Raw genomic sequence first — 144,179 nt, forward strand, 5'->3', positions numbered from 1 at the left:
CTGAGAGAATGGCCTCTGGACGATGATAACCGTCGAGAGTTGAACGAATTAGCACTGGACACCGCAAAAGATCTCATGATCAGGCTGATCTTGCCCCCGTATTTCAACGTTTTGATCATTCCCTTAACTGTTGTAGTGATATGTAACAGACGAGTACTTGATGAAAATGATCTCGCCGTGGAATTTATGACTCGAATGTCGCTAGAAGAGGACAATTCTGGGATGGTTCCGGCTACAGAATCTTCCATTGAATCTTTACAGATCAAGACCACTAGTTCCCACGAAAACGAAGAGAGCTGTCCGATCTGCCTCGAAGATTTCTACGCTGGTTGCGAAGTTTTATCCATGCCGTGCTCCCATATTTTTCATGAGGATTGCATCAAGAAGTGGCTCAGGTCTAGTCATTATTGTCCCATCTGCCGTTTAGAGATGCCAATTAGCTAGTTAATTTGTTGATATTTGACAAGTCTGTATAATATTCTTCATAATTTTTTTTTTTTTTATCTCTACGTTTTTTCGAATAGTTAATTACTTCTCCGAGTTCATAATCATTGATAGTTAATTACGTCCCGAAAAAACGGGGATCGAGACGTGTATGAGATGATGAAATTCAAGGACGGGGATGATGATGAAAAACCCGCCCTGTTTTCATCCCTATGCATAAGAAAGGTTTTAAATCGATCAAATTTCAAGATTTTCAGACTTAAAAAAGAGATTTGGATTGGCTGAAGTGATTTTTTTTATTTTAAATATAATTTAATTATTTTTGAGTAAAATAATAAATAAAAAGTATAAAATTACCGTACATTTAAGAATAAATTATTACAATTTCAATTTCAAGTTCTAAATAACCTAAAAGTGTTAAAATTTGTAATAATTAATGATTTCTCACAAATCTACAATATAATATAATAAAAATAAGGCAATTATTTATTAGTAAGCCATATCTATGTTTATGAATTTTTATTAGTTATCTATATGCATATGTGTGTCTATATATATATATATATATATATATATATATATATATATATATATATATATATATATATATATTTATGTTTTTAAATCTACTATATTATATAATATATAAAATTAAATGAAATGTTCTCATCTAAAAAATGTTTTTAAATTGAGCTTAAAAACTGCTTAATATGGATTTTTAGAACACTATAGGTTTATCATTGATCAATTTTTTTTTTACTTTACAGTAATAATGACATAACCAAAATTTTGGATATATTTTTCATATTTTTTATTTTACTATTTTAGTATGTAATTAACAATTAATTTGTACAACAAATTATTATTGCATCTATTTTTTGGACAAAGAAGAACGATTTTGTAAAAATTGTTGCTATATTTAGCGACGATTTTTCTTAACTATCACTATAAAACCGTTGCAATTTTTAAAATAGCGACATTTTAAACAAAAATCGTCGCAATTAAACAACCATCACAATTTTTAAAATAGCGACGGTTAAACAAAAATCGTCGTAAACAACTGTCGCTAATAGCGATGGCTTTATCAAAAACTGTCTCAAACTGTCTATACATATCGAGTTTTCGGTCCATTTTCCTCTACAACACTTCACATCTACGATAAATGTTTCTCTCTTAAGTGTTAGTTAAGATCATGAGTATTATTAGCTTAGTGAGATTGTAAGTTTTTTTGGTAGATTTATTAAATTATAAAAGTAATTTTTTTATTTTACTTTAAAAATTAGCGACATATTATGTCTAAACCGTCGCTAATTAGCGACTGCGTAGTAAAAAATCGTCGCTAATTAGTGATGGCTTAGTCAAAAATCGTCGCTAATTTATCTTAAACCATTGCTAATGGGCGACGGCTTACTCAAAACCTTAGCGACGGTATATCATAAATTAGCGACGGTTTAATTAACGACAGTTTTTGAAAAACTGTCGTAATATGATAGCTACGACAACGATTTAAAACCATTGTCCTAGTATGCACTTTCAACAACACCATCAGTTACAACAGTTTTAAATTACCAACGACAACAAATAAACAACGGATGTTATTCGTTGTCCTTGAGGTTTTTGTTGTAGTTCAAGTGATTTTTCATTCTTATATGTGTTCTTTATATTTTATCTCATGTATTGTCACTGACAAAAATAACTATAGTATTTAGTGTATATTATCTAATAAAAAGGGTAATGTTCATGATAATATCTTTGTCAGGTCTCCCGTATCCTTCTCGAAACCGAGATACGTTATCAACGTTATTTAACAATTTAAAATCGTGAAACAACAAGTCGCGTAATAGCAGGGTTACAGTCCGAAACTGTACCCATTCGTCGTAATGTTCCATCTTCAACTCAGCATACTCATTTATTTCATCCATTATGAGATTGATGTGAGTCTGAATGGAGTTTATCAGCCTTGGCTCCTCTATCAGCTTGGCCTTGTCCTTCAGATCAGTTAGAGCATGAGGTAAATCCAGTCTTGAGCCAGTTTTGTCCATCAGCGGCTATAGGATTCGTTTTTTGAGATCTTGGCTTCTTAATCAGCTTCGGAGAAGGAGTCTCTCAACATCACTGGCTTGGATTATCAGATTCCTCTTAGGCTTCTTAGGAGCAGCAGCCTTGGATTTGACAATCTTCTTCTGCTTGACAGCGGCCTCCTCTTTTCTCCAACTTTTTTCGACCGAATGTTGTGAGGGTTGTAGATTCTGAATTTTGTAATGGTTTGCTATTAATGTATGGTGAATTAAGGGTGAATGGATTAAAATCTAATTTTTTTAGTTAGCGTAAAGTTGTGCTATTAGAGTAGGTCTCTTGTGAGACGGTTTCACGAATCTTTAGCTATGAGACGGGTCAACCCTATCGATATTCATAATAAAAAGTAATATTATTAGCATAAAAAATAATATTTTTTCATGGATGACCCAAATAAGAGATGCGTCTCACAAAATACGACATGTGAAACCGTCTTACACAAATTTTTGATGTGCTATTAATGTAGGGTAAATTAAGGAACGTTAGTACTTGATATTTGTCAATTTTTAAAAACGGAAAATTTGCAATTCAAACATTTGTCAATTTTTAATAATTTTAGCTTTTTTTGTCAACTGCATTACGAATAACACATAAGACATATCAACTTATTTGCATATTTTTTGAAAAAATGAAGTTGAATTATATAAGCCCAAATCATATTTACTTTTTTATAAGCAAATTTTTTTACCTTTTTCTTTAATGGTTATCTTCTTATGCAACCGGGTCAAAATGATTATTAAAACATTTTAAAATTTTAACGATAAATATTTGACTATTAATCTATCCTTATTTAATCCACTCAACCAAACACACCTTTAGGTGTATCTATTTATTATTCTTGTTTTATTTTATTAATAAATATTTTAATGCCTCCGTAAAAATAAATGAATCATTGTCTTCATACGATTATATCCAAAAAGATATATTGTACCCTATTAAAATAACATAGTTTTTCAAATTTAAATATTTATAATGCAAAGTTTCAAGATAAGCGAAGATACAATATAAGGAAATTAATTACCATGTTGATAATTTCTCTCTCTCTATTTAATTTCCATATCGAATCGATTTTTAAAATTTTCATTTGATAAAATATGAAACAAAATCAAGAAATTACTAAATCACTTCAAGAAAATCTTAAAAGATTTATACAAAATCATTAAAAACCTGAAATTTCCCAGCATAAGCAGGGAGTCTAATGAACAACACACACTACATTGTTGTATACATATTTCTACATATATCAAAGGAACCCTCGACCAAGCCATTAAATCGAACCATACAAATTTCGTGAAGAACGCCATTTGCTTTCGTCGGCGAGTATCGAAACCATGATGAGGATGGAAGAAAACATGGATGAATGTCACCAAGGATTAGAGTACGAAAATCCAGTGTCGTCGTGTCGAGAATGGAAGCAGTCGATGATCAAAAATTTCATACCATTAATTTTTGTTTCTCTTGCAATCCCGTGTACATCTATATGATGAGAACACATGATGATAGGCATGTTGATTTCATGAGCTTCGAAGAGTTGCCCACCATCACGAAATCGATCCGTGTGGACGTGCATGATTTCGATAACTGGAAAGAAGCGTGTGAAAAACTGGATGGACTGCTGACGGATTATCCCATGACCTATCAAATGCGTGAAGAACTGATGAACTTCGCGGTCGACACCGCAAAGGGTATTCTTGCCTCCTCCGGCCACCATGTTCTGGATCTCCATATCCCTTTTGAAATCAGTCACGAGCATATTTTCGAGGAGAACAATGCCACAGACGGTATAATTAGTTCGTGGCGTTTATGGGAGTTGCGCGCGATTTGTCTCGAAGATTTCTACAAGTGTTGCGAAGGACTATGTATGTCGTGCTCTCATGTATTTCATGGAGATTGCATCAAGACATGGTTCAGGACTAGTCGGTGTTGTCCCCTTTGTCGTTTCGAGTTGCCGACAAGCGAATGAAATACCGTGTAGTTTTTTTCTCTTATTTTTGGGGGTAGAATTTGTTGAAGAAGTTTTTTTCTCTTATTTTTGGGGGTAGAATTTGTTGAAGAAATTTGCAGCGGATCGATCATCCTGAATAGATTTCTGAATGTACATGTAAAAGAATGAAGAAAGACATGAATTACTCAATAGATGTTTTGGACCACTTGATTTTTTGGAATGTCATATAATAACTATGAATAGATCTCTTGTGAGACGGTCTCACGAATATTTATCTGTGATACGGATCAATCCTATCGATATTCACAATAAAAAGTATTACTCTTAGCATAAAAAGTAATATTTTTCATGGATAACCCAAATAAGAGATCTGTCTCACAAAATATGACTCATGAGACCGTCTCACATAAGTTTTTGTCAATAATTATTTGTATAAGTTCTCGATAAGTGAAATTTTTTACAAGGTTTACTTAATGCTAAGGAGTAAATTAAGGGAGGTGTGATTAGGATTTGATCATATTGAGTCGAGTGTATATATCTCTTTGTAAAATTTAATTTCACGTTTTTGTACTTCTGAGATTTATTGTTTTTAAAAATATTTATGAGAGCAACGACAATGTCAAGTGTCATCTCGGGACATTGACAAATATACTATAACTAGTTATATTTTTAAGATCAACGACAGAAATCCTCTTTGTTTCATGTTGGGTTGGGGCATGTCCGGTACTCGGCTATTACTATCGGTATTTGTAATTTGTTATTGGATAGTATTTTTGAATTATGTCTTATAAATTGTACTATTTGTACTAAATGTTTTTTGAATTTCCAAACATACCCCTCTCAATTTATCAATTTTTTCAATTTTTATTTAAAAATCTAGTTTAATAAAATTTTACTTCATCATACATAATAAACTTTTCAAAAATTTTAAAAAAGTATTAAAATATATATTTCTATTTATCTAAATTTTGAATTTTTACATGAGCATGTAACTCCTCCATGAAAATATTATAATAAAAAAATCACAAATTTAATTTAAAAATAATAATAAAATCATTTTAATTATTACACTAATTTTCCTATGCGAAAAATGGCCAAGATTATTAGAAGGTGACAGACTCAATAATTCGCCTGAAGATTTTCTAAAACTGCTTAATTTATTTTGTAAATGTGATTGATATTCACGGGAAATTTAAGATCTGATTCTAGCAAATATCACTAGTTCAGACGCAGGTTCGAAATTGTTCTGAGCCTGAAATCATGAATAAGAGCGTTAGAAGGGGCTAAGAGGATGTCCCGACGTAGCCACTCCGACGCTCAAGTCAGAGACTGAGGATATAAATGGATAGCAGCCAAGGGTGCTGCTAAAAATAATATATTTAATGAATGAATGAATTAAGCACTCAAATCTGATATTTATAGGAGAATATATGGGTACTTGATGAACATGTTTTTCAGTTTGGGCTAATGATGGGTCAGGGGTAGTGAGCTCATCTATGGGGTATCAAAGCTATTTCTCAAATTAATTAATATAGTATAAATTTACCATTACTTTTTCATTGCACCCCTATAATTCTTATTTCATTCGTCTTTGTTTTAATTTTAATTTAATCTGGATTATTCGAGTTTCATCCGACTCATCTTTTGTGGTACTGTATGTCATTTTCCCATGATTCTCCCTAACGTAGATTCGTATATCCGAATGTGGTCACAATTTATATATATTTGGAGCTTTCTATCAACCCTCTTCTAAAATTCCTCAATCCATAAAATCAAGAAGAGTGGATATAAGAGCTTGTGCAGCGTGGTTTATTTGACAAACTTGATTTACAGATTATTGCATTAGTTCGAGGATTTACCAAGGATGCATAGAAGAGTAGATGTTATGTGTTCTCCTGTCATTTAAAAAATAAAATTGATAAAAGTTAGGCAAAAATTCGTGTGAAACGATGTCACGGGTCGTATTTTGTGATACAGATCTCTTACTTGGGTCATCCATGACAAAGTATTATTTTTTTATGCTAAGAGTATTACTTTTATTGTGAATATCGGTAGGGTTGACCCGTATGTGTATTCTACTATTACCATTTTCAATATTAGTCGCTTCAAAGTCAACAATTTTTAATTTTGATTGTTTCCCAACTACTTGATGCTCGCTCATAATTAGACATTCGACATTTTGACCTTTTTTTAATATCATCAAATCCTAATAATTAATGCATATATCTAAGTTATTTATAAGAATAACAGATCACGAAAATTACATGGACCCGACAAAAATAAAATTAAAATAAAATCACATAGGAAATTTTTTTTTTAACAAAATCAGAACAAAAAAACCAATTAAAAGAGAGAAAAATATTATTTTTACGCAAGTAATTATTACACACGAATTTTTTTTATAAAATAATATTTTTGATACTTCGAAAATTTTTCTTAGAAATGAATATGTGTCATTAGTAATCTACTTTTATCTGATAATTAAATGAATAATAATCTTTAAAGTATTTAAATGAATAATAATCTTTAAAGTATTTAAATGAATAATAATCTTTAAAGTATTTAAATGAATAATTATCATTTAAATCATGATTAAATGAATAATCTTTGAAACAACTCATAGAACTACGAATTTGTTGTTCGAAAATCCAGATGGAAGGTGAATTAAATTCATAAATTGAATTGTGATATAATAGACAAAGTAAATATATAAAAAATTTCCAAAAATCATTCTACGAAATATTGACCGATCTACACTGGGTTTTAGTTCTCTAACTTGTAAAAATCCGATTCTAATGCAATATAAATGGCACGATTTTATTATCATGTCAGCATTCAAGCGAAAATCGCGCTAAATATGCAGAAGAAAAGAATTATTACACTAAGATAAAACTCTGAGAAAGCTGGTACCGCACTATTTTAGAATTTTATCGATTAAACAGTAAACACATCATCTTGTCTGTAAATTGTTTCGATGTCCTTTAACTTAGAATATATCTTATTTTATTTATAATTTAGGTACAAAAAGAAAGAGACAATTCGGTAGAGACCAAAAAGAAAAAATTGAAAAGTAAAAGGATTGGGTAGTACCAAATACCAATCCACCCATCGCTAAAGTTGTCTACCTCTTCCGACAAACTTCGTTTGCTATGTCTGAATAAAATCTCTCATTCTGTACTGGTAATTTATAATAAGATAAGAAATTTAATGCATATAAGAATTTTTATCATAATGCATGATACTTAATTAATATCTCTATGAGTAAGTCTCTTGTGAGACGGTCTCACAAATCTTTATTTATGAGACGGATCAACCCTGTCGATATTCACAATAAAAAGTAACACTCTTAGTATAAAGAATAATATTTTTTCATGGATGACTCAAATAAGAGAAATGTCTCACAAAATACGACCACGTGAGACCGTCTCAAACAAGTTTTTGTCTATATCTAGTATATGGTGGATGAGGCTTTGGTCCAATTGTTAATGTTGGTTAAAAAAAAATTTATGTTTTGGTGTCAACAAATAATTAAGGCAAAACATACCTAAACGAAACTGATCTAATCGAACAAAACTGATATGGTCATAAACTGAAATAATTCATATTAGATTATCAGTTTTTCTCACTGAGTTTCAAAGATTTCAGTGTACTAGAACAATTTACACAAGCAGACAAAACTAATCACAACAGTATACATTATAAAACTAACCGTAAATTTATCAAAAATATGCTGACATGGAATAAAACACAGTCAATGGACACAAACCAATGGACAAATTTCTTTGGTACAGAAACTATATATAGAGAAGAAATTCAGCTGAACAATTGTGCTTCTAACTATTGAAAAAATCAAATATTCAAACTTTCATTTCAACAAAACTCAATAAGATTGGTACACTTTCAAAAAGTATTGTATATGATCATCTAAGGATTATCAAATGCTAAGTTAGTATTGTAATTTATTACTTTCAAATAACGGTTTGGATACTGTTTATTATATGTAGAGATTTGCTTTGGGCTTGGAGTTTCAATTTGATAGTGTTTAAGTCTCACTTTCAAAAAGTATTGTATATGATCATCTAAGGATTATCAAATGCTAAGTTAGTATTGTAATTTATTACTTTCAAATAGCGGTTTGGATACTGTTTATTATATGTAGAGATTTGCTTTGGGCTTGGAGTTTCAATTTGATAGTGTTTAAGTCTAACTTAAACTGGGATCTTGCAAATCATTTGTATAATCCAAAGTTTTCTAGTGTGAGTCTTTTAGACGGAAGAAATGATGATATAGGAGCATGAATCTAGTACTAGAATCTTCCTCCTCCCTACCAAGGGGAGGCGAAAGAAACCCCTTGGTAGATAGGGGGAGATCCTATGATTAACCCGTACGACGCCTATGGAAAGTCCGTGAAGGAAAAGGCTCCTTTGAGGGAACCCAAGATCGGGATAGTCTTGGGTCGATCGGGGCAGTGGGCCGTATGGGCGGTCCACTGGGCCTGTAATGGGTCGTTACAATATATGTCTATTTTCCACTTTCAGCTCATTTAGACAACCTTGTTTGTGATTTATTTTAATATGTCATTTTGGATTTTTTCCGCACTTATTTGTTAGTCAACTGACATCGACACTTGACAATATATAAAAGTTAGTTGCCAACCCAGTTAAATTAACCAAAATTGTTAAGTGTTTATTCAACCTCTCTTCTAAAAACTTTACCCGATCCTACAAGCTAAAATTGAAGATTTGAGACTGGTTGGTCTCAAGTTCGAGTCATGATGTTCGCTGGTAGATTTTCTGATTTATTTAGGTAAATTTAATTATTTTTTTGTATTTTCTTTGCTCAAGATAAACAAATCTTGGGTTCACACTCAAGTCTTATTAATAATGCGAACAATTACATTATATTTTTATAATATACTTCTAAAAAAAATATCTAATCTAGTAAGTACTTCCAATAAAGCCAAAGCAATAGTAATATTTATATCATTCATGTGCGTGGCTCTCTCTTACGTAAGTTGGCGTAAATGAGATTTTGGTTATTTAATTAATCAAAATTGAATGAAAGTGCAATAAATTTAACTTTGCATTTTTAAAAACTTTTTTGGGAAATTTCATTGATCTTCTGATATTGCCAGCATTATTATGTATTCCGGAAAAAAAAAATTGTAAATGCCAAAACAATAAATATATCGGATATTCCGACAAAACAATAAAAGTAATACTCTTAGTTTTCATAGATGACCCAAATAAAATATATGACTCACAAAATACGATATGTGAGACCGTCTCACACAAATTTTTATAGTTTAAAATTTCTCGCAACCTCAAGCATGATTATGCCACTCGATCTAGATATATTTTTGAACTCGTCGAGCTAAAATTTTATAGTGTTAAAAATGAAAAGACGAAGAGATCCAGTTTTTAGTTAAATATAAGATTTATTGTTCAAAAAGAAAATAGAATAAATATTTCAACAAGAGTCGAATTTACAAACGGTTTGAATAAATTCATTAACATTTATAAATTGACAGAATATAAATTTTTTAATATAAATTGTTTTAGCATTTAAATTTAAAAATATATTATTTTAAAGTATATTTTTACCGCAAAAATTAGAAAAATAGAAATGATAAATATAAGTGTAAACGTTTTACTGTAGAATGCAAATTTATATAAGATTTAATGTAAAATATTGAGTTTTAAATTATTTTATTTTAACATTAAAAAAAACTAAAATTTTCTACACACATTTCTTTTGTAAATCATTAGATTATATTATTATAATTATTATTGTTTTTATTATTATTATAATAAAGAAAAAAATGAGGATAGAATTCCGTTCACCAAAAGTGAAAAATCATAATAAAATTAAAATAAATGACACATGTCAATTTTTCATATTATCCCAAATATATATGTATATGTAGATGTATATATGCAATAGATCAAGATTCTTAAAAGAGTAAACTGACGAATTGTATTTAATGCCTGTATTTTATTTCAAAAAACAAATGAACTTTGTCTGCATATTTAGGACAATTTTCCTGAATTTAATTATTTGGCTGCCTCGAGATTCACTATTATTCACAACATAAATAAATCACAAACTTTTCCTGATCTATATGTATATATATATATAGATTTGATATCATGCACATCTATCATGCACACTTTTGTGAGCATCAATGAGGTGTCACTCACCTATTGTGCACGGTTGGTGTGCTGGATATATATATATATATATATATATATATATATATATATATATATATATATATATATATACTAGTTACTATGCACACGCGTTGCGTGTGTTTACAATCTTTTTTATTATTATCGATGTACTAAAGTGAAATTTGACAAATTTTGGAGGGACTAAATTTAAATTTAATGGTTGAAATAAAAAAATAAAAATAAAAGTGTGTGTTGAAATTAAAAAAACAAAACAAAAAACAAAAGTGTAATATTAGTATCATATAAGGGTAAAAGTGGAAAAAAAAGTTGGTGTCCTCTCTAGGTAGTTACTATAGGGTCCTCACACTTAATAGATAGTATAGATATATATTTATATATATATATATATATATATATATATATATGAAAAAAAACACCACCCCTATAAGTTTTATTTTAAAAAAATTTCCTCCTCATGATTAAATTATAATTACGTGCGACGATCACTAATATGTATTATATCAGTGATTAAACCAACATGCTTATATATATATATATATATATATATATATATATATATATATATATATATAACCATAAAACCAGATATACAAGGTTAATTTGTGTTCTTTAACAAATTTTGATAATGAGATTGGATAATACTTGACATCCTCCTGACAATAACTTAAAATACGCAAGGAGTAGGTCTCTTGTAAGACGGTCTCACGAATCTTTGTCTGTAAGATGGGTCAACCGTACCGATATTCACAATAAAAATTAATACTCTTAACATAAAAAGTAATACTTTTTCATGGATGACTCAAATAGATATATGTCTCACAAAATACTACCCGTGTGATCATCTCACACAAATTTTTGTCATCTGCAAGTTAGTCTATGTTCATCGGAATAATTCTCGTTATATCCCAATATTATTAGATGATATGAGTTTCTAATTGACATCATGTGTTAATGTTTTAAAAACTAAATTTTCATACGAAAAAAAACACTCCAGCTATAGCCATAGGATAGAAAATTTCAAAAATGAGATACTGAATTTATCTTGTTTGATAATCTAATTTCCAAGTAAAGAAATAATATTTTTCTAAATATGAAATAATAAAATATGTTTTGCCAATATTTATGCCATGCATAACGGGTCAAATTTGAATTAAGGGTTGCGTTGACGTTGTTTGAACCGTTGATTTTACCGACAATGGACGGTCTCGATGCGCGTTGTTTTTGGTGGGGATTATTTAACTAAATGACATTTATTTAACTATGAATTTGAAATCTAAATTTTTAATTTTTATTTTTTATTTTTTATTTTTTATTTTTAATTTTTTAGCCTTTGTATTTCTTGAATATTTGAAGATTATTTTGCAATTTTTTTAAAAAATATTTGACCAAAGTCAATTTTCAAATTATCCTGATTTTTGGTACGAGTATGAACACCAAGAAAACATTGTCTCATCACAATACCCGGAAGCTCACACTTCCAAAATTCTATTCAATTCTCCGTCAACTTTAGCTGGCTTTTGGCGCATACCCACACACAAATATATATATATATATATATATATATATATATATATATATATATATATATATATATATAGTAGGTCTCTTGTGTCTTTATCTGCGAGACGAGTCAACCCTAACGATATTCATGGATAACCCAAATAATATATTTGAGAAATTTAAATCTACAATGACATTCACAATAATTACGAACTAGACAAAAACTTGTGTGAGACGGTCTCGCGAGTCGTATTTTGTGAGACGGATATCTTATTTGGATCATTCATGAAAAATTATTACTTTTTATGCTAAGAGTATTACTTTTCATTGTGAATATCGGTAAGATTGACTCATCTCACTGATAAAGATTCGTGAGACCGTCTCACAAGATATCTACTCTACGAACTATACAAGTATTTTTTTTTTTTTGCAATTCATTAAATTAAATAAGTAAATATATGAATAAAAATAAAAATTATTATTTGAAGAGAAAGGAATTATATTAAATTCGCAACAATTTTTTTAAAAAAAATACTAACAAATAGTAATGTGTTACAATACTTAAAAATGTTTGTTGAAATATTGCATATTGGCAATCTTGTTTAATTTTGATGTTAACAAAACTTGTTATTTTGTTACTAACAAACTTACCTAAGTATGAATTTAGCTGAATGTAACTGAAACTATCGAAAAATGTAAATTGAAAGTACCAACTGATTAATCAAACTGAACAAGTTCAACTGATTATCCAGCTGATAGGTTGTTCAACAGAAGACCTTCAGAAGCCTGACCAACTGATGAAGAGTTCAACTGATGAAGAATTCTGCTGACCAGTTCAACTGAAAGAGTGAAATTAGTTCAATTGACGAGTCAATTTCAGCCCAACTGAATATCAATTCAGATGATCAGTTCAGAGCATCAGTTAGAACCAATCAGTTGCAGAACACGACAAGTTTATTCAATTGAATCCAGCTGTGCATAAAGGTACAAAAGCAATTGTACCATCAAAGGACAATAATAGATGTTGCATCAGTGTTAAAGCCAAAACGTTCCACAATAGTTGTCGGAAAATACAAGACAAATATCGAGGAACATATTCAAAATGCAATGGATGAAATAATTGAGTCTCACTGTACGATCAAAATAAATAGAAGATGAAGATTAGTGAAGACAATAGAACAACAAGATTGAGTGATGAAGAAGGGCACGCCAAAAAGCATTACCAGCTTACAAGAAATCATCAACACAATTGTGAGGGAACTCTTCCATGTGTTATCAGCTTAGTATAGAAGCTCTTTTCCCTCAGTGTGTGATAACACCTTCCTGGTGTATTCGTTATTCAATTCTCACACAATCACACACTATCACTCACATATATCAGAGAGTAGAACTTAAAAGATCAGTTGAGCGAGTCTCACACAAAGACGTAAAACTTGTGTATGTAGTCTTTGACATATAGATGTTAAACAAATATTGGCTAGAAGGTGCTGCCATCAGTCTAGACTAGAAGTTCAGTTAGGCAATAGAGTAAGTCCTAAGCTGAGTGGGTTTGTACAATATGTTGTATAAATCAAAGTTTCTAGTGTATCCTACCCGAGGAGTTACAAGAGGTGACATAGGAGCAGTTGAAGTCTCCGAACATCCATAAACATATCTTGTGTGTTTAACTGTTTAACTATTGTTTTCAAACTGATTTGATCAGGCCGAGCTATTATCAGTTCTGTTTTCACCATAACTGAAATGATATATGCAATAATTGATCCACCTTATAACAGTTAATCAATTTACACAAGTTAAAAGCTTTAAACTGATTGGCTTTCTTAAAGAATGATTATTTCAAGTATTTCCGTTTGCTTTATAACCAAACTCGATTTAATTCATCAGTATTTACATTCTTAGAACACGAGCTATTGCAGCTCATTGAGAATATTGTGTTTGAGGCACCTTCAAAATTATCCAAACTGATCCATCAATGTTATAAATCAATAGTCTAATTAAATTGTTTGTGGCATATTTACGAAAAATTACGCAATCTCTAATATATTTTTTTACCTAAATTATTTTGACGGTATCACATATCTATATTCGTGGGACGAGCCGACTAGATATCTTGAGAGAAAATATATAATTATCTTGAGAGAAAATATATAATTTTGATATAAAACAATACTTTTTCGCGAGTCTTGTTGGGTAGAAGATTTGTTTCATAAATTGATTAATGAGACGATCTCATAAAGTTTTTGTGAACTAGTTATAATATTTTCTTATATTTCATAAAACAAATGTATAAAAAAAATATTTTATGTATAAATCAATATTTTAAAAAATCATTTGATGATATATTAGGTATTTTAGAGTAAATAAATAAATATGAAATGTATTTTTTTAAATAGAGTGTACTTTTAAATGTTTGCATTGATCATATCATTTCATTTAATTTTGGTTACGATTTTTGGATTTTGTGTTATTATCATCATATAGTTAGTTCTTCATGCTCTTTAAAATATTAAATAAACTATAAAAAATTTATATAATATTATGTTTTCCAACTTTTTGGTAAAGAATGTCATCGTGAATTTTTGATATATTGATTATCCATATATCAAAATTACTATTATTATTTAATTATAACTTTAGTATAAATATTTTTTAAATTATTCAAAAATTATTAGAATTTTTAATCAAAATTTTCATCTAATAAATAATTTATATTTTTTGAATAATATGCATTTATTCTTTTAAATTTTTATTATTAACATTTAAAATCAGTCAATGTATCGAATGCAATCATAAATAATTCGATTTGATGATATTATTTTTTTAAATTATTCAAAAATTATTAGAATTTCATCTAATAAATAATTTTTATTTTTATTTTTTGAATAATATGTATTTATTCTTTTAAATTTTTATTATTAACATTTAAAATCAATCAATGTATCGAATGCAATCATAAATAATTCGATTTGATGATATGATTATTATCTTTATTCGAACACGATCTCAAATGATATAAACAATATATATAATAATTAAATATATTTCTTATATCAATAATTTTAAGTAATTATTTAAATATTTTTACTTACTAATTTTATTAATATTTCGTATATCGCACATACTGGGACAGAGCCAATTGAGGTGGGTGAGTGCGACCGTTCTCCATCAAAATTTATATTATATTTACTAAAAATCTAAAAATAATTATATTTTTTCACATCTTCTTTAAATTTTTTTTTATCTATTAATCTTTATTTTCTAACTATGCCCTTAACGGAGATATTATCATAACTAAAAGAAAGGGTAACTAAATGAACATGTCCAAGTAGGGGTGGGCAATCAGATCTGTTTTTTTGGGTTCCACCCGCCCGAAATCGATCGAGTGCAATTTTCGGATAAAATTGGGTAACTAGTCGGGTTCGGGTGCTACTCGAGCCCGACTATATTTTAGTCGGATCGGGTTCGGATATAGAGTTGCTACCCGAATTACCCGATCGGGTACCCGATTGTTTTTTTTAAAAAAAAACATATGGGCTTATAATTGGACCGGTCCAGTTTAATAAATTGGAAATCAATTTTGCAAAATGTGAAAAATTACTATATGTTTTTTTTTCCAATCTAGCTCTATCTAAAGAATAGTGGTCCACAACTAATCAATTATTATATTTTTTTTCCAAAGCTGTACGTTTCGCATTCCAAATCCAAAACACCACAATACCTCTACTTAGAACGAGGGTCGGTGATTGAGAGCGGCAGTCACAGGAGTTTCAGAGAACCAATTCGAATTACATCACTATTTCTTGGAGACCTGTTGAAATCGACACTGGATTTGCTTGAATCTTGGCTTCGGTCGGTGTTTTGCAATTGCTGGTTTTTTATTCTCGAAAGTCTGCAAAGTGTTCACTATGTGTTTGTTGTGTTGTTTTAGGGATGTCATTGTGTTGCTGACTTGCTGCTTATATTTTTATTTTGTTTTTCACGCCTTTAGCTTTGACTTGTCATTGTGTTTTAGGGATGTCATTGTGTTGTTGTCATTGTAGTCACTTACAATTTCATTTTCTTGCTTGATGTAGCGATGTATTGAATCTTGTGGGCTACAATCTGGAACCAGAAAGTGCAATATTATATTAATCAATTATCAATGCACGCAATTTGGAGAAATATCTGAAACTCTTTCTTCGCCAAACATACAACCACAGAGTGACTTATACGAAGATGTTAGTATGAACACTGACAACAAGGTTTTTTTTTTTATATGAACACATATCATAGATGGTAAATAAAGAGAATACAAAATACGCTAGGTATACCCAGGGATCACATAATCAGTGTTCGAAAACCATAATCGAAGAAAATGGTTATTTCAGAAAAAATAGATACATCACAAGAATGAAATCCAAATACTGGGAGACAAAATATGAACATCATCCAGCAGCCAGCGTTCGATGAACATGAATCAAAATCTTCCGAAAGATAGCTTCCACATCCGGCCTCTCACCGTCAAAAAGTGCCCTGTTACGAGCACTCCAAATGTGATAAACCAATGCAGCTATCCCCAGTGGCACCTCCATGCACGCATGGTAGTACCTCTGAATCTCCTGCGGAGAAGACGAAGTAAACCTGTCATAGAACGCGCCATACACTGAACTTCCAACCACTCCTACAATCTAACCCAAAGTTGTGTAGAAGCTGTACACTCAAAGAAAACATGTTGTGCAGTTTCACTTACAGTACCACAAAGACCACAAGACTTGTCTAGGATATAGGGCTGTCTGTCTTTTGTCAAGCACTTCCCATGAGCAAAAATCCAAGGGCGAAACGTTGTTTAGGTAAGATGTGCGGTCTCCATAAAAATGGTATCTACCTGCCCCTGGTAAGAAACTCCTGTAGGCTTCCGACAAACCCTTCGTCGTACCAAACCAAATCGACAATCTAGCCACCACCGCATCCCAACACCCCTCACGAGCCAAAAGCTCATCACGGATCTCCACGAGCTTCTTAATGAGAACAGTATCATCCTTCCTCCACCTCCAATCCATGACATCATTCCAGTAATAATGATTCACCCACCGAACCCACAATGTATCCTTCTTAATGTGAATATTCCACAGGGTCTTAGTGAGAAGCGCCTTGTTCCAAGCTCTAAGATCTCGAATACCCAAACCCCCATCCTCAATTGGCGAGCAAATCTTACTCCAAGCAATAGGAGGATGCTTGCTCATCCACATAAAGCTCCTACATACCGAATTAATCTTGTCAATCACCCCACATATGATAGGCAAGACCGAAAGCCAATAGCACTCCACACCTTGGACCATCGAACGAATCAACTCCAACTTCCCCGCATAGGATAGAGTGTGTCTCGGCCACGCTGTGATCTTTTTGGAGATAGCATTGACCAAGACACTATAATCTGACTCCCTCAACCTCGCCGCAGCCAAAGGAATACCCAAGTGACGAAAAGGGAAAGAACCCTGACGAAAGCCACACATCCTCAATATCTCACTCCTATCAGGTTCTTTAACCCCCGCCATATAGATATTAGATTTCAACACATTGGCCCTCAAGCCAACCATCCTCCCAAAACTATCCACACAGTCCAACAAAATCCTCACACTCATAAGAAGGATGATAGATTATGTATTCCAAAAAACGTACTCGGGCAGTGTGTCTAGGTCACAATGATGGGAACACTTTGAAATGTTTTTTTTTTTTTGTGAAAATGAGAATGTTCAAAAATGTAGATGCAAATATTGTACTAGAGAGATTAAAGCTGATCCAAAAGTTCATGGCACTAAAGCCCTTAAAAACCATTATGAATCATGCAAGAAGAAACTACATGAGGTTGAAAAAAATCAGAATAGACTCTCGTTTCAATCAATTTATAAAAATGATAAAAAGGCCCATCTTGTTAACTGGATATTTGAGCAACAAAAAGTTAGAGAAGCATTGTGTTACATGTTGATTGTGGATGAACTCCCATTCAAGACTGTTGAGAACCCTGGTTTTAGACAATTTTTGTCTGTTGCATGTCCAATGTTTGATAATCTATCACGAAGGACAATTTCAAGAGAAATTTACAAGTCATATTTGAGTGAAAATGCGAAATTACAATAGTTCATAAAGGATAATTGTCAAAGGCTGTGCATTACCACATATACATGGACATCTATTTAGAAAGTTAACTATATGTGTCTTACTGCTCATTTTGTTGATGCAAATTGGAATTTACATAAAAGGATTTTGAACTTTTGCCCATATCTAGTCATAAAGGTGAAGAAATAGGAAAATGTATTGAGAGATATTTACTTGATTGGAGTATAGTACACTTTTCTCTATCACTGTGGATAATGCATCTTCAAATGATGGGGCAATTGTTTATTTGCAGAAGAATTTTGATAACTGGGGAAACATTATTTTGGGTGGGAACATGTTCATGTAAGGCATATTGCACATATTATTAATCTCGTTGTGCAGGATGGTTTGAAAGGAAATGATGAGCATGTAGCTATTTCGCGTGTTAGGGGAGCTGTTAGGTACATACGGAGTTCTCCAGCGAAGTACAAAAGATTTCATGAATGTGTTCAGCTTGAAAAATTATAAACAAATAAGTTATTGACTCTTGATGTGCCCACCAGATGGAACTCAATATACTTAATGTTAGAGTCGACAATATGTCTTAAAAGAGCATTTGATGCATGTGATTAAGTCGATCTTGCTTTCTGAATTGATCTTTCAAAAAATTCATATGATGGGGTTCCAAATGAGCATGATTGGGAAAGATCCAAGCTTTTGCTGAAATTTTTGAAACATTTTTATAAACTCACTTTGCGTATTTCTGGTTCTTTGTATGTTACATCGAACATTATGTTTCATGAAATTAGTGAGGCTGACATGCTTCTTAAGCAATGGCTGGAGAGTGCTGACTTTGAACTAAGTTTGATGGCAAAAAGAATGAAAGAAAAGTATGATAAGTATTAGGAATCAACTGAGAAAATGAATATGATTTTATATTATGCTGTGATTCTTGATCCGCGACATAAGGTGGAGTTTGTTGAATTTTCTTTTGATATAATGTATGGCAGTGTTGGGAAAAATGAGACCATGAAAGAACAAGTGAGACTTGGCATTTATGAGTTTTTTGATGATTAAACTAAGGTATTCCAATAAACTTCCAGACACTTCTAAAAGTTTATGCTCTTTATCAAATAGTTCCACCCTTGGCTCACAAGATATGTCTAAGAAACGCTTGTGTGAGATGAACAATGAGTCTGAAATGACTATTAGATTGTTGTTGAAGCAATAGTTCAAATTGTATAAGAGTGGAGGAAAAGGTGAAGTAGTAAAGTCTGAGTTGGAGAAATATTTGGCTGAAGATGTTGAGGAGGAAAGAAAGGACTTTAATATATTGTAATACTGGAAAGATATTAGTCCAAGGTTTCCCATTCCTACTCGAATGGCTCGAGATATATTGGCAGTTCCAATTTCCATCATTTCTTCAGAAGCTGCATTTAGCACTAGAGGGCGTGTACTTGATGCATTTAGGAGTCCTTTATCGCCCAAGATAGTTCAATATCTCATTTGTGCTCAAGACTGGTTTCGATGTGATTCAAAACCAATTAATATGGAGGAAGATTTGCGTAATGTTGAAATGATTAACAAATGTATTTTAATTTTATTTTATTTACTTTAGATATATCTCAACATTTCGAAGTATTAATATTTTATTTTCTTTGTTTATTTTGCAGATTTGACAAAATTGGGTGTTGATACATCTATTATTGATGCTTGATTATCATAACTAATTCAACGATAAAGATGAAAAAAATGTAATAAATTCAAGGTTGGAAGTTTATGCATGTGAATCTTATTATTATTTATATTATGGATTTTGTTTCATGCGTGGATGAAAAACATGAATTATTGGTACACTTTATTTTTGTTTATGATTCATTTTTTTGTTAATAAATTTACATCTTTATGTAGGTGATTACACATTCCAGATGATATTTTGAAAGTAAAACAAGATTTAAGCTGGATTTCAAGATTAGACTTGTTAATTTCTTATATATACATCTAAATAGTTTATGCTCTATTTAAAGATTTGTTAATTATAAACTCATTCTAAGTTTTGAGATACATATTTTTTGTGTTTCTTATGTAGACATTCACGAGATAATATTTTTTTGATAAGCCTATTTTCTCGTCATATATTATTTGGCAGACACAAAATGATAAAATGTTATTTTGTCAAAAAAAAAAAAACCCGAACCTGACTCGCTTCCCGAACGGGTACCCGAAAAGACGAGTAGTGTCCAGAATCAGATCGGGTTTGGATAATGAAAATATTACCCGAAAAATTCGGATACCCGATCTGAACTACCCGAAATCCGACCCGTGCCCACCCCTAGGTCCAAGGCCCCTGCAAATGGGTTGTGTGATTGACTCCAGCAAGAACTGTTAATTATTTCTCGTTTTACGCAAATGATGGATCTCGATTGTCATAAAAGTCCACTAAAATTACTCTAACTGATGAAACCGACATAAAACATAATATTGCATATCATGAATCTTAAATCTTCATCTACAACTTAGAAGTTGCACTTGGCAAAATCATTAATTTCACTCAGTTCCTCGGAACTTTTCACACAAAATCAAGAACCAAATATATATATATATTTATATATATATATATATATATATATATAAATATATATTTGAAACTGGAAAGCTTTCTTTTTCTCATGATTTTCAAGAGTTTTCAGCACATTTTCTTGAAATCAATCCCCTCTTCCAACCTTCTGGTCAAAACCTCTTCCACTGAAACTCTGAATTTCGCCACCGGCACCGAGCTCGATACTCCACGACAATGGAGAATTCATGGATCCACTTCAGATTCTTGGTTTCTTCATTGATTTTCTTACTTTCATTCCCAGTTTCGAATTCCCAGCTTGCTCCGACAGAAACCAGAATCCTGTTACAAATCCAGCTGCTTCTTGAGTACCCACCAGTTCTTCAACAGTGGAATAACTGGACCAACTTCTGCGTTCTTCCCCCAAGCCCTTCTCTTACAATCACCTGTTCAGACAATCATGTGACCGAATTAACGGTAGTCGGAAACAGAAGCTCTCCTTTTCAAATTCCCCAGCTCTCTCCTTCGAACTTTGCGGTTTCTGATCAGACTCTTTCTGCAAAGTTCTCACTGGATTCATTCTTCACTGTTTTGACTAAACTCTCTGGTTTACAGAGACTTTCACTGGTTTCTTTAGGATTATGGGGACCATTGCCTCCAAAAATCAACCGGTTTCGATCCCTTGTGGTGCTGAATATCAGCTCGAATTTCATACACGGAAGCATCCCGGGATCAGTCTCCACTTTCCAGGGATTGAAAAGCCTTGTTCTGAGCAAAAATCTGCTCAATGGGAGTGTTCCAGATCTAAGTAGCTTGTCGGTTCTTGAAAACCTGGATTTGAGCGACAATTTTCTCGGCCCCGAATTCCCATCTCTAGGCCTCAATCTTGTACTCATTTCAATAGCAAATAACTCCTTCAGATCTGAAATCCCTCGAGATTTCAACAAAATGAGCAGACTCCAACTACTCGACGCGTCATCGAACACACTCATCGGGCCAATCCCTTCTTTCCTGTTCTCCATGCCATCCATCCAACACATCGAACTCGCAAAAAACCAGTTCACCGGAGCACTCACGGCGGACACTTCCTGCGGTACGAATCTCACTTTCGTGGACATCTCGAATAACCTTTTGGTCGGGAAACTGCCCTCTTGCCTAGCGTCAAATGCAGGAAACAAGACGGTGATCATCATGTTCAATTGTCTGTCGAATACAACATCGAAGTACCAACGGCCATCTTCTTTCTGCCGAAAAGATGCATTGGCGGTTCAGCCGCCGGCGAGAAGCGGGAGGCAGGAATCGACGCTGAAACTGGGGATTGTGCTTGGGATCATCGGGGGAGTTGTGGGGATCTTGGTGGCATTAGGGTTCTTGATTCTTGTGATCTTGAAGAAAGCACAGAGAAGAAGATCGGTCGGCAAGAACAGATGCGACAGCTTCGTGATCGAGAAAACTTCAGTTCGCGGTTCTCCCATCGGAAGTAAGTTTTCTTTTTTCTTCAATTTCTTGAAACATATTCATACAGGTCATTGTCATTTAAATTTTTCTATATTTATTTTATTTTATATTTGTCGAATGTTTTGATGTATATTCATTTTTTTCATATGATCATTATAGTTTTTTTTATCTATATCTATTTGACGAGAGTCTTTGATGTTTTTTCCTCAAACTATATATATATATATTTTTTTTTGCCAATTTTTTTTTGTTATAATTAGATTTCGAGTTTCAAAATTTAAGATCTTGGTATAAATTATTAGGCATTTGTTTTTTTAAATTGTGTTCATCTTTTAAACATAATCAATATATGATATTCATCTTTTTTATTTATTTGTACGAGTCAATTTTGTCTGACGGATAACGACTCGAACTGAATCATGGAAAATATTATTTTTTATGTCAAAAATATTATTTCTAACTGCAGATATGAATCGATCGGCTCATCTCACGAATAAACCGATTCTTATTTGTAATTATAATAATTTATTTTTGTATGCCTTTATTGGGTTATATATTGTGACTAATTATTATTGGATTTCTAGATTTTGAGTGGTACATAATTTCTCAGCAGTCGTATTTTTATTTTTATGCATATGCATGTCGAGACATATTCAATTTGCATGAGTGGTCAATTGGGACGAGGATCCCCTACTGTGGCATCCCCACAGTAGGGGATGCTGTGCACATTTTTTTTTAAAAAAACTTATATATATATATTTTAATTTTTTTTATCATTTTTTTAGATTTTTTGTTTTAATCTTTTTTTTACTCTCACTCAAAATGTTTATTTTTAAATATTTTTTGCTCTTTTTAAAATATATTATAATTTTTTTCTCTCATTCTTATTTGTAAAACCAAGTGTTTACTATACTAATGAAAATTCGATGTTTTTTTGGTAGAATTGATTGATGACGAAAACAAATCATAAATTTTTAATCTTGTTCGAGTATCGATGAAAATGGATGAAACAAACATGCGAAAAGAACTAAAATTGAAATGTCAAAAAAAATCAAAAATCGAAAAAAAAAATAATTATAATATATTTTAAAAGGAGCAAAAAATATTTTAAAATAAAAAATTTGAATGAGAGTAAAAAAAAAAAATAAAACAAAAAATCCAAAAAAATGATAAAAAAAATTATAAAAATATATATATAAACTTTTTTTTTAAAAAAAATTGTTCACAACATCCCCTACTGTGGTATAAACATTGTTAGTTGAAATGAAGTTTCAAAATGTATGAATTATTTATTTTTGATGGAAATGTGGTGTTGAATTTTAGTTTTTGATATTGCATAGTGGAAATGTTCTAAATTTTAATTTAAGCATTAACATGTTAATAGTTTTATATTGTTAAAAATTTTGTACATTGGAAAAAAATTAATAATACTCATCAAATTCGAAAAAAATGATACGATTTTTCACATGTAAAAATTTAATATAGTAATTTTTAATTGCAAAATTATTAATTTAACAGAAAAAAATTAAAATGTTTATATTATTTTATATAAAATTGTCCAATGTTTGTGGAAGATTGAAAAAAAATGGATGAAAATAGAATGAAAACAAAAGAGAATAAGAGAGGAAATAAAGAGAAAAAAAAAGAAAAATTTAAAAAAAAAAAAAAATCAAGCTGTGCACAGCAGCATGCTGTGCACAGCAGGCGATCCGGATCCGGTCAATTGACCTAAAAAGGTTTATTAATTTTTTTTAAAAATATTTTTTGGAAAAGTAGGTTGGAACATTATTATACGAAAAAATGTTTTAAATGTATTTTTATTTTAATCATTCTGAATAACTTTTTTTAAAAAAATGTTTCTCCAACCAATTAGCAAATCCCAAATCAAATTTATATTTAAAAAAAATTATATTTCCTGAGAAAAATGTGGGACATGATAATATTGGCCGTGAACTAATGAATTAGATTTTGGCATTAAATTATTCAAAAGATATACAAGGTGATAATCTGACTAATGAGTAGATCTTTTATGACCATCTTACAAATTTTTATCTGTGAGACGAGTCAACCCTACCGATATTCACAATAAAAAATAATGTTCTTAGCATAAAAAGTAATATTTTTTTCATGGATGACCCAAATAAGAGATCTGTCTCACAAAATACGACTTGTGAGATCGTTTCACACAAGCTTTTGTCCTGAATAATTTCCATATCGAACTAATTTTATTTCCCAATTCCTTATTAATTAGTTTGTGCTTTTATTATTCGATAATTAATTGAATTTAGATAATTTATGTGTCTATTATTCTCCAAGCACAAAATCATACAATATTCAAAATTATATGGAAAAAAATAAATTTTTTAGCCAATAAAAGGTTACATGAGTTAATATTGTGATATGAGAATGTGAGAGCATTTATTCAGGGCATGTGCCACAACCAATGCGGATGGCGTCACTGGGACTTCCACCTTATCACATCTTCACACTCGAGGAAATGGAAGAGGCAACAAGCAACTTTGATCCATCTAATTTAGTAGTAGAAGGATCACAAGGCCAGGTAAGATATATTCATCTTCTCAAAAATCACTCTAGGGACGAACCGAAATATCCCTTTTCGCCCCCATCGAATTCTCGGAAGAGTCGAACGATTATGGTGAGCGGAAACAGTCTAGAATGAGTTACATGTCTCATTTTAGCTTCACAAGCAAAGTGGTCCAAGTATGGTTTTTTATTTTAATAAAGTGGGAAATGTACATCTCGAGTCATGTTAGAAATCACTTTTCTCATTTGTATATGCGATTGGGCATTCATTTTCACAGCTCTACAAAGGGTGGCTTAGGGATGGATCAGTGGTCCTAGTGAAGTGCCTAAAACTGAAACAGAAGCATTCAACACAAGCTCTGCAGCAGCACATGGAGACAGTCGTGTCAAAGCTAAGGCATCGTCATCTGGTGAGCGTCTTGGGGCACTGTACCGTCACGTACCAGGACCATCCCAACACAGCTAGCACAGTGTTTATTGTGCTTGAGAATATTGCATGTGGCTCATTAAAGGATCACATTTCAGGTATAGGACTTTGCCTTCTTAAGGAACTTCATTTACTCATGTCTGAATCTTGAATAGATGAGTACTTGATGAATTCACTTCTGGCAGATTGGAGGAAAAGGGATGTCATGAAATGGCCAGAGAGAATGGCTCTCACACTGGGGATTGCAAGAGGGATACAGTACTTGCATACCGGAGATATCCATGGAAACGACCTGAAAATCGACAATATCTTGTTGGATGAGACCTTAACCGCGAAAATAAGCAGCTATAACATAAACTTACCTTCTAAGGTGCGTTCATGTTGCATTCCACAAGTCACCCAAAACTATAGCCGTATTTAATTGATCGTGACAACATTGAAAGAAATGGCATGTTTTCTTTCTGTCATCTGTTCTATTCTTGGAACAGGTTGGTGCAGAAAGCCCTCTAAACGGACAAGTTAACTCAAATCAATTGAACAGGCAACTTTTTCCAAATTTCATTCATAATTTTTGTTGCCCTTCCCAAAAAGAAACTGTGGCCCTTATTTACTCACAATAATTGCATTTATCTGCAGTCAAAATCCAGAAAAAGAAGACATTTATCAGCTAGGGGTTATCCTACTTCAAGTAATAGTTGGCAGAACTATAGATTCTCAAAGTGAAATAGATGACCTGAAATTTCAGGTAATGCAACCATTACTCAATTTTTTGTTCCATTTCCCTCGTACTTCATCCAACTTATCTTATCTTCATTTTTTGTGTTACAGCTCGAAAGGAGCTTTGCCGAGTCACCATCTAAACTACGTGATATGATCGACCCGTCCATACGTGGGACGTTTGCGTACGAGTCACTGAAGACAATGGTGCAGATCACCTTAAACTGCCTGTGTAAAGATCCGAGCGGGCGCCCAACCATAGAGGATGTGCTTTGGCACATGCAGTACTCAGTTCAAGTTCAAGAAGGGTGGACAAATAGTGGAAATCTCAGCGGAAACCTTAGTGGAAATGTTAGCACAAAGCTGTAAAATAATGCTGCAGTGTTTGTAATTAGTTTTTATCTGTTCCTTACATCATATAATTAATGTCTTATAAATCAAATTATTCAATGGCTAACAAAAAATGCACTTGAAAAGAAAAACATTGGTATTGATACACAAATGCCTGAAGATTACCAACTGGAACAACAATATATAGATTGACTGCACTCAGACCCCTTGCTTATTCAATATTTCTTTAGCAGCGAATCCAAAGTAGTCATCGAAGAAGTTTGGAGGTTCTGTGATAAAACACGAAATAACATCTCTCAGCGTGATTACCCCGATAACTTCATTGCCCTGGCCTGAGACAACGTAGACTCTATAAACTGCCATGTAAGCGAGTGTGTCTATTACAGAACCAAGAGTTGAGTCGTGCTTGCATGTTATCGGTGTCGCAGTCTTCCCAACATTGTTGGTTGCAGACGCAATAGTAGTGATGAAGTCCTTGGCAGTGAGCTCCCTGCAATCCACACGGAGTTGTTTTACAATGAAAGACCAGACCCACATAATTCAGGTCAAATGTTTCTATAATTTTTACCGGAAACTTGCAAACAGCTCAGGTTTGAGTAACAAGAAGCGAATATCTCTAATGCTAATGTTGCCAATGATTTTCATGTTCGGTCCCTCAACGACCGGAAGACCTCCAATCTGTTTATCTTTCATTTTCTTGAATGCTTCTAGGATCAATTCATCGCTTTGCACACTTACAACCTGATTGATGCATTATTAAAAAAAAGGGTCAGCTCGAGTAGAATGTATGTAAGCCGGCTGAAAATCAGTTTAGTACAAGCAGTAACCTGATCTGAAGACATAAAAGGAAGTCCCAGAGCAGATATAGGATGAGAAGTGATGCAGTCGAACCAGTCTCTGCCTTTGCATTCCAGAAGACCATGTATAACAGCCGATTGCGTTATGAAGTTCTTCACAGTCGGGCTGCCCATTTCAATAACAGGTATATTCCGAAGCCTATATTTTGAAAGCAACAGCAGGACACTCAACATTGAACTGTCTGTTGCCACAGGAACAAAAGGCGCCCATCTATAGGATTTCAAGATCGACCTCACCTATAAGATTATAACCCTACATTAAATAGCCACCACAACTTTTTAAAATACAAAACTACTATCGAGCTCAAGTACCTCCTTCAAGCTGGAACTCCGAAAAGTAGTCCCTAAAATGATACCAGTACGCACAAGATTTATATAATTTGTAAAGTTAAGCATAGATTTTTATTTCTAGCTACATATTGGTTTTAACAAAGGTGGCTTATGCATAAAGAGGCTGTTTAAGGTACGCATAACTCTACCTTCTATGAAAAGTGAATTCTAATAAAATTATTTTGTTGGTTTTGTATCAAAACCATTAATTTACCGTGGTCGACTTAAAAGGCTCTTCGTTTAGCAGAACCTTGTAAAAATCTTCTCCTAGCTTATCCGCCGCGGTGGGGGCGTCTTTTCCCATTCCTTTATCTGCAGCCATGCCTCCCACCACGGCCGCCCCAACGGCAGCTGCGGTCAATCCAGCAACGGCAAGAGGACCTGTTGCCCCAAATGCCAGTGCTCCAAGAGCACCAGCAGCACCAGTACCAATCCCTGCAGCAGCCGCCGAGCTAGCAGCCAGGGCAGCTGCAGCAAGTTCTGCATTCTGTAGCACCCAAAGTACGATGGCCGAGTAATCCACGATTCCCAGATACCTTTCTCTCCAATCCTTGCTGTTTGTGGCATCGGGATTTACCACGGGAGCCGATAAAATGTTGGATTCCGACAATATCTTGACAGCATCGAGAACCGTAGTGTCTGCTACTATCTCAATAACTGGCAAAAATGTTTCAGGGAAGATAAAATCAGACTACAAAATCCGATATCCGGCACTCATACATGAATTAACTAGTATCCAAAATGGATCAGTTGCTAAACTTTCTAACGCCTTAAGTGCCTTGATTACCTTTGCCTCCGGGAACTTGGGGAAACGACGAAACCCGAATATGTGCAAACGCAGATGTTAGAGATTCCTGCAATGAGGGAGACAATTTCTTCCTGCTTTGTATCGTCTCAAAGTACTCATCGCAGCTCTGAACATTATCCTCACGCCTAGATTCTTGCTCATGCGCCATTTCTACCACTACAAATCAACAAAAATGGGATATTTACGTCATTAAGTGACATAGATTGGAGCAATTATCTAAAGACATCAATCTATTCATGGCTTCCGACAATTTAAACTCAGTTATTCTTTCTCTCTAATCTGAATATACAAGAAATGATGCCTGGATTATTACATTTACATCATTACATGAGGTTACAATTTCCACTAAAGCTATATATATAATCATTCGGATAATATGGCACACCCCACCAAATGAAATCTGGGATTCTTTCATAAAAATCCATATTCACAGATGAAAGACAATTAGCTTCTAATCCAATCGAATCGCGTCAGATTAACAATGTTGAATAAATAAATATTCTGATTTCATGATAACAACATTAAAAAAATAAAAAACCAACAAATTAAGGACCTTTGTATGACGAAATCTCAATTCAAATCCTGAATCTGCTACTTTTCTGTAATTTTCTTGTTTGGGGAAAGAAGTAGATCGAGCTGCTGCTTAATTTGTTATATGGAACTCAAGTGTATCTGCCACCTGTAACAGAATACATGCACGTGTCAACTTTTACTTATTTATTTGAAAATAAACTATTCGAATCAAAAGTGACACCAGAGTCGAACCGAATCGAAATATGAATTCGGTCATGGTTTTTTTTTTTTTTTTTTTATATCATAATCTATGAGTTGGGTAAGACTCGAACTTAAGTCAATATATGAGAAAATTCGGTGAGACCATTAGGCCATTGGCTTCGTATTAATTTTGTTGTGATTCGAAATAAATTTTATTTCTTTTAGTTTGAAATCAAGAATGGTTCGTATGATTTAATAATTTTATTTAACAATTATATTATAATTAATCATTTCCGAGCAAAATGACTCACATGTCCAGACCCAAGTCTTATTATTCAGATGAATCATATACCCGAGTTGACAACAGTCATTCATCTATTCATTTATGATAATTCATTAATGTTTAGAATTTTATCATAAATGTCAGGCCAAACAGGCCAAATGCCAAAAGTTACATATAAAGAAATTCGGAAATAAAATCTCACATCAATAGCTTACTTAATGTTTGCTATCTTATTCCGATTGCTTCAATAATCTTTAGAATAATAATTTTTGTGATATCACGAGTATTTTTTGTAATAATTTTCGACGTGTGATGTACATGCGCCACGTTGCCCGATTGTAACCATGCTCCAGCTACCATGCGCGGCCGAAAATTTTCCGACAGATTACTTTCGTTGAGTTCTACAATTTTTGTGTTGAACGTTTTTCAAAATTTCCAGCTGATCTTGCCTAGATTGTATTTTTCCGACATGGTTTTCTACAGTATTAAGTTGTCGAAAATTACAACTTCCCGCGACTTTTCGGGTGATCGACCGACGCTTCTATAAACTAGGTAACATATTGAACAACTTTTATTATAAATGGAAGATCAAAAACAGTGTGTAAAGCTGTAAAATAAAAAAATCAAGAACATTCAACTTGTAGATGATAGTTTTTCTTGTTGATTTTGGTTGATGATGATACACCTCCAGTACATACGGACTTCCGGACCCGTAAGGATTAAGGCAAGCAAAATCTTCTAAAATCTCAACTCATCCTGAATCTCGCCTCAATTTTGCCAAAAAATGTCATGACTCGTATTTTTCCGACCTGAGTTTTAAGCATTTTTCCGATCTTGATTAATGTCGGGAGAGAGATCAGACAAATAACCCGATGAGATTCCCATCACGATCCGAAATAATATTATTAATAATTTAATATTTTATTGCCCGTACACAAATTAGCCAACTCTTTTTAAAGGAGGCTAGCCCATGTATGATATTTTTATAGTTTAAATTAAATTTTAATTAATTCATTTAAATAAATAAAGAAAATTTTCTTATTCTAGCTCATCTTAAATATATATTCTACAAATAATATTATATAACATATCCTTTAGTGTTTTAACAATTTTTAAAATACATTTTATTTATGTATTATAGTCATGGATTCATTGTTTGCATATGGGTGAGATATCTTATGTGATCTGATGAGTTAATAGTGAGAAGAATATCTGGTCAGAGTAAAATATGTGCATTTTGGAAAGGTGTTTCCTCAGTTGTACATGTCATGTCACTGTTATCGCTTAAAGATATATCACATCGTCATCGAATTCATTTACAACTTTCGATATACCAATTATTGCAGATTTGATCGGGATATATAAATTTAAGGGACTGTACTATACTCTAAGCATAACTTAATGTTCTTGCAGGTACTATTAGTGATACATAGGGGATCATAGGGAGGCGTTACTAGCGATCTTATCATGATCTAATAGGTGCAATCAGACTTGAGTTCTGACATTCTTGATCAAGAATTTGATAAAAAGAATGAGGCTAATCAGGGTAAGCCCGAATAAGAATAAATGTTATTCTGAATCACACGAAGTGTTGATCCCACGACCAGCTTCATCCTTAAACCACTAAGGAGCACACAAGCTCAAGGAGTTGAATTTGTTGACTGTAGTTTGATGAAAACCAAACAGTTACTTATAAAAGAGTTTATAAATTAATTCAATACAATGTAAGATGTGGAAATTAGCATAACAGCTAATTAAGTTAGAAGAGTGAAACTGTCTGTTTTACTAAAGGAGTCTACAAAAATGACAGCTGCATAAAATGAAGCGGTGAAAATTTTATCCTTCGAAATTTTCATTTTTTATTATATAAACGAGATTTACACCTTCGATATATCGACATTGTCTGAGTGTCGATCGAGGTTATAACGAGTTCAAAATTATTTATCTAGTAAATTTAAAACATACTAATGAAATAATAATAATATTAATAACGAGTACTATTAAATGCAAAATTTTCATGAAATATTTTAGAGGAGTTTTAAAATATTAATTAATTAATTGAGTGATTAAATAAATTTTATTTGATTTAAAGCATAAATATATATATATATATATATATATATATATATATTATTATTATTAAAAGTTGATAATGATTTAATGGTAAATGTATTTTTAAGAGTAGAAAATATATAAATTGAAAATTTTAAATAATGAAATAATAGTGTCTTGATCTTATTAAGATTCACGATTTGATCATGAATCAAAATTTATAATATTTCATTAAAAATTATATGAAACAAGATAATTTTGCACACAAACTTTCTCCATCTCTCCCTCTTGAAAAATTCCGGCCACCACACAAAATTTTAAAGAAAAATTTCGGCCACTTGCGCCATTGCATGACCGGATGCCGTTGGATTTTTAAAATTCCGGCGATCCAATCTCGACGTAAATTTCGTTTAGATTTTAGTACGATCTATACTAAAAATACAGTTTTTGATCGTTGATCTTATTTGACAATCAAAAAAAGAAGAAGATCCGTCTGTATCCACGACATAGTCACCTTCCTCCAATACAAAGTTATCCATCTCAAAGATCTAGGCAGAATCTTCGGCATGTACCCCAAAATTTTGACTTCAGGCATAAAATCTGAAAGTCCCTGATCAGAATTTTCAAAAGGTGATCAACAAATGCCCACGACTCTTGATTTCCAGCGTCAGGGATCAGTTGAAGCCAGCTCTGTTCTATCTTCACAGGCTTGGATTCAAGGATTTACACGAGATGGCATATCAGGACCCTATTTTGCTGTCTCCTGTGTCGAAAGAACTCTGATTCCGAAGCTGAATTATCTGGTTAGCTTGGGGTTTTCGAAATCCGATGCGGTAGACATGGTCCTGAGATGTCCGAGCATGTTCACGTTCAGCGTGGAGGGCAACTCAAAGGAGTGGATAAGTGTAATATTACTTCATCTTTTTCTGTTTATACCTGTGAATCCATGGAAAATAAGCACATTTTTCTTTATGATTAGTCTTTTATTATTTAATCTAAGGGGCTTAATTCTTATCATGTCATTATCTGTCCATTCGGTTTCGCAAACCAAATATCTTGTAGTTATCACGTAATCGACAACGGGTGTTTATCACGTAAGTGACATGATCATTGCATATTTTTTTACCTTCATCTTATGACATTAAATCTTTGAACTTCGCCTGGTGGAAGACAGGAAGAGTGCTCTGCATAACAGGGAAAAGCATCATGTTTCCTTTGTTCTTTCAACCCAAAATTTTCTGCCCATTATTTTGTATAATATTTTTGATATAGCCTCGCAAGTGGCGAGAAGGCTAAAAGAACATGTAGATCAGCAACAAGCATTGGTAAGTGCTAGCAACCGAGTGAAGTGAAGGTTCACCTTATGGAGGCAATGGGGCAGAATGACATTCAGAAGGTAGAATTGCACACTCTAATTTAAAAGCTTGAACAAGCTGGAGACTTAAAAGAAGCCACTAAGAAGAGATACACATAACTTGATCTTGCTTATAGACAACATCTGGCTGAAAGATAAGATCAAATTCTTGCCCGCATGGGCTTAGCTCAGTTGGTCGGCAGCAGTGAATCTTGGAGCAATGATTATGGATCGAGTCTCACTAGCGACAGTGTGGGAGTTTAATTCCCTCCAATAAGGGGGAGCTCCTTGTGCGCGGCGTAGCATAAGGTCTAGCTGCTGCTGGTTGGCTGAGTCACCATGATTTATCTCCTCTCACATTCCTGTCGAGCCGGGGGTGAGGGACGCTTATGGTGAGTGATTTCACCTTTTGGAGCGATAAGATCAAATTCTTAATTTTGAATTCTATTAATGGTTTTTGGGCTTATCATTGTGACTGCTAGGTTGGAATATATGAGTTTCACATTCAAAATCTCTTACCAAGACTGCTAATGCATTCAGAAGATAAGGGCCGATGACATTTGATCAAAACCAAAAGAAAATTATTACAAACAAAATTGTCAAAAGGGCTAAATTACCACATAACAATAAAAACAACACTCGAGTAAAAGAGGCTACTGTCATGAATTCTCCACTGAATTAATAAGAAATCAAATAAAAATAAGAATTAAGTCAACTAGCATGGTTTGCCTACACGGCACTTAAGCGCGCCGGAGAACCGTGTGAGCCTGCCAGCGTATGAACCGGGCTTGAAGTTGATCAAGTTACTCTTCAGTGACGTTTTTATTTGTTTGATTGGTGGACCTGATTCGGTAAAGAATGCTCCATTCAAGAACTTGTCACCTTCCGATCTCCATTGCCATTTCATCCACTCGCCCTTCGTGGCGTAGTCCCTCTTCGTCACCTGCTCAGAACAGATTCATTTAGTTGACACAAACCGGATTTGAGTTACGTTCTTCAATGAAAATGAGTGTACCTCTTTGGTGTAAAGGTTTTTAGATGCCTTGAATCGGTTGCCTTGGCTGATAATGGTGGGATGGGCGCTGCCGCCTATGGCATAGAGCTCCCATTGGGCATAGTCGTTGTTGACGACATGGAAGAAGCCCCATCGGCACCTTGGCATTCTCTGTATGCAACCAATTCCGAATTTGTTGAATGCAACAGTCACTTGCATTATTGCATCTTTAGAGTCGCTGTCATGTGCACCCAACAGAATCACCTGCATGCATGGTGTTTGAAAGGAATATTTTATTCTTTTATTATTTTGCTAAATTGATATTATCAATTTATGATTTTGCCTTTCTAGATTATCAAATCTTGTTTGATTTAATTTTAAATGATAATATCTTGGTTTAACATCTTGGTTTACGTATTCTAAATTAGAAGATCTTAATTGATTTAAATCTAGATAATATAGGATTTGTTTTTAATATGATTTGTATCTCTATGATATTTTATCTTTGGTTAAAAGAGTTTTTATATCTAATGAAATCTTGTTTCCATATTTTATAGGACTCTTTTATGGAAGCATTTCTAGGTCAAGCATGTATATATATTCATAGTGGTGGACGGTAGAGTAGATGCTACCTGTGGGGGCAGTGCCCTCACAGGATCTCAGCCATTGATTTTACATGGTGATTAAATCTGGGCCTTTGATCACTTCATGGGGTGTATGTGTGTTTAAATCTGGGCCTTTGATCACTTCATGGGGGCAGTTTCTCACAAGGTAGGGTGAAATAAACCGTGGTGGACGGCAGAAGGTGTGTGGTCTTAGAGAGAAAAGTGGAGAAGAGAGAGAAAAAGCTTTTGAGAAACAAGTGGGTTTTTAAAGAGAGTTGGACTATGGTACTTTTCACATAGAAGAAAATTACAAGTCCAACGAATATTTGCTCCGTTGTTTTTCTGTGATCGGTTATCACTTTTGTAGGAGCTTTTCGTGTGAGACTTGTGGTGTGACTCTTTCGTGAGGTCGGCAGAAGAGCGCATACATAGAAGAAAAATACAAAAGCCGAACCTATATTTTGTTGAGGCGTTTTTGTGATCGTTTGATCACTTTGTTGAGGAGAGGATCTGCTGGAGGTTTTCGGGAGTGCATATACAGAGTTCAGATTGTGAAAAGTTTGTGTGATTGATTCACTGTTATACCGTGTTGCCGATTGGTGTTGCCAACACTCAAGAACAACACTGACGCAGAGTGTTGATCGAAGAGTGTCGTCGTTTGGTTTTAAGCAACACGCCTTTTTATTTTATGCATCTAGTTTTTATGTGGTTTGTTTTGATACATTTTTAATTCTTTGGAGTGTCAAAGAATTTGGTTTTTTTTTCTCATTAGTATTGTTTTGGTGTAAACGATTTACATAATTTTTCTAGTGAATTTTTTGCCATGAGACATCGCACAAGTATTCGTACTTGTGCATAATTGAAATCTGGTGTTAATTTATTAAGGTTATACTTGAGCGTTAATAATTAACTTCCGCTGCCGTGTTGTGTGCTGTGTTGACAACACCGGACACAACACTAACTTCTGATACACACATTATAATATTTTAATATTTATTTCCTGCACAACAATTCCTTACAGTGTTTATAGTGATCATGGACCACCTCACCGAAGAAGCGATGAGAGGACATCGTTCCCTCGATCCAAAAATTTAAAATTTTAATTGTAATTTTTTGAAAAAAAAAAAAAATTCCCCAAAAAAGCTCATATGCTACATATCTTTGCTCTCAGCACTCGGACAAAATTCGAACTAAATGTGCAAAAACAAAATCAGTTTTTTTACTATGTTAGCTTGTAGTTAATTTGAATGAAGAAATATGAAAGGCTCAACTTACATCATTGTGATGGTTGAATTTGCAGTTAGATATTGTGACAGCCGTGGATCCCTCAATCACATCAATGAGACCATCTGTGCCTTTAGCCAAGGACACGTGGTCGATCCATATATTGCTCGAACTAAAGATCGAGATCGCATCACCATCGCTCCTCGTACGTAGGCCGATGTGGTCGACTGCGTCCCTGATCATCCCACCGGAGGCCGGAACAATGTTGTGCATCCAAATATTGTGTATAATAACATTTTTCACAAATTGGAGGGTGAATCCTGCGCCGTAGGCAATGTGAACTTCAGCACCCCGGCCATCGATGGTCTTGTGGCTGGTGAAAATGAGCTCTTGCCTGAGCTTAATGATCATGTGATGGGAGAATGTGATCCATAGTGGCCGAGGTTGGATGATGGCGTGGCGGAGGGTGCCGGGTTTCGGGTGGTCCATGTCGTCATCCGAAGGGTCGGTGACGATGTAGATCTTCCCCATTTTCCCGCCGGTGGCACGGCGGCCGAAGCCGAGTGCACACTCGGCTAGCCGCTTTCGATTCTTGGCCCAGTTGCGGTCGCAGCGCCAGCAGTTGTCGATGGGGTTCGTGGACTTGCAACCATTTTGTAGGAGGTGTCTCCTTGTGACATTCTCACTTACCAACTCCCTACACGTATCATGGCATGCATGATACAGTAGAAATTTGATTAGCGCAAAGAAACATCAAATATGATATTTTATTTAGGATATTTTAGAAATGAAAATATTTTTAAAAATTTATATGAATAAAATTTATAATTTATTATCCATGCATGGCACATATTGAGAGAGAAAGATCGGAAGAACAAAAATTTAGATTTTTCTATTTGATATTTAGAAATTAAAACTTTTATATTTCTTGACATGTTTTATATTTCTTGACAAGTCGTCTATCAAGTCAAATTATGGATATTGTAATATCTCAGTCCTAAATAGTGTTTTATATTAGTTATTAAGGATTGTAACGAAATGTTATAGCAACTTGGATTACTCAATTTCATAGTACGAATCTTTGTCCGTAGATAGTTATAATGTTAACCTTACATTTTTCATGATAAATTACAAAAAGGTTATTAAATGTGTAGATTGTTGAACCATTATGTGACACAAAAATAAAGAAACCGACTAAATTTTCAGATAAAGAAGAAGTAGCCCACGAGACCAGAAAAGAACAACTTCGGACAAATTGAAGAAACAAAAGTTCTTCTAGATTTGTATTTCAAATTATTTATATATAAGCGTATAATCAATTATATAGATTATGATTTTAAAATATTAGTATATTGATATTTTTTTACTTTATAGGGCTAAAAGTGAACAATTGAAGATTTTAAAATTTCTAACATCGAGGGTTGAAAATGTAAACATTTAAATTAGTATCTAGTTTATATTTGTTCAAACAGACAAATTTGTGAAGTTTTTTTTATCTTCATATTTAAGATCTATATGATTTAACTTGTTCTTTTATATGTATTGAATTGTGCTTAAATTTTTAAGATGGAACTTTTATGGATAAAAAAGTAAAGAATTTGGGATTTGGATTGAATTATAACTTATAAAATTGATTTTGATTACAATGAAGAATTAAATCTGTGATTTATTCAAAAAGAAGAATGATGAATCAACATCAACGAGTAAATTTAAATAGGCCAAATAATGTATCTCCTTGTAATCCGGAACAAGACTCAACTAAAAGGCCAAAGACTTGAAAACGAGACTCTTAATGAACCGCTTCCGAAAACAATTTTCTTTTTGTTTTTGATCTGGAATTCACATTCCAATATTGCAATATCATATTGAACTACAAGATGAGATAAGAAGATCATATATTGATAAAGGACCGATCCAGTTGGTTATCATTTTACTAATGTGAAAGTAAAAAAAGCGTAGAGATTTCAATCTTCTTGGTTTTAGATATATCAATTGCTTGAATTTTCTATTGAGAAGCAAAGTACATTTTGTTTCCTTTGATGTGTCTTTGAAACTAATTCATCACAATTTGACATATTCATTGTCCAGGGATTTAAAATTGGAAAAAAGATGATTATAAAAAATTTCCATTTAAGAGATATGAAGGAGGAAGGAATTCAAGGCATAGCTTTGCTATGAGAAAATGGTGTGATTTGAAAAATCTTGATCAACATATTGATAGAAGATTAGGAAAACAAAATTATGAGCAAATTGAGCGAAATATGTTGCCTTAAAGGTGTCTACATAAAGTGTGAAGTTTCTTGCAATACGAGATTGTTCTTTTAGGGGCCATGATTAATCAGCTTACTTTAAACCATGGAAATTATATGGAATTGATCATTTTGTTGTGAAGAATGAATCTAGAAATTGGTAGTATCAGAGAAAAAGCAACTAAAAATACAAGTTCAAAAAGATATTTTGAAAATTATTGTTGATATTGTGAGAGATAAAATTCGTGAAATTTTTTGACAAACCAAGTTTTGTATCCTTGTTGATAAAGTAATTGATGAGTCAAATAAAGAAAAAATGGCTATCATTTTAACATAAGTTGATAGGGATGGATTCATTATAGAACGAATTTTGATTTTGTTCATTTCGAAAGATCAAGTGCATGAACTTTGAAAAAAGATATATGCAATGTATTCAACCAATACAATCTTTTGACTTAAAATCGAAGGAGGCAATGATATGGTGCTGTAAGTAACATGTTTGAGGAATAGAATGATCTCTGGTCGCTATTTCTTAAAGATTCTCCACATACTATTATATTAGTTGTTTCGCTCATAGACCACAACTTGCTTTAGTTGCAGTTTCTAAATAGATACATGATGTAAGGTGTTTTTTTTTACATTAACTTCAGCTATTAATTTTTTTGATTCATCTGCTAAGCATCATTTTCCATTGAAATCTATCTGAAATGCTGAAATTAATGATTTGATAGAATCAAGAGAAATTGACACTAGCAATAGAGCTAATCCAGATTGTTCTTTGATACGAGCTGGAGCTACTCGTTGGAGTTAACATTTCAACTCTATTAGGAGATCCATTGTTTTGTTTGGTTCAGTGAGTATACTTGTTCAAGATTTTGTTGACAAATGTCTAAATGGTAACATTCGAGGAGATGCTAAAGATCTGTACTTGGATATAAAATCAATTGACTTTATATTTGTATCGTTTTTATGCATGAAATTTTAGGAATATCGTATAAATTGTGTAAGACATTACAGAAAAATGAAATAGATGTTTTGAACGCCATGAATTTAGTTTCTACGACTAGATTAACACTTCAGCAGATTCGAGATGATATATGAGAAGGATTTATTTGGAGTGTGTTGAAGTTTTGTGAAAGCAATGATATTGATGTGTCAGACTTTAATGATTGCTACACGCGAGGTACAAAACGTTCTTGTCTGCTGAAAAATAATATAATTGTTTATGATCATTATCATTTTGAAATATTCAGCACAGTAATAGATTTTTAGTCGATGGAATTCAATGAGAGATTTTCAGATAGCATAATGACCATTATGAGTTTGATGGACCGCGTCATGCTCAGTTTCAGAATCTTGATTATTTTCATCATTTGTGCCAAACATTGGCCAGAATGACGAAGTCAGTTATCGATCCATTGATTGATAGGTTGATATGGTTGGTTTTGACTCTTTAAGTTTTTACTGTAACTACAGAATTGAACTTTTCAAGAATGACTCTTTAAGACATCACATCGTAATAAAATTGAAAATGGCCTTTTAGCAATACCTTGGTTGTTTATATAGAGAAAGATATTGCTCTGGGTATTATAAACAAGTTTGATGTATAGAAAAATCGCCATACACATCTTAAGTAAGAATTCAGTATGTCTCTTTAGTTTCTATTATGTGATAGTGGGTCTCATGTGAGACCGTCTCACGGATTTTAATCTGTGATACGGGTCAACCCTACCCATATTCACAATAAAAGGTAATATTCTTAGCATAAAATGTTGGAATTTGGATGCTTAATGAATGAAAATTAAGCAAATAAATCAATATTGCTTAATGAATGAAAATTAAGCAAATAAATCAATGTGTTTGATTGGAAAAATTCGAAACGAAGAACGAAGCTTAATGAACGAATATTAAGTTCGGTGGTTCTGAATAAAACTCGACAAGAGTTCATCAAATATTGAAAGAAACTCAAACGAGTAGTCGGAACATGTAAGGGACGAAAAATCGGAGAAAAAAAAAATTAATGCATGAACAGTAGCCGGCGCGCAGTGCGCAGGCCTGCGCGCATGTGCGCGCGCATGCCAGTGGCAGGCGCGTACATGCGCACGCGCCTGCGCGCACGTGCGCGTTCCTGCCAGGGGCTGGAGCGCACATGCGCGCGGAGCGGCGCGCATGTGCGCGTGCCTGTCGAGAGCTCTCCGCAGGCTCTGCTGAGCGCTCAGCAGCGCGCGCGCGCGCGTGCAGGCGCGAGCGGGTGCCTGCACGCGCGCGCTGCCGAGCGCTCTCGGCAGGCGGGTGCCTGCAGGTTTTCGTGTCCCTTCGATTTTTCTGATGTTTTTTCATTTCCTTGGCATGTTTGATGATTGTGATCAGTTATAATGGCCAAGGGACACTCTCTATGAATTAAAGATCATGTCTTTTAATTTGAAAAACATTAAATGCATGATTATTTAAAATCAAACACACATAACATCATATGCATATTGATCTTCTTCTTCTTCCTTCTTCTTCAAGAGAGAGTTCATCCATTTCTTTGTGAAAGAACTTAAATATTTGAGTGTTCATTATTCAAGTGTTGTAGTTGTATCTTGGGAGAAGATTGCCACAAACTCTAGCAAATTGTGAGGGCAAATTCTTCTTAAGGACAAAGTGTTCAACACTTGCCTCTACAAAGCCATTTTCATTGTTTTCTTCTTGTTTTCCCTCATATTTGAATACCCCATACAACATAAAAAATAATACTTTTTCACGGATAACTCAAATAAGAGATCCGTCTCACAAATACGACCCGTGAGACCATTTCATACAAGTTTTTGCCATTACGTGAAGTTCAAATTATTATTTATAAGAATCCATGTGTTTCTTTTATTTTTATAATGTGAAATTGAAATTGATATTTAAAAACAATCTGCCTACTCGAGAAAATATTTATCGCAACATCCTGATTCAAGGGTATTTTCATAACGTATCGTGCAAAATGTAAAGTTTTTCCGAAAGATAAATGGAAGGAAAACAGGAAATTAAACATCATGGAGGGAAACAAATGGACTTGTACCTACCTGCCCACTAGTTCGTTAAATTCCTCGGTGACTTCCTCCGGCTTAGGATAAAACGCCTTCAAAGAATCCTCAAGAGATTCCTCAGACCTTTTCTGCAAATACTCATCAAAATTTGCGATTTTACCCGTCGACCGTGGGAGCGAAGCCGCGACGGAGACGATGCAAACAACAGCTAACAATATTTTACTATTACTAATAGCCATTAATTATCATATGTATGTAAGCTCGTTCTATCAAGATATTAGATTAATTTTTCTACCTCGGTTTCGTTAAATTTTCACGTCGAATCACTGGAAATTTTGTACCAGTGATTCAATTTTTTGGAGGAAAGGAGCAATTTTTGTTGAGACTGTTGGTTTTTATTTAAAAAAATGGAAACGTGGGATTATGCAAAAACTAGGAAAGACAAGGATGATGCGAGGTTATATGCCGTAAAGGTTGTGATGAACAACACAAGGCGAGAAACACTGGGAAATCAGTTGCTAAGTAGAGGTCAAAAGTTTTGTGGAACTAACTCCTCAATATATTTGTTGGTTTTATGACAAAATACGAGCGAAAAATTGTAATTTTAATCTTATATATTTGTTATTTGCGATTTGAGTGGGTCTCATGTGAGACCGTCTCACGGATCTTAATTTGTGAGACGGGTCAACCCATCAATATTCTCAATAAAAAGTAATACTCTTAGCATAAAAAGTAATATTTTTTCATGGATAACTCAAATAAGAGATCCGTCTCATGAATACGACCCGTGAGAGCGTCTCACATAAGTGCGATTTTGGTAATTTATGTATTAAATTTCAAAGCAAAAACTTGTGTGAGACGGTCTCACGGGTCGTATTTGTGAGACGGATCTCTTATTTGGGTCACCCATGAAAAAGTATTACTTTTTATGCTAAGAGTATTATTTTTTATTGTGAATATGGGTAGGGCTAACTCGTCTCACATATTATGATCCGTGAGACGGTCTCACATTAGACTCACTCAAATTTCAATTATATTCTATTTTTTTTATTTTATGTTATATGACAATGATTTAACTCCGACTTGACGTTTACATGTTCAATGTTATGTTAACATATTTGTTGAAAAAGAATTAAAATTACTAAAAATTGAAACATACTGAACGAAAATTCGTTGATGATATTTATCATCGATTCCTTAATCGATCAATTTTTATAGCACAGGATATGATCGATAATATTTGAGTGATTTTTCTCATTGATCGGATTTTTACCAAAGAAATTAATTAACTGAAGTTCATTGATGTAATCTCAACTTAACGATGTCCTATCCTGAATACCCTCTCAATTATGATATTGTGATGAAATAATAGATCAAGCCTCAGTCATCAGCTCATCCAAATCCACATATAATAATGTAATAATCTACGGGAACGAGTCCGTCGGCGATGTGGTGCTCAGCTGGGCTAGTGCAGCAGACATGACTCAAGTGGGCTTCATGTGGCTGTGCACAGCAAGGTGGCCACACAGCGCGGCCGCAGCTTGGTGAACGATGAGTGGTCCGACGCTATTTGTTGCATAGACATCACATTCACGAGTATATGGAAAACAGAGTGTGCCTGTGTTCAGCAAGTCAGACTTGTTTCTTTCCAAGAATCATGTTCACATCTTTGTAGGCATAAAAAAAACTACGCAAATCTTGAATAAATTACACGTGGAAAACATAAATCCAACAACATGTGATATGATGAGAATTTTCTTCATAATAACATAGACCAAGATACCAAATCATTAATACAGCCATGAGAGTAGAGTTGAGACTGCTTCTCAATCAATGAGACCGACAAAATATACACAAAATGGAGCGAGAATATATTAAAAATTCACTTCAAATAATGGATACACGCCTATGCTGTCATGAAGATTACATCGACATCGAAAGGCACTTCTGAGCTGTCAAACTGTGTGATGTATCATACAAGAAAAGGGGGGAGGTCTAGGAGAGAGAGACGGGGATGGATGCAAACCTTTACTCGGCATCGTTCACAAACGTTCTTCCCAAGTTGAAGTCTTTCTTCCCCTCCAACACGACACGTCAGTTAAATGCTAACATTCCTTTCAAATTGGATGCTCACGGAAACAAGAATGAGCGAAGAAAACGCAAAGATAACCAGCCAATCTGACCTTATGGCTTACTATTCGGTTTTGGTGAATTATGGGCAAACTGATGATATGGAGAAGCAAGAGAACCATTTGTAATCGAAAGGCTTCTTGGATGATGCTGACCGTTTCTTGAAACCGACCCTTGGGTTTTGAGACCGTTTTTACCATTTGGGCTACAACCTACTCGATCCCCTTGCATTGTTTGGAAGTAGTAAGACGAGCTAGCCATGTCTTTGAGGTTTGGCAAAGGCTTCAAAGCTTCAACAACTTCACTCATGAGAGGCCTAACTTTGGAATCTCGGCTAAGGCAACGTGCAGCCAAGTGTGCAGCTTTTTGGGCTCCTTTAATTGAGAAATGACCTTCAAGTCGTGGATCTATCAAGCGGTAAAAACGTCTCCTTTCACCGAGATGAGGCCTAGCCCATTCTACAAGGTTATGCTCCCCATTAGGCCGGTTCTTGTCCATCGATCTTCTGCCTGTCAGCATTTCAAGGAGGACTACTCCAAAACTATACACATCACTTTTTGATGTAAGGTGTCCTGAAAAAGAGAGAGATCATCCGAAATAAGTCAGATGTTCAAGAAATCTTCAATAAAAAGTCGTCATATATGTTGATGCCTTTATTGCTTTAATGAGACTTTCTTCCATCATCGTTATTGAAAATATAAATGCATGTCGACAGTACTCACACACCGTAAGTTGGTTTTTGGAAGACTCTAGAGCACCGGTCTAAAATTGAAATCAAAGACACAACATGATACCTGTCATGACATATTCTGGGGCCGCGTAACCGTATGTGCCCATCACACGCGTAGAAACATGAGTTTTTCCTTCATCAGGAGCATCTTTAGCAAGTCCAAAATCAGAAAGTTTGGCATTATACTCCTGCAGAAGGTTTAAGTTAATAAAATAAAAACACTTATGTTCAGCAGTTTAGAACAAATATCACACCACAGTACATTTTAGAAGAAATAGGATAAACATCGCAACACAGTACATTTTAGAAGAACTAAGTTTATTCAGCATTCGATACTCACAGCATCTAACAGGATGTTCGATGTCTTAAAATCACGGTATATAACCGGTTTTTCTGCTTCTTCGTGAAGAAAAGCAAGACCCTTTGCAGCACCTAGAGCAATTTTCATCCTGATAGACCACGGAAGAGGGAGAGACCCTACAAACTACAGTGATTAGAATAGCTCAACAGTGCACTAGATCACAAATCATATTGTGATCAGAGATCTTGAGGATTTCATTCAAAATATCATCCATGTAAAGAACAAAACTTTTTGACACCAGGAAATTTCAACGCAAAACGAACTGGGATAAAGGTAGACGCGTACTTCTGAAGAGGTGGTTCTCCAAGCTTCCTCTAGGCATAAACTCGTAAACTAAAAGCCTCTGATCATCTTCAATACAGTAGCCAATCAATTTAACTAAATTAGGATGAACAAGGTCCCCAAGATAATTTACTTCAGCCTGCCATGTGAAATAGCACTTCAGAATTGTCGATCCACACAAGGTAAAAAGATTAAAACAGGAAAGAAAGCTAATTCAGGAAAATCAATTGCAAATGTATCAAACCATCCATTCTTTGTGACCCTGAAGGCCATCATGATTCAGGGTTTTGACAGCAACAGTAAGCCCTGTCCCAGGCTTAACCGGTGCCGTGCCATTCTCTTCGATCCACCCTTTAAACACACAGCCAAAACCCCCTTCTCCGAGAAGTGATTCTGGTCGAAAATTTCTTGTTGCCAACTTAAGGTCATTAAATGTAAATTTTCTCAGCCGCGAAGAAACTTTAAGTTCATCTTCCAGTTTGAAGCTTGATGAATTGCTTTCAGCATTGCTCGTAGTGGTGGATGGGATCTCCGTGGCAGCTGGTCGGTCTATGCTCATACCATTTGGAGATTTACTTTCTGTTCACGTGCAAAACAGAAGATAAGAGCAAAGACAATGCACATTTTATAGACAGAAAAGTTTTGAAGCATGATTATACAATTAGACATTTTCGGCCGAACAACTATGTAGCATCTAGCATAACCAAAAATACATTATAAGTGTTCTGTTGTCTTTTATAGTGTATTTTGTAACATTTCAGAAAGAATAACATAACAAGTAAAGAAAAGGCCCATGTATCGTTTGTATCATATGCCTCTTCTATGTCTCCAACTTTCATGAGTAATTTAGCTCACAATACCATACTATAATGTCAATCAACACAAGTTGCAACAAATAAATCACATAAAAAGTAATCCACATAACCTAAAGAAAGAATCTTGAAGTTGATGCCAAAAAAAATCAAACAAATCTCGAAGTTCATGCCAAAAGAAAAATCAAACAAACAAATAGCACAATGAATAGAGATGGATTACCATGTGTGCTGATGCCACTAATAGAGTTATCCACTTTAGATCTTGAAGAAATACAGCTGCCGAAAAACCTCAACCTAATACAGCAACCTGTCTCCACAGATTCATCTTTTCCCTCAGCCCTTTTTGCTTTCTTCGCATTCCAAGAATCCCCCTTTAAACCATCGCCACTAAGTCCCATCTTCCAAAAAAAATCTCAAGAAATTCCACCCTCCTCCTCGCTATATTTGGAAAACAGACACTCAATCCCAATTCAATTTCATCCAACAAATCCCAACACAAAATCACCTAAAACAACTCGTACCCATATCAGAAAAATTAGACATGACAATCAAGAACCTCTCTTCCACTTTCAAGAAACCCCAAATAAAAAAAAAAAAAAAAAAAAAAGACACCCTTTCTTTGCCTTCAAGAACCGACTTTTAGTCAAATCTCAAACGTTTTTTTCTAGAAACATGAAAGATTAGTTAAAACCCACAAAAAAAAAAAAAGAAGAACAAGAAAACAAAACAAAATCGCTGAAACTGTTCAGATCCAGTTGGGAAAAAAACGAGTGAAATTACACGAAAAAGATCCAAATGAACTCGAATACTGCAGATCACATTCTTGACCTTCAAAGCAGAGAACTTTGGCCCTCCGCACTGTACAACAAGCAAAGCTGGAATCAGATAATAACACTATCGGTTCAAAAAGTAATACTATTGCTATTGCCAATATCACTCCCTCCTCAAAAAGAGACCGAAATCCCAACAAAAACCAAATATACTGACCATTTCAATGCTCAAGAAATATATAAATATAGATATATAATAATTATTATTACCCAATATTATTTTAAGGTATATAATTGTATCATTTATTACATATGAAGAAAAAAAATTAAAAGTATTTAAAAAATAGTAATATCAGTTCTAGCCTTTTTCTTTATGAAGAATCTACGACTAAATAAAGCAAAGGTGAGCTGCCCGTAGAATACAGGCATGGAGTTAAATATCCAGAATAACCTTCTGATTTTGTATTTAATTTTTGGAAAATAGATTAACATGCTTTCAATATATATATATATATATATATATATATATATATATATATATATAAAGAATAACAATAACAAATTTGAGCTAATGGAATAAATTTTCCATCTGATTAAAGATACATGATTATCAAATCACGAAAAGAATTTGAGTTGACAAAAATTTGTGTGAGACGGTCTCACAGGTCGCATTTTGTGAGACGTATCTCTTATTTGAGTCATCCATGAAAAGTATTATTTTTTATGTTAAGAGTATTACTTTTTATTGTGAATATCGGTAGGATTGACCCGTCTCACAGATAAAGATTCGTGAGACCATCTCATAAAAAATCTACTCATTAGAGTTTTGGGCTCTAGCTCCTACCAACTCATGCATTATTATTATTATTATATAATAATAACAAAATGAAGTGTTGATAATTTAATCATCATTTAAGGAATACAATCATCGTATTGTTACCAAAAAAATCATCGTTATCAACGACATATCAGACAAGAAAATGGGTAATCGAATTTGATGAACGTTTGTTTTGATGTTCGAGATTCAACTAATGGATTTCAACGGGTGTGATAGGGTTCTGAAGGATGAACCGGATATGGACAGTTCCAATAAGATTTCATCGATGTTACCACCTTCTTAAAAGTAACATAAATAAGTAGATAGTAAAACGTATATTGATTGTATTTGTCTCCGTCGTAGTATACAATCTTAAACTATAATTAAACATTCATGATTCAACATAAACCGTTGTTCATTGATTTTTAAAAAAAAAATTCTAAAAAGCTTGATAACCTACCAAATAAACGGAAAATGGTCCAGTAATTTCACATTGAAAAAATAGTTGAACCAACTTTAATTCATAGCGGTCGGGCCGTGCGTCTTAATTAATACTAGTAAAAGATGCACATGCATTGCATGTGCTATTATTATGTTTAATTTGATTAAATAATACTAAATAATTAATATGAAAATTATTTCGATTTAGAAAAGTTGTTCGATTTAAAGGAAATTTTTGTTCTGATTTTTTTATATTTAAAATATGGAGTGACTTGAAAAGGTTTTGAGTATAGTAAGAAGGGTAATTATGGAATTAAATATTTTGGTATCCAAAAAATTAGTTATTCTAAGGTCCTCACACTTAATATAATAGTATAGATAGTATAGATGTTTCATATTTAATTTATTCTTTATCTCGTTTAATCGAAAATGTGAATTATTTGATGTTTGGTTCAATTAGAGGAGAAAGTTTGTAATGCTCCTAAAAAAATAGTAAATTATTAAATATAATTTATTAAAAAGAAATTAAATTAGCAAAAACAATTAATAATTTATTTTTATTTTTTTAAAAGTAAGAAAAATGAAATTAGGGTAAAATAGGAAATACATGAAAGTGGGTTGGATGGAGCGGTCAGTTTCCATGGAGTGGAAGTGGGAGTGGAAGACAAGGGCAGCCCGGGCATGAGAGGTGGGACCCACGTGAATGGTGACGTGTCTCATTCGGTGTGCTGGACGTTACCCACGGCGCGTGAGAGAGGGGTACATTTTCGATCGCTGATGTGCATGTATCATCCCGTCTTGTGTGTGACGTAGTCATGACCCATAAACATTCATCATGTATTTTTTATTTTACTATCTTTTATTTATAATTTTCATTTATATATTATCATAAATATTAATTTATTAATAATATATATTAATTTTATTTAATAAACTAATAATATTTTTCAATTTTATTATTATCTCTAAATATAAGTTTCACTTGATATGTAGTTTTTTTTTTTTATGAAAATGTTAATGGAAAAATGAGTACAATACTAGGCAACAAAGCATTATAATTAGATCATAAAATAAAATAAAAAGAGTTTCACTCGGTTGACCTTGTTACCCTGACGAGTGTCTTTTATTTGAAGTCTACAACAAAAATTGATAAAAAAAAGTGTGTGAGCCGGTCTCACGAATCGTATTTTGTGAGACATATCTCTTATTTGGGTCATCCATGAAAAAGTATTATTTTTTATGCTAAAAGTATTACTTTTTATTGTGAACATCGAGAGGGTTGAAGCGTCTCACAGATATAAATTCATGAGACCGTCTTACAAGAGACTTACTCACAAAAAATTGAGAGAGATGAGGATCAAATCTACGAAAAAAATTGGAAGAATATGGTGTTCTAAAATGTGCGCATTGAGTATGATTAAGTATCAAACATGAGTAAAAAATTTGGATTCCAATAAAAAGTGTAGAAAAAGTGACGATGAGTCTAGCTATTAAAATTGTTATTTTTAAATTTGATACTCGCGAGGAATTTAGGGTCTGATTACAGCAAGGGTAACTAGTCCAGACGCAGGTTTCGCAATTATCTTGAGCCTGAAATCACGAATAAGACCGTTAGAAGGGACCAGGAGGGTGTCATGACGTAGCCTCTCCGACGCTCAAGTCAAAGACTGAAGATATATGGGAGAGCAGCTAAGGGTGCTGCTGAAATTAATATAGTGAATGAATTAACTGAACACTCAAACCTGATATTTATAGGAGAATATATGGACCCTTGATGGGCTTGTCTTTCATTTAGGATAGAGATGTAGCAGGAGTAGTAGGCTCGACTCATCCATTGGGTATCAAAATTAAAAAAGAATTATGTTGACATTTGGATAAATATGAAAAGGTTTGTTTTGTTTTAATTTTTAAATATAATATAACAGAAGGCCAAAAACCAAAAATTCTGACTTTAAAAATACTTATTTAAAAGTTTTTATTTAAAAAAAAAAAAACCTTTTCTAACCAAACAATATGTTTTTTATAAAAAAAAATTAAAAATTTGATAGCATATCTCAAAAATAACTTTAATAACATATATGTTGAGACAGAATCGGTGTGTCTCTCAAAGTGCTGCAACATAACAAGTCAATGGGAGTTTGTTAAGAAAGCATTGGCTTTGGCTCACTGGGGTGATCAATCAGTTGAGGAAGTTGAAAGCAGTTGCTTTGGGGAGTTGGATCAGCTGTGGAGAATCAAACACAGGTGTAATGGTTGCCTATAAAAAGGGAACTCTCGACTAGAAGATCCAACAAGAAAAAGAGAGGAAAAGATACAGGAGAGTGGTGAGGGTAAAGCACACACTAGAGGAGAAAGTGAGATCAAGGAAACTAGGCTTGATTGAAGAGATTCTAGAGTGTGGTTCACCATTGATGTATTCCTTGTAATTTCTCCCGTGTCATCTAATAAAGAACTTGTCGTCTTTCTTCCCGTGGATGTAGGCTTATCAAAGCCGAACCACGTAAATCAGTTTCTTTGTGTTGTTTACTTTTCTGTGTGCATGGCTGAGAAACAATAGCCTCGCTTAAATACAATCGCCGTGGATTACTTACCACAAGGAACCCAACAAGTGGCGCCGTCTGTGGGAAGGCTAATCCATCGTTGATCGACAAATCAAGAATATGGGATCAATGAAATTCGATATTGAAAAATTCACCGGTAATAATGATTTTGGGTTATGGAGAATCAAGATGCGAGCCATCTTGATTCAGCAAGGCCTTGTCGAATCACTCAAGGAAGAAGAATCATCTCAAGAAGACTCGAAAGAGAGGATGATCAATGCTTCCAAGGCACAGAGTGCCTTGATTCTATGCTTGGGTGATAAACCACTTCGGGAGGTTTCAAAGGAAACCACTGCTGCTGGAATGTGGGGAAAACTCGAGAAGATATACATGACAAAGTCTCTTGCCAATCGTATGTACATGAAACAAAGATTGTACTCGTTTAAAACCGATGATGGCAAGGCAATCTCGGATCAAATGGATGAATTTATCAAGATTCTTGATGATCTTGAAAATATTGAAGTAAAATTAGAAGAAGAGGACAAGGCTTTGATTCTGCTGAACTCCCTACCAAGGATTTACGAACATTTCAGAGATACCTTACTGTATGGAAGGGAGCAATCCATCACACTTGAAGAGGTTCAATCTGCCATTAAATCAAAAGAGTTACAGAGAAAAAACCAGATTCAAGGTCAGTCCTCTCAGGGTGAAAGTTTGAACACTCGGGGAAGAAACGAAAAACGCCAATACAAAGGCAAGAGAGGATGGTCAAGATCGAAGAGTCAGCCAAGATTTAAGTGCTATATATGTCATAAAGAAGGGCACTTCAAACGTGAATGTCCACAACGAAAGAATAAGGTACATGACAGAACGAAAGATGATGGTGAGGCTTCAATAACTTCTGATGGGTATGGATCAGCAGAGGCTCTAGCTATCTCAGACCAAGATACATCAAATGAATGGATACTGGACTCAGGGTGCACATTTCACATGTGTCCAACAAAATCTTGGTTCGAATCAATACAGGAATCAGACTCAGGCCTGGTTGTGTTGGGAAATAACAAGTCATGTAGAGTAAAAGAGATTGGAACTATAAGACTAAGGATGCATGATGGAGCTGATAGAATCTTGCAACAAGTCAGGTTTATCCCTGAACTCAAGAGGAATCTTATCTCGTTGGGCACTCTGGAGTCAAATGGATACTCTTTCAAATCAGATAATGGAAACATGAAAATCCTCAAAGGATCTCTGGTAGTCATGAGAGCAGTAAGAAAGAATTCATTATACATCCTATCAGGGAATACAGTCCTAGGTGGAGCATCCATTATTGAAAACCAAGACACGAAGACAAAACTATGGCATTTGAGACTTGGACATGTCAGTGAAAAAGGCCTCCTTGAATTGGCCAAGCAGAACCTCCTCTGTGGAGACAAAATTCAGGGTTTGGAAACTTGTGAGTATTGTATCCTTGGGAAGTCAAAACGAGTAAGCTTTGGGCCAGGAAACCATTCAACCACCAGACATTTTGAATATGTCCACTCTGATGTGTGGGGACCTTCAAGTACAGCCACACATGGTGGGGGAAGGTATTTTATGACCATAGTAGATGATTATTCAAGGCGATTGTGGGTCTATGTCCTGAAAACAAAAGATGAAGCCTTCTCAAGGTTTAAGGAGTGGGTCACACTGATCGAAAATCAATTGAATAAAAGGCTTAAACATTTAAGGACAGACAATGGTCTTGAATACTGCTCGGAAACTTTCAATATGTATTGCCGAGAGAAAGGAATTGTTAGACACAAGTCCACTCCTGGAACACCACAGCAGAACGGTCTAGCAGAACGAATGAATAGGACCCTACTTGAAAGAGTAAGGTCTATGTTGTTGAATGCTGGATTGCCAAAAAGCTTCTGGGGAGAAGCTGTAACCACTGCCAGCTACTTGATCAACAGATGTCCATCCAGCGCTTTGAAGTTTAAGACACCCATGGAGTACTGGTATGGAAAGCCGTCTGATTACTCAAATCTAAAAGTGTTTGGATGCTTGGCATACGCTCATGTCAAACAAGATAAGCTAGAAGCTAGAGCACTAAGGTGCATATTCATTGGTTACCCCCCTGGAGTTAAAGGCTACAAAGTGTGGAACTTAGAACGAACTGGTCCAAGGTGCTTCAACACAAGGGATATTACATTTGATGAGGAAAAGATGGGATACACTCTTCAAAAGGGAGGTAGTTCCACATCAGTTAGCCCTACCCCTAACTCCCATGTCGAAATGGAAAACATCTTGGACCCTATGAAAACATCCTTGGATCAAAATAATCTTGAACAATCTGAAATGGACCAAGTTCAAGAAACTGAATCAGGAATAGAAGGAAATCAGTACTTGTTAGCCAGAGATAGACCACGAAGGGAAATCAAGCCACCACAAAAGTATGCACAAGCTGACATGATTTCCTATGCACTCAATATAGCTGAACAGGTGGAGTCTACTGAACCCGTGTCATTTCAGGAAGCTGTGACATGCAAAGACAGAAATAAGTGGATGAGGGCAATGGATGAGGAAATGGAATCACTGAAGAAAAATAATACATGAGACCTTGTTCATAAACCCAAAGGGAAAAGAGTAGTTGGGTGTAGATGGATTTTCAAACTCAAGGAAGGTAGTTCTGATAACTCAAATCCAAGATATAAGGCCAGGTTAGTAGCAAAAGGATACACACAACTGGAGGGAATTGATTACAATGATATCTACTCTCCAGTGGTCAAACATGGATCTATCAGACTCATGTTAGCCCTTGTAGCTCAGCTGGACTTAGAAATTGAGCAACTGGATGTTAAAACTGCATTTCTCCATGGAAACCTTGAGGAAACCATATTCATGGAACAGCCCGAAGGATATTCAAGTGGAGTGGAGAAAGGGAAGGTGTGCTTGTTGAGAAAATCTTTGTATGGCCTAAAACAGAGTCCCAGACAATGGTACAAGAGATTTGACGAGTTCATGATACAGAAACACTTCACCAGAAGCAAGTTTGACAGCTGTATATACATGAAAGGCGATGGCTCACAACCAAGTATTTTCTTGTTAATATATGTGGATGACATGCTGATTGCAATCAGGAACAAGAGTGATCTTCAAGCACTCAAAGAGTCACTGAACTCTGAATTCGATATGAAAGAACTGGGGGATGCTCGAAGGATACTTGGAATGGAAATTATTAGAGATCGGAAAATGGGAACACTCTTCCTTCACCAAAGCTCATATATCAAGAAGGTGCTCCACAGGTTCAGAATGCATGAAGCCAAGGCAGTTACTACTCCATTAGGACATCATTACAAGCTGTCAAGTGATCAATCACCTACTGAGGATACAGAAAAGAACATCATGGAAAAGGTACCGTATGCAAGTGGTGTGGGAAGCCTGATGTATGGTATGGTGTGTTCTAGACCAGATTTGGCATATGCCTTGAGTATGGTATCAAGATTTATGGCCAATCCTGGAAGTTCACATTGGGAAGCTTTGAAGTGGATCATGAGATATCTCAAGGACAAGCAAGATCTAGGTTTAATGTTTAAGAAAAGGGTTGAAGTGATTAATCCCTTAACTGGTTTTGTTGACTCTGACTATGCTGGAAACTTGGATACAAGGAAGTCCATGACTGGAATCATTTTCACCTTATTTGGAACGGCTATAAGCTGGAAGTCCTCACTACAGTCTGTTGTGGCTTTGTCCACCACCGAAGCTGAATATATAGCTCTAACTGAAGGTGTTAAGGAGGCATTGTGGCTTAAAGGAATACTGACTGAACTTGGTATAACTCAAGAAAGTGTATCAGTACATTGTGATAGCCAAAGTCCCATTCACCTAACCAAACATCTTGCATTTCATGAACGGTGCAAACATATTGATGTAAAGTTGCATTTTGTTCGAGATGTCATTGCAGGGGGAAATGTAAAGGTTGAAAAGATTTCAACTCATGATAATCCAGCAGATATGCTAACCAAAGGACTGCCACAAGCTAAGTTCAAGCAATGCTTGGACTTAGTAAATCTGGTAACTATATCCTAATCCCTTTTGGGAGGTGGAAGAAGGAGGACACGCTCTTTGTGTGAGACAAGGTGGAGATTGTTGAGACAGAATCGGTGTGTCTCTCAAAGTGCTGCAACATAACAAGTCAATGGGAGTTTGTTAAGAAAGCATTGGCTTTGGCTCACTGGGGTGATCAATCAGTTGAGGAAGTTGAAAGCAGTTGCTTTGGGGAGTTGGATCAGCTGTGGAGAATCAAACACAGGTGTAATGGTTGCCTATAAAAAGAGAACTCTCGACTAGAAGATCCAACAAGAAAAAGAGAGGAAAAGATACAGGAGAGTGGTGAGGGTAAAGCACACACTAGAGGAGAAAGTGAGATCAAGGAAACTAGGCTTGATTGAAGAGATTCTAGAGTGTGGTTCACCATTGATGTATTCCTTGTAATTTCTCCCGTGTCATCTAATAAAGAACTTGTCGTCTTTCTTCCCGTGGATGTAGGCTTATCAAAGCCGAACCACGTAAATCAGTTTCTTTGTGTTGTTTACTTTTCTGTGTGCATGGCTGAGAAACAATAGCCTCGCTTAAATACAATCGCCGTGGATTACTTACCACAAGGAACCCAACAATATAATTGAAAGTTAACTAAATATGATATACAAAATATTAATATACCTAAAAAAATTCATAATAAAAATTAATTTATTTTAATTGAACCAAATAAAATATAGAGACATTATATACAAGAAATAAAATATTTATTGATTCATAAATATTTTATCAAAATAGTCATTATAGAAGATTTAATTGGACTGACTTTCTACATCATATCAATTATTTTAATATTTTGTAAACTCATAATTAATTAGATCACCGTATTGAGTCTTTTATTAAAGAGTGAGTCCAAGTAATTTAATTAAATATGATTGCCCACCAAATTATTTCAACAATGAGCATATACGAGAAAATCTGAGTTAGTTCGTTAACTCAACTCAGAGATAGATTTCCTCACAATTTGCGAAGTTCATCTTGCCTGGATTGTTTTTTGTCTGTTGGCATTTCCAATCAGCCATTAATCTGTATCAATTTACATACTAATCATTTTTTTAACTGTCTTCCGATTGGTTTTAAAATTAAACTCAATTTAATTTCTCGACATTCAATATTTCAAGAACCGAGCTATTGTCTCAACGATTATCTCTTAATCGATCCTATCAAAATGCAATAGTAGCAACATCCATAAAAAATGAAATTAAATAATTAATCAAAAACATATTTGAACTAAAATTGAATTTGACACCCTATCTTCTTATTTGTTGAAGCTTTGTTCTTAATTTGTTTACAGATGTTTGTAGATCAAAAATTCCTATGTCGTCTCTTCTTTCATTTAAGAAAGATTCTCTAGAAGACTTCGATTTGTATAATTTCTTGTACAAATTCATTTCAACTGAAGACTTATCTATTACCTAATTGAAACTCCTAGCACACTCGATTACAGGCTGCAACCTCACAATTCACATAATGTTTAACAGATACTTATACAAGATAACAAAGACAATCTTTAATGTCTTTCGTGAATATTCACTCATCTAAACTTTGATGCTAAACTCTCATGTGTATGTGTGAGTGATTGTGTGTGATGAATTTTACAGTGTGTATATATCAAATGTATCATCACGCTTGGATTTGCTATTATTCTAGCTAATTTCTTCATGTAAGTTGCTTTGAATCCCATTCCAAAGCTTGTACTTAATTGATATGGGCGTTAGACACAAGAAAATTACTGTTTGAAAAAGTTGTATATAGATTCTGACATTGCAACAATCAAATTCACATTTCTGTCCATTTTCTGAAACCGGGCTATTATCAGACCGACTTGATCAAACTACATTGATCTGATGGTCTGATATGGTCTGTTATGAGCTTGAATCATTAGCTTAATCAAAGATGTTCCAAGTGAACAGTTGTCAGGCTAGTACATGTTGAGTTGTTGGCTTTGCTTTGTTATAGCTCTTGGTTCATCGATTTGGGAAAAGTTGTAAGCATGAAATTATAGCCCTTTTCTTTTAACTTTCCACGAGATCAAGAATCACTCAATTCCAAGTTCGTATGAGAAATATATGCTTGATAGATCAAGTTGTTAGCAATCTTGAACTTGTTTTTCATTATGTGCAGAAGCAATAACTTCATTGTGGTTTATCAGTTTCTTCGGATCTGATTCGTACTTTGACTTATGAAGATAGTTTGTAAATCGTTCTCTTAGTTTTGTAATGCATATTAAATCGTTCAATTTGAATAATGGAGATGAGAGATATGGTTAAAATATCTGAACTACTCCATTTAATATGATTGTTGTTTTCGTTTCTATCAGCTCAATTTTGATACTAATATTTCACTTAGATAATGCTCTAAACAACTGAGTTATTGTGAAATATAGCTTGTGTAAAATTGAGTTTTGAATTCAATAGTTTTGGCGGCTTGTCATTTGTACCACTGAGCTGTGGGATATCATCGAAACATTGCAACTCGCCATATTTTCAGCTTGGTTGATTTCGAGTTTCAGTTTCCAATTTGAGATAACAAATTCATACTTGAGTAAATATATTAGAAATACCTAAAAAGTTTTTTTATCATCAAAATCAAAATTACTTGTGTTTCTCAACCACATTTTATTGGCATTGTTTTACGTGGATATTTTTTTGGGCTTAAGCGTAATTTACTGGAAAATTATGGCAACCTTTTGTAACATTTTATTAATTTCATTATTGGTCATGTCGTTTTATTGGTTAAACATGCATGAGTGAGAGTAGTGTTGGAATAAATGAACTCCTATGAAGTTCTCGTACGTCAATCTGCTGATGTTGAGTCGCTTGATCTGGTTGGTTAGATGAATTATAAAATAGTGATGCCAAATCTTAAGGAATATATCTCACCCTTGAACATGACATAAGGGAGGAAAAGACAAATCAAAATTTGTTAAAATATTTATTTTCAACTAGTAAAGAGGATATATCTAATTTGATATGACTCTCATTTTTAAATCTTACAATTTTTTTGTATCCCATCTTGTGATTTATAATATGGGGCTTTTTAAAAAAATAATAATAATAATAATTTGAGGTGTTTTATAAATTATAAAGCCAATTTAAATTTATATTTAATTTTTAATTTTATGATTCTAACCTAGTAACCTTTTGACGCCAGTATACTTGAATATTATAAGAGTTGAGATTGTACGTAACACAATTATATTCTCTCAACAAACATGGAGATTCTCTGCATAATGATGTTATAATTATGCTAATTAATCATTATGATTACAATAATAATAGCATTTGAAATATCAAAGTTGGACATTTGGATTTAATACAGTTGCACCAATACCAATATCTATAACTTTTAATGAAACGTTAGACATTGGATTTTACAAAAAAACAGATCGAAGCAGAACTACAACTCTCTTAAAATTTTTATTGAAATAACACTGAAATTTGGTTGTAAATATCCTCCACTCACCCTGCCTAACAGCACTTCAAAGTTCAAACACGTATTTCGAGTAAATTAATGTATTATACGACCATTGAATTCAAATTCCCGATCATGCAACCAAAGTTTATTTCCCGTGGACTAATTGCATTCATTCTATTTAAAAAATGGGGCTTTTTTAAAAAATAATATATAAAAAATAATAAAAATATTGCAAATTCAAAAATTTTATAAAACTATAACAATCCGGAAAATGCTGTCACGGATTCTGACAGTGATATCCGAATGTTTATTAAGTTATATATATTTATAATTTATTACTAAATAAAAATAATAAAAAAAAAAACAAAATCCATGACAATTTACCACGGATCCTACTTTACTTTAAATGCTTACACACAACAAATTATGGTACAATGTGTAAGATTTAATATAAAGTAGGATCTGTGGCAGACCACCACGAATTCTACTTTTTTATTATTTTTATTTATTAATAAAATATAAATATATATAACTTGATAAACATCCGGATAACACTCTCAGAATTCACGACAACATTTTTCGGATTGTTATAGTTTTGTAAAATTTTTGAATTTGCAATATTTTTATATATTATTTTTAAAAAAAAGCCCTAAAAAATGCCATCCCTCCAGTTATTCATTTACCTAACTGAATAAGGTTAGAAAGATGATGAAGCAAGCTAGGCTTGCTATGCTCTTTTAGCCTGAATTTAAACCAAACTTAAAATATTAATTGATATACTTCACATTCAACCACACAAATGCAGAGTTTGCTCATAATCTGACTTCCAAAATTATAAAATTCGAAGATGTCGCGATTATATGGTTTTACTCCCATTAGATTGAATGTTACATTAGGGGTTCTTGTTGGAGTTGTTCGATCTTCAGTTGAACGATTGCGCGAAAATCTTCTCCTTCTGCACAATGGCAACAAAAGTTGCAGCTTGATGTAGCCTTGGGATAGGTAAAGGTGCGTAGTTTGCGCACGTTCAACGCAAACTACAAGCGACACCTCGGTCATTTTCGATAAGATCATTGTCTGTTGATCTGAGACTAGGAACAACATTTTTTTTCAGCCAATACCTCGAAAGACCGGGAATGGTAAAAAGACGAGGCTATCACGCAAGATTTTGTATTCTTTTTTTTTTTTTCAAGTAGAACACACATAAAACAAACTGTGACTAATTTAGTCTTGAATTTGGCCTTTGACGAGATATATAACTCATACACAACATTATATCTCAGATCAAATGAAAGAGCCAAATCAGGAACGCCAAACATGTGTGATTTTGCGTTATGTTTCCAAGATGATATCTAAAATAATCCAAACTTAAAACTAAACTACCTCAGATCACACCAGTGGAGATGCTGGAAGTTGCATAAATCTTGAGTGAATGCTCGGGTACATAAGTAAGACCTGTCATACCACATACAAAATAAATTCCCAATCATTAGTTCAAGGATTTGTTTTCTGAATCATGCAACTGCGAAGAATGTAAAATGCTTGAACGGTAAGTCGAACATCGTGGGAATTGTCATTAGATAAAAGGGACCGGAAAGGCAATAGTGAGCATCTGTTGATCTTATTCATTTATGGGAAAAAGTCAAATAATTAATGCAGATACAAGTGATTGTCCATCCATAACAAATTTGAAACATAATCAAGAAGGATGGAATGGGGCGAGCACAGGCAAAGACCTACATCTTCATACGGAAAACAATAACCAAACTTCGCGTGCTCTCTCCGAATTCATTAATCTTCTGATATATTATTATATTTGCTATTCGGTATTATAGCTAGAAATATTCGTCATTGTCAAAATGCATAGCTCCAACTCTCTGATAACTTCCATATTTCTAGGTAAAGAATGTTCAGACTTCTAGGACACTGATTAAAGTGTTGAGATAGAACTTTGCATGGCACACAGAGTTGAAGAAAAGAATTCGAATTTGAATCTGAATAATCAAAGAAGTGTCGACTTCATTGTAAAGATCAACCAAATCAAAGACCATCACGGGTTCACGGATTGGCTCGGAAACTCATTTTATCATTGTTACCAGTTCCAATTAAAATAAATGGAGTTGTAAGAAGATACCAGGTTTCGCTGAAATTTATAACTCAGTAGAATTAAACGAAGACATTTGAGACATAGATATAATATAAAACCTAAAAGCAAGTGCTCCGTAAATTTCCTGACTACTTCATGAAATGGTATTGTACTAAAGCTGTACAACAGCATCGTTGAAAAATAGGAAGGCCCAAGGCCCCCAATGAATTAGAGACGGGAATAGATCTGATTAAGAACCATTAGTGCTTACCTTTCTCTTTGACATCGATTTGCAGAGAATCAAGAGTAATTATGCCATCTGTCAATGGGAGAACTTCGAGCTTGATGGTAGCCATAGAGTGAGAAGGGACAGATCTGGTGCAAAGAGAAATATATCTTAAATTTTATTAAGACGAGATTGAGTCCAAGAGAAGAACCGGACGAGAGATGATTACCCGAGTGGTACTCTACTCTGTAACCATAAATGTGTACAACCTAGATCATTACTAGGAACCACGTCAGATAAAGAACTGAGTTCCCCATTCAACAGAACTGATTGTGGACCATCTTCCACTTTCTGTCCTTGATTCGTAGACATGGAGCTCATGTGCCGCACAGCATTACTTCTCTTATCAGTATTCGCTCTCTCTGACAACTCAACGGAAGAAGCAAAAGGACTCAGTGGTGAGGACGGCGAATTACTCAAAGACACCACAGAAGGAGGAGGAGTAAATGATGCGGGGGCAAGAACTGTCAATGTCAGATCGTCTGATGTCATATTTGATGCTTGAAGAGTTAAGACCTGAAAATTTGAACAGCGTATGATGAAGCTTAAAACTTCAGATGGGAGAAATGGGTTGCTAGTAGTCGTGTATAACCTGAACTGGAAGTTGGGTCCCATCTGACCCAAGTGTTTGCTTTGACATTTCAGATGCAACGGAGATCATAAGATCTCTCGAAATCCGAGGCCGCCAGCTGGTTGTCTGCTTGAAGAACAACTTAGATTCTACAAATATGGAGACAGAGTATAAGTACGGTTGTTGTAAGGTTCTCTTCAGAGTCATTCTCGGAAAACAAATAATTTTGAACTTATACCAGCATAGTTGCACCGACATGATACAAGAATAGCATATTGATCAGCTGATGATGCACTATCTTTTCCTTCAGCAATGGAGTAGTTTTGCCTACTTGATGCAGCACTTCCAGTTGGCAAGCGCGATGGTTGTAGATTACTGCCACTGTTACCCTTACCTTTCATCAAAGAAGTTGCTGGTTTGAGAATAAAAGAATGTTCTTCACCTCTCCTGTCACAATTTCATACAACGTGAAATCTGTTAAAACTTTTGGGCCAAGCACCAAGCAAAAAAACAAAAGCTAAGTGGTCATCTGCCAGTTATCACCACAAAATACTATTTATGGATGAGGAACCTGCAGGTTAAAAAATGATAAAAGCTCATAAGAGAACAAATGCAAAGCTTCTATTGCGAAGGCAAACAATTCTATCCCTTTTTTTAAGAATTATTTTCAAAGAAATAGATCCATAAACACTTAAGTCTGGAGGTGTCAGGCCTTATTTTTTAGAGCTAGGTAGATAAGTTATCACATCCACAGCGCCAAAATTTATAGATTCCAATCCCAGAAAGCACATCTATCATGAAGTTTCTCCGTCTGTTTACACGAGAAATAATTATGCCTAATCAGAAATCATGGATAAAGTCATCATAATGTATATTACCAATCCCAAAAAGCACATCTATCATGAAAGAGTATCCTTAAGATATGTGATGATAGAACAAATTTCTGCTCATCCAATAGAAGGAAAGGTGAAAAAAATGAAGTAATTATCTTGAACAGGTAAAAGTCAGTTTCTCGTGCAAGTTGAATTTTCACGTGAATTTGATAGAGAAAAGAAACTGAAAGGAAGTAATCATCTCGACAGGTAAATATCAGGTTCTCATGCAAGATGAATTTTCACAAGAGTTTGATATAGAAAAGAAAGTGAAAGGAAAAACACCCTCAACGAGCTTCACAATCCTGGGCTTGTGATTTTAACAGATACAGAGACATGCAGCAAACATGTCAATAGAGGAAGTTTCTGAATTTCCAAGTTGCAGCTTGCCAGTTAATATATTTTCTGAGCGGACACAAACCTCAGTGCTAAATTTGGCAAGTGGTAGTCATTTCCAGCTTCTATGCATGTAATCGGTAAATTTAATGGCGGTCCATCAGTTGATGTCTCATCAAATATTATTGTTATGGCATCTATAAACACCACGATATCTGAAGCATATTCTGGGGAAACATTCTGTGTGAAAAAAAAACATTCTATATCAATTAGTGTATCAACACTCAACAGACAAAATAAAGCCAATCAGAAATGTGTGTATCCTACTTGAAAGGCATTCATAAAGACCAATCTTCAATCAAGCTTAGAAAAAAATTATAGTGGGCAGGACTGAGGAATAGAAATAGTAAAAACACACCTTTACATGAACGCAAAGAAGATCATCCGTATTGCAATCAACAGATACAGAATTGATTTCTACTGGTTGAATTATTTCTATCTTTTTCCTCCACCTTCTCCCAGGTGTAAAAGTTCCTTCTAAACCACACCTAACAGAAAATCTTTCTGGCTCCAACGGCACGCCACGGAAAGATAGAAGTGCTTCATTTCCGCTTCTTCCGCTTTCTACAAACTTATGGAAGGAAAATTGATTCCAATCTTCTGGTTCAAAACTTGGTTTTGAATTAGGCGTTGTGACAGATGGAGGCGGTGTTGAATTTTGAGGAAGTGAGGACATAGAATAACTTCTAAAATTACCAAAAGAGAATAGTTGAGAACCAGAAGACCCAGATAGTGTAGGTTTTGTGGACGTGTTCCGAATACTTGAACCAGAGCTCAACACAGGAGGAGATACCGCTCGAGCTGGTGGAAGACTAGAATTATTCACAGGAAGCAACCATTTTAACAGATCTCCAGAAGTTTCCAGCTTCTCAGAAGCTGGAGCATGTTGGTTCTCCATAACTGAATTTCTTTCTTGATACATTTCAAATTGAAGAATCTCCAGGATGGAATCTCTCACAAAGTCAACACCAACATTTACCTGTAATAGCACCTGCATCCTTCCAAACAAGAAAGCGAAATTCAAATAAGTAGTGATACCCACAAATCAACGTAACCACTAACCAGTTGTGTAAAAAGAAAAAAACTGTAATTAAATAAAAGAAGAACCAAGAGGGACACCATTAGCTCAACTTTTCAAATAAAACAGTAATTAAAACCAAAACTGCCCATAATCTATAGCTGAACTCCATAATCTTACAAGCATAAAAATTAAAGTAAAGACAAGGCAAAATAACATATGCAAAACCTCTCGGTGTTTTTGTGTACATGTGAATAACATGATTTACATGTTTACACTTTATGTTTCAACTCATCTATTTAAACAAATACTGCATGATAAAAGTCATAAGACTCGTAACTGGAAGATTCTACATTTAAAGGAAGGCTTCAATGAGTACCCACATAGCCCACGCAATAGTGATTGCCATAACAAATGAGTAAACCATCACAAAGACGTCCTAGCTCAGACTTGAACTGCATGGTTGATGCTCCATGCATCATTAATACAAGAATTCCTAAAATCAGGAAATAATATAACATGGTAAAAACTTTAGTCCCTTCCAGCTTTAGGATCTTAGTAGTTGATTATACAGTAATGAGAATATGTGTATGAACTATAAATTAAGGTATATAATCATATGCAGCAAGTAAATCTTCTGATATAAGAATAAGACCTGTGAAATTCTTTAAGGTTTCTGTGAAACATACCACTATGTCTCCATTTGGAAGGGAACAGCACTTGGCAGCATCTCTTACTAATCCCCCTGATGTACGAGCATCAAATTTTCCTCGGTCAATTGCCGCATTGATTGAATTCTTCTTTTTCATAATCTTTTCCGTTTCTAAAGAATCCCCACTCAATTTGTTTTCAAATGTATCAGAAGTTGCGAGTTTGGCTTCTTGCACTCTTCTTTTAGTCCAAAGTGGTTCATGTGACTCCGCAATTCGAGCGAAAAAATGTGAACTTTTGAATTTTTGCAACAATTGTTTTGTCTGCCGTCTGTAATCTTCCATTCTGAGGAGAGACTCACCAGTTGGAAAATCTTTTTGAGACTCAACCCCTTCAATCCCATTTTGATCATGTATTCCACCAGCACTCAAGTCCACTCTCTGAGAAACTGGATCTTTTGGACCTTCAATATCTCCATTTTGTTTATTATTGCCTTTTGTGGTCCAATTTTTATTCATAACAGCGGCAACTTTAAATGGGGTAATAATTTCAGTATCTTGCTTACATGCAGACAGGCATATAAGTGTATGGATTTGTTCACCTAAGGGCAAAAACAAGCATATAAGAAAGAAAAATTCAAGGACTAAAAACATAAATTTGAAAGTATAAACTGTGTGCTAGTCAGAAGAACAAAAAGAACAAAATAATGTTACCAGGAAAAACAAATTTGCGATCCAAGGAGCGAAGAGAAAGTATATCTGGTGCTTCCATCCATTTCTCAGGGACTTCTTCTGAGAAAAGCAAATCATGATTTAAAATTAGTTCATGCAGCATTGCAACTTGTGGAAAATATAAAATAGATAGAAAACGAAATTATTCCCTTGAAATTACTCAACGAAATAAGACATAACATGGTAAGCACATGTCCCAGGGAAGATAAATCAGATCCTTTTACCAGATATTCAAAGATATGTGCTGTTGGTCAAACAAAAATTCTAATAATTAAACACAACAGAACCAGCAAAGACAAACTTCTTATCCCCATAAAAACGATTAATATACAAAAGCAACAAAGTCAAGTGAAAGTACTTACGAATGAAACAACTTCTCTTGGTATTACACAAAAAGACAAATTTAAGCAGATAACTTGAAACAAAAATGCTGACAAACAGACATAAGCTTATCAAAATATAAAAGCCTCTGCCTTAATATTGGGGAAAGAAATCGAAAATTCTTTTGTTACTTGATCAAGAAAGAAATACCTCTAAATTTCGCTGTTTTATCAAGTCATAAATAGAGGATACTCGGCGGGTTAAGACTGTATAACATCAAGATTTTTTTGGTTCCCTTTGTCACACAATTATTACTGGCTATGAAGTTTTCTATTTGTTTACTCGCGACATAAAAAAACTTTGATTTAAAGGTGAAAAGCTGCAACAAAGGCCACACTTTCCAGAGTGCGTACTGAGTAAGAACTGAATGGATTAGAAAGAGATAACCTAGCATTTCTTTCAAGCCGTATTTCATGAAGCATTCATGACTTCCATACAAGTCAACTATAAAGAACTCTAAGCCTCATCAGTTTCATTTCATCTTCTAAACTTGACGCTAACATTTGAATTTTTCCACCGGAGCTTTAAGTGACAACGGGCTTGGACACGCAGCTCAATATTAGCATGACACAACTTATGAGTAAACACTTATAGTCATGCTGTCAGTTTAGCTGCTCTCTAAAGGAAATAAAAATGCAAAACCACAACAATATTTAGGTTTTTATTAAGGATGAACATCTAATTTTTTAAACCAAAGAAAGGTCCATTTTATAGACACGGTCGTTTACTTTCACATCAAGAAAATAAAAATTAACAAGGTGAATGAACAATAGCAAGAAAAATCTAGATTCTATCAGCAATTGTTCGTCTTAATTCGTAAGAATGGCAAACATAGACAAGCATATCTCTCGATCAGAGTCCAAGGTTTAAATTACTCGATGCAACTTTTCAAAGGAATGGCCAACTTTTCAAAGGGTGCCATTCTACCAGTCTTACAGTTAATTTCTATCTGTGTTTCCAGTGGCACACCATTAACTTAGTTCCTGCTAAAGTACCAGATTTTCGGAAAGCTAGCAATGTGAAGATAACAAACTGGCCAGAGTAATGAAGACAAGACAGCAAAAAACATTTAATGAAAGAAAACAAACCAACTAGTTAATAAGATGGGTAGTTAAAGACACTATACCTTCAATCTGCAAATCTTTATTTTTCACTTGATAATTATTTTATTTTTAAAAGAAAGAAATACAGTAACATAAAAGATTTTTTGATGATAAGGAACAAGATGAGAAAAACTGCATCAATGATAAGGCATGATCAAATGGAGTAAGCATTTAAGATAGAGCAAGTAGCCTTACTACATGGTATAATTATCAAACCATCATCTTCTCCAACATCTATATGGCTATTAACTTGAGAATTACTCTCTCCACTAGAACTCGTGACGCTGCCATTCTCACCCTCATACTCATGATTTTCTGCATGGCGAGTTCCGGAAGGTGTACTCTCTGGAAATGAATCATCAGAAAAAAGACCCTCTAACGTACTAGTGGGTCTTGGCTCATAATTTACCTCTAGCTGAGTCTCTTGAACAGATGGCGGCTCCTGAATTGCCGTCTGACTATGAGACCTCATCATTAGGAAATTCATTTTCCACCAAAATTCTACCTGCAACACCAAACAACATTGCAACTATTGAATTAAAACATTTCACACTTCAAATACATCTGAACTTCATATAAAAACCAATGACATAACACAACATACGCTTTAACTTAAACTCTTTTGGCACCACCACCCACATACTTATATTTTCAGAACAACAATTTTCAATCGGTTAGCTGTGTAAAGAACTCCAACAACGACACTGTGTCTGATACATGTTCATTTCCATGCCTATTTCATACAGGATCAAATCCTCGAAACATTTATTCCCAATCATCAAACATAAATTACGAAGTTTTTCTCAAAGTTGCAAATACATCGAATCTGACAAACCAAACTAGGGCTTCAACTTCAATAATTCAGATTCATCAAAATCCCACATACTCTTCTGCAAATTCATGAACAATTCTACACAGAACACGATGAATCAGATGCAAATGACATTATGAACAAAAAAAACCAGTTAAAAAAAACATCGCAAACTTCACCTGATCGAATCTGAGATAGATGACGGATCGCCAAAAACAGTAGCAAACACAGAGATCAACTACGACGGAGTTGCGATGCAATTTCGAGACTGATAAGGGTTGGATCTGTCCCCAGTTCAGGTGTATCGGTGTGACGGTGTTTAATGTTTACCGCTGTTTCTACTCAAAAATTGAATATAATTTCACAAAAGAAATTTTAAATAATATACAAAAGAATGTCAAAAAAAATAATTATAATTTACCAAGAAAAAATATTATTATAAGTATTTTGGAACTTTTTAAAAAAAAAAACTCGTATTTACGCTCAGAGCATTGTTTGATTTCAAATCATAGATTTGAAATGATGGATTCCAATCTCTCCTCAAATACGAATTTGAAATTCATAAATTTAAAATTAAATAAACAAATTTACTGAATTTGTTTGCCATTTCAAATCCACAAGATTTTTGAAATGCAAAAGACATAAATTATAGAGTGAGTCCTCATGTGAGATCGTCTCACGAATTATAATCTGTGAGACGGGTCAATCCTACTCATATTCACAATAAAAAGCAATACTCTTAGCATAAAAAGTTATACTTTTTCATGAGTGACCCAAATAAGATATCCGTCTCACAAATACGATCCGTGAGACCGTCTCACACAATTTTTTGCCTAAATTATAAAGACTAGGGTACTGATGCACACATTGCGTGCTTATACAATATTTTTTTATAATTCATTTGATTTATATTTAAATGATGATCAAAATATATGTATAAAAAATAATGAGGGACTAAACTATAATTTTGATATATGAATTAAAAAAAAGACCGAAGTAAATTGAATCCGAACTCTATAGGGTGTGTTTGGTTGAGTTGATTAAATAAGGATAGATTAATAGTTCAATATTTATCATTAAAATTTTAAGATGTTTTAATAATCATTTTGACCTAGTTTAAGATTCAATTGTCTTAATCAAATAGTTATTTTAAACCGGGTCAAAATGATTATTAAAACAACTTAAAATTTTAACGATAAATATTGGACGATTAATATATCCTTATTTAATCCACTCAACCAAATACACTCATATATGTTAAGCTACATATTACTTACGTTAAATTTTGATATTTTATCAATATATATAATTATTAAAATAATAATAATGACATCAAAATTCGGTAACTCTCGAATTTCAAATTTTAATAATATAGTATAAACGAAAGATGCCCAAATTTTGTTAGGTTATAGGAGCCCAATATACCCGAAATATGAAAGCCCACTACGAACTGGAGCTATTCCAGCAGTGCAAAACAAGAAGAGGCCCACTATTTACTAATTTATGTCCTAAATTATTATTTATTTATTCTTTATAGCAAAATTAAAAAGTATAGAGATATTTATTTATTATATTAAAATAAAATGAACACATATTATTTTACTACTTTAAATTGCATGCATCTGTATTGGGAGAGGGTCCCGGAATGCTTTTCTTTTTCCAATGGCATTGCATTGACTGCATTTAAAACTTTTTTTCATTATTTTTTATCTATCAAATTACGTTTCACAAGACAACGAAAAGAAATCGTTTAGTATATAGATAAAAATTTGTGTGAGACCGTTTCACGAGTCGTATTTGTGAGATGGATCTTTTATTTGGGTCATCCATTAAAAAGTATTACTTTTAATGCTAAGAGTATTACTTTTTATTGTGAATATCGGTAAGGTTGACCCGTCTCACAAATTAAGATCCGTAAAACGGTCACACATGAGACCCACTCTCACTTGAATAGGTCTCTTGTGATACGGTCTCACGAATATTTATCTGTGAGACGAGTCAATCCTACCGATATTCACAATAAAAATAATACTCTTAGCATAATAAGTAATATTTTTTCATGATAGCCCAAATAAGAGACTCGTCTCACAAAATATGACACATAAGACCGTCTCACACAAGTTTTTATCATATCTATTAGCCTCTCTATTAAATTTTTTTATAAAAAAAAAACCACACATTACTCCTTGTATTATTAAATAAATAATCTCTTAAAATTCTGTGTTACTTATAATATAAATGTACTTTATTTTTAAAAATATATGATTTAAAAACAATTTTTTTTTTGTTTTATATTTTTGGGAAAGGCATTTCAATTACCTAGGAGACATGCGTGCTGTGATTTTTTTACCTAAAAAATCTGCAAACATCAGAGAATCAATTTTGCAGTAAGTTTCACATATATATCGAAAAGCAAAACAAAATTAATATTGGCCAATGAAATCACATCTTCACTGAAAATAAGACAGTTGGCACTGGGAAACATGTGTACCCAATTTTAGAAAGCACGACTTTGATTTTGTCAAAAATGTTGGGAGCTTAAACAATTAAAAATATCTATCCATTTTTTTTTTCTTTCTATTATTGATTGAACTCACATCTCCTTGTATGCATAGCGTAAATTCTCGAACTAATTTAATAGTTTCCGAATCACGTTATCCAAGTAAATTATATTAACAAATTCTTAAAAATATCAATAAGAGTAATCGTGTGTAAATCGTTCACCTATCGATATTTGTAAAAATACTTTAATTATACACAAACGATCATATATCAGATAAGTAGTTGTTATCATTTATAAAAAGCCTCTTGTAATAATTGGCGAAGAATAATAATTATCTCTATTTAGAAGATAATTGAAATGTGATGATAGTTCGTTATTTAATTTAAAATATTTGAATAACATGTCGAACTTTTGAAAAATAACGGGTATTTGATCTTATAGTAACTTTTTCCCTATATAAACAAGAATACTCTTTACTTTTTAAACAAAAAATAATAGTTAAAAAAGTAGATAAATTAAAAGTAAAAATTATATGTTTAACGTGTGTGTCAAATAATTAATTTAAAAATAATTAAAGTTGTCTGCTGGATGCAAAAACTATAATTTAAAGAAAACAAATCATACTGTTTATTTTTTTAATAGACTACAATATTTCCTTTTTGTATCTATTAATAAAGTGGTGAGACGTGGGTCCATAAATTTAGTATAGAAATATAAATTTCAAGTAAATAATACAAATTTCATGTAAATTTTTACAAGACGATCTTACGAATCAATTTTATTATATAGTCTTATGAGTCAATTTTATGAGACGGATCTCCTATTTGACTCACTCAGTAAAAATAATAATTATTTTTTATGTCAAAAATATTATTTATTATTGTAAATATAGGCATCATTAATATGTCTCATGGATAAAGATTCGTGATACTGTGCCGTAAAAAAAATATTGATATATATATATATATTTTTCGTGTAAGGTTGATGGCCCTATAATATATATCTATACATCCATTGAATTTTGATGCAATTTAAAATTGGAGAGACACCTAAGGATAGTGATTGATTGGAACGTTGTGTTTGTATTTTTCGCACATCATCCTTCTCGTTTTTAATTCCTCCTACCTATGAAGTTACTTAATGCTCCCTCGATTCATTATTTCTGGTTAGAATTAAATAATCAATTAATAATTGTACGGAAATTTTTGATAGGTGAAAAAGCAAAGGGAAAGACTTAGAGTTGTAACAAATTAAGGCGGTTTGCAAAATCGACTCGAAAAATATTTGATTTTTATTCGATTTTTTTAAAAAAATTCTATTGTAAATTATCTAGCTCGATTCGAACTTGAAAATGTTTGAAATTTCTTAAGCTGAATTTGAGGTTGAATTATTTTGTATAGGGATGGAAATGATTATGGTCTAAACCAAAAAAGCAAAAATTCAGACTATAAAAAATCAAACTGAACCATGATTTGAAGTTCTTATCTTGGTTTTATAATCTAAAACCGAAATTATTATGGTTTGATTATGAGTTTTTATAACTTAAAATCGATCTGAATATTTAAACGTTATTTTTTAAAAAATATATTTATATTTCGAATATTAGTAACTAAATATAATGTTAATAATTCAAATATAAATTATTGTATTTATATTTATATAATTTTTTTTCATTTCATTTATATAACTCATTATAATTTTACAAAAAATGGTTCAAAAATATGTATATATATTTAAAAATAGTTTAATTTATAACTCGCAGATTTAGCAGGGCAAAAACTTGTATGAGACGGTCTCACGGGTCGTATTTTGTGAGACGGATCTTTATTTGGGTCACCCATGAAAATGTATTACTTTTTATGCTAAAAGTATTACTTTTTATTGTGAATATGGGTAGGGTTGACCCGTCTCACAGATTATGATCCGTGAGACGGTCTCACATGAGACCCACTCGATTTAGCAGTCCATGAAAAAAATTTAAATAATTTAACTTTACTAAAAAAAAATTAAAACGAACAATATAATTTAAATGTCAATTATATAATTTAGAAAATTATTGAAATTGAATCTAAATGATTATTTTACACGTTACATGATGAATCAATTGAATTTGTTTCTAACATACAAATCAAATTGTAATTCTGTATAATTGAATCAGATCGTAAAAAAATTGTTTGGTTATATAATTAGATATTTAAAATATCGTTAACCAAAAAATCTAACCATAATTACATAAATATAAAAATTATAAATATTTTATTGACGTCTGATAGGTGAATCTGTCTCACAAAATTGATATGTAAAATGGTATCATGAATATTTTGTGTTAATGTAAAATATTGGGAGATAAATAAAATCCAATGCCAAGTCAGCTTCTTGATATTTTTTTTTCTTTAGCTTAAATTCAATGTTTGGGGGTAAGTATAGAAAAATATGTGCTCCCATTGAAATTGTTGATTATGTACTATTGATTTTGCTAACTCGTCCGAACTATTTTTCGACGATATTGTTAAAAATATTCGATTTCAGATCACGTCGACAATTTTCTGCATCATCATCTCAATAATATTTATCGTTATATTAGTTGTCCAATGTAGCCATGACAAAACTTATAAAATAAACAACTATTAAAACTAAGAACAAAAAGTGACTAACTAAAAGCTCTGAATGAGTCTAATGTGAGATCGTCTCACGGATCTTAATATGTGAGATGAGTTAACTCTACTCATATTCACAATAAAAAGTAATAATCTTAACATAAAAAGTAATATTTTTTCATGGATGACTCAAATAAGATATTTATCTCAAAAATACGATCCGTGAGATCATCTCACACAAATTTTTGTCAAAAATTCTAGGAGTAGATTTCATGTGAGACCGTCTCACAGATCTTAATCCGTGTGTGAGACGGATCAACCCTACCCATATTCACAATAAAAAGTAATACTCTTAGCATAAAAAGTAATATTTTTTCATGGATGACCCAAATAAGAGATCTGTCTCACAAATACGATCCGTGAGACGTCTCACACAAGTTTTTGTCAAAACTCTAGACCAACTGCATAATCAATTTTGTAATTTTCATTTTAGTTTCAAGGTTAAAAAGGGATGGATCCTATCCATAGTAAACGAAAAATTTCCGATATGCATTTTCAAAAGAAAGGGTAAATGAGTAACTTCACCTGCATAACTGGAGAGAATCGACTTGTTATATTCTCCCTTGAAGCTCGTTCTTCTTCCCTTACACCCTCTCTCTCTCTCTCTCTCTCTCTCTGCATAGTTTTCTGTAAATTCAGCTCTGATTCTGCACAGTAATGGGTTCGAGCCCTCGTTACTCTTACTCTTCCTCTTCCTCTTCCCACGTCACCATTATCCTCAACACCACTTTCTTTCGTCACGAATCTTAAAAGAAATTCGGAATTTGTACCTCTTTCTCCGAGCAAGAAATTCAGTGTTCGAAATTTTTTACAGCTGAAAAATTCCGTCTTTTAAGAAAGATATGGAGAGTGGCAGGGTTTATGATGATTCCCGCGTGGCTAGTGTTTTGCTAAGGAATGAAATGATCCCTTGCACTTCTGATGTTCTTGATTCTCTCTGGATTCCAAATTCTTCCCACCCTTTTCATGGTAATTTGATTTTTAGAAAAAAAAAACTTGGAATTTTTTATTCGTTTTTAGTTGTTTTTCTGAGTTTCTCGCTTTGATTTTTTTATATCGTACAGAATTTTTTTTGTTTGTGATGTTATCCTCTGGTTTGCTTGCGTTTGCCACTATCAGCTAGTTGAGTTACCTGGATCCAATGTTCGTCTAAAATGAAGTGAAAATGTTTGTTTGTTATTTGTGATATAAATTCAATTATTTAGACCTGATTTTCTTTGTGTATGAAGCTAATGTTTGATTTTTTTTTACTCCATTTTTTAATCTTGTTTTTCTTGATGTTGAGTGCCACAAATATAAAAAATCTTGGATGCTTTTGTGGTTTTCACTGCAGAAGAAAAAGGGGACCTTTTGAAAACCAGTCAGTCTCTTGCTTTATTTGATGCCTTTAATCCTTTGATTTTCTTGCGTTCGTGTTGTGGTAAAGTAGCTTTTGATTTGAAAATTTCCCCACAACGCTGCCTACTTAGAATCCAATGAAAAAATGTGTATTCTAAGAAAAATTATTGTAACAAGATTTTGGTTTACCTGTTTTAGGGTCTACTTCAATGATGAACTTCGAAGAAATGAGAGCAGAAAACAGTATTGTCGATGATGGGAGTCAAGATTTCGACGAATGCTTCCGCCAACCGGAGAAAAAGAGGCGGCTTTCGCCGGAACAAGTCCGGCGTCTTGAGCAAAGTTTCGAGGTTGAAAACAAGCTTGAGCCAGATAGGAAGGTTCAGCTGGCTAAAGATCTTGGTCTGCAGCCAAGACAGGTCGCTATTTGGTTCCAAAATCGACGAGCCCGGTGCAAAACTAAGCATCTCGAGAAGGAATACGACGTTTTGAAAGCAAGCTACGACAGATTGAAGGCAGACTGTGACACCCTTTACCAAGAAAACGAGAAATTAAGAAATGAGGTACTGGTATAACATTTAGGCACCATTTGGTACGAACGTCTCTTTTGATTATTCTATCGTCATATCATACACTCTTTATCATCACATCCAACGAACAAAGAGGCGCTTAATTGTAGTGACTCGGGGAATTTTATTTCGATCAGCCTAATGACAAGTTTTGCATCCATGGTTTCTCACCCACAGGTTCGTTTGCTAAGTGAGAAGCCTCGGAAGAAGCCCAAGAAAGAACCATATGATCCCATTGTTCCATCGAATGTCGAACCAGAGAAGCCAACTCTCACTCCAAATGCTGCTGCATTGAACGTAACCCCACCAGATGCCGCTAGCTCGGCGAAAAGCGATGTTTTCGATTCGGACAGCTCAGATGGAAACCATTCGGCAATGTTGGAGCCAGCTGATTCTTTGCCCGTCTTCTTCGAGTCAGAGCATTCTGATTTTTCTCAAGATGAAGATGACAGCCTAGGCAGAGGAATCATGTCTTCTTCATGCTTCCCAAAACTTGAAACTGAATGGTGTGATGATTTGCAGCCAAATTCTTGCAATTTGGGGTTCCCTATTCAAGATCAAGGGACTTGGTTCTGGTCTTATTGAGCTCAAATTTGGTACAATTTGAATGGAATTTAGGCAAAATGTGTTTAAGTTTGTGCTATGGAAGTTTTTGTAAAATATGTTAGAATCAATAATAAATATTTTAGGAACTCTCCAGCACCATATGAATGGGTATTTGGAGCCCCTATAGAGCTTATGTTTTTTCCCACTTTAATGGATGAAATCATTGCCTTATTTAGTAGTGTTAGTAAAAATTCCTTCGGAACACCTTGTGCAACTTAAAGGTGACAACTTGAAGATAACAAGACTCGTAAAATTATGATGATAAATTTGAAGTCGAGTCAATATTGACTTATTTTTTTAAGACCAATTTGTCTCTTACATGATGTTCACGGGATATGATACAACGAATTTCAACTTTTGATAACAGCATTATAGATCACAATTTTCATAATCAGAAAGGGTATAAACTCTCTGTTATAAAGAAGAAAGAAGAGATAATATGTATGCAATCTTTGATTCAAGTGTGAAAATGTACATTATTTTTCATCACATGGGGTGTTTTTGGACCAAAAGATACGAAGGAATCATCAAAAGGCAACATTTGATTCTGAAAACTCGAGTTATTAACACAATTGTATAAGAAACAGCAAGTCGGACGCCGGGGTGACCACGTCCTTCACTGTCTGGAAAAACTCCAAGCAGTGTTTTGGCGCTGGCGGCCGGACCGTCATGGTATTACCCCATGCGCCGAGGATTCGGGTTTGTCCCTCGGTGCTATTGTTTTTTCTAATTTTCTTTTCAATTCGTCGCTTAATTTACGTTCATTAAGCATATAAATTTCAACAAATAGAACATGATGCATCGCAAATAACTTTTTTTTTTCATTCAATTAGCATTTTTATATTGATGGATACGGTTTTTGTGTAATTTTATTATATATAAGAAAATAATAAACATAAAACTAAATAAGTAACTTATTTATTTAAGATTTTATCTATTATTTCATTGTTAATAATAAAAATTATAAATGAATTACATAGATTTCAAATCAATATCCCCAAATGCACCCTAATATTGCATTTGGATTGATGAATTTCAAATCCGTATATTTCAAAAATATATTTTTGTTGTTTAGATAAGTAAAACCATAAACTTCAAGTTCACGGTTCACGTGTTTATATAATATTTCATATTAATTAAGATATATTTCAAATTAATCCAATAATAGTGTCGTTTAAAATACATTATATTTGTTCTACTAAAATAAGTAAGGTGTGAATTTAAAATCCGATCAATTGTTTCGTTATAAACAATAAAACTATAATATAATTTCATAAATTTCAAATCTATCTCCTCAAGAACGACATAAATGAATTGGATAAAATGGGCATCTATGTACTTAAGAATATGATATCTATCTCAAAATCACGTTTTGTTCACCTTTGAACCAAATAAGTAAATCTTGTTGAAATATTATTTAAAACGTGAAAAATATTTGTGTTGAAAATGTGAATGTTGAATGTTGAAAAATAGGTGTTGAATATTGAAAATTAGTGTGTGATGATGTAGGTAATGATGTATTTTATTTTTGGATTATGTGTAAAGATTTCCTATAAATAGATCTCTCATTTGTGAAGAAAATCACAATTGAGTAGAGAGAAAAATATTATAAAGTGTGTAGTTTGGTAAATTTTGAGAGTTTGAGATTTTTACTTTTTACCATAAATTTTTACTTTTTCACAACACGTTATCAGCACGAAGCTCTAAAAGTCCTACATACTTTTCCAAGCTCCGAACAGAAGAAAAAGGTAACAAAAGTAATAATTTTTATTTTACTGTTATTTATTTATTGTGTATATATATTTAATATATAATATAATGTTATTATTAATAATAAAAATAATTTTTCAAAAACTTGTTATAAATCCTGGGAGGATGTTAAGACGACATCCCACACTCCCGGCAAGGGATACGACAAGTATAAAAGCCTATACGATTTTTAAACAAAATAAATTATGACACTCATTATAATATTATGATATGATATACATAATTATTTAAACATGTCTAATATTATATACATCATATTATTACCATAAAATTATACAAATACATACATTTATTTTTTGTACATCAACGGTCATAAACGGCAACAAACGGCTAGTTTTTGCCCTATAAATATCATCTCACAAACACATTCAATCAATCCAACTTTCTCTTCTTCTCTAAAAAATATTCTTCATCAAATTTTTCGAAGAAAAAAGAAGATGGCTTTCTCAAGGTTATTTTTAATTATTTTGGTTATCATACTCACGAGTCTTGTATTTATCGGAGAATATCCTCCTCGTGTGTTTTCTTTATTTTTAAAAATGTTTATAGTTGTTGTTTATCCATTACTTTGTATTGCAATATTCATTAACTAATAAAATGTATCGTAATTTTTTTTAGTACCACCATGTCAAATTTAACAAAGCTCGAATTTGTTGCGCTCGACATCACGAGAAAGAATTATATGCCATGGACTCTAGATGTAGAAATGCATCTTGAGTCATTGGGTCTAAGCGAGACTATTAAAGAAAATGACATATGTACATCACAAGAAAAGGCAAGAGCCATGATATTTTTGCGTCGACATCTCGACGAGGGATTAAAATGTGAATATCTGACTGAAAAAAATCCCATGGCTTTGTGGAAAGGATTGAAAGAAAGATTTGAACATATAAGGGAAGTTATACTTCCGACCGCCCGTGATGAATGGAATATGTTAAGATTCCAAGATTTTAAGAAAGTCAGTGATTATAATTCAGCGATGTATCGAATAATCTCGCAGCTAAAATTTTGTGGACATGAGGTCACAGAATCTGAGATGCTTGAAAAAACATTTTCCACGTTTCATGCATCAAATATTACTCTACAACAACAATATAGAGTACGTGGATTTGCGAGATATTCTGAGCTCATCGCTTGTCTTCTTGTGGCGGAAAAAAAAACAACGAGCTATTAATGAGAAATCATCAGTCCCGACCCACTGGATCAACAGCATTTCCAGAAGTAAATGATGTAAGTAAAAATGAATTTAAACCTCGAAACCAAAATCTAATTCAAAGACAAGATTTTGGTCGAGGTCGAGGACGAGGTCGTGGACGTGGTCGTGGACGTGGAATTGGCCGTGGTCGTGGTCGAGGCCGTGGTTTTGAAAACAATAGAGATAGTTATTTTTATAATTCATCTCAAAAGAGCGTCCCAAACCATCCACCGAAAAGGCATCATGAGAATACAAGTGTTAATGAGAATCACTCAAAAAGATATGAAAGTTCTTGTTACAGATGTGGTACTCCAGGACATTGGTCCAAAGTTTGTCGAGCCCCTGAGCACCTTTGTAAACTTTATAAAGAATCATTAAAGGGGAAAGAAAAGGAGACCAACTTCACTGAACGCAGTGACCGTTTGAGTGATTCAACTCATTTTGATGCTGGTGATTTTATGAATGATTTCTCTGGAAATGATCAACATGTTGGTGGGATAGAAATGAACAATTTTGATGCTGCAGATTTTCTCAATGATTTTTCTGAAAATGAACAATATAGTGGTAGAATATAAATGTACAATAATTTGTTTTTCATGTATTCATATAATAATGTTTTATTGTACAATTATGATATGTGTTATATTTATATATGTATTGTCAGTAATTTTATTTCATTGCATATTTTTTTGAAGTTCAAATATGGAAAATGCTATGAGCAAAACTGAAGTTTGCATACCCGATAGTGGTACAACGCACACTATCCTCCGAGATAAAAGATATTTCTTGGAACTAAAACCAACAAAAACAACGGTGAATACAATATCAGGTCCTGTAGACTTGATTAAAGGATGTGGTAAAGCACAATTTTTGTTACCTAATGGTACAAAATTTTTGATCAATGATGCTTTATATTCACCACAATCGAAAAGAAATTTGTTGAGTTTTAATGATATATATTCCCATGGGTATGATACTCAAACAATGAATGAAGGGAATGAGAAATATATGTGTCTTATCACATATAAATCAGGAAAGAAATATGTGATTGAAAAACTACCAATGCTCCCTACTGGATTGCATTATACACATATAAGTCCCATTGAATCAAACATGGTAGTTGATAATTCTTCGATATTAACCAATTGGCATGATCGATTGGGACATCCTGGTTCAACAATGATGCGAAGAATTATAGAAAATACACATGGTCATCCACTGAAAGACCAGAAGATCTTTCAGAATAATAAGTTTCAATGTAAAGCATGTTCTCTTGGAAAACTTATTATAAGACCATAACCAGTCAAAATCCAAACTGAATCACCAATGTTTCTTGAACGTATTCAGGGTGATATTTGTGGACCAATCCATCCACCATGTGGACCATTCAGATACTTTATGGTATTGATTGATGCCTCCAGCAGATGGTCACATGTATGTTTATTGTCAACTCGAAATGTTGCATTTGCAAGATTACTTGCTCAAATAATAAAATTGAGGAATCAGTTTCCCGATTATACAATCAAGAAAATTAGACTTGATAATGCTGGTGAATTTACTTCCAAGACTTTCAATGATTATTGTATGTCTATGGGAATCATTGTTGAGCATCCTCTTGCTCATGTACATACACAGAATGGATTGGCTGAATCATTGATTAAACGTCTGCAAATGATTGCTAGACCAATGATTATGAAAACAAAGCTCCATATTTCTATATGGAGACATGCAATTTTACATGCTGCTTCATTAATTCGCATCAGACCAAGTGCATATCATAAATACTCCCCATTACATCTTGCATTTGGTAAAGAACCAGACATTTCTCATCTGAGAATTTTTGGATGTATGGTGTATGTGCCTATTGCACCACCACAACGAAAGAAAATGGGACCTCAAAGAAAGGTTGGAATTTATATCGGTTATGATAGTCCATCTATCATTCGATATCTTGAACCTCAGACAGGCGACGTGTTCACAGCACGTTTTGCTGATTGTCATTTTAATGAGGAAATCTTCCCAATGTTAGGGGGAGAACAGAAACATACCGAAAAGGAAATTACGTGGTATGTAACATCATTGTTACATATGGATCCAAGAACAAAACAATGTGAAAATGATGTACAACAAATTGTACACTTGCAAAGAATAGCAAATCAAATACCAGATGCATTTGCAGACACAAAAGGGGTAACTAAATCATATATACATGCTGCAAATGCCCATGCTCGAATTGAAATTCCAAAGAAACAAATTGAAAATACTCATGATGTCATTAAACGCCTGAAGCGTGGAAGGCCAGTCGGTTCCAAGGATAAAAATCCTCGAAAAAGAAAATTCATAGAGAAACACGATGATCACAAAATAGAGAATGATGTTCCTGAAGAAACACATGATGATCACAAAATAGAGAATGTTGTTCCTGAAGAAAAACATGTGATGAAAATGTTCTGTCAGAACCACAAACTGACGAGAATCATGAAATCTCTATCAATTACATTAATACTGGAAAAATATGGAACCGAAAAGATATAGATGAAATTGATGATATATTTTCTTATAATGTGGCAATCGACATCATAAATGATAACGAAGATCATGAACCAAAATCTTTTGGTGAATGTAAAAATCGGCAGGATTGGATAAAATGGAAAGATGCCATCCAGGTTGAATTAGATTCGCTAAATAAACGTAATGTTTTTGGACCTATAGTCCTTACACCTGAAGGTGTAAAACCTGTTGGATACAAATGGGTTTTTATTCGAAAGGGAAATGAGAAAAATGAAATAGTAAGATATAAAGCTCGACTTGTTGCACAAGGTTTTTCTCAAAGGCCTGGAATTGATTATGAAGAAACGTATTCTCCTGTGATGGATGCAATTACGTTTCGGTATTTGATTAGCTTGGCGGTATCTGAAAATTTAGAAATGCGTCTTATGGATATTTTTACAGCTTACTTATATGGATCACTTGATAGTAATATATATATATATGAAAATCCCTAAAGGATTTAAGATGCCTGAAGCACAAAGTTCAAAACCCAGGGAATGTTATTCTGTGAAATTACAAAGATCATTATATGGGTTAAAGCAATCAGGTCGAATGTGGTATAATCGACTAAGTGATCACTTGATGAACAAGGGATATGTAAATAATTCAATATGCCCTTGTGTTTTCATTAAGAAAACAACATCCGATGCGTAATTATTGCTGTATATGTTGATGATTTAAACATCATTGGAACGAATAAGGAAATTCAAGAAGTTGTGTCATACTTGAAGGAAGAATTTGAAATGAAGGATCTTGGAAAAACCAAGTATTGTCTGGGTTTACAAATTGAACAAAAAGAATGTGGAATTTTTGTTCACCAGACAAATTATACAGAAAAGATCCTTAAACGTTTTAATATGGATAAAGCAAATCCTTTAAGTACTCCAATGGTTGTTAGATCATTAAACATAGAAAAGGATCTATTCCGTCCATGTGAAGATGATGAAGATATTCTTGGTCCAGAAGTACCATATCTAAGTGCCATCGGTGCCCTTATGTACCTTACAAATTGTACAAGGCCTGATATATCTTTTGCCGTAAATCTGTTGGCAAGATTTAGCACATATCCAACAAAGAGACACTGGAACGGAATTAAACATATATTCCGTTATCTACGAGGAACGACAGACTTGGGACTTTTGTATTCAAAAGATGCTAATTCAAGTATGATTGGTTATGCTGATGCTGGATACTTATCTGATCCACACAAGGCACGTTCCCAAACTGGATATGTATTTACTCGTGGAGGCACTGCAATTTCTTGGCGTTCACAGAAACAAACGCTCGTAACTACTTCATCAAATCATGCTGAGATTATTGCACTACATGAAGCAAGTCGTGAATGTGTGTGGTTAAAATCAATGACCCAACATATCCAAATCTCATGCGGATTATCATTCGATGAGAAACCTGTGATACTATATGAAGATAATGCTGCATGTGTTGCTCAAATGAAAGAAGGATACATAAAAAGCGACAGAACTAAACATATTCCTCCTAAGTTCTTCACATTCACCAAGGAGCTTGAGAAGAATAAATGTATTGATGTTCGTCACATTCAATCAAGTGAAAACTCATCAGATCTCTTCACAAAGGCACTTCCTACGTCAATATTCAGAAAGCACATATATAATATTGGGATGCGCAATCTACGAAATTTGTGAAGAATTGTTCATGTCAACATCAGGGGGAGTTTACGTGACTGCACTCTTTTTCCCTTACTATGGTTTTTATCCCAATGGGTTTTTCCAAGTAAGGTTTTTAACGAGGCAGTACAAAACACGTAATGCAGACATCATCGTATCATGATCATCATCACAAGGGGGAGTGTTGAAATATTATTTAAAACGTGAAAAATATTTGTGTTGAAAATGTGAATGTTGAATGTTGAAAAATAGGTGTTGAATATTGAAAATTAGTATGTGATGATGTAGGTAATGATGTATTTTATTTTTGGATTATGTGTAAAGATTTCTTATAAATAGATCTCTCATTTGTGAAGAAAATCACAATTGAGTAGAGAGAAAAATATTATAAAGTGTGTAGTTTGGTAAATTTTGAGAGTTTGAGATTTTTACTTTTTACCATAAATTTTTACTTTTTCACAACAAATCTAATATGTAACCAACATAATTTTTAGAAAAATATATCGGATGAGGGTACATCTTAGTATTCATGAACACCAAAAATATTCTTATTATTCACAAAATTCTCAAATTATTTTACGAAATAATGATTTGTTCTTGCAAATTCAATTCTTTAAGAAATTGTAATTAAAACTATTCATATAATTTTTAAGACAACAAAACTATTAATGTTTGACAAAAACTTGTATGAGACGGTCTCACGGGTCGTATTTTGTCAGACGGATCTTTTATTTGGGTTATATATGAAAAAAAATATTACTTTTTATGCTAAAAATATTATTTTTATTATGAATATCGGTAGGGTTGACCCGTCTCACAGATAAAAATTCGTGAAACCGTCTCACAAGAGAGCTACTTTTAATGTTTTTATGTATTTGATAAGTGTATGTCTTGAATATAGATAACAAAATCGAATTGATTTATATACAATAGGATCAAAATCTAAGTGCGAGTTATCATAAATAATAATAATAAAAATTTAAATATGAGTGGTGAAAGCTGAATTGAAGACATAATATATTTTTTAGAGTGAAAATCAAATATATAATTAAACTCCATGATTGTTCCAATTTCAGAGCTCCTTGGAGAATTTGAACAAAAAATTTATAACCCCACGTTATTATCAAATAGTAATTCTCTGATATTTATTTTTCGTTTTTCCAATAAGTATTTATATTTAAGAATAATTTTTTTTACTAATATATCTTTATTATAATTTATATTATTTATTTTCAACGACTTTTCTATACCATCAAAATATCCATCAAATAAATTTTTTTTAAAATATTTGTTATTTAAAGGAATATTTTATTCTTTATTTAATTTTTCGATTATATATATATATATAGTTTTGCATTTCTGCACTAACAAGAATTGTTTTTAAGTTGATATTTATCCTTACATATTTTATCATTAATTAAAATAAACTATTCATAATAAAACTCTTGTTTCCATATATAAATGGATAAAAGAGAAGAACAAAGCGTAGCTGCTGTGTGGTTTTTAGTAACGGAGAGCTGAGCATTTTCGGTCAAGAAGATTTTTTGTGATCAAAATTTTTCTTTGATGTGTTGCTGACCCGTGTTGAAGACACTAGAAGAACAACACTCGTGTGGAGTGTTGGTTGTGTTGATGGTTTCTGTTTTAAGCGACACAATATTTGCATTTGTGATTTTATTTGGTTTATTTTAGATGCAACTTTTTTCCTTGGGTTTTCAAAAAATATAGTTTTTATACGTGTCACTAGTATTGGGTATTGTAAACGATTTACAAGTTTTTTATTGATTATTTTTCCATGAGGCATTAAACGATTTACATATTTTTAATCCGTTATATTCATGTTATTAAAATTTACTGTGTGATAAATAATACATTATGCTGAATGTTCTGAACGGTATTGACAACACCGACACACGGCTCCAAAATCTGATACACACAAATTTATTGTTTTTGTACTTTTATGTTAAACAATCCTTACAACTATGATTGTTTTCTAACGATTACGTGATCAGTGTAAAAAAACTGAAGTTGAGTTATATATTTGAGATGGAATAATGTCAAATATCAATGATTATAATTAGGAAGACTATTTTAATAGGGATAGACTTTGGTTGAAACCAAAGATTCAATATACAATTTATAGGGATAGACTATTTTAATAGTCAAGATACAAAAAATAAAAAAAAATATAATCAAGCTCTGTATAGTCTTGAATTATATAATATATGCTTAGTAGATTAATGTATTATGGTATTCACTGAATATAAATGAAATTCAGGGGCCGAAGAAGATATAAAAATGCAAATTTTTTTGCCAATATGCCAAGTTCCTGGAGTGAAATTCTAATAAGGTAATATTTCCTTGATAATATAGATACATTGGCACGAAAAACCTCTTTTCTCAAAGAAAATTGTCATAATGGTGTCATCTGGTGACATTACAAAAGAATTACAAACGTTTAAAAGGTATTAACATATGTACTCCTTTTGGGTTGTAAAGAAAATGATCTTCTAACAATTATTAGAAGTAAACCACAAAGGCAGAAGAGGAATTTTTTTAGAACTCATCCTTATGCCATAAGTGGAAAAAGTTCTTGGAAACCAAGAAGATTATCTTTCCAGTGAGATATAATTACGAGCTACAGGTGGAGAAAAACACATGTTCAAGAAATCTAACATGCACTAAAAAGCTTTTCGACAATAGGAAAGCTTAGATGTCCAGAAGAGTGGAAGGAAGTAGAAATAGTATTCGATAGTACAAAACAAAGGAATCAATTTTCTTGTAAATACCATATACTATTTAGAACAACCTATTATAGGACTTATCAAGCAATGATCAACATCGGCCAATTGGAAGTTCATATCAAAGGAACTCCAGGAATAGAATTAGATCGATTGGTTCTTGGGCTAGAGTTTCTCGAGGAACATAAACCTTGGAAACGTCTAGAACACGGAATGGAGTTTATGGCTGAAGATAGGATGTGAAAAATCCAATCACCACAAGCTCATTCTCTATATACATTCCAGTAGGGTACGAACAATCTAATGCAGAATACTTTGCTACTTATATTGATTCAGGCGCTGAAATCTGTACAGCAAAAAGAGAAATTTTTCCAAATAATTTGGAAGAAAAATTACCAAAGATTGCTGGAAGATATTTCTCCAAGAGAATCTAAATCTTATGTAAAGTGATTAAGATGACAGAAATATTGATCAGAGATGCTGGACAAACACTATGTATATGGTCAAAACATCAGCGATTTATTTTCATGATACAAGAGCTGATATTTTGCTAGGATATAATTTTCTACAAATTTATAATCCTGCAAGCAATAAAATAATATTAGACGAGTAGTGTTCACAACACCATATAATCATAAAATCAAAGTCCAACGACTAAGAGAGGCATTTTACAGAAAATTGCCAATTCAGTTTTGCAGCAAGCGTGGTGATGAAGGAAACTTCTGAACCAAAAAATGAAGGATTCTATACAGTTTTGATAAACAATGTTCCAATTAAGAACAGATAAACAACTCCAATCTGAAGAAATAAAATTTCCCAAGATAGCTCTACAACAGAATGAGGTAGAGTTTGAATTAAAGGTTTCATTAGAAGATGTCAAGAAGATGATCAAAGAAAATTACAATGAAGATCCTTTGGCATAGTGGGATAAAAATCAACTCAAAGCTTGACTTAAAACTAAGGAAGGAAAATAGTATTAATTTGTCCGATATAACCCTATCCCGATGAACATATTTGATCAAAGGGACATGCATATTATAATCAAGGAATATCTGGACCTTGATTTAATCAAAGAAATAATTTCACCATACAACAGTCCAGGATTTCTTGTAAGAAATCATGGTGAGATAAAAATGAATAAGACCAGACTAGTTATTACTACCAAGACCAAGAAGATAACATCTAATTAGTTGCATAAGAAATGCAAAGATATTCTCTAAATTTGATTGTAAGTCTGGATTTTATCATATTCGGGAGCAAGAAGAAAGCAAGAAATTCAGAACTTTCTCCACACCACAAGGATACTATATTTGAAAAGTATTACCAATGAGATTGTCTAATTCACCCCAGATATTTCAAAGAAAAATGGATAATCTATTTAAAAATTATTTTAATTTTATGTTTGTCAATATTGACGATGTTTTAATCGCGTCCAAAAATATGGAGGAACATATCAAGCATTTAGAGATTTTCTCTAAGGTTTGCAAAAAAGAAGAACTAGTTTTATCCGAAAAAAAAGCAGTCATTGTCACATGAAATAATTTTGCAGGAACATATAGTAGAAAAAGTGCAAAATTTTCAAATGAGCTAAAAGAAAACAAACAACTTCAAAGTTTTATAGGAGCTGTTAATTTGCTGGGATGTTTATTAAAAACCTAGCAAAACACATGAAAGTGTTCAGTCCATTATTAAAAAAAGTTGCAAAATTCATATGGACAGAAGAACACACACATGGACTTAGTCAACTCAAGGAGATTTGTAAAAATCTTTCGAAAATGGCTATTCCTCGGGATGAAGACGATCTGGTATTATGTACATACGCCAGTGATAATTGGTTGGAGACGGTTTTAACTAAGCTCACACTAGAAAAAGAAGATCCATCTAGATATTGTATTGGACTTTTTTCAGATGTTGAAGCCATAAGATGATATATCAACGAAAATGAATTTTATACAGTAAAAAGAGCTTTTGAAAAATGACAATTATTTTTACTGGTAAAGAAATTTACTTTGAAAGTTGATAACACACAAGTAAGAGCTTTCTTAAGAAATAGAATATAATCTAAACCTAAAAATGCTAGATTACTAAGATGAAAACTCTATGTCAAAATTATATTTTTGATATTGTAATTATTAAATCTCATGAAAACATTCTTGCAGTTTTTTAACAAAAGATGGACAACATTGATATCGATGTCATAATAAAAATGAAGATGGATTTAAGGGAGCACCTTGAAATGCTTCAAAACGAGTTCAACAAGCTTGTCCTAAATGCAAGAAGTTGCGGGTAGGCTACAACAAGCTCATAAGATAATTGTCTCTAATCGAATTACAGGATGTTTACAGGCTTATACACAGCTATTGTATGTAATGCAAATGTCTATCCTCCAAAGAATTGAGAAGCCACTGGTTTCCTAATGGAGAGTTGTCAAGTACATGACTCTATACCTGGAGCAGGGGATTCAAATATCCCTAGCACAAGTGTCAAATCAGGATCATCCTCAGATGAGTCGACTGAAATAAAAATTGAAACTCTCGATCCCTATCTCTAGTTTTCAAGTCAACCCTTCACCTCGAGGATTGAAGAAAGAAATATCAACCTTAGACCTAATACAGAAAATGGTAAATATAAGGTTGATACTAATGAAGCTATAATTTCTTCATTTAGGGTTTATCAACAAATTTGAGAGAAATTAAAAACAAGAGTAGGCATTAACCCCGCCACAATCAAGGTTGATATTTCAGGAAAATAACTTAGGGTATGGATGAAACCAAATTCATATACAAAGGAAGTAAAAGCCTTGTATGAATTCGGGGCTTTTGCCTCGGTTTATACTACATCACCCAGCTTCCCAGAAATTTCAGGATTACCTAAATGGATTCAGGAAGCGGTTCATGAAACATGTGCAAATAACAACTATATGTCCAGAGGAGACATTCTGGAGCTATACTTTTTCAGTACAACACCAGAACCAGCAGGAAAAAAGTCTCACGAAGCCTTTCATTTTATCAAGTTAAGGAAGCCAGATATAAATGTTCAGAAATTTATCAAGGATCATCCGACAGAAGAAACACTCATTATTAGTTCAATAACTAAAGATGACCTTTCAACAAGAAGAGCATGTGGTCTATGGGTATGTCTAACCGAGATAGACAAAGTCAGGTTTCCGTTTAAGTTTTATCATAATTCGATAAATGGATCATTCCTGTTAAATACTATGATAGGAAAATCAAGTTTTGCAAAAGATTTATTTGAAAATAAAAGAAATCTTTTGTGAAATAGCAAGCTGTCGGGGAATAAAGAAACTTGTCAGAAATTCTGCAACATGGCTCATGTGGGAATGTGGTTAGAACATATCTGCCCAGAGTGCCCAAATCAAAAGGAGCCAGAATTCGGCAAGAGCTTCAAACCTCGGTCAGACAAGAAGCATCTTGCAGAAACAGGACCAAGTGGTGATGGACCATAATAACGTTTTCTCGGGGACACAAAAAATTTAAGATTCTCAGACAAAAAATAAGTGGACATGTGACCACAATAACTTTTCCTTGAAGATAACAAAAGATAAAGATTCTCCGACAAAAGCAAGTAGACATGTAATTTGTGCACTAACAAAAAGACTTGGACCCAAATACAACCATAAATCTAAAGTAAATGGCAACAAGAAAATCACACAAGAATTAAACGAAGTTTGAACCAAAGAAAATGTATTCTACATATTTTAAGGTTTCCAAAAAATGGATTAAGACAATAAAAAAGCCGCTGATGATTTTCAAAGATCTATATAAACGGTTAAAATATGCAGTGTCGGGACCCTTAGCTCCTAATCGTTATTACAATGCATTTGATTAGGGTTAAGTAATTACAGCGGAAAACGAGTTTAAAATTTCTTTACAATGAGCCCAAAATATCTCTTCTGATATTTAAATACTAGAAATAGTATCTAAATTCAAATCATAAAACACGCCTACACATAATCAAAACTAATCACATACAAACATCTCATATCCTCGGGACATGTCCCGGTATATAGATACATATACATATATACTGGGAACAAGACATAAACATAAACCTCATCTCAACAGTGACTCCCTCCAGAAGTACCCTCTCCGGTCTCCTGATATCCTGTAGTACCTGCCATTGTCCACACACAAAGACAACAACAGCCCCCCTTGGGGATGAGCAAAGCTCCGTATGGAACAACCAATCATATATACCACAGATATCTAAACAATGATATATGGTATGCAATGCATGTATGTCGTGGAGGTATCAGGTCAAATGCACATCCACTGAGCACATGTCAGAATCAATCAAATCGCTATCAAATCAAATCAATGCTCGAGCTGGCACACCGGCCGATATGAGAATACACATATGATAGCGTCGACGAAGCGCCATCAATCCCACATCTCATATCCAATCATATGGGACCACAATTGCCTATGCTTTACGGGTCATATAATACCGGCATAGCGATTGTGTTCACAAACCCCGGAATCCAATCAAATCATATCAGGGTATCCAAGGATCATAGCTCAACGTGCATGTCATGTATCGATATATGCATAAAATGATGTGTGTTAACAAAACATTTATTTTGTACATCGATACTCAAATTTCAATGTCATGTATGCCACATCAAATCATCAAATAGGCACATAGACACGTATTCCAATCCAATCAATCCAATCAAACCGACATATATCATATAATACAGATACATGTCGTATGTTACCCGATCGCAACATACCTCAATTCTTCGTTTCCAGTTGATGTAGCCTGAAGATATTGATATTACACTTTATCTACATCAATATCATACTCATTCCAATCAATAACATACTCCAAAATCATTAATATGAGTTTCAAATATCATTTGAAACTCCAAAAATTCATATCAAATCATAATCATATCATAATTCAATTCCGACTTCGAATATGAGTTTCTTGTCGGTTATTCTACTACATATCAGAAATTCAACTTCAAATACATGCTATTCCAGCACTTGGATATTTATAGCTACTGGAACTAGAAGAAAATTACCTCAGTCAGAAGCCCTCAACGCGACGATCACAAATATATAATTTGTTTCGCGTTTAGACAGCGTTTCGAAGTCGAATCGGACGAAGGAATTTTCGATTTTCTTTTCTCTCTCTCGAATTTACCGGATAACAATGGAGAAAGAAAGGAAGAGAAACATCATTCTTATCATAACCGCACTCGCGCTCGGGCGGTAGAATTCTCGTGCCCGAGCGCGAGACATTCTGTCCCCGAGAAATCTTTATGCCGCGCTCGGGCGGTCAAATATTACCGCTCGGGCGCGGATTGTTCTGCCCAAATACTAAGTTTACATACCTTGGCGCTCGGCGGTCATTTTCTACCGTCCGGGCGCCACACGTTCTGTACAAACATTTGATTTTGTACTATATTGGCGTCCGACTTTTCCAATTGAGCTCTTACAACATCAATTCATATTCATTTTCTCAATTTCGTTATCATAATATACATCCAATGTATAATCACATATCAATGCATGAATTATCGATAATCATATAAGATTTATGATAATACGATACACGGTCCTTACATGCAGTGAATGAGATCTCAGCTGATATGATCCAAACACATATCTAGTGGTTATGCCAGGAGATAAAGATGGAAGAACAAGTTGTTTCTAGATTAATGATCTAGAAAAAGACAATTCAAGAAAAAAATGGAGGGATCATTTAACCACCACTCACCACTCAAGAGATAGTGACAAATATAGCTGGAAGGCATTAAAGAAAAGCTAATGCAAGTTTTTGAAGTCCGGAATTCAAATCCATAAAAGATTTCTATAAATACCAAGACAGAAGGAAGATGAATGCATCATTCAACTTCTTCATTTTCTTTCAAAAACATTGTAAAATTTTCTAGTTCATGTGTGTTTTATCTTCGGCTATTATTAGTAGCTAAACAAGTTTCCCCTCCTCTACAGGAGGTTACTTTGTAATAATAATTTGTTATGTTTGAATAAAAATATCAAGGCTTTTGCGCCTCTCATATATTAGTAGCTAAACAAGTTTCCCCGCCTAACCTGCGTGAGTTAGGCTGTGAGGAGCAGTTTGTAAAATTCGATGGATATAACTCGACGTACACTCTGGTCAAAGATGTAAAATAGTTCAATTTGTTATACGGAAGCATGATGAGCCATTTATAATAAAAAATCGATCATATGAACATGATATATAGGCTGGAAACCTTGTGTAGTTGTATGTCTTGAGACTATATGTCTTTAAGAACATGCTTGATAGATATAACAATACCACATACCATAAAGATATTTTTTATTTAAAAAAATTGGAGAGTTAAAACAAATATTTGAGCAGATGGAGAGTAAAGAGAAAATTAAGAATGAAGATAGGGAGTGATTGCCAAGTTACCCTTGTAATTACTTATAGATCAAAGAATTTACTCACTAAATTGATATGCAAACCTTGCTACTTTGATGCTTCTAGAAGGGTGAAAAAAAACGTGGTGGATAATATACAATAACAATAATAGAAAAATACAATGACGTGGAAAAATTAATTTTAATTGATGATGACTTCTCCACCTCCGCAATTAATATATTTTGTCTTAGGAAACACAATATTCTTTTCTGATATATCAAAATAATATTTTTTTTTACCTACATTTAAGTTGGGAAAATTAGAACTTGTGTGATCATCCAAATATAATATATATATATATATATATATATATATATATATATATATATATATATATATATATATATATATATATATATTATTTATGTGTGTGTGTGTGTGTGTGTGGCTTTTTACATCGTTGTATTAAAAAATCAGATATATTTTCCACATTTACATGGGTTTTACGGTTGATTTAAAAAACACAAAATTTTAAAAGATGATTAATTTCATACACACACACACACACACATATATATATATATATATATATATATATATATATATATATATATTTAAATATATCAAAATTTTGCATATTATAGATACATTTTATCTCGGGCATGGACATGGAAGTGAACACGAATATATATATATATATATATATATATATATATATATATATATATATATATATATATATATATATATATATATATAAACACACACACGTAAGATTTAAGGATTCTCTGATATGTCCATGTGGTGATAATGGAAAGTAGTCCTTTCAAGTTGTAACATATGATAAAATTGTCGGCTTTAATTTTCTATTTTTAAGTTAATACTATCACCAAATTTTATGTCATGCTTGTATTGATATTTATTTATTTTCAAAGGAATAGTTTTTTAACATGGAAACCTTGCTAATTAATTAGAGCCACATGAATAATATTTTAGTATTTAAAATATATCTTAAATGGTATAATGTATGATAAAATTGTAAGTCAATATTGCAGTTCTACAAAGATGAATAAAGTTGTGTAAATTTTTAACTGATACAAAAAGTCGAACATGAAAGAATGAATGAAAATAATAAAGCAAATCGGGGTTTGTACAAAGTAAAGTATCTCTAAAACGGATTCGTCCATCTGATACGTGCTTCGAGTATCAAGTTGAATGATTGTTTTTTATGATACAACGGGATAACCAGTAGTAACCTAGAACAAAAGTATTATGTCAGCGAAATTAGAAGTACTTGAACTATATCACGAGTCGGAGCATAGTAGCAGGAGGCAACAACAAGAAGAGAAATAAAAGTAATATGCGAGTGTTAGAGAGGCTTGAAGGACTCGGGACTACCACTATATATAGGCACTTGAGTTCCATAGACAGCCATAAACTGACCATCCTAAAGGTCAAAGGTTGTTCAGCTGGAGCACCAACAGTCAGACAGGTGGAAGGTCACATTTAGAAAGACCTGAAATGAATTTTCGAAAATAAAAATTCAGGAAAATAGCAAAATCTAGGTGAACCCATTGGTCGATAGTTTTGTCTTGATCGGTTCGACATTTTATGCACCCATGTCATGATCATAGATTTGCACAAAAGTAAAGTTTTTTTTAGTGCAAATCAGGCCCTTGATTTGCATCCGTGTCATATGCAACCGCGTGCTAGAAAGCTTCTTAACCAATCATTTGTTATACTTTCACAAATTGTAACTCAATAGAAGCTCACTCATGCTAAGATTATTATTTCATGGGTGACACTTTTCATTCAACACTTATCATTCATTTAACAAGTTTTAAAACCTTGTTTTCTTGCTCAGTCGCAGAAAATACATCAGTTTGTTCTATGTAAATATCATATTCTAAACTCCATTTAAAATTTTTAGCATTCATTTGATGTACTTCAAGATTTTGCAACACGGCAATCGCAAGTATCAAACGAATAAAGGTTATTCTCGTTACATGAGAATAAATGTCAAAGTAATCAAGCCTTTCACGTTGACGGTAATCTTTATTTACTAATATGTCTTTATATTTATCTATGGCTTCATCTCATTATATTTTTCGTTGGAAATCCGTTTAAACCCTAGTGGTTTACTCTCCGGAGAAAGATCAACTAATTCTCAGGTATGATTTTGTAAAAGTGATTACATTTCAGAATTGATAGCATCTTTTCATTGAGGCCCCTTAAGATGAATTTACTGCTTCTTTGAAATTTTGAGGTTCACTTTCAATCATAAAAATGATAAAACCGGACCAAATGATCTCTGTCTTAGACTATGTCTAGGTTCAACCTTATGGTAACCACTTTTTTTTTTCCGGTTGTCTCAAGTGATCTTTTGGATGGACTTGGTTATTCAGTAGATTTGCAAGAAACACATATTCAAAGAACGAATCATTTATTGATTCTATTATCATTTTTTTGTGAATATCAGGTATTTGAGATTCATGTACAAAGAAACGATTAGCTCTATTGTTTTATACATATCCAATGAAAATGCAATCAATAGTTTTTGATCATATATCTACTTTCTTTGAAGTGGGTACTACTACCTTGGCAAAACACTGTCACACTCTCAAGTATAGGTAAGAAAGAGTTCTTTTTTCCATTATTTGTATGAAATTTTATATTACTTCTTTCGAAGCACCTTATTTAAAAAGAAATTTTATACGTGGTAAACCAGAACCTAATGATAGTGCATTCATCGTTTTTTCAAGGAGAATTTTTTTCTCCCTTCAATGTCATTTGTTGAGGAGAATAATGTGTTGTTCTTTCGTGTCTGATACCATGTTGAGCACAAAAATCAAAAAGTAGTTATTCATATTCACCTCCATGATTATCATCTAAATTTTCTTGTTAAGTTGATTTTCAACTTCACTTTTGTAGTTAACAAAATTTTCAATTATTTCATCTTTACTTTTAAAAAATACACATAACATAATTTTATTTTATTGTCAAAAAAAATAATAGAGTATTTATTTCCACAACATATTTCTATTCCTTTAAATCACATATATCAACATGAATTAGATCAAGATATTCACTATTTCTCTCAATTATTCAAAAATATGATATTGTTAGTTTTGTCTCGATACAAGTTTTGCAATTGTGTTATTTATCAATTTAGAATGTAGGAATGTTTTTAAGGTTAATTTGTCTACGAATTGTATCTTAATTAACGTGTTCAAGTCTATCATACCATAAAAAGAAAGATCAAGCAAGTAAACAAAAAATATTAGCTTTATTAATCACATACTTAATAGTCATCACATTAAGTTTGAATATATCATTACTTACATAGTATCTGCCAACAAACATTTCACTTTTAGACAAAACAACCTTATCTGACTCAAAGACAATGGGAAAACCATGCTTGTTAAGTGGAGACCCGAACACCAAATTATTATGGATGTCTGGCACATACAACAAATTATTCAGAGTCAGTTCTTTTCCAGATATCATCTTTAAGGGCACCCACATTGGTATGTTAATGGGTATTATTAACACCCATTAACATTAAAGCACCAATGTGGGTGGAGGTGTTATTAATTTTTTGTGCCAAGTCAGCAGAAAAATTCATCAGAATGAACGCCGTTAATCCGAAATTTGCGACGGTTTTTCAAAAACCGTCGCAAATTCAAAAGCGTCGCATCTTTCAAATTTCTTTAAAAAAAAATTGCAATCGGCGACGGTTTTTAAAAAACCGTCGCAAAAAGCGACGGATTTTTAAAAAACCGTCGCTAATTATGACCAACGGCTATTTTCAAACGGCAGAATAATGCACCAACGGCTATATTCGAAATTAAATACTGCATATACTATCTACTAAAATTTATTCACTATATATACTAACCAATTTCTACAAATTCATCCCACAACATTTATCTTGTCATATTTTTAAGCCAAATGGGTGACAATAGTCAAAACTCACAAAATCGACCTCGATTTGTTTCTCCACCACAATATCCAAATTGGCCGTTTGTTTCAAATTTCCAAGGTTATGAAAATCCTTCGAATCATCCAAATTACACCTCCCGAGCTCCGTATCCACCGCCTACACCTGAATATTGGCAAAGTATAGGCAACCCAGATTTCATGCCGCCTTATTTTTATGGATTACATAATCCACAATCCACCAATATGCCAATCGAGAACGAGCCGCCAACTCCTACGTTTGTCCCAGAGACTCAGTTCTCCGACCGTGAAACACGAGTTGATCTCGAAAATGTGCAAAATGCTGATGTAGATGTTGAGGGTACGAAGAAGCGAATAATATGGAAAAAGGAGGAAGACGAGCTACTAGCGAGATCGTATGTCACAATGAGTGATGACCCAGTCATCGGCAATGATCAGAAGGGGAATGATTTCTGGAGACGTGTTGCGGACTACTACAATAACAATCGTCCCGCTGGTTCATCTCGGAGAGCTTTAAACGTGATTCGATCTCATTAGCACAATACCGTCCAAAAAAAGGTAAATCGCTTCAACGCAAATTATAATAGTGTTTACAATACTTACCGAAGCGGCCATAGTGACGAAGACATATTGCGGTTTGCATATGAAAAATACCGTGATGAAAATAATGGAGTTGCATTTAATCTGGAGCATGTGTGGAGAATCATGAAAACACGTCCACTGTTCACTCCACAGTCCGATGAGCACTTGGTTGGTACAAAGAAAGCGAGAATCTCAGAGTCGGGGGCTAGCAACACCTCATCAAACAAAGATGCGAGTATTGATTTAGATATAAATGAAGAAGAGATTCGCCCAATTGGTCAAAAAGCCGCAAAAAGAAAAGATAAAAACAAAGCAAAATCATCGATGGAGGATTTGACAACAAGATACGACAGTATGTTCGAAAGTTTTGCGCAGTATACAGACATAAAGAAGAACGAATCTGAATGGAAACAAAAAGAACTTGCAATAGAGGAGATGAAAGCAAAAGCGGCTTTGAACAAATCTGAAGCTAAAAAGAGCAAATATTTGCTTAAGGAATACGAAATCCTTTCGAAAGACACATCACAAATGACGCCGGAGCAGCTTATAGTTCATGAACATCTGTGTGACCAGATTAGAGAGAAATGGAATATGTAATTTTTTATTGATGTAATTCTCTTTTCAATTATCGTAATTCGTTTTCATTGTATTTTGTGGTATTTTTAAAGAGATTGTGTTGAATAATATTTCAAAAAAAAAAGATTCCAATTTTTTTTCGTTTCTTAATAATATTTTAATGAATATTGGAATGAAGTTATTTGTAAAATAATAATAGTACTTATTTTTAGTAATAGTTGTTGTAAAATTTTAAAAATATTAGAAAGATATTAAAATAATTAAAAATAAAAAATAAGTGAGTAAGTGGATAGTGGGACCCATAAATAATGAAAGTTGAAATTAAATGAATGTGGGTGTGTGTTAATAATGGGGAAGTGTTAATGTAATGAATATGTGGCTCGTGGACCCCATCATTTTTGATGAGATGGAGAGTTATTAACATGGATTAATTCCGACGGATGCGGATGCCCTAATGCAACTTTTCATTGACATTTGCTTTCAGAAGTATCTGAATTTCTCATGAATAGTTTTTCTCTATTCTCATACTCATCAAGTTTTGCAAACATTTCATTGACCAATAATTCTTACACCATCACAAAATATAACTCAATACAATCTCATTCATGCTAAGATTATTTTTCTATGTGAGACACTCTAAATTTCTTATATAATCATCCACTTAACAAGCTCATACTTTTCCTATTTCTATTCAAAAATAGAAGAAAAAAAAACCAGTAGTCCATTAAGTCCAACAAAAATATATGAATACATTGTATTTTTTTTAATTTTTTTGAGATCCTAATCTATGAGATAAGAGGACTCGAACTCGAGTCATACAAGGGAAAGTTGGGTGATACCATGAGAACTAATTAGGGCTGCAAACGAACCGAACATGTTCGCGAGTTTTTCGAGCCGGCTCGATAAATATTCGATTCGTATTCGAACTTATCGAATTTGAGCCGAACTCGAACACGTTCGAACTTTTTTTCGAGCCGAACTAGAGCTCAAATTATTTTGTTCGATAGCTCGCGAATAGTTCGCGAGCCTTAATATTTTATATATATATATATATATATATATATATATATATATATATATATATTTCGAATATTTCGAGCATTTCGAGCTTTCAAACCTTAATATCCGAGCACTAATTCGAATAGTTCACGAATATATTCGAATATTTCGAGCCGAACTCGAACTCGAACTCGAACTTCATTTCGAGCCGAGCTCGAGCCCAAATATTTGAAATTATCGAACTTCGAATCGAGCTCGAACTCGAATATACCTATTTCGAGCCGAATTCGAGCCTGACTTTTTTATTATTATTCGGCTCGATTCGGTTCGTTTGCACCCCTAGAACTAATGCTTCTTGTCACACTGTACAACATCACCTTGGAATCTGACAATCAACGAAATAATTAGGGTACAGGTTTTCACGTCTAAATTTTTCAATAGGAAGTATCAGAATCTAGGAAGCTTTGTCATATAATTTTTTTAAAATCACCAAATAATATATCTATATTTGCTTACTATATTATTAATAATGGCATCGGGCATGATATAATATTTGGAGTACCAAAAATTGCTCTCTCAAATCATCAAATTAGTTAATTTTTATTTAATTAAATTATCATAAATATATATATTTGAGTAAATTTGTAAATAATCTAAGTTACCCTATTTCATCAACTTTACAAAAAAGTTAAAACTATTAAAATATTTATTGATCTTTATAAAAACTTTTTGAATTTTTAAATAATTATATGACTTCTACATAAAAATATATTATAAAAATCCATAAATTTTAAATAACAAAAAATTAATTAAGAAAAGAATTTTTTACACAAAACTCGTATAAAACTGTCTCACAAGTTAATTTTGTGATACATATCTCATATTCGACCCGACACGTGAAAAATATTATTTTTATGTCAGTAATATTAATTTCCACTCCATGTACATACTAAGTCGAACTACCATATGAAAATAAATCTGTGAGATCGTCTCACGATAAACTCTCGTCAGACTTTCAATGTACCTAATTAAGCTGAAAAGTGATTTATAAAAATACCGAACAATGGTTATATGACACTTAGCAAATTTGAAAAAGAAAGAAATGGTTTCCTTATTTTTCAAATACATTACCCTACATTTGGACTTCTTTGCTCTTATTAGACAGGGACGTGAATAGAAATAACAATATAAGAAAATATTATATATATATATATATATACACACACACAAAAATAACAATATAAAAAAATATTATATATATATATACATATATAAATGGAAACGATGCATTAATCCACAAGAATCGATTACGATTTGCAAATCACAGAGGCAAACTACTATACCCTTTTCAAGTACTTGTACATTTTGCTCACAAAATCAAAGATAAATGGTTACTCTAAAAGAGTTAAGATCACAATTCATAGGCATACTAATAATTCACGCAAAAACTTGTGTGAGACGGTTTCACGAGTCGTATTTTATGATACAGATATCTTATTTTGGGTCATCCATGAAAAAATATTATTTTTTATGCTAATACTACTTTTTAATGTGAATATCGGCAGGGTTGACCTGTTTCACATATAAAAATCTGTGAGAACGTCTCACAAGAGACCTACTCAACAATTCATCCATGTAAAGTTCGAAAATCAGTAACGAATAAATGAGTTTTAAATATAACACGCACATGAGCTAAGTTTATCAATTTTTCGACTTGAGATTGGACTAAGGACGCTCTCGCCTCTTGGACCTCAACTTAAGTAATGAGATAAGTTTAGCAATTTTTCGATATCGCCACTTGATATGGGAATGAGAAGTTCGGCTCGGCTCGGCTCGACTCGACTCGAGTCCGTCCGTTTTTACTTATAAAATGAATAAAAAATTATTATTTATATAAAAACACTATTATTTATATTTATAATATAATATGGTATATAGGCACGTGAAAAAATAAAGGAAAGAGCAGTGGAATAGCTTTCCGTCCATTATCAAATGAGTCAGTGACACCAAATAAATTTCCTTTGAAAACGTTGAACAACATAAAAAGTTAAAAGCAGTTCGATCTCCGACACGTGTCAATCATGAACATGGCACAGCATCCACCGTACACGTGTCAGTTAAGCACAAATATTTCACGCAACTCGGCAGAAGCTTACACCGCTTCTCTTGGGCCCACATTGGGCCCGTAGACACTGACTGGGCCTTCAACGTGTCTGGTATCCTACGGATTCTCGAATACAATGGGCCGGACCCACCAGTCGCTTTCCGTGTCAGAGATAAGAACATTTTGAACTCTATTTTCGTCAGGGCCCAAATAGAATTGGGCCTATTTTGGAAGTGACCCCACTCTATTTGTCGCTTTGCTTAGTTTTATTATCCACCAACAAACGCCGATAACAAAACAGTGAAACTTGAATTTAATACAATTTTTTTTATAATTATTCTATTTTAAATTTTTTGGGTGAAAATTGCTTTTCTATAAGAACGATCGAATTATAACTTTATTATTCAATTTCAAATATTTGACTTACACCGTAATCAGTAGTCATATATATCGTTTTTCCGATTTCTATGTATTGGAAGTGATGTAATTAATAGAAAGAAGACTGACGTGATACAATAATTGTTCATCTTGGGAAAACGATGAACACATGATATTTGATTCGTTTTATTGCTTAAAATATTTGAGTGAGATCATTATCACTAATTATAATTTTTGGTAAAACGACAAGTATCGATGATACAAAAATTTATATTTAATATAACATTTTGGCATGAATAGATTTATGTGTATTATCTCGATTTCAAATTGTATAAATTTGCACGTGGTGATGACATAATATTCCACAAAATAAAATATAAAATAACTTTTCAAATTTTAATAATACTAGGTTATAATATACGTAGTTTTTAAAAACAATATGGACATCGAACTGGTCAAAGCCACGAGTCATTGGGTCAATGGTTCAATTCTTCTATAAAATTAGACACTCTTTTGTATAAGAAAATAGTCATGATAATTAATACATATATGGGGAATTTTTTTTTAAAAAAAAACGTAAACTATATATTCTAAATAATATATAGATAATATATTTATTATTTATTAAAAGCAAAAACTTGTGTGAGACGGTCTCACGAGTCGTATTTTGTGAAAAAAAATCTCTTATTTGGGCCATACATGAAAAAGTATTATTTTTTATTGTGAATATCGGTAGGATTGACCTGTCTCACATATAAAGATTTGTGAGACCATCTCACAAGAAACCTAATATTTATTAAATATGCCTTCAACGAATAAAATAATACACTGTTATTTTAATTTATCGAAGTATAATAACAACGATGGTGTAGGGATGAATATATCATCAAGTTTGTTGATTTACAAAAAAACATATATCTGGTTTTAACAATATAACTCAAATATTTTAAATCATACAACTGTATAAGAGCGACGAGTCGGACGCTTTCACCTCACGATTACAATTATTGCATCAAAAAATTCATTCTGATAATCCGATATCACCATAAATAAGAGTTGGTGACATGAAGAAACATTATTATTTGTGGATACCAAGTTTTTACATGTGTGCAATGGCCATCAAACCCACGTGGTACGATTGATTCCACACGCAGACACTGATTCCTCGACATATCTCGTGAACATATTGGGACACCGACCAATGGTTGATAAAAGGTCGCAATCTCGTATATTTCAAAGGAAACTATGGTGTTTACGTGTTAGTTGTTACAATCACAAATCCTATCGGGTTTTATTACATTATCGGTTGGATGAAATGACATAAACATATTTTGTCTAAGAGAAAAACACGAGTTCGAACCTAATCAAAACTCGATCAAATGGAAAAATTTCCGTTCAAAAGCGCACAAACTAGTCAAGCACTTATTAAATCTGAAGTATATCAGCTATTCATTGTCAGGGTATTAAAAATTAATTTTGTTCAAAAAAATAATTCACACTTTAGTTTTTGAACATATGTGAGTAGGGACGGACATAAAACACGAAAAACCGAAAAAATCGACTGAACAGAATAATTCGGTTTAAATGGTCCGGTTTTTCGGTCGGTTATGGTTTTAAAATTTATGAAATTCGGTTTTTTGGTTCGGTTTTCGGTTTTAATCTCTCGAAAAACCGAATAACCGAACTGGTCATATTATTGTTAAGTATATGATTTTTATGTATAATGGACCTATTAAGATTTAAGAACTTAGTATCAGTAACCCCCAATTTTCAATCCGGTCGTTTTCTTTTCTTTCTCACCATTCACTAGTCGACATTTTCTTTTCTTTTATGTATATATTTCTTTAATTTTTTCGTAAGATGATTGATGTTTCATTCGAGTTGGTTGACACATTGTTATCATTCATATTACTGAATGTTCCGTTGGATTAGTGCATTTTTCGTGTTTACATGGTTAATTAGTTATATATTGTTATTATATTCGTATGACATGTTTGTACACAACACAGTTTATATATATATATATATATATATATATATATATATATATATATATATATATATATATATATATATATATATATATATATATATATATAGCGTAATAAAATGGTTTGGTCTTGGACTAGAGATATTCAAAACCGAAAATCGAAAAATCGGATCGTTGTAGAATAAAATTGGACCAAACCGACCGTTGCCCACCCCTATATGTGCATGAGAGCCTTTGCCATTACATATCTTCTCTCACAAACACAAACATTAGAAAATTTTCTAAAATTTCAAGCTCAAAATGCTAATGAACTAAATGTATTTATTTAGTCGATCAATTTTATAAAATTTCATACCAAAGAAACTATATTGGATAAAAAAAATTTATAATTAATTAGTCTTGCTCATTTAATAAATAATCTATCTTATTATGATATAGATTTTTAACGAAATTTGAATTTCTAGAATTCAAATATATTACAATTAATTTTATGTTTCCTTCATTTATAAAGTTTATAATAAAACTTTATGTATGCTAGTGTATCGAAGCATGTTAATTATTTTTTAAATAATTCATATGTTCTTCAACTTCAAATCTTTTGGGCAATCTTCTGATAACTCTATCGAAAGAGGCCAGATCGAAGTGGTCTTTGTGTTTGGGTTACGGGATTAGCCCAATTCACTTTGTATAATCAAAAGTAGCATAAATAATCAGAGCTGTCAAAATAAATAAAATTCGTCGAGTCAGCTCATACAATTATGAAAATGATTTATGTAAGATTAATAATTTTCAATTTTTTATTATTTATAACGGTTTATCATATTTGGTGAAATTTGAAATATTTATATTACTTAATGATCGATGAATTTTTAAAAAAATATGTTGTTTATAATGATTTATGTATGATTATCGGTTGATTAATTGAAATATTTATATTATTTATAATAATTTATATTTTTTCAATAAATTTGGTCGGTTGACGGCTTAGGTTGGAGTTTTCTCAATCCACCGAGATAGCGGGCCAACCCGTCCGATTTAGGGGTGAGCAACGGTCGGTTTAGTCCGGTTTTACTCTATAATGGTTCGGTTTTTCGATTTTCGGTTTTGAATATCTCTAGTCCAAAACCGAACCATTTTATTACGGTTCGGTTTTTTTGTAATATGGTTCGGTTTATACGGCCGGTTATATACGGTTAGCTAAAATTTGTTACGAAATAAAATTATACGTCACTTTATGCCTTTAAAATCTAAATCATAGTATTTTCCAAACATTTAATTTGTGGGACTTAATTTTTTATATAAAAAATTAAAGAAACATATACATAAAGAAAAAAAAACATCGACTGATGAGTGGTGAGAAAGAACAAAAAACGATCAGATTGAAAATCGAGGATTAATGATACTAAATTCTTAAATCTTAATAGGCCCATTATACATAAAAAATCTTATACTTAACAATAATATGACCCATTATACATAAAACCTTATATTTAACAATAATATGGCCGGTTCGGTTTTTTCGGTTTTTTCGGGGATTAAAACCGAAAACCGAACCGAAAAACCGAATTTCATAAATTTTAAAACTATAACCGACCGAAAAACCGATAAAATCGAACCATTTAAACCAAATTATTCGGTTCAGTCGGTTTTTTCGATTTTTCGGGTTTTATGTCCACCCGACTCCGATCCCAATTTCAGGCAAGGTGGGCCGACCTATTTGACAACCAACACTATAAATAATAAAAAATATTGCAGCCGAAGTACATCGTTGAATACGCAAAAACTAATGATAATTCAAAGTATAGAGATTTGAGCAATAATAATTTTATATTTGATTGTGAAATTGAAAAGATGTGTAATAATTTTATTTTGATGAAAATTGAATAAGAAGTGGGAGAATATGTCAGGATCGATATTAGAAATTTAGAGGTGGTGAATAAATTTTATATTAATTGTTTCGATTGTGTTAACAATGCCGAAGCTTTCTTCTTATCAGTAGAGTTTTTCAGCAAGTCAATCAGTGTGAACTGTGTGAAAATAGGCTTACTGAAACTGGTTTGAATAAGTGACTATTCAGTTGGGTGTTTAAGAGAAAAACAAACTAAATGATAAATGAAAGTAAGGATGTTAGAAAAGTTCAATATTCCTACGTCACTCATTTTTCCTCGATGAAGGTTTGTACTAAAAGACTTTGGTAATTAAACGTGATTTGAAATTACCTAGTTCAGTAGGACTGAACACTGGCTAACTTAAACTGAAAATGGAGCCATAGAGTTCCTTGCTCACAGCTTATGTGAACTAAATAGAAGAATTTTGTGCACGAATATGATCATTGATATGATCAGATAAATAACGAATCAATTTATGCTTCTTCTTTAATCTGAATTCTTGTAAAAAATTTGCTAAGAGATTTGACTTTGTTTTCAATCGAGGATTGTTCTACCTAACTGGTTCAGCTGATCCTATATATAGTCTCAATCTTCAGTGGTAACTTGTGCAAAAAAAAGATGTCCGTTCATGATTGCAAATGTACTTCTCGTCAATTCATCATCTTTTCTGGTATCAGTCGACTTTTGACACAGACTGTCACTCTGATCCATAACACTCATAGGTAAGAACGAAAAAACTGTATTACTTAAGGTTCTAATATTTAATCATCGATCGGTATAATCCTTGTAACGATCTTGTTTAAAGTATTAGACAGTCGTTTTGAATTAAATCGGAATTCCCTTTATCAGTTTAGCAGGTTGATTTTTACAATGGATATCAGTTTGGAATTGCGATCAGTTAAGTTACTGATTTCAGTTTCTTCCTCGAATTCATATGGGATCTTTTCACCAAACACCAAAACTAAATGTTCCAACAAATTTCCTCTTTTTGGTGGTGGACAAAATTATGTAAAAAACAAATAGATGAAGTATTGAATTATATTCCCATGAACTTCAAAACTGACTGCCAAACTGTTTGACAAAAAAAAAATTGACTAAAGTGGACAAGAAAAAATCATATTCTAAAATAATTGGAGCTAGTTGACTTCTTTTTTTTCTCTTCCCCTTTTTGTCAGCAGCCGAAGAAATGAGATGAGTGAGAATATAGTCAGTTGAGAGCTAACTATGTAAAGCTTAGAGTTGAAATTTGCCTGACCTTCCTGTATCGTGGTGCAAAATTGAAAGTTGTTGGCTTGAAATTGCCCACCAAGATGAGTAGCAGTTTCTGCTTGTGTTTTTTTAATCTAATCCAGCTGACTGAATATATCAATTAAGATTTTGGAGAGATTCGACACATCTTTAAGAATCTTATCTTTAAAGGACTCGAGAGCTTATTCAGTGTTGAGATTGCAGCATTTAAGAACTCTAATAGAAGAGGAAATAGCAGTCAAGCTAGAGCTGCTGTGATCTAATGTTGTTTCATCAGTAAGGTCCAGATTAGGAGATGATGGATTGGTCGGAGACAATTCTTTTGAAGACGGACCAACTAATTCAAGAGCCTTGCTAGTAGAGGGTCCTGCCTGATCCACAATGGCGATTGTCAAATCAGTCGATTCTGACTTGTTTTGCTCAGCCATTACTATCTCAACCATGTCTCGAGTGATCTCTCTGATAAAGGCAATTTCAGCAGACTCTAGCAACAAAATATCCTTTGGTGTTGTGATGTCCTCAACATGAACAAGTATATCAGGCTGCTTTGAGGTAGAAACAAAAAGAAGTGAGCTGAGAGGAATGAAATCGTCTATATTTTCAATTTGTTTTTGTGCAATCGATTGCACAACTTCTTCTACATTGGATAGAGAGATGGTCCTCATGGATGGAGAGGAGGGATTAGCTGATGGTTCGATCAGATGGAGCTATTTGAAATATGTTTGAGTTGGCTTTCAGGAGTTGATTGACCTTAGGAGCTTCTTGATTTCTGACTCTTAGAAGTCACTGGTTCAAACAACTTATTATCATTCTCCCATCATTTGACTTGCATCTGTAAGGATATCAGATCCATGTCCAGTTGATTGATTACTGGTAAATTTTCAAATGCAGTCGGGCAGTGAAGATTATAGTTGGATATATGTTCAAAAATAACTGAGGAGAGCTTTTGAACTTTCAGCAAATCAAGAAGATACCCGCGTCGTTGAAGTGCTTTTGCGATAATAATCGTCTTGACCTAATTGAGAACATCTTTTTCAAGAGTTATGAAGCGTTTCAACACATCTTTCTTTTTCAATTTGGATGCAAATATGACAGTTCGAAAGTACACACATTCATCAAAGAATTTAATCTTTTCCTCAGCAAATTCATTGACATCATATATCGGTAGGTCTATTTGTGTCTGAACAACCGAAGGAGGTACTGAGACAATATATTTAGTTTTCTTGGTTTTTCCTTTATCAACAGCCGAGGAGTAGGAGGAAAGTAACCCAGACCGAGTTGACTCAATTGTATCTCGGATTAGTATTTCTTTAGCTGGTCTAAGCGGAGGGAGAGTTGTTGGCATGTTTATGTTCATGGGGGAAGCCACCACAACTACGAGCTTCAACTTTTCAGCTGACCGGTCTACAATATTTGTTTCAATAGAGAGAGTCATTGGCAGCTGAGAAATTGGCTTGGCCTGAATTGGTGTAGGTGCTAATCTAGCCTTGGTATTCCTGACTTTCTTGGGTAGAGAGGAAGGCGTAGTTTCTTCGGAATCACTGGATCAGTTTGCTCTTGAGAGTAGGTCCAATAATCTTGCTACCCTTCTTTTCAGTGAGCTTCTTTCCAATGGCAGCTCTTTAGCTTTCTCCTTCTCGGTGACTGTAACTCTAGTTGAAAAAACATTCGGTGCTTGACCCTTAGGTATGAGAGAGAGAGAATGCTGGATGTTGATAGGGCTTTGTATTTGTGCAATGTGACTGAGTTACTCAGTAGGGCTCCTGAGTCTTCGAACATCCTACGGAGTGGGATTGCGAAGCCAACTGAATGTTTATCAATTTGAATTATAACTTTCAAATTTTGGAACATGATAACTGACCAGTTAATTTTCATCCTTGAGGCGATTGCTTTCTCCTTCTCGGTGATTGTAACTCTAGTTGAAAAAATATTCGCCAGGATTGGCTTAGATACGACATCAGTCAGGAGTTGATATTCTAGTTTTAGCTCTATCTTCCCAGAAGTTTGATGGTTTCACCAGTCACAGAGAATTGAAGCTTCATGTTGTCAACCGCTTCTCGAGGAATCAGGGAGAAGTCAGTTAACCTCTTAGTAGGTAGTTGAAAGAATGCTAAAAAAAAATAATTATGTCCAATAAGTAGGTTGTCATTACATAGTGGCAACAAAATTTGCCCATTATTGGAGATGATTCCTCGATCATAGAAATTCTTGAGCTCTTCGACATAGATATCAAGAGAAGAGCTGTGAAAAGTCACGAGTCCAGATGACTCAACAACCTTGGAGATCTTTGTTATGTCCATATCTTCCATAGAATAGATGGAATCAAAATCGACTACAAGAGAGTTCATGATGAATGAAGGAGTTGCAGGAGCAGCCATTTCTGATATAAGAACTTTAGAAGAGACTATATGTTTGTGAAGTGAGAATTTGAAAGCAAGAAATACTTTGAGCAAGAGAATGCGGAGATAAACCGATGAATTTGGGGATTTTGAAATATATCAGGTGAGATTTGATTTGATAACCATCAGAACACGTGTCACGATATCAATGAAATTAAAAAAATTTGAATAAATATTAAGTGCAAGACAAAATCATTAGGTCGTTTAATGGCACAATAAAGAAAATCAAATAATTTGTAAAGACGATATTAAATGAGGAAGTTAGTTATGCTAAATGAATTTTAAGGATCAATTTAACAACCCAAATAATTTCGACATTCAGAGAATAACTGACTGACAACTATCAGTAAGGTACTATGAATAAGTGACGTACTATGAATCAATATTTCCTCTGAATACATGCATTATGATAAATCAACAAGTCCTAATATATTTATGAAAAAGAAAACTTATTTTCGGATAATGGATTGATGAAGATATTCGCTGCTTCTTCAATCGAGATGTATTCCAATATGATATCCTTCTTAATTATATGATCTCGAATAAAACGATGATGAATGCCAATATGATTAGTTTGAGAGTGCATAACTGGATTGTATGTGATGACTATTGCACCTCTATTATCACAGAAATTGAGCGACTTATTGGTCTCAATTCCATAGTCTTTCAGTTGTTGTTGAATCCACGTCATTTGAACACAACAACTTCCCGCAGCTAGGTATTCAGCTTCTGCAGTTGAGGTGGCAATAGAAGTTTGATTTTTACTGAACTATGAGATCATTCTATCTCCGAGAAACTGACAAAATCCACTTGTGATTTTCCTGTCAAGCTTGCATCATGTATAAGCTGCATCAGAATATCCAACTAGATTGAAAGATGAGTCATATGCATACCATAATTCCACAGTTTGCATCCCTCTAAGATATTTAAGAATTGTTTTGGCAGCAGAGTAAGAGATTGTTTTGGATTAGACTGAAAACGTGCATACATACAAATTGCAAATAAAATATCTTGTCTATTGGCAGTTAAGTAGAATAATGAACCTATCGAACCTCGATACTTTTTTACATCTACTGATATTCTCTCTTCATCTTTATCAAGATTAACCGACGAACTCATGTGTGTTGCAGTTGAACATGACTCTATTCCAAATTTTTTGAGTAGCTCTTTAGTGTACTTTGTCTGACTGACAAATATTCTAGTATTCAACTGCTTGACTTGAAGTCTTATAAAGAAGTTCAGTTAACCCATCACGCTCATTTCGAATTTTTCCTACATTAGTTTGGCAAACCTCTTGCCCAGATCGTGGTTAGTTGATCCAAAAATAATATCATCAACACATATTTGTACTAATAGTGTATGATCTCCTTTGATAAATTTAAACAGAGTTTTATAAATAGTGCTTGTAACGAAGTTATGATTAACTAGAAATTCAGTCAATGTTTCATATCAAGCTCTTGGAGCTTGTCTTAAACAATACAAAACCTTGTTTAATCGATAGACATGATCATGTAATAAATGATTGATAAAACCTGGTGGTTGTTCAACATAGACTTCTTCTTGCAATAGTCTATTCAAGAATACACTCTTCACATCTATTTGATATACTTTGAAATTATTGTAAGAGACATAGGCAAGAAACATCTCGATTGCTTCCAGTTCGACTACTGGTGCATATGTTTCATCATAATCAATTCATTCTTCTTGTCTAAATCTTTTAGCCACTAGTCTTGCTTTATTTCTTACTACGGTTCCATCTTAACTCCGCAAGTTCCTGTGGACCCATATTATAGTTTTAACTGATTGATGAGGAGGTCTTGGAACTAAGTTCCAGACAAGATTTCTAGTAAACTGATTGAACTCTTCTTGCATAGCATCAATTCAGCTACTGTCAGTTAAAACTTCATCAATCTTTTTGGGTTCGATATTATAAATAAAGGCAGCATGTAGAAATTAACATGTAGAAATTAATTAATCATATGACATCTTGTTCTTATGGGAGCAAATGAGTTACCTATTACCGAGCAGGGGGTGATTCTTGTTCCACCTATAGTATGCTTCATTCGAAGTGTCTTGTGGAACTGAATCAATTGAGTTGACATCAGTTTGGATTTCATCGTCTCTTTGTGTCTCAACTAATCGACGGGTCAGTTCATTTTTTGACACCCCATACTTTAATCAATAATAGTTTTCAAAATTTTGAAAAAAAAACAACTTTACTAATACATCAGAAGTTAGTTATTCTATGAAATGTAACTTTGATTAATAGCATATATAATATTTATTTTCTTAAAAAAAAACAAAAAGAAAAATTTAGTAAACATTTAACACCCCATTTTCATACGAAAATAAATGGTTATTTTTTTATGTTCCAATTTTTATCATCCACACTTCACTTTTTTTTTTTTTTGAACGGAAAAACTTTAATATTATTACGAAACAAGAGAATTACAGTTTTCATTCAAAGCATCAAGAATAAAATCTGGAGGAGTAGTCCAGATCGAGGGACGAGCATAGAAACAAGATTCTCTAGCAAGATTGTGAGCCACCTTGTTTGCTTGTCGACGAGTGAAACAGACCCTGAACAATGGTCTTTGTCGTATTATTCCACGGCACTCTGAAATAATTGCACCAAATTCTGAGTTATCGTCTCTCTCCGCACTTATTGCCTCAACAACTATTTTAGAATCTGATTCAAAGATTACATCTTGGACATTCATGCTTTCTATCCAGCTAAGAGCTTCCTTGAACGCCATCGCTTCTGCATCTTTGGCTCCTACGCTTCCAGAGAAACAATTTGTTTTTGCTGAAATGAATAGTCCATCTGAGCCTCGAAGGACCATTCCCACCCCGATGTTCCTTGAACCATTTTGTACCGATGCATCGACGTTACATTTTAGTGTATGAGCTTGTGGTTTTTTCCAGGTAACACTCTCCTCATTCTGCTGATTTGTTCTAGCCTGGTTTTCTTCTATATTACGTACTGCTCTCCAATCCGACAAAAATTGCAGCGCTGAGCTAACCACTGATTCAGCTGGATTGACAATTTTGTTCCACAACTTGTCATTTCGGGCCCTCCATATTCCCCACAATACCATTGCTGTATTTTCAAGAGTGCGGGCATCAACCTTCTGGAAAATTTTGAACAGCCATTGGACGAAGCCATCTGCTTCATTGGATAATGAGAGGACTTGGTTCCAGGTGCCAAGCTCTTCCCAGCAAGCTTTTGCCAGTGGGCAGAAAATAAATTGATGCCATGAATTCTCCCATTCATTTCCACATGTTGCACAGGAGATGGGGACCAAAATTTGTCTCTTTTGGAGGTTTCCACGATTTGGTAGGATATCCCTTGCAGCACGCCACAAAAAGACCTTCACCTTAGGTGGAATTTTCAGATTCCATAGCTTTTTCCAATCCCCGGAGACCCCAATACTTTCCCCCTCGTCGAAAAGTTCCTGTGCGCATTGATAGCCTGACCGAACCGTATACTTGCCATTACTACCATGGTGCCAAATAAGTTTGTCTCCTCCTATATTTGTGTGTACATGGATGTTCAAAATCTTCTGTACATCTAGATTGTCAAATAGGTCATACAGCAGCTCATGATCCCACTGAGTAGTGAAAGGGGTGAATAGTTCACAAACCTTCATTGAGTAAAGCTCTGTAATAGGAGGTGATGATAGGTAGAAATTACTTGGGTCACGTAACCAGGGATCTCTCCAGACACTGATATTGTTCCCATCTCCAATTCTCCATCGGACTCCTCTTTTTAGGATGGCTCTTGAACTCCACAAATTAAACATCTCTTACGATCAATTAATCATTTTATTATTAATATTGAACAATTGAACAAATGATTGCTTAAAAATTTATTTAACTAGTTTAAAAAATAATACGGTCCAATTTTAAACTTAATTTCTGCAGATTATGTCTCTACCGTAGATATCAATATTAGCCATTAAGATATTATGTCTTCATACAACTTCTTTTGAAAATCACACAACCAACTATATCTTACGAAAACATCGGCGGTTGGACACAATTTACTACGGTCATTTGGTACTTCTCTCTGTAAACACAATTAATTTGACAATTATCTTAATAAAAAATCTAATTAATAAATTCTAGACAACTTTATGAAATAAAAAATATAATTGAAGCAATTATTTTAACAATTAAGGTAATTATAATCACATGAATATATGTCCTACATTTATATTTTTGCATTTTATTTTATTTATTAAACACGAGATCCTATGGGTAGAATTTTTTTGGGTGTTTAATGCATACTATATTTTTCTAAAATCTCTCCCTTTATAATTATTTTATTTTTACGAAGATAGAAAAAATATAATAAAAAGGTAGATATTTATAAATAACATTTGATTGTGAAAAAATTATTTTAATATAATATATTTTATATTTTTATTTTTTTTAAACCCGAAATGACTAAACTCTCCCTGAGCTGCCGGCCATTAACCCCGAGCTAAACCCGTACCCGCCACACTTGGAATAAAATATGTACTCGCAAGCACCTCCACTTTCCTCCGCCTCGCCGTCGGTTTCGCCGCTTCATCTGGCGGTGGCGGCCTTGTTCGGCGCCTCCGTCATGGCTATCTCTGCGTTCTACATCCACAAGCGTAGCGTTGATCAAGTCCTCGATCGACTCATCAACCTCCGCCGCTGCCACCCCAACTCCCAACCCCTCTCTGATGAAGAAGAATTCGAATCTCCCGATTTCAATGACAATGTTAACAGCTTAAATGATTGTCAACACGATGAGAACGTGTCGAGTTCATTTCATCACGAGGAGGATAATCATAGTCGAGAGTGTAAAGTTTCATCTTCGGTGCCAAATGTGAGTGTTTCGAAGGACGAGTGGATTAATGAGGTATCTGGTGCGTATACGCGACCTGCGGTTTCAAAATCATTGGATAAGATTGGTTCGATTCTTTCCGATTTCCCGCCACCACGGACAGAGCAAAGAGATAGTATGTTACTTTTTCTTTAATACTCAACTTTCAAAACCATTTTGCGACCATTCTGGATATTATATCTCACAATGAAATAAATATTGAAATTAATTGATTTATCCTTTAAACATGTGTCCTTCATCCAATCAGGTTATGGAAATGCTATTGGTTTCAAGATTAAATTTTTTGATGTATTTCGTTATAGTTGAGTAGTCTTTATTTTTCGGTTACTTACTGTTATTGCTTAAGATTTCTGCTCCTTGTAGTCTTGACGTGTTTTTGTGCTTTGTAGGACGAATCATGTGTTTTTAACTGATCTTCCTCTGTGTAGGAGAGGAGCTATATGTCAGTCATTGTGGTCCAATTTTGCGGGTTGGATCGGTTGGTAGGCTGGTGACCCCAAGATCAACAGGTGGTTATGCATTTGAAAGTACTGGAGATTCTGATGATGAAAGAACCGAGCTTTCAGAAAGAGAGGATCCTGATCTATCTTATGAAAATGTAAAAGTTGGTCCCAGGTTATATTAAGTTTTGACGATTAATTTCATGTGTTTCAATTTTTTGTTTTTTCTGTTACTTTTCTACAGACTTTTTGAAGTATTACAAGATAACATAATACATAATGAAATTGTTGTGTGATAGTCGGGTTAAACCTGGTGTTTATTTCTTACTTAGCGAAACTTAGGTGGCATTCCACTCCCACATGGAGTAATGCAATAAAAAATTTCAAATTTCTGGATTGAAGAACGTATTGGTATTCTTTTCTGTGTTCCCTTCTTTAGCACTAAAACATTATTAATAATCAAGTTGCTTATGAAAATTATATGTGATTTTCAGGATGTTAATGCAGTTGCTCAAGATCCATCCGTCGTTACAGCAGTAGCAGAAAATCTGAGTCACATTAATGTTCTAGAAACTGATTTATTAGTGACTGAAACAATGGCTGATATGGATCATGGTGCCATAAAGGCTGATACAGCTCCAGCAAATATTTTGGGGAATGATACTGTTTCAAGCAGCAACATTTTTCCTTTGCATGGTATTTCACCTTCCTGTCATTCAAGGATTTGCCGGGGAATGTTTTTTAGGACTCTTTGTCAGTAGTAGGTTTCATTTCTAATGCTCATCAAAATGTTCAAAACCAGAATCAGTGAGCGTTGAAGAACTAGAAGTACTGAAGCTGATTTCTGAATGCTTAGAATTACGAAAGAAGTATGTATTTAGAGAAACACTTGCTCCATGGTCAAAAAATGTGGAGGAATCTGTTCCATTTAAAGTCCGAGGGAAACCTTTTCACTTCACCCCTGTTGAAGCAACTTCTGTGAGTTGTCCTAGCTCTCTCAGCTGCAGTAATTAGCATAAAATATATAACTTAGGTTGTGTAATACTTATTTACGTGACTAAGTTCTGATACTTGCATACAGCATCACTTCAAAATGGAAGATGGAGTAGTCCACATTTATGCAACCAGCAGGGGTAAACTCTTAGGATGCTTCTAGCGTATATTGAATAGATTTGCTCATGACTCCATTCGTAATGGTTTTAATAATTCCCTAACTGTATCTTCTTCGAAACATTTCAGATACTGAAGAACTTTTTCCTGTTCCCAGTTCAACAACTTTCTTCACAGATATGCATTATCTCCTAAAAGTAATGTCCATTGGAAATGTTCGTTCTGCATGCCACCATCGCTTACGATTTCTTGAAGAAGTAATTTTTCTGAATTCCACGCTTTTTTGATCATCTGAGGGTCATCATCAATTTGGCCAATTTATGAGTTGTATCTATTTACAGAAATTCCGCCTCCACTTGCTGGTGACTGCAGATAGGGAGTTTGTAGCTCAAAAGAGCGCACCTCATCGCGATTTCTACAATATCAGGAAAGTAGATACTCACGTGCACCACTCTGCTTGCATGAACCAGAAGCACCTTCTCCGGTTCATCAAATCAAAGTTAAGAAAAGAACCTGATGAGGTATAAAACTCGTGATATTATCGCTCACATTATCCTGCACATTTTAGTTGTTTTGTACATTCCTCCCTTTGATGCTCCACTGAATGGTAACTTTATCATGAGGCAGGTAGTTATCTATCGCGATGGACAGTATCTTACTCTGAAGGAAGTCTTTGACAGTTTGGACTTGACTGGGTTTGAATTACATATTTGTCTACATATATTTTTTTTTACTGTGTAGCTTTTTATTATTTTATTAATTGATATAATGTTGACTCTGTTTCAGGTATGATCTTAATGTCGATTTGTTAGATGTGCATGCTGATAAGAGTACCTTTCACCGATTTGATAAATTCAATCTCAAGTACAACCCTTGTGGACAGAGTCGGCTTAGGGAGATCTTTCTGAAGCAGGATAACCTCATCCAAGGTCTGTTCTGTAGGCAAAGAATATACGCGTGTTTTTCAAGCAGTGGTTGGTGATATCCAATGTGACTAATTTGTGGGAGATATTAGTAGGGGCGGAAATACTAGTTTTGATGCATTACTTTTTTGAAGCAACTGTTGATACTCCGTGGCTGAAAATTTTGTCTCTTTCTATCAAAAATCTCTTAAAACTTGGCACCTGTTCAACTTAGATATCTTTTAAAGACTAATTGTGTATACCAACTAAACTTTGACCATTGGATGTAGAAAAACAGACACTTATTTCTAAGATAATGGACTTAGGTCTAACTCCAACCCAAAAGATAGCTCAAGGGAGAAGGGATGTTCATATCCATATATACAACTCCCAAGAACTTAATCTGTCCGATATGTGACATCTAACACAGTCTCTCACGCTCAAGAATGGACATTTGGAGCGTGGAGTTTACAAGATATTTAGCATGTGGTCCATAAGGGCAGTCAAACTCATAACGGTAGGCTTGAGCTATGATATCATGTTAACATCTTGGAATCAGGATTGAGTCTAACTCCAACCCAAAAATTATCTTGAAGGAAGAAGAATGTCCAAGTCCATATATACAACTGCCAAGAATTTAATCCATCAGATGTGAGACTTCAATCATCAGTCACAAATATGTGTTTCCTATCATTATAATGACAATGAAATGGCATTGCGAAATCTGTTAACTTGATGCTATATTGTTTATATTTCACTGCTTTAAGATGAGAAAATTTTCAGGCTAATCAGTGGTGGGATAACTAGAATAATCTTCAAAACTTTTCCTTTTGAGAAACTTGATTGGGAATGCTTAAAACATGAGGATAAAATGTCCTCTCTTTCCAGGACGCTTCCTGGCTGAAGTGACAAAACAGGTTCTGTCAGATCTGGAAGCAAGCAAGTACCAGGTGAGGCTTCATTTGCGGTTGGCTTTCTTCTTTTCTTTTCTTTTTTTCCCTGCTTTTAGATGATGCTCCATCAACTACTGCTCACTTCCAATGCCCTAAAATTTAAATATAATGGTGTCTACTGATGGAATCATATTCATTTACAATATTCTGGATGTTGAAAAATCTAGAAGACAAAACCAATCGAGACGGCTATTAAATCCATAAAGCTTCACCATCATACTACTATTTCTTGCTTTTGGCACATAATGCTATTTAAATCCCTCGATGCACATCCTAGGTCCATGTCAAGGAAGGATGCTCATGTTCTCTATTTGATTGCTTACTGGTCATTACCTCCATCATTATGGTTAAGATGAAAGAATTCTCGTTCATTTTCATCCTGAAAGGTCACTGCATAGGCGAACTAAAACGGTGCTCTGGTGACCAATGTAATCACTTACATTTACTTTAGATATGTGGTGTGAGTGTGACTGATGTCTGGAAAATCGATAATTTTGAAGCTTTTCAACCAGTCGTGTTTGTGAGATAATGCTACATTTCTGGGTCTAATGTGACTGACTTGGTGTTTATCTTTACTGATAATCCCTTGGTCAATGAAGGCAACAAACAAAGTCTTTTGTCCAGATGAGATAGGCACGATATCATCCTTTAAAGCTGGACGCTTCTTGCCATACATTATCACTCTTAGCTAAGTAAATGATAATACTTTTTTGAGATCCATAAAGGAGGTACCAGAAAACGTTTTATGTAATATTGTCCATTCTTGGAAAAGAACAAACTTACAATTTTGCAACAGAGAGTTTGACAAGGTCAATTATTTAAGTGGTTGTTGATGAATTAGATTGTTAAATTTCACCGACTGTACTCAGTTTCCATGAATTCTGATTTCATCATATTCCTTTTAGTTGGCTGAGTATCGGATTTCAATTTATGGGAGGAAGCAGAGTGAATGGGATCAGCTGGCGAGTTGGTTCGTGAACAATTGCATTTATAGTGAAAATGCAGTTTGGTTGATTCAGGTAACTTGAAATAGTGTTTTTGGTCAATAATTGTTTATAATGCCCGAGTTAGAGAAACTAAGGGTGCTTTTGAATCGATATATTTGAAAAAAATGATGATTTCAAATTCATAATTATAAATTCCTTGGTTAGTTTGGATAAATTCATTTTACAATAGATTTTTAATATGAGGTTGTTATTTTTTGAATATTTTGGTGGATTTAAATCCTTTCATTTCAAATACTTTCTTCAAATATTCTCAACAATCCAAATGCAACCTTAAACGATTGTCTATATATTAGAATACTTGATTTTTGCCTTTTCTTTTTAACGGTTTCACATTTAACCTTTACATGACTGTAATGCTAGTTTATTAACTTTTGAACCAAGGAGTTATAATTAACATGCATATCCATACTAACCATTTTATGCTAGTTGGTTTTGAACTTTTAGTTACTTGAATTTTAGGATCTTGCCTCTTGGCAGAGTACCGATACTCTGGTCGCATGAGTCCCTGTATTTTGAGCTTTTAAACTGACCGTTAAAAAGTCTCACCATTACAGTAAAAGTAGCCAAGTGGACTAACAACGGAAAATGTTGGCTGGTTTGGTTGCTTGATCCTGTCCTGTTCATTATTTTATCCTCTCTGTTGAAAATTTTGAGCTGGTCAGTTATTTGCTCCCTCCATTCCTCATGTAGTCATCGGCCTTTTTAGTGGTTTGCCCCCTTTCATCACTTGTGTGCTGCGCCTCCCAGTGTCACGTTTCTACAAGTTTGTATCTAACGAAACAAATTTTTTAGAGTTATCTTTGTTTGACATTTATTTGTTTATTGGTTCAATTGTGCAGCTACCAAGGTTATACAATGTCTATCGGAGTATGGGAACAGTCACATCCTTTCAGAATATATTAGACAATATCTTTGTTCCTCTTTTTGAGGTCACAGTGGATCCAAATTCACACCCTCACCTGCATCTTTTCTTATTGCAGGTTTGCATTATAATTCTCTCTTTAACCGTTGTACTTTATGATCTGAGTAACCATCAAAATCTTCTTGTGCAAGCCTTATGCTTTATCAACCAGAGTCTGGATCCGGACACTTTATATTATTTACTTTTACTCGAAGAGATTTATTTGATTAAGCACAGATTTGGAAGCCCATTACAATGATTTTATTGATTTATGATTTACTCGAGCATAAGTGTTTTTGCTTAGTTTCCTCTTTGTGACCATGACTCACGACATACATGAGAATATTAATTTGACTAAGTTCTTTTTTCATTTCATGCTTACTATTTGCATGGTAGTTTGAAAATTTTCTTGATGTTTTAGCTTGGATGTCTGGTATTTTTTGTTGTTTTTCATCTTATGCGAGGAATCTACTTGGCATAAATCTTGTTTGGTAAGAAGTTTAAAATCAACAGGGTGATATCAGTTGTATTAAAACTTTTCTTCACTTGTTTTGTTAAAGGAATTATAAACCCTTATGCATCTAGCATGAAATAAGCTTGAAAAATATGCGAGTTTTTTCAATTTAATATGCCAACATGCTGTCAAAATTGCTTTCACCAAATCCAAATAAACAATTTACTCTTATTTACATAATTGTTTTGTTTGACACAACACTGCATGATTTTCTCCTCCTTTTTCTTTGTTCACAGTGAATTTTTTTATACTTTCTTATGAGATAGATAACTTTGTGCCTAATGTTTCTCAATGAAGGTTGTAGGATTCGACATTGTAGATGATGAAAGTAAACCGGAAAGACGTCCTACGAAACACATGCCACATCCTTCAGAGTGGACGAATGATTTCAATCCTGCCTTTTCTTATTATGCTTACTACTGCTATGCAAACTTGTATACACTTAATAAGGTCATTTTTATTTAAATTACGTCAACTGCAGCAGATGTAAGCTTCGATAAACATCTAATTTTTGTAAATCTTTGCTAGAAGATTGCTTGTTGATTTGGATTTCAAGTTCTCACCCATTTATTAATTCATTTTTTGATAAATTTCTTTCAGCTCCGTGAAGTAAAAGGATTGCCAATAATAAGATTTAGGCCTCACTGCGGGGAGGTTGTGTTGTGACTCACCTTTTTCTAACATGAAGATGTCTAATAGTTTTTTTTTTTTAATTCTAACATTTGTTTATTGTCAAGCAGGCTGGTGACGTTGACCATTTAGCCGCTGGGTTTCTTCTGTGCCATAATATATCACATGGTATTAATTTGCGGAAGTCCCCAGTCTTGCAATATCTTTACTATCTTGCTCAGGTTTGTTACTTGACTATTGCCTAATTACTTAGCTGAGACCAAGTATAACTCTTCTATAAATCAGAACATATGAAATGGAATTCTTCTGCACAATTTAGAATTTTTAATTCTGAAAAATCCTATTTACTTGACGTCACAAAAAGCAAGTTATTTAAAAATAAAAACTCTTCAATCTAGATGCCACATCTTTTTGTAACATCTCAGCGCATGCTTTTCTGGAAATAAAAGAGAATGCAAGATGGACTGTTAAGATTTAGCATTTCATGGTTGCTGTTAATTTGTTGTAAAACATTTCAGTGCTATTCTATATTCGAGTTTGTCCTCTAATTACTCCTTTTTCTTTCTTCCTGTATATTTTGCATTAAGATATCACAAGTCTCAGTAAGCTGATTTGCGTTTCCAGATTGGTTTAGCTATGTCTCCGCTAAGCAACAACTCCCTCTTCTTGGATTACCATCGCAATCCATTTCCTATATTCTTCCAACGTGGCTTAAATGTCTCCCTCTCCACTGACGATCCTCTACAAATTCACTTGACAAAAGAGCCTCTTGTGGAAGAATATAGTGTAGCTGCAAAGGTTTCTTTCCTTGTATCTTTCCCATTTTTCATTCCTAACACATGCATATATCTTAAAAACAATTATCAGGTGTGGAAGCTTAGTTCGTGCGATCTCTGTGAAATAGCTCGGAATTCTGTCTACCAGTCTGGTTTTACTCATGCAGCCAAGGTTAGAGTTTTAAGATATGATGATTTTGTTAGCATTATAAATTGACGCGACTGTCGATTTGAACATAAACACGTATTGGCAATTCAGAGAAGGTTTAATGATTTCTATTTAACTTCAGATTAAATAAAAATAATTTTTTTATCCTGAAAGTCTTTACATTGAGTTATATTAGAGTTGCTCATAATAATAACCGATATTATCTTAGCTTGTTAAAATTTCATGGTGATTTCTTCAGGTATATCAAAGAAACTAGCTGTTTGGACATTCTTCAACGTGTTGATTGTTAACAGGTATGATTTTGATTGTGCTTTTAGTTACACTGGCTTGGAGATGAATATTTCAAAAGAGGCCTTTTAGGAAATGAAATACACAAGACTAATGTACCCAACATACGCATTTCCTTCAGACACGAGGTTAGCTTTGAATCGTGTTTCTTCCTTGCATCACCAATTGTGTTAAATATACTTAATTTTCCCAAAGATGGAGTGTTCTTGGGCTGATTTTAGTTGAGAAAAGCGCATCCGAGTTCATTGTTACATGCTGGTCACTTTCAATTTCGACCTTCGGGACATTTTGCAGACATGGGTGGCGGAGATGCAGTATGTTTATGGAGGAAAAGCCAGGCTTCCTTTGGAAGTTGAACACTAAAGGATATTTTCATGGCAACAGCATTCAGTAGTCTTTCTATAACACAGGTTACAATTTGAACCACCATTCACCGTTCCAAAGCAGCCAAACTATCGAATTCATCATACCGGCTCAATGTTTTTAGCCTTTACGTGCCTATTGCAGCGTTCTCTTGAAAAACTGAAAGCTTTACCATCACGTTTGTTGGTCAACCATTTATCAGATCGATTGATGCTCGAATTCTGAAGAAGATGTCGTCTCGGCGCCAAGTTTTGTCTCTTCATTTGGTGAAGAGGATGTAACATGGAATTTCTTCCAATTTACAGTTATATTTTATATGTTTTAGTTCTCTCATCGTAAAGTCTTTTAGCAATAAAATATAAAATTCTGTATTCTGATTTGATATTATATAAACTTATGATCAACAATAAGAATTTATCGTAATTTAGCCATCCGTATTTTTGTCTCTCTTTTTTTTTTTACTACAGGGTTTTTTCTCTATCATCTGAAATCGAATTACGTCTCTTTTTTTTTATAGGAGAGGAGAGATCTACAGTTATTTTTTGATAATTCCACAAAATTTAAATTCTTTTATCTATTACTCAAAAATAGGATCATGTAAACATTCAATCCTACGGAAAGATATAATTTGAAAATATTATGTTTCTTGTGAGACGGTCTCACGAATCTTTATATGTGAGACGGATTAACCTATCGATATTCACAATAAAAAGTAATATTCTTAGCATAAAAAGTAATACTTTTTCATGGATGATCCAAATAAGATATCCGTCTCATAAAATACGACGCGTGAAATCGTCTCACACAAGTTTTTGTCAATGAAAAAATGAAAATCATAGTTTGAACGTGAAAATCGTAGATAGTCGTCATTCATCTAACACTATTTTTCCTTGAAAAACACTTATTATTGTTTGTTAGAAATATAATCCTACTCGAGTGTTTTTTGTTTTGATTTTTTTTTATTCGTCAACTTTTCATATGCAAAAATTTATATAACTCTAGGGACATCGTTTGATTTTAGGGATGAAATTATGTTATATATATATATATATATATATATATATATATATATATATATATATATGTATATGTATGTATGTACGATGTTTGATTTTAATTTTTTTATAACTTGAGTTATACAAAAATTGTATATGAAAGTCAAATAAAAGTTAATTTCTCTTCGCTCTTATAACAATTACCTACAAAAATTTTTTTTTATCACGTGAGTTTGTCAAAATAATCATTTCTTCTTCTTTGTCTGAACATTAAGTAATTGTTTCTGAAAATGTTTTAGCTTATTCTTTTCTTAATTAACAATTGAATTAATAGTGCTAGACCCCCGCTTCTTTGATTTTATTATTTTATAGCTAGAGATTATCTAATTTACAAAATCAAATTTTAATTTAATGGACCAACGCCTGTTTTTTTCAAAATTAATATTCACTTTTTAAGAAATATTGGATGTTGATATTATAAAAATAATAATTCAAAATACATATATATTGAATTATAATGTAAGCCATAAATTTAAATATCAAATAGACAGTGTCATTTCATTGATAGATAAACAAGTGATCATAGTTGGTAGACAACATAACAAAATTATATATATACACAGACACATGCCAAGTACAAAGTGATGCTAGTATATTCTTAAACATTTTTTTATGCAAATTATAAGATTCAATATCTTTGTATCATTTCGTGTTTGGTCCAAATTTTACTATAATTTGGGTTAATTTTTTTTGTATATTTCAATTTATCATCTTAATAATGAGAAATGAGATGCTAAGATAGATATTAGGATAATCAATACATACGAGAGTTTAATTGATTTTTTTATTAGACCTCAAATGTTTGAGTACGTCTCTTGTGAGATGGTCTCACGAATCTTTATCTGTGAGACCGGTCAGTCCTACCGATATTCACAATAAAAAGTAATAATTTTAGCATAAAAAGTAATACTTTTTCATGGATGACTCAAATAAGAGATCTGTCTCACAAAATGCGATCGATGAGACCGTCTCACACAAGTTTTTGCCCACATTTTGATTAAATATTAATCATTTGATGCATAATTAGAGTAGTTAGTCTAATTTTTAAAATACCTATCTCACCAATTTTATTTGAACAAAAATCATCATAAAATAAATTTGATAAAATTACGTCTCATCTGATTTTTGAAAATTATAAAAAATATTATTTTATTTGAAATTTTAATTTTTTTTAAAATAATTTAAATTAGTTTATTTATTAAAAAAATCACTTAAATGAGTTGATCATATTTCTCATAAAACGTGAAAATTAAATTTTTATGTACAAAATAAAAATAAAAATCTTGTGCTCTAATTACAATTAATATGTCTTTATTTTATTTTATATAAAACATAAGAATTAAATATTTATTTACAAAAATATTTGGCCGCCCTACAATAGTCACTGATAAATCCCAATAAACCGCTCTAGTGCTCTCTCTCTCTCTCTCTCTCTCTCTCTTCACTCTAAACCCCTCAGCCGCCGCTTCTGCCTCCCCAAACCCCCACTTCAGCCTCCTGATTCAGCCGTTCCGGCGGATTCCTTCCTAGATTATCTCCTATTTCCCCCTCAATTTGAACTCGAAATGGCGTCAGTGACGGCATCCTCCTTGGCCGACTCAACCAACGATGGTCCGGTTCTTAATGTTATCAACAAACGCCTCCGCGCCATGCGAAAGAAGTTGAACCGCATAGCGCAGATGGAGGAATCTGCGTCTCAGGGAAAAATCCTAAACAAGGAGCAAGACGAGACCCTGAGGTCCAAACCCTCCGTTCTGGCGGGGATTGACGAGCTTGAGAAGCTTCGGCAACCTCTTTTGGAAGCACTTGGTCAAGAAATTTCAATGGCCTTAGAGAAGGAGCGAAGTCTGGGGACTGAAGATAGTCGCGAGGAAGAAGTTCGGGAGCCCGATGTGAAGGAAGGGAACGGGGATGTTTCGGATGTTTCGGATCTACTCAGTTTGCTCTATTTTGGGAGTATTTTCGATCTTCAGTCGCTGATGAGGGCGCACGACAACATGATTACAAGGTCTCATGAGAGGAGCTCCTGCTTGACGTATGATTATGTGACAGATGATGATGCCTCCGGGGCACCCCTCAAAGAGTGGGATTTGGATTTGATTTCGATGCTTGGAAGTTCGCTGATTTCACGGCCGTTTAACTCAAATTTGCCGCACAAGAACGCACTGGAAAAATGTGTCGAGCATGCTAAGCTCTGGCTTGCGAATTCGGAACAGCGCATTGAACCCAATGTGGATATCACTTGTATGGACACTACACTAATTTTCTTTTACCATATTTGTTTCCTTCCATCTGCAATCCGTATCTATGTCATTGTACGTGTATGTAGCTTTCTTTCTTTTCTTTTGATACTTGTGTGGTTGAAAATTTAAAGTTTCATATGTGGTGGATATGCTTGTTCTCAAAAGTAGAAGAGCTCTGGCTTGCAGGCTGCTTGGAGTCTGCTGAATCCCCCTCGTTTTTTATGAAGTATTTCCTGCATAGAGAAGAGATGCAGTCTTTGTTAATGGTTATACTGCATGGAACGTGGATGCATGATTCTGTTATTTGTTTAGTATGACTCTGGTCAAGGGGTGTGGTAGAATACTGTGAGGGATAGCTGGAATCCCCTCAATTCCGAGACTTGATGATTTTTTCCTATAAATTTTAGAATATTTGGAAATTATAGGCAAATTCTTTGTTGTTGATCCCCTGAAAATGTTCACTGGAGTCCCCATAAAGCTAGGTTTCTCTGCCTTTTGTACAATTGATAAGAAGTATGTCTTATCATTCACTTGTACATTCTACATTTGTTAATTTACTTCATTTCTTATATGTATAGATAAATGTGTCCTAGGAATAATGTTTATTATGCTTGCAAGTCACTCACTTGTCTGGTCTGAGACATTTTAGGAACAGAACTCTCGTGTGTTTGGGTACAAATGCTTTTATTGTGCTCCTTCATGGGTTTCTTTAATAATAATAACTTGGATGTTGTTTTTGTTATTTTCCCATGATGCTTGAAGGTGTGTTTTCTGTAACTTTTGAAGTTGAAGATTTCTATTGGGAACTAGAATTCGTTTTTTTGTGAAGCCTAGGAAGATCCAGCATTCTGAAAACTCGATAAGCATTAAGTGTGCATGCCTCCCGTGAATCTACTTCCATATGATTGATTACTTCTGTAGCATGTTGTTCCCATATTGTGTCTTCCAAGGTGCTGTTTTGTGATTTTTTATGATGAAGAAAGGAGTTGGGTTTAACGTGTCCACAGTTGTCAGATGCCCCCCACCCCCGCGCGCGTAATCTAAGTTTGTTGGTGATACTTGAAAGGTCTTACTTTTTTAGCATAGTAAATGTCATGGCATCAAGTATTGGCTTCAGTTGTATCATTTTCCCTTGAATTTTCTCAACTATGGTTGTCGTTTAGATGCTGGCTTAAGGGAGAAGCTGGATAAAATTATGGCTTCGGAATACTTTACAACTACTCCAGCTATCAAGGCTACTGTTGACGTTGCTGCTGCTGCTGACAATTATATATCTTTTCAGATCCCAGTTCATGGGTCAGTTGTTCCTGTCAGTGTGACTCCCCCCGTGGATGGCTCAGCTTCGGAGTATCAGCTACAGGTAATTTAGATTTAGTTGCATTTGGTTCCTGTGGTTTCGATTTGATTGGATTTTGCATGAATTATGCTTGATAAACAATAGGTTTTAATGGATTGCCTTCGAAGTGTGTTTAAACGAAACTTGTTCTGTTATTATAATTGATGCACCACTTTCTAATGGCACTTCATTTTTTCGAACCATGATACCTGATCTTCATGTAGCTTTGCGACATAATCAATTTTTCTAGCTGTTCATACCAGTTCTTGTAGTTCACACCTCCAAGGCCACAACTCTACTGCTTGACTTTGCTTCTGAAAGCTTAAATTTTTAGATGTGATAATAATTGTCAGTTTTATCTGCATTCTGGATATCACAATTAAGTTTTAAGTACCTTTCTCTACTGTCTTTTTTCCACATCAGTAGACTCTCTAATCAAATATTGATATTGTCATTATTGTGCATACATTATAAACTGATCAAAAGTGAAAGCGCGATGGAAATAACTTATTTTGTCTTCCAGTAGATCATTCTGACAAACCTATGCAAACCTGTGATGACTTCAAAACATTGTAGGACCTAGAATAAAATCTTCATCGTAAATTACTCTCGAGCAATCGGCTTTATGTAGTCCTACAGTATACACTAGGATTTGTAATTTACTAAAACCCATGTTGAAAAGCACGAAATGGTCATATGATTTGCATTGCCAGTTGCTAGTTCTATGTGTACCTTAATGATTTTTTCTTACATTATTTGGACGTTACTTCACCTGTTCCTTTATTTGTTGTCCTTTTATATTATTGTGTCTTCCAGGAAGAGGACTCGTCAAATTCCCATAGCCATGAAATCTACAATGATATAACTGAACCAGTTGAAGAAATTCATCAGGTAGTTTGTTTTTCTATTGTTAGAAGATTGGAATCACGTGGAGGAAGTCAAAATCCTCGTCTCCCAATATTTTTTGTGAATTCCTTAATATTATTGGTAATAACAATAATAATTCAACCAAAATATTTATCTTGCTTTTAGGGAGGACCAGAGCTAGAGAATTCACCTGAAGTTCAGGTTCAAACAGAGGAGGTAATACCAGAAACAGAAGTGGATCAAGACCCTAGTGATCTGGATTTGAACGAGCAGCAGCATGTTACTCACAGGGCTTACAGGAACTATAGAGGTGGTCGTGGTGGCGGTGGCGGACGCAGAGGGTACACTAATGGTGGTCGTGGGGGACGAGGCAATGGGAGGGGAAGCTATCAGAATGGACGAGGCCAATTTTATGATCAACCAGGCAGTTATTACCCGAGGAACCACTACAATCATAGAGGTCGAGGGGGCAGGGGAATGGGCAACAATAACTACAATTACCATGCTTCTGCAGGTGATGCCGGGCACATTCCGGCCGCGTCTTGAGCTTTATGTCAAATGGTTAATGATGTGGTTTCTTGGCCTTTTGGGTATTTTTCCTTCTGAGGTCATTTTCTTTGTGATTGGACGGCATGAAAGCGGTTTTCTTTGTAGAACTCTTGGCACATGGCACAATGAATGGAAAGAATAAATATTTATCTTTCTGTTTAGCATTGTTTGGTGCAGTAGATGGAACGATGAGTGATTATTTATCGAACTTTTATAGAGTAAAAAGTCAAATTAAATTTTTAGCAAAACACACGCGTAATGCAATTTTCTCCCTGTTCACAAAGATGTGGGACAAATCTTTCTCATCACATCGATTCGCCAACAAGATTGAGTTTATGCCATATCGTACCAAACAAGATATAAATGCTTGTTTTTTTTATACAAAAGGTTTCTTTTGAAGTTGATCAGATCCGGTTCTTCGTATTGACTCCACACTTCGGATGGCTAAAACTTAGACCGACTTTGAACTTTTGGGCATCGAGTATATGTGATATTTGGAGTTATGAAATGATACATCTCAAGTCTCATATTTTGATTTATCCGCATTTTAACATATGTTTGACCACAAAAATATTGCCATTTTACCTTCTAGTTTCAAAATTACTATCACATACATATTCTGTTAAAGTTTGATGGTCTTTTTAGGAAACCACTGCATCACCAACCAAGCAAGTTCAGATATTACATGTTACTCACAAAAGTTGCACTTTAAGTTTAAAATGTTAAATGATTCTTTAGCTAAAGCTAGAACTTTTATATTTATAAAGAGAGGAAATGTAGTTTTAAAAAAGCTTTATTTTATGGCAGTGCCCATTTTGGTTCAGTGATACCGACCCGCTCCTCTCGTTTCCATTTCATCCCTCCTGAAAAAAGATGAAGCAACTCACACAAGCAATTTGGTTGTTCTCTTGAAATTCTTGGATCTTGAATACAAATGCGTTTTCGCACATGTCAGCGAATTCAAGTAAAGTTGGTATAAAGTAATCGTCTAAGATCCACCTTGATTAAGGAGAAGTTGCTGAATTTACATGTTTTCCCAGCAATCACAAAAAAGTGGGCACGCAGTTGAATTAGCAGCTAAGTTCAGGTTAAAACAATTTTAAATAGTGAAATAAACAACTCAAATCTACTTCTACTATGAACAATAAAGAATCTAGTCTGAAAACGTTAAAAGTATATACACCTAGTTCGACTTCGTTGACTGGAGATTACGAAAAGTTACCTTCTAACTGAATCGAGCATTATTCAGCAGTCCTGCCTAGCACCCTCCTTAGATCTGATTTTTGGTCCGAACTAAGCCTTGATGGGAACTTGACATCAAATTTGATCCTTAAATTTCCATTCTTACCAGGTTCTTTAGATATGGGCATTCCTTCATTTTGTATCACAATTTCTTTGCCTGGTTTGATGATATCTGATACTGGAACAGCCAAATCTCGTCCATCTAAGGTTGTTAAGTTGAGAGTGTTGCCTGTTAGAGCATCGAGTAGGGAGATTTTCTTATTGACAAGTAGATCATTGCCATCCCTTTTAAAGATCGGATGCAGCTTTTCGTCTATTACAAAGATGAGGTCTCCAGGGGCGTGATCCGGTTCGTGGTTCCCTTTCTCGGGAAAAGTTATCTTTGTACCCTTCTTCCAACCAGGTTTAATATGAATAGTCAAGACTTCTTCAATTGTGCTAGGCTTTCTGCAATTATGACTCCACGTTAGTGATAACCAAAGAAATTCAATAGCAGGATGAGGAAAAAGAGCTTTGGTAATTTTGATCTAATCATCAAGCACTCAAATCTTAACATTTGTTAGGTTGTGGAATGCATTCTTTACATTCCATTTAAAATAGATCACTTTTTATCATGTTTAGAAACATGCCTCACAAATCGAGTCATCAAGCATGAGGTATCCAGTAAGTAGTCATGCGAAATCACAGAAAATGAAGTTCAGAACTAACAAAAAGAAATGAAATCTGCTAAAATCATGAAGTTAAAGGCGAATTTTCTTGTTCAAATAGTCAATTCACTTTGACCAACCAGAATAGATGACCAACTTCACGAAAGATAGAACCACACAATCTAAATAACGCACAGAGGGTCCGTGATAAGATAATGTAACAAATCCACCTCGCATCTTGGTTACACGAGAGAGCACTGTGCCATAGCTTGTGTCACATCGCAAAAACTCAGCCTTACTAACCATTGAGCCCGACAACTATGATTGGACATATGCATGATTAACTCTATGACAAAGCACAATGCTAAAACATTTAGTAAAGATTTTACACAAAATTGCAGGCTAGAGGTCTCTTCAGTCTCACCGCAACAAAGTAGACACAATTAAACAATGATACATCTGCATTACCCCTAAATACAACTGCGAATTCGATTACATCAATTAGTCTCTGGACTGTTATATTAGAGTAGGTGTCCAGCGGACAGTGAGCCAGATTATGGTTTGGATTTTATTTACTATTATGTAAAAACAATCTTTATTTTAATAATATTTTATGGTTTTTCGAATTATTACATTTACTTTATCTACCCATGCAAGCTGCATAAACAAAGTACTTGAATATACGATAGGTACCATGAGGACTGCCTCTCAACATAATATCATGAAACTCATTAGGAAGCGTGTTGTATTTTCTAAACTGCTTCCTAGTCGATTCAACCGCCTGATAAAAGTCGTTTGAGCTTGAGACTAGCATATGTGATATACAAGTCGTGTTTCATTGGTAAGGACATGAAGATGTCCATTCATACAGGAGTGATAATTTGATGATGCATGGAACAACTCTTTCATTGAACTATCCGAGTGGTTATCACTTATCGAATGGAAAAATCCACATTTATGGTTGTACACTATTAGTCCTTTGACGCGAGATAACGTGGAGGCTCTATGTACTAGTATGCAATTTGATCTGTATACCGACTCTATTGAGGGTTATCAGGTGGCGAGGTTAAGTATAATTTTGCAATACGTAGAAGTCATTACGTTGTAGTCGAGGATTCACCACTCATCCACGAGTGAAGATATAATATGTGAAATAGTGCAAAGAATCTCTTGTCAGAGTAAGAGATGTGCCTTGTGGAAAGGGTTTCCTCAGTTGAGAATATCATGTCACTATTATTACTCAAAGATACATTACATCGTTATCGAATTCATTTGCAACTCTCGATATACCAATTATTACAGATTCGATCGGGATATGTGAGATGAAGAGACTGTACTATACACTAACCATAACTTATGGTTTTTGCAGGCACTATCAGTGATACCTAGGGATTGTGGGGTGATGCTACTAGACACTTTTACTATGATCCGATGAGTGCAATCAGATTTTAGTTCTGACATTCTTGATCAAAGGCTTGATAAAAAGAATGAGTGTAGTTATAGTAAGTCCGAATAAGAACAAATATTGTTCTAAATCACATAAAGTTGTGAACACACAGCTAGCAGTATCCCTAAACCATTGAGGTTACACAAGTGTTGGATTATGTGTTCCCGTTGAGATAGTCAAGTTCAAGAACTTGAATTTGACGGCTGAAATTTGATGGAGATCAAACAGATTGCTTATAAATAAGTTTGTTCATTCCATGTAACAGAAGTTGTGAAATTTAGCTTAACTGCTAGTTGAGTGAGAAGAGTGAAACTGCATATTTTGGTGAAAGAGTTCACAAAACTCGCCGCAGACAAAGATGGATCAGTGGAAAATTTTGTCCTCGAAATTTTCATTTTTCATTATGTGAACGAGATTTGTCCTCTCGATACATCGGCACTGACTGATTATCAATCATGGTTATAATGAGTTCTAGACTATTTATTTAACAAATTTAGAATATACTAATTAAATAGCAAATTAGTAATAGACTAATAGTGACTACTAAGTGTAAAATTTTTATTGAACATTTTATAAAGAGTCTAGAATAGATTAATTAATTAATAATTAACTAAGTAATTAAATAAAAGTTATTTAATTTAACTTATAAAATATATATGTATATATGTATATACGCAAATGTATTATCAAAAGTTGATAATAATTTAATTATGCATGATATTTTCGAGAGTGGAAAAATACACACATGAGAGTTTTTGAATAATGAAAAACGGTATTCTAATTAAATGAGAGTCATGATTAGATCAAGAATAGACTTTTAATATATGTATAATCAATAATTGAATAACACACATAACTTTTAATATATGTGTAATAAATAATTGAATAACACACATAACTTTTAATATATGTGTAATAAATAATTGAATAACACACATAACTTTAACTGACAAGTTTTTGTCCACAAAAATTTCTCAATTTCTCTCCCTCATACAAGGAAATCGGCCATCCCTCTCTTGGAAGCACATGGCCGCTCCTCCACAGCGCCGCCGCCCCGACGCCAGAATTTCAAGCAATTTCAAGCGGATTTTGAAATTCCGACGATCAAAAGTAGACACAAATTTCGTTTAGATCTTTAGTGCGATCTAGACGAAAAATTAAGTTTTGAACAGGGACCTGATTCAGGTGGTTGATTCTGGTAGATCTTTTGTAGAGATTTACAAGAAGGATATCTCCGCTAATTCCGGACTGCTTTGATGTTCAACATTCTTAAACACAAAGTTAAATCAAATCTGAGCGTCCAATGAATCATTTAAATAATACTGACGCCCAAGAGAGATTTGAAAGTCAGAACACAAAATTTTTTAACTTCCGCACTACAACATTATATTCACATCCTCTCGACATCCTTAAAATCTTTTACCAATTATGATGAATATCAGTTTTTGCTAGATTCTACATATAAATTGAAGGAAAAATTAACCAAACAAAGCAAGAAACTCAAATGTACCAACCCATTATCATCAAGAACAATTCTTGAAATCTGCATCTTCCTCTTCGAACCCTTGTACAGCTCCTCCAAACTACACGGCAACTTGCTCTCCATCGCCTCCGCCTTCACCAACCTCCCTCCTCCTCCCCCACCACCAGCATCGCCGCCGCCGCCGCTACTCTTCCCTGTCCCACCATCCAATCCGCCAAAAAACTCCTGAAAAATATCCTCCGCGTCCCTAGGATTAAACATAAACCCCCTTCCTCCTCCACCGCCGCAATCTTTCGGCGGCGGATACAACCTAGATTTCAATCCCTCTTCTCCGTGCAAGTCATAGATCTGCCTCTTCTCTGGATCACTCAACACATCGTAAGCCTCAGATATCCGCTTGAACTTCGCCTCCGCTTCCTGGGTGTTCACGAAATTCTTGTCCGGATGCCATTTCATCGCCAATCTCTTGTAAGATTTCTTGATGTCCTCTTCACCAGCGTCTCTTGAAACTTTCAGGATGTTATAGTAATCAACGCCCATTTTCGCGAGTAAAGCTTCGAATTCTTGAATGTCAGTACATATAATGAATGGATAAGGGTGGAAGCTGAAATGGCTCGGCGGCGAGAGTCGGCGGGTCGTCAACCTCGCGGATGCGTAGCCTAGCTGAATGGCGGATGTTGTGCTAAGGTACGCGTAATGCGCGATATTTTAAAGGAGAACAGGCTTTGGAGAGACCCTCCTGAAGAAACTTCTGATCCAGCAGTGAACTTTCCTATCAAATTTTCTACTTTTAAAACCAGTGAACAAAAGTATATAATTTTTATTCATTAAATATTTAATAATTCATGATAAATAAAAAAAATCAATTGGGATTCATATTTTATTTTTATTAAACAAGTATATACTTTATTTCAAGAAATGGATTGAATTAATTCTGTTGTATCATGTTTTTTTTTTAATTTAGTAGTAAGATTGAATATCACGAACTAAAAAAGAAATTTTTTTCACGTGTTGTGATTGTTCCAAACGTAAAATGTTGACGTCAGATTACCAATAATGATATCTTTTTTAAGTAGATGACATGATTGTTCAAATATAAAAATTTTGATGTCAGATTAGTTGTAAGTAGATCAGTAGAGTGATTTTTTTGGCACGATTCGATGCTACAAATAAGGAAAATATGAGTTAAAAATTTTTCAACCATCCGTTTGGTTTATTTACGTTAAAACATATTCCAACTAGAAGACAATTATAATTTTCCATGATCAATGTAATTTCGACATCGAAACATTGATTATTTTAGTTCGACAATGTATTTATTCAGATATTTTAACTTCTGATATTGATATCCTATGGAAGACAGGCCCATCCAAGGGCCTCATTATGGAAGACAGGCCCTATCAAGGGTCCTATTATCCCTGGCTCATCCCCAGCCCAAGTGGAAAACAAGCCCATCAAGGGCCCAGATATTCTCCTATAAATATCAGGTTTGAGCGTTCAGTTGATGAATTCACTATACTGTTTTCAGCAACACCCCCCCATATATCCCCAGTCACTGACTTGAGCGTCGGAGGGGCTACGCCAGGATACCCTCCTGACCCCATCTTAACGGTCTTTTTCGTGATTTCAGGCTCGTGACTATATCAAAACCATGCGTCTGTACTAGTGACACTTGCCGGGAACGGACCCTAAAATTTCCGTGAGTATCAGATATATTTGATCATACATCCCTCACTCAAACATACTCATCATATAACTTCAAGAAAACAAAATTCAATTTACTTTACCTGAGACATATGTTCTATATAAGAGTGTTAAAATCATACACGACTCATTAATTTTTACTTGATTTTTTTTATTTTTCTTACAGTATAATCTCTCACTATTTTTTATAATTATATTTTAATTTTCATTTAAACAAAACAAAATAAATTATAAAAAATATTATATAAACATATATCAAAATACTAATCTATACTTCTATACTATTCTATTAAGTTTGAGACACTTATAGTAATTAATTTTGGTGTCATGGTCTGTTTTAATAATTAGATATATTAATAAAATGTTAAAATTTTAATGCAAATTATATGTAGTCCAGTGGATAGAATTATTGTTTTTTGAGGTTTAGGTTATAGGTTCAACTCCTATTTAGATCATTTTTTTATTCTTTTATTTTTTAATTTATATATCTATTTCTTATAATTATATTTTGATTCTCATTTAAATATAAATCAAATAAAATATAAAAAATATGATACAAGCATGCAACGTGTGCGTCGGTGTACTAATATATACAAGTAATGAGATAAGTGAGGCAAAGCATATGTACAAAGGGAGGGGGCCTCACAAAAAGCGGGTGGAGTGGGAGAGATCGTGCAACCGCATTAATACTGGGCCCACCATCCCTCAGTATCTTTGTGTCATACATTGAAAAAGGAAAGAATCGAATCTCTTTGGCGTCTACGTTAATACGACACCGTCTCCACGGCATCGGAAACTTCGTTTCGCCACGTTTTCGACCACGTGACCAGATAATGGGACGGGCCCTTAAAAATCAACGTTTTGGACTCAGGCCCGGAAATTAATTTAGGTCCATCTCAGGAACAACGACATACGATTCAATATATCTATATCTATACTATTATATTAAGTACGAGTTCTTAATAATAACCGCTCTACAAAGACACCAACTTTCTTTTCTGTTTTATCCTTTTAAATTTTTTATATTTACTATTTTATTATAATTGAGCCCCTATTAATAACCGCTCTATGAGTCACCAATTTTCTTTCCTATTTTACCCTCTCTCATTTTTTATATTATATTTTTTCTTAACAAATAATTTTATATTCACCGTCATAAGGAAACTGCTCACATGAAAAATAATATTATTTCTTCTCCAAACTAGCCACCGTGAAAAATAAACTTTCTTCTTTATGTTGTGACGTCATTATGTTGTAATATCATGAATATTTAATATATTAGTCATATGTATTCAGGACGCACGCAACGCGTGTGCCACGGTTACTAGTTATATAATTAAGTTTGAGATCTTTAAAATAACTAATTTTTGATGTTATAGTATGTTCTATTAATTATATATATTAATAAAACGTTAAAATTTAATATAAATCACATATAGCTCAACTAATATAATTTTTTGTTTTCTACTTAGATTTTTTTCTTATTTAATTTTTTAATGCATATATCAAAATTATAGTGTGATCCTTCATTATTTCTTATAATTATATTTTGATCCTCATTTAAATATAAATCAAATGAATTATAAAAAATATTGTATAAATTACTAAAATAAAAATTATATAGTATATTTTTGTATGATTTGAGTTTTTTATAATATAATAATTTTAAATGAGATTTGATCTGATCATTTGATTTGGATTCAATTTCAAGAAAATTCAAATAATTTGTTTGTCGTTAAATTTACGAAACGTGGAATATTAATTAAAATAAAGATGAATTTGATATCGAATAAAAAATTACACATTATTATCAGTAAATTCACTGACATCTGAGGATTGGTTATTATTATTTTCTTCAAATTATTATTATTAATTAAATTAATAAAAACATGAATAAATTCGATAACACTTATTTAGACAGACTATAATGTACATGGGAACATAATCCATACTCATTATCTAAGGGAAATATGCGGCTTCTAGTTCCCTGGCTTTCTTGCCACATCCTTCAGCTTCTTCTCCCTTTCCCAACATTAAAAAACCCTTCTCCTATATCACGAAATCGACGACGATAGAAGATAGCACATGTTTAAAGGAACTAAAATGCGAAAACGTCACAGACGACACATACCAAGAGGCACCACAAGAATGGCAAACCTTCCCGCCGCTTCAATTGTTTTTCAATAGCTTGGATTGCTACAAGGAACACAAGAAAACTAGTCAGGGGCGTAATCAGGAGTTTAGAAACGGATGAGGAAGAAGGTTGAAATAATATTTCAAGTACATGTTATTTCTTTTATGGAGTCAAGCTCTCAACTCGTACCTTTCGTGGGTTCCCCGGTATTAAGAAGCAAACTGATATATACTTCGGTGAATACCTCAAGCTGTTCATCAGACGCCCCGATTATCTAGCACAACAATGATCGGTTGATATCTTCCCAACAGGGATACATTAGAATATGGCGAAAATAAGAATTCAGATGCATTTGTCATGCTACCTTAAAGTTCACAGCATCGAATTCATGTCCAAGGGATTCCCGTGCCTGCTTATAGTCTCCCTTCCCATACTTAAAGAGACATTCTGCAAGCTAAAAAGGTGTGTTTATATCATCAAGAATCTCCATTTAAGACGAGTATTCAAAGTTCATAGCTAGCTCAAGATGTCTAAACAATCGTTCATCAAGTCAATGTCGGATTGAAAATAGATAGTTAGCAAGAAACAACTACTGATTGCAATTTTCAGGGTGGTGCAGAATTGGACGGGTTTCAAATGCACAAAAAAAAGAGAAACGAACCGAGAGTCCCCTCAGCATTAATTGTCGTTTCTTCTCGCTCATCACAGAAATTCTACACAAAGAAGTGTACATCAAACGGATACTAGATTTCTGTGCAACAAAAACCATGGGAGAGAACAATAAGATCTCCGCACCTCGAATTCAGGCCCTTGAGAAGATCTTCAGCTTTGGTAAATTCTCCAGTAAATGATAGAGCCCACAGTGCCAAGATATCGAAGTGCCAGTCCAGAAACCAAAATGCCTAAACCGAGCGGTTCATGTTCAAATAATCAGACTATCAGAGTACCATATCCGACATACTTATATGATGAAGTCTCAAATACAAAGCATGATTAGCAACTTTAGTCAAAAAAGTGCAGGGGACAAGCCTCTTTTGTTTCACCCTTCTCTTCTATTGATGTCTATTATTTTTCCCCCAGTGAAAAACAAACTAATTTGTATATGTTTTCAAATGAAAGAGAGAGAACGAGAGACAAGAAGATAATGGCAACTGGTTTACTCACTTGATTTGTTAGATTATTGGCTAAAAACCGTAGACGGTCACCAAATGCATGAAGCTCACCACGGATATATACACGCAGTAACAGACCAACAGCGTTTAAGTAGACCTGCAAGAATCGAACACAATTGTATATTCTAAACGACGAAAAACTAAACTGCGATAAAAGAAAAGCATGATGTATACCTCAGCAGGCACAGCATCACTTCTTTCCAGTTCTTTCAAGATACAATGATCATAAACATCTCGTACTTTAGTCATAGGAGCCTTGCCTTCTAAATAGCATAGAGCAACATGCCACCAGTTGTGTGTCAACCTAATAAAAATGCATCTTTAAAATCTGAATGGAAGAAATAGAAAGTAACAATGCCGTTTTTTGTGAATATCTACAAACATAAAAGACGATAAAGAACTCCATGATCTTGCACAGTCCTCCATGAATTCCACCGCTTCCTTGAAGCGACAATCAAACTGGTAAACATGGCAAAGCTGCATAAAGAAAATACCGCGATCATTTAAGAGTCCATCGAAGTACAAAGCTTTTATTGGACAATCAAGCAATTATTTACTTCTTGCCACCAGTAAAATTTATCTATGTATTAATGTCACACTCCACATACAAAAGCTAATAATGCTTCAAGTTGAGCCACAAAGTATGAAAACTGGTGCATTAGGAAAGCCAAAATTATTTTCAATGACCATGATTAAATAATGTATCCAAAGAAAATTGGAATCTCATGTCAAAATGAAAAAATCATTCTATACTAAAAGGCTTTTTTTGTTAAAAAAAAAAGTTGAAACGAGAATAAGTGATGATGCATTCTAAATTTAGTGCTATAAACTGAATAAAAGAAGATGAATCCAAGCAAACTTACGGCATGTTGTGACCAAGGGTCATCCTTGTTGATCTCATATCCCTTCTTTCCAGCTTTCTCTGCATCTTCCATTCTGCCAAGCTCTAATAAAGGAAAGGCAAGCATGCTATATATATAATTTTCATTCCCATTAATTGGCAGGACCTGTTCCAAGAACAGATTTTTCAAATCTAGGAGGTTTGATTTTCATCTCTTATTTATCTGTTTCTGAAACAGTTGTCATTATACACAAGAAGATAATCTTTGAAATACTGTCACAGAAATGTAAAATCCATTTCAAAATCATAACTGGAAAAAAGTCACACACGAGATTTGTTCAACCACAACTTCAGTAAGTACCTGTTCTACAAGTTTCAGAGATAGATCCGGTTGGCCCATATAAAAGCATAGAATTTGAGCTCTCTTAAGTGATACAAGATCTCTAGGGAAATCTTGTAAGAGCTGTAACAAAGCCAATAGAAAGAACCTTAAATCATGATCACATAGTACAAGCAAGATATTTAAAATTTTGAATTTCACCATCCATGGGTGTATGAAAACTTCAATAATGTTCCCACCATACTAATAATAAATTGAAAAAAATCTCAACAAAAGAAAAACAAGATATAATCAAGAAAAGGAAACAGAGTGTCAAAGTTGGGACTTGGACCTACCTCAACCCCAAAAGTTAGCTCAAGGGGAGGATTGTCCAAGTCCATATATGTAATTCTCAGTGATTTTTATCCAACCGATTTGACACAACTAACACACCCCCTCACGTGGTGTAATGAACATCTGGAGGATGAAGTTTAATGGTGACTCAACTATTGGCAGAACGGGTGGCCCAACTATGGACAACCCAATATATAACCGTGGAACCTGAGCTCTGATACCATGTTAAGACAAGGACTTGAACCTAACTCAACCCAAAAAAGTTTAAAGTCGGAGGATTGTTCAAATCCATATATACAACTAGGATTTTTATCCAACCGACGTGAGTCAACTAACCAAGAGTAATCAATATTTAGTAGTAACCTTGGAATGCAACTCCACAGCTAGATCATCATCTCTATCAGGAGAAATGAAATACAGCACAACATCAAACACGGCCTTCTCATACGAACTAGCATGATTCTGTCCAAATTCAAAAAATCCATCCATTGTTGAGAAGATAAAAGAAAGAATAGGCACCAGAAAGAAGGAGATGCTGAATTATAAGACCCTAAAACCGAACCGATTAATAATATTGAATCAACAAAATATATACGAGACAAGACTTGGCCGCATCAATGAACGGCGAAGCGCGAGATGAATCCCCGGAGCAGAGAAAATGAGCAGCCAAAATGTTTCCAAGAACACATTGTGGATCGCTTCTTGGCGCATCCAATATTACAGACCTTTTTCTCCCATAACTAAGCACCTAAGAAAACCGCAAATTCAAGAACTCATTCACAGAAATCTATCAAGCAATCAAATAACCACACAATAAATAACATTTCAATAGGTGAATTTCGAGGAATCCAAGAACTACACCACGAGTAACATCTAGAAACCATCTTTCAAGAAACCAAAGAACTAAACAATAAACAAGAACCATAAAATATCTTTCAAGAAATCAAAGAACTATGCATCAAACAACACTTAAGAAAATAACCCTCAAGTAATCAAAGAACCAAACAACAAATAAAACGTCATGAAAACATCTTTCAAGAAATAAAAGAAGCTACACTAACATTTTACCTGTTGATAGTATGAATCGATGGCAGACATACAAGCATCTGAACAAGTTCTAACTTCGTAACCCCACCTGTCTAATTTCATTTCACTTTCCATCTCTCTAAATTAAATAATGGGTTTCGGTGAATGTCACTGGAAACCTGGGATTTGTGGATTAACTTTTAGATGGAGCTTGAAAATGCTACATTCTTTCCCTTTCACGGGCTTAATTAAAAAAACTATGGGCGTTTTCTCCAATTATCCACTTGACATAATTTATTCGAAGTCCAAATGACACGTGGCCCGGGGGCTCGAGAATTCCAAGACTAACTTTCTTTATTAATAAAATATTAATACACCGACATCTTTGTTCATATAATATATTTTTTTTATAATTTATTTGATTTATATTTAAATAAAAATCAAAATATAATTATAAAAAATAGTAAAAAACTAAACTACTATCATTTTGATATATGAAATTAAAAAATAAATAAAAAAAAGAAAAAAATCCAAGTAAGAATATAAAACTTAATGTTTCAAGAATAAGGACTCTACTTACAATAAAATTTTAGTACTTTATTAAAACAGACAATGACACCAAAAATTTTTTTTTTGAAATCGACACCAAAAATTATGTACTCTTAGTTGCACAAATTTAATAATATAATATAGTTATTATTGCTTATGTCCCACAATTTTTTAATAAGACATAAAAATTTATATAAAACAATTTCGTTTTACAAAAAAAAATTAATAGTAATAGTGTAATTTAAATATTTTCAATTGTACAGTAGTTGAAACATCAGGTTTCGATTGTTTTATTCAACAAAGACAATTATTGCACTCATTTATATCTCAATAATTGTATTTTTTGCAATCAATGAAATTCAAATCCATGACATTGATTTTAATATCAATTGTAAGATCGAATACTTGTCGCTTTATCAAAAGAGCCGTTGATAACACTACAACTCAAATATATTTAAATCGTATAGTATTGCAGCTTATTCATCATGTTTCAATTGTTATATTCAGCATGAATAAAATTATTTTACCCAACAATTTGATTTAATCTTATCAATCGATGGGATAATTTAAGTTAATATTTTGATTGCTTATTGTGATAACTTAATTAACTTAACATATGTTTATAGGTATCTAGCTGGAATCTATGAAGTCAACCCAGACGACGTTCTCATCTAGTTAACTTAGCTTATCGGTTAACTAATCTACTTACAACTAATTTGACATCAAAGTTATCACAATAAGCTAAGTTAATATATGCTAAGTCAACTCGGGCGGTGTTCTCATCAGTTAGAGTTCTATTCGCATATGTTTATAGGTATCTAGCTAGAATCTATGAAGTCACGGGCGGCATTCTCATATATGAAGTCACGGGCGCCTTAGTCAAGCTGCGATAGAACTCTAACGAACTGCATCAGGAGCTCGGTTCTAATTGCATTCGCCTGATCATGGCAAGGTCATCTATTAACATCGTCCCATAATCCCCTAGATATCACTGATAGTGTCGGTACAATACAATCTCTTCAACTCATATATCCCGGTTGAATTTGCAATCAATGGTAAATCGAGTGTTGCAAATGAATTTGATAAAGATGTGATGTATGTTGAATAATTATAGTGCATTCATATGTGTAACTTGGGAAATACATTTAAACACATTTCCTTAAAGCACATATCTTACTCTGGCTAGTGATTTATCACACCTTTAAAGCACATGTTTTACTTTGGCCAATGATTTCTTGCACTATTAACTCATCATATCATATAGGATATCCATACCCATATGTGAACGGTCAATCACCAACTACAATGCATCGGCTTCTAAGAATGTCGAAACTATACTCAACCTCACCACTGATGACCATTGTATAATGGGTAAATGAATCAAAATACAATACTAGTACGCAGAGCCTCCATGTTTTTTTAGGTCAAATGACTAATGATGTACAACCATAACCGCATACATATATGTTCCATAAGTGATAACCACTTGAAAAGTACGATGGAGAGTTGTTCGGTACAATCATCATATGATCACCCACAAATGATTGGACATTTTCATGCCATACCAATGAAACATTATTTTAACATCACATATGTTAGTCTCGAGCTCGAGCAGACTTTAACCTTATTATAGGCGGCTGAATTGACTAAGAACGAGCTTAGAATATACAGTACACATCTAATGAATTTCATGATATACATGACTTGTGGATCTCATGGTATTATAGTATATTCATGAACTTTACCTATTCAGCTTGCATGGATATTCAGACAAAATAAATACCACAATTTGTATAAATACATAAAAAATTATTAAATTAAAGATTATTTTTATACAAGAGTCAGTAAAGCTCAAACAATAAGTTGAGTTCCTGGGCACTTATTCTAACAATCTTTCACTTGCCCTATATCTTACTACTCGTTGATTCCAAACATATTGCTTCACGATACTTTTCAAATAATGGTCTTGGCAGGGGCTTCATTAGTGGATCAATAACGTTATCTGCAGATCTGTCTTTCTCAACCGATATATCTCATCTTCCCAAAATCTCCCGGATGATGTGGAACTTCTTCAATATATGTTTGGATCGCTGATGGGACCTAAGCTTCTTTGCTTTCGCAAAGGCACCGATGTCGCATTACATTGGGACCATATCAAATCCATCAGGAATGATGCTCAACTCTTAAATGAAATTCCTCATCCAAACAACTTTATTTGTTGTAACTGATGTATCTATGTATTCTGACTCATTGATAGAATCCGCTATGATGTTTTTATTGGAACTCTTCTAAGAGACAACACCACCATTGAGCAAGAATATAATTCCATAGTTTGATTTTTGATTATTCACATCTCGTTGAAACTTGAAAGTTAGAATTAGTGTAGCCTTCTAATTTTAATTATTCACTCCCATATACCATGGACAACTGTTTTGTCCTCCTCAAGTACTTAAGAGTATCCTTCAAGGATTTTCAGTGAAATGGACTGGGGTTTGACTAATACCTGTTTACAACACTCAGTGAAAAGGCTATATCAAATATTGTAGATATCATACCACACATTATGCAACCAACGATAGACGTATAGGAATGTGTGTCATGGTTTCAATCTCCACATCACTCTTAGAGCACATAGACTTAGATAAAGTTACACCATGATACATTTATATAATTCCTTGCTTGAACTCATCTATAGAGAATTTTCTTAATATTGTATCGATATAAGTGACTCAGGTGAGCCATAACATCCTCTTTGATATATCTGTATAGATCTGCATTTCTAATACATATGATACTTTATTCATGTCCTTCATGGAGAATTTACTTGATAACCATACTTAAGTTGATTGCAACAAACTTAAATAATTTTCAATAAGTAGTATATCATCAATATAAAATACTAGGAATGTCACTGCATACCCACTAAATTTCTTGTATACACGTGAATCCTCAGGATTCTTAACAAAATCAAACTCTTTGACGGTATTATCAAATATGAGGTCCGAACTCCTAGATGTCTATTTGAGACCATAAATCGATCTCTTAAGTTTGCTTACCTTATGTTCACTTCTCACATATATGAATCCTTCAAGTTGAGAAATGTAAATATCTGCTTTAATTTCACTATTAAGGAATGTTTGTTTTCACATCCATTTTCTTTGAATATATCTTTTTGCTACCAATCTAACTTTGAAGGTCACCATCTTCCCCACCGTCCCAAGCTTCCTTTTATAAATTCATTTCGTTATATCCCTCAGATGGATCTACTAAGGATCATACTTGGTTCGAATAATTAAGTCCATCCCAGAGTACATGTTTTCAATCCATTTGGATGAATTAACATAAGATAATACTTCTTTGAAGTTCCTTGGATCACATCCAAGATTGAGCTCATCTCGGACCTCTTCAAGAAGCATTCTCATCCTCATAGGTGACCTTGAGTTCCTTTCTAATCTCCTAAGAGCATGTATCTATTTGACCGGCTATTGGTGTATGGGTTCCACAATTTAAGGCGTGGATGTTTTTTGAATCTCCTCAAGATCTATCATCCTACATTTTCTGTCTAACATAAACTCAATCTCGAAGAATGTATCATTCTTAGAAACAATATTTTTGTTTATTTGGGATCATAAAAGTAATATCCAACAGAATCTTTGGATATCCCACAAAATAGCACAAAATAGATCTAATATCCAATCTCTCTTATTGTGTGCTTCACATAAGCAGGACAACCTCATAATCTTAAATAAGAATATTTGAGAGATTTTCTCATTCATATTTCATATGGTGTTTATCAACTATCTTTGTGTAGATATTGTTCAACAACATTGTAGCGGTCTCAAGAGAAAATCTTTAAAAGGATGACGGCAATTCAGTTTCGTTATTTTTGTTGATTTCAAAACTCGATATTGTATAATTAAAATAAGAAATTTATAGTTTAATTTTTTTTGAAAGGAGACACAACTTGCAACATATATCCCTATTTTTTGAAGTACTTATCTTTAAATATTACTAAAATTATTTTATTTTTCAGAAAAGATAAGGAGAAGTGGGAACAATTTGTCCCTGGTACAAATCAAATGTTGGAGTTATGCTAAAAATCATTAACTCATGTGCGAGCAATTGTTAGCGTTATTTCATGTAGCAGCTTCTAGTTTAATGGCCTGGAATTTTTTGAAAATCTCCAACAATGTCTTAGGATTCAACATTTAAATGAATATAATTTATTCCTTAATTATATTTTTCTTTTTGATAATAATTTGCATACTAAGTATAGTGTTTTGATTTTCTAGACTATTGAGATATTTGATAACCTCTAGATATGATAAATTTATTTGAAAGAATTTGTTTCCTAATGAAAATCTTGTTCTGATATCTCGTAGGATTCTATTTAATTGATAAACTCTAGGATAAAAGAATCTTATAAATAATCAAATATAGATATTGTGATTGAAAGAGGAATATAGACGTCGCAGGAGAACAAGCACGAGAGTTGGTTATTTACTTCGAAGAGATCAAGTGCTCAAGAAAAGGCGTATTATTGTATTATCGTGAAGTGTTGAAGACAAGTATACACAACACCTAATCACAATGTTGATTAGAGAGTTGTCCATCAAACAGAATTTTGGCTTCAGAAACATTTCATTAATAGTTTTGGTTATTTGGTTTGACGTGTTTGGATGCACTTTGCTCCATTATTTTGTTAAGGGAGTTAGCTTTTCTTTATTCAATAGTATTGATTTTGTAAACTAACAAGTTTTTCTAGTGAATTTTTTATCCTGAGGAAACATACAAGTGCGTAAACTTGTGCATTATTAATTATGTTTTATTTTATTAATCAAAGTTTAATTGTGTGATAAATTATATTATCCGCTGCATGTTGTGTTAAGGTGTTACAACACAACAATCAACACCTACATCTGATTCACACAATCTCCATCTACTTAGTACTTTTATGTGAAACAACTCTTTCAAACATAACATCCTTAACCAAATTCTCCGAATAAATCCTATCGATTCATCCCATCAAAAGCGAAGCCTTTACCTCGTCGAATATTATTTGTTCGATCAAAGTTTCTGCGAGCCTAACCCATCCGACCATCCCATTTTGCTCCCTGATGAAATATCCAAATATCTCACATTTTCTCCTCTAGAGAAAGGTTTCTCTTTGTTGCAATCCTGGAAAGCTTTCTCCAACTGTTGATGTACCGTTTTCTCGCACCCAAGACGCAATGAAAGTTTCAAAATGTTCTTAGGCATCATATGCTTTATATATACATTTACAAGATGTTTAGTTTAATCATCATTACGTATGTAACGCCGGCTCAACTATTTTTGTTTTTAATAATATATAACCCTTCTTAGAGAGAATCTCTCGCTTTGTTTGATCGTCTAATCAGGTCCATGATCGGAGGCTGATTTCTCGTATAGATGTCACCAGAGATCTAAACGAAATTTGCTTGAATTTGTATATAACGACGAAATTTGCGTCGAGCTTAGGTAGCCTTGAGACCCTTTTGGATCTCTTAGAAGCATGTTCATCCTCTTAGGTGGCCTTAAGACCCTTTTGGATCTCTGATTACGACGTTCTGATACACCATTCAAATGCGGTGCAGCAATTGGGGTCCACTTTGGGAGAATATCATTATTTCTAAGCTAGTCTTGAAACTCCGTACTTATATATCTCCACATTGATCAGATCGAAGTGTTTTAACATTTTTCCCTAATTGTTTTTCTGCTTTAGTTATAAATTTTTTGAAACTTTTCAGAGGTTTTAGATTTGTATTTCATTAAATACACATATTCATACCTTGAGAAGTCATCAGTAAATGTAATAAAGTAAGATTGATCATATTTTGGGCTAACACTTAACGGGCCTCACACCTGGATGGATCAAATCCAATATATAATATGCACATTTCACTTTTAATCGGAAAGTAGTTTTGGTAATGTTTCCTTTCAGACAAGATTCACATGTTTCAAGAGAGTTTATGTCTGACATGTCAAATATGTTCTCTTTCACTAACTTCTGCATTTTTTTTTGAGAAATATGTCATAGCCTTTGGAGTTTGGGGTGTCCAAAATTCTGATAAAACCAAAAAAATCGAAAATTCGAACCAAAAAAACCAAAAATTTAATCAAAA

General features: G+C 33.6%; 10 protein-coding genes across 19 annotated transcripts; 4 read left to right on the forward strand and 6 right to left on the reverse strand.

Annotated features, from left to right (window-relative positions):
• The first annotated feature begins 20,831 nt into the window (after window positions 1-20,831).
• Window positions 20,832-26,306, forward strand: LOC140837151 (probable LRR receptor-like serine/threonine-protein kinase At1g14390). 2 transcript variants are annotated; one of them, XR_012119226.1, is made up of 7 exons: window positions 20,832-22,271; window positions 24,676-24,809; window positions 25,072-25,318; window positions 25,406-25,590; window positions 25,709-25,793; window positions 25,868-25,965; window positions 26,049-26,165. XR_012119226.1 is itself a non-coding variant. In XM_073203198.1 (7 exons), the coding sequence occupies exons 1-7, from the start codon at window positions 21,029-21,031 to the stop codon at window positions 26,304-26,306; spliced, it is 2,229 nt and encodes a 742-aa protein (XP_073059299.1). In that variant the 5' UTR covers window positions 20,834-21,028. The 2 variants fall into 2 exon arrangements, 1 of the variants encoding a protein (XP_073059299.1); XM_073203198.1 differs by having other exon boundaries at window positions 20,834-22,271; window positions 25,709-25,761; window positions 25,857-25,965; window positions 26,049-26,306.
• LOC140837152 (SNF1-related protein kinase regulatory subunit gamma-1-like) lies at window positions 26,304-28,960 on the reverse strand. 2 transcript variants are annotated; one of them, XM_073203199.1, is made up of 6 exons: window positions 28,837-28,960; window positions 28,263-28,439; window positions 27,690-28,132; window positions 27,116-27,382; window positions 26,857-27,029; window positions 26,304-26,778 (listed from the first exon to the last, which is right to left on the reverse strand). In XM_073203199.1, the coding sequence occupies exons 2-6, from the start codon at window positions 28,429-28,431 to the stop codon at window positions 26,487-26,489; spliced, it is 1,344 nt and encodes a 447-aa protein (XP_073059300.1). In that variant the 5' UTR covers window positions 28,432-28,439; window positions 28,837-28,960; the 3' UTR covers window positions 26,304-26,486. The 2 variants fall into 2 exon arrangements, with proteins under 2 accessions (XP_073059300.1, XP_073059301.1); XM_073203200.1 differs by having other exon boundaries at window positions 28,263-28,433; window positions 28,837-28,936.
• A 4,261-nt stretch (window positions 28,961-33,221) lies between these two features.
• LOC140837154 (pectate lyase-like) lies at window positions 33,222-41,196 on the reverse strand. The gene is made up of 4 exons (XM_073203202.1): window positions 40,815-41,196; window positions 35,561-36,206; window positions 33,702-33,944; window positions 33,222-33,629 (listed from the first exon to the last, which is right to left on the reverse strand). Exons 1-4 carry the CDS (start codon window positions 41,015-41,017, stop codon window positions 33,402-33,404), a joined length of 1,320 nt encoding a protein of 439 aa, XP_073059303.1. The 5' UTR covers window positions 41,018-41,196; the 3' UTR covers window positions 33,222-33,401.
• A 1,270-nt stretch (window positions 41,197-42,466) lies between these two features.
• LOC140837153 (serine/threonine-protein kinase PBL34-like) lies at window positions 42,467-46,088 on the reverse strand. The gene is made up of 6 exons (XM_073203201.1): window positions 45,317-46,088; window positions 44,526-44,860; window positions 44,285-44,420; window positions 43,979-44,115; window positions 43,703-43,826; window positions 42,467-43,480 (listed from the first exon to the last, which is right to left on the reverse strand). Exons 1-6 carry the CDS (start codon window positions 45,492-45,494, stop codon window positions 42,963-42,965), a joined length of 1,428 nt encoding a protein of 475 aa, XP_073059302.1. The 5' UTR covers window positions 45,495-46,088; the 3' UTR covers window positions 42,467-42,962.
• Window positions 46,089-57,968: 11,880 nt separating this feature from the next.
• Window positions 57,969-66,411, reverse strand: LOC140837155 (uncharacterized). 3 transcript variants are annotated; one of them, XM_073203206.1, is made up of 12 exons: window positions 66,244-66,411; window positions 65,449-65,758; window positions 63,752-63,829; window positions 63,077-63,639; window positions 61,728-62,360; window positions 61,395-61,549; window positions 60,340-60,548; window positions 60,123-60,250; window positions 59,700-60,046; window positions 59,516-59,619; window positions 58,542-58,613; window positions 57,969-58,243 (listed from the first exon to the last, which is right to left on the reverse strand). In XM_073203206.1, exons 2-11 carry the CDS (start codon window positions 65,738-65,740, stop codon window positions 58,543-58,545), a joined length of 2,580 nt encoding a protein of 859 aa, XP_073059307.1. In that variant the 5' UTR covers window positions 65,741-65,758; window positions 66,244-66,411; the 3' UTR covers window positions 57,969-58,243; window position 58,542. The 3 variants fall into 3 exon arrangements, with proteins under 3 accessions (XP_073059307.1, XP_073059305.1, XP_073059304.1); XM_073203204.1 differs by having other exon boundaries at window positions 57,969-58,249; XM_073203203.1 differs by lacking the exon at window positions 57,969-58,243 and having other exon boundaries at window positions 58,313-58,613.
• Window positions 66,412-71,805: 5,394 nt separating this feature from the next.
• On the forward strand, window positions 71,806-73,908 carry LOC140837156 (homeobox-leucine zipper protein HOX13-like). The gene is made up of 3 exons (XM_073203207.1): window positions 71,806-72,193; window positions 72,761-73,125; window positions 73,309-73,908. Exons 1-3 carry the CDS (start codon window positions 72,067-72,069, stop codon window positions 73,714-73,716), a joined length of 900 nt encoding a protein of 299 aa, XP_073059308.1. The 5' UTR covers window positions 71,806-72,066; the 3' UTR covers window positions 73,717-73,908.
• Window positions 73,909-110,626: 36,718 nt separating this feature from the next.
• LOC140837157 (probable AMP deaminase) lies at window positions 110,627-119,072 on the forward strand. Of its 4 annotated transcripts, none has more exons than XM_073203208.1 (19): window positions 110,630-111,130; window positions 111,444-111,619; window positions 111,950-112,151; window positions 112,258-112,433; window positions 112,537-112,588; window positions 112,695-112,822; window positions 112,907-113,086; window positions 113,193-113,260; window positions 113,352-113,494; window positions 114,356-114,417; window positions 115,326-115,439; window positions 116,267-116,407; window positions 117,140-117,292; window positions 117,443-117,496; window positions 117,583-117,693; window positions 118,097-118,270; window positions 118,340-118,420; window positions 118,735-118,833; window positions 119,000-119,072. In XM_073203208.1, exons 1-19 carry the CDS (start codon window positions 110,659-110,661, stop codon window positions 119,066-119,068), a joined length of 2,655 nt encoding a protein of 884 aa, XP_073059309.1. In that variant the 5' UTR covers window positions 110,630-110,658; the 3' UTR covers window positions 119,069-119,072. The 4 variants fall into 4 exon arrangements, with proteins under 4 accessions (XP_073059311.1, XP_073059312.1, XP_073059309.1 ...); XM_073203209.1 differs by having other exon boundaries at window positions 110,631-111,130; window positions 111,444-111,613; XM_073203210.1 differs by lacking the exon at window positions 116,267-116,407 and having other exon boundaries at window positions 110,627-111,130.
• A 2,457-nt stretch (window positions 119,073-121,529) lies between these two features.
• On the forward strand, window positions 121,530-125,279 carry LOC140837158 (uncharacterized). Its single transcript, XM_073203212.1, has 4 exons — window positions 121,530-122,367; window positions 123,530-123,726; window positions 124,519-124,593; window positions 124,735-125,279. The coding sequence occupies exons 1-4, from the start codon at window positions 121,689-121,691 to the stop codon at window positions 125,113-125,115; spliced, it is 1,332 nt and encodes a 443-aa protein (XP_073059313.1). The 5' UTR covers window positions 121,530-121,688; the 3' UTR covers window positions 125,116-125,279.
• A 951-nt stretch (window positions 125,280-126,230) lies between these two features.
• Window positions 126,231-130,719, reverse strand: LOC140837159 (uncharacterized). The gene is made up of 2 exons (XM_073203213.1): window positions 129,969-130,719; window positions 126,231-126,807 (listed from the first exon to the last, which is right to left on the reverse strand). The coding sequence occupies exons 1-2, from the start codon at window positions 130,475-130,477 to the stop codon at window positions 126,360-126,362; spliced, it is 957 nt and encodes a 318-aa protein (XP_073059314.1). The 5' UTR covers window positions 130,478-130,719; the 3' UTR covers window positions 126,231-126,359.
• Window positions 130,720-133,403: 2,684 nt separating this feature from the next.
• On the reverse strand, window positions 133,404-137,746 carry LOC140837161 (uncharacterized). 3 transcript variants are annotated; one of them, XM_073203215.1, is made up of 14 exons: window positions 137,530-137,745; window positions 137,057-137,209; window positions 136,825-136,923; window positions 136,150-136,251; window positions 135,811-135,954; window positions 135,330-135,424; window positions 135,122-135,251; window positions 134,940-135,044; window positions 134,571-134,677; window positions 134,437-134,488; window positions 134,140-134,229; window positions 133,965-134,049; window positions 133,773-133,837; window positions 133,404-133,690 (listed from the first exon to the last, which is right to left on the reverse strand). In XM_073203215.1, the coding sequence occupies exons 1-14, from the start codon at window positions 137,620-137,622 to the stop codon at window positions 133,601-133,603; spliced, it is 1,410 nt and encodes a 469-aa protein (XP_073059316.1). In that variant the 5' UTR covers window positions 137,623-137,745; the 3' UTR covers window positions 133,404-133,600. The 3 variants fall into 3 exon arrangements, with proteins under 3 accessions (XP_073059316.1, XP_073059317.1, XP_073059318.1); XM_073203216.1 differs by having other exon boundaries at window positions 137,057-137,201; window positions 137,530-137,738; XM_073203217.1 differs by lacking the exons at window positions 133,404-133,690; window positions 133,773-133,837 and having other exon boundaries at window positions 134,140-134,222; window positions 137,530-137,746.
• Between the last annotated feature and the right edge of the window lie 6,433 nt (window positions 137,747-144,179).

This window comes from Primulina eburnea, chromosome 7 (assembly GCF_022965805.1).
Source record: "Primulina eburnea isolate SZY01 chromosome 7, ASM2296580v1, whole genome shotgun sequence".
NCBI lineage: Eukaryota > Viridiplantae > Streptophyta > Magnoliopsida > Lamiales > Gesneriaceae > Primulina > Primulina eburnea.

What these genes read in the sequence shown, in the direction of transcription:
- LOC140837158 (XM_073203212.1), top strand. Translation starts at nt 121,689, where the DNA reads ATGGCGTCAGTGACGGCATCCTCCTTGGCCGACTCAACCAACGATGGT. An exon ending in ACCCAATGTGGATATCACTT is followed by an intron (nt 122,368 to 123,529) that starts GTATGGACACTA and finishes GTTGTCGTTTAG; the next exon opens with ATGCTGGCTTAAGGGAGAAG. An exon ending in CTTCGGAGTATCAGCTACAG is followed by an intron (nt 123,727 to 124,518) that starts GTAATTTAGATT and finishes TGTGTCTTCCAG; the next exon opens with GAAGAGGACTCGTCAAATTC.
- LOC140837155 (XM_073203206.1), bottom strand. Translation starts at nt 65,740, where the DNA reads ATGAATTTCCTAATGATGAGGTCTCATAGTCAGACGGCAATTCAGGAG. An exon ending in TCGCAAATTTGTTTTTCCTG is followed by an intron (nt 63,640 to 63,751) that starts GTAACATTATTT and finishes TTTTGCCCTTAG; the next exon opens with GTGAACAAATCCATACACTT. An exon ending in ATGTCGGTGCAACTATGCTG is followed by an intron (nt 60,251 to 60,339) that starts GTATAAGTTCAA and finishes CCATATTTGTAG; the next exon opens with AATCTAAGTTGTTCTTCAAG.
- LOC140837159 (XM_073203213.1), bottom strand. Translation starts at nt 130,477, where the DNA reads ATGGGCGTTGATTACTATAACATCCTGAAAGTTTCAAGAGACGCTGGT. An exon ending in ATTGTTCTTGATGATAATGG is followed by an intron (nt 126,808 to 129,968) that starts GTTGGTACATTT and finishes TCATAATTGCAG; the next exon opens with AAAGCCTAGCACAATTGAAG.
- LOC140837151 (XM_073203198.1), top strand. Translation starts at nt 21,029, where the DNA reads ATGGAGAATTCATGGATCCACTTCAGATTCTTGGTTTCTTCATTGATT. An exon ending in TCGCGGTTCTCCCATCGGAA is followed by an intron (nt 22,272 to 24,675) that starts GTAAGTTTTCTT and finishes GCATTTATTCAG; the next exon opens with GGCATGTGCCACAACCAATG. An exon ending in TAGATGACCTGAAATTTCAG is followed by an intron (nt 25,966 to 26,048) that starts GTAATGCAACCA and finishes TTTGTGTTACAG; the next exon opens with CTCGAAAGGAGCTTTGCCGA.
- LOC140837156 (XM_073203207.1), top strand. Translation starts at nt 72,067, where the DNA reads ATGGAGAGTGGCAGGGTTTATGATGATTCCCGCGTGGCTAGTGTTTTG. An exon ending in TTCTTCCCACCCTTTTCATG is followed by an intron (nt 72,194 to 72,760) that starts GTAATTTGATTT and finishes TACCTGTTTTAG; the next exon opens with GGTCTACTTCAATGATGAAC. An exon ending in ACGAGAAATTAAGAAATGAG is followed by an intron (nt 73,126 to 73,308) that starts GTACTGGTATAA and finishes TCTCACCCACAG; the next exon opens with GTTCGTTTGCTAAGTGAGAA.
- LOC140837161 (XM_073203215.1), bottom strand. Translation starts at nt 137,622, where the DNA reads ATGGAAAGTGAAATGAAATTAGACAGGTGGGGTTACGAAGTTAGAACT. An exon ending in TCGATTCATACTATCAACAG is followed by an intron (nt 137,210 to 137,529) that starts GTAAAATGTTAG and finishes CGGTTTTCTTAG; the next exon opens with GTGCTTAGTTATGGGAGAAA. An exon ending in TCGATGCTGTGAACTTTAAG is followed by an intron (nt 134,050 to 134,139) that starts GTAGCATGACAA and finishes TTGTTGTGCTAG; the next exon opens with ATAATCGGGGCGTCTGATGA.
- LOC140837154 (XM_073203202.1), bottom strand. Translation starts at nt 41,017, where the DNA reads ATGGCTATTAGTAATAGTAAAATATTGTTAGCTGTTGTTTGCATCGTC. An exon ending in AATTCAACCATCACAATGAT is followed by an intron (nt 33,945 to 35,560) that starts GTAAGTTGAGCC and finishes CCATGCATGCAG; the next exon opens with GTGATTCTGTTGGGTGCACA. An exon ending in AAAACCTTTACACCAAAGAG is followed by an intron (nt 33,630 to 33,701) that starts GTACACTCATTT and finishes TGTTCTGAGCAG; the next exon opens with GTGACGAAGAGGGACTACGC.
- LOC140837153 (XM_073203201.1), bottom strand. Translation starts at nt 45,494, where the DNA reads ATGGGACTTAGTGGCGATGGTTTAAAGGGGGATTCTTGGAATGCGAAG. An exon ending in GGAGAACCACCTCTTCAGAA is followed by an intron (nt 44,116 to 44,284) that starts GTACGCGTCTAC and finishes TGTAGTTTGTAG; the next exon opens with GGTCTCTCCCTCTTCCGTGG. An exon ending in CCCAGAATATGTCATGACAG is followed by an intron (nt 43,481 to 43,702) that starts GTATCATGTTGT and finishes TCTCTTTTTCAG; the next exon opens with GACACCTTACATCAAAAAGT.
- LOC140837157 (XM_073203208.1), top strand. Translation starts at nt 110,659, where the DNA reads ATGTACTCGCAAGCACCTCCACTTTCCTCCGCCTCGCCGTCGGTTTCG. An exon ending in CAACATTTTTCCTTTGCATG is followed by an intron (nt 112,152 to 112,257) that starts GTATTTCACCTT and finishes GTTCAAAACCAG; the next exon opens with AATCAGTGAGCGTTGAAGAA. An exon ending in TGCATCTTTTCTTATTGCAG is followed by an intron (nt 116,408 to 117,139) that starts GTTTGCATTATA and finishes TTCTCAATGAAG; the next exon opens with GTTGTAGGATTCGACATTGT.
- LOC140837152 (XM_073203199.1), bottom strand. Translation starts at nt 28,431, where the DNA reads ATGGCGCATGAGCAAGAATCTAGGCGTGAGGATAATGTTCAGAGCTGC. An exon ending in CCAAGTTCCCGGAGGCAAAG is followed by an intron (nt 28,133 to 28,262) that starts GTAATCAAGGCA and finishes CATTTTTGCCAG; the next exon opens with TTATTGAGATAGTAGCAGAC. An exon ending in GAGCTGTTTGCAAGTTTCCG is followed by an intron (nt 26,779 to 26,856) that starts GTAAAAATTATA and finishes TGTGGATTGCAG; the next exon opens with GGAGCTCACTGCCAAGGACT.